Source organism: Carcharodon carcharias, chromosome 8 (assembly GCF_017639515.1).
Source record: "Carcharodon carcharias isolate sCarCar2 chromosome 8, sCarCar2.pri, whole genome shotgun sequence".
Classification (NCBI taxonomy): Eukaryota; Metazoa; Chordata; class Chondrichthyes; order Lamniformes; family Lamnidae; genus Carcharodon; species Carcharodon carcharias.
In genome coordinates, this window is record NC_054474.1 from 51,657,555 (window position 1) to 51,801,733 (window position 144,179).

General features: G+C 41.3%; 1 protein-coding gene and 1 long non-coding RNA gene across 2 annotated transcripts; one reads left to right on the top strand and one right to left on the bottom strand.

The window, feature by feature from the left end:
• Positions 1-19,012: 19,012 nt before the first annotated feature.
• Positions 19,013-25,949, bottom strand: LOC121280856 (transcriptional activator protein Pur-alpha-like). The gene is made up of 2 exons (XM_041193153.1): positions 25,899-25,949; positions 19,013-20,544 (listed from the first exon to the last, which is right to left on the bottom strand). Exon 2 carries the CDS (start codon positions 20,495-20,497, stop codon positions 19,697-19,699), a length of 801 nt encoding a protein of 266 aa, XP_041049087.1. The 5' UTR covers positions 20,498-20,544; positions 25,899-25,949; the 3' UTR covers positions 19,013-19,696.
• Positions 25,950-26,061: 112 nt separating this feature from the next.
• LOC121280772 lies at positions 26,062-96,284 on the top strand. The gene is made up of 4 exons (XR_005943706.1): positions 26,062-26,160; positions 29,850-29,969; positions 52,654-52,779; positions 95,933-96,284. It is a non-coding gene; the product is annotated as an uncharacterized LOC121280772 (long non-coding RNA).
• The last annotated feature ends 47,895 nt before the right edge of the window (positions 96,285-144,179 follow it).

Here is a 144,179-nt window from a genome sequence, read left to right on the forward strand (position 1 = left end):
AGGAAACTGGGTTGAAACCAAATTTACTTCACACAGGATCTTTACAGCCAACCCAAGGTAGTTCAACTTAGCTAGAGCCAAATCCGCATCTTAGGTTAGTGTGACAATTACACTGCACCACCCAATTTCTCAAACTAGAAAATGTTTTGAATTTTATTACCCAAAGCTCTTATATCCCCAGTTTGTGGATAATTTGATCTCAATTAGGGCACTTTTTGGGACACTACAATTGACTCGTGGGATAATTAACTAGGGTTTCTGTTTTTCATTGCTATTTAGTTATCCTGACTGGAACTGCATGTTTTGGAGCACCCGGCAAGAACAAGATCAGGCTCAGCTTGATGCCCACTGCATTTGAATAGCTTATGCAAATACTATCAAAGCTTAAATAATGATCGAGATGGGGATGAGCGATGAGAATGAGAAGACAACATTCATGGAAGCATACCCTAAAGAGTCAACACCTTCTCAGGGGAGGCAAGGAACTCCAAAGCTTTGACAACGCCAGAAGCTTGGCAACATTATCTTTTTATATGTTTGGCCATCAAAGATTTAAAACTACGTTCCCATTGTCCTACCAATGTCAACTACAGGAGCAGAACTCCATGAATACAGCAACAGTAAGTCAGCTGCTAAAAGCAGCCCAGTATTACAGCATCAGACTCTAAATCCAGGGGCTGTGTATGAATCTCATCTTGACTGGTTTGTATTAAGACATCTTGGCTAAATTGCTGGACCACTGAATGACAACAAAAGTTAATCATCCACTGGTATCAGAAGGAAGAAAAAAATGACTTAGCTCATAAAAGGTGCAATTCTTGTCAGTCAATCACACAAGCGAATCTTGTTGGTGTCCACAGATAATCCTGTGGCTCAAACCATTTCCTCATTACCAGCGAGAAGACACATTGGTACAGTAGGTAGCAGCAAGATATCCAAGTCATTTTCTTCTATTCTCCTTCAGGATGCATTTTAACTAGTCCCACTGACAGCATGGAGGAAGAAAAATGACTATTTTCTTTGTCCAAATTTTCTATCTTAGTTTATTGCAGCAATGGTGTTTGAAATATTCTACGCCTTAATCATATTACTATTATGTGATGTGTTCCCTAAAATAACATCTTATTCAAGTTTACAAGGGTGCATAGAATGGAAAAGTATGTTTTTTTGTTGCCTTTTCTTGCTGATAGCTGGTATAGAGCCATTGTACAGTGGGAAAATAATTGGGACTGGGTCTGTCCAAGAGTTTCATACTATAAGGATACATGATATTCCATTTCCCATTCTACATTAAAACCTAGCTCGCAATACCATTTTCAGTTTTCTTTTCTTGTTCAGCTGGAAGATTTTACTTTCTCAGTAGAATCAGTTCTAAATCTTTGCTTTGGAATCTGATTATTCCAACTTGTGAAGCTTTGACATCCTCTGTTTCTGTGTTGATATATTGTTTTTTCCAATTAAAAGTGCTCCACTATATGCTCATACCAGGCTTCAAATATTGCACTTCCTGTTGTGGGCTTTGCTGAACACAAGAAGTTTTTGCAGGATGCACCTGAACTCACCAGGAGTCTGTCTTCAGTCCAAACCTAAAATGAAGCACAAACACTCCAGGTCAGAGAGATTCATCTAGTACTGTAAGAAATTGTAATTGGTTGTACCATCGACTGTTTCAACACCCATGAAACCAGGTTGTAAACTGTCTTTTATGAAGTATCAAGAATTTCCAATGACACAATTGTCTTCCCAGTTCTTGCCTCAATACCTGAGTAGACTCTGGTAATACATGGTGTCGCAGTAATCTCAGCAGATGTTGAAGACAGCCCTTGTACTGTATAGTGCTGCAACATCTGCTATTAAGTCTTCCATGATTGTTCCAACCACCACCTTGATCAGGAAGGTGTCATCAAGAGGAACCTCTGACCTGGATCTATAGTTTGCCCGGCTAACACTCATGAATCCAGGTAGATCTTTGATTTAGTCGCCTCTGCTCCGGCCAACATACATGGACCACGAGCAACATTAGAGGTTCTCTGCATTCTCTTGAATTCTTTATCTTATGGGAAATCTTTTTGCCTGAAACAGACCTAAAGCTGTTGGATCATGAAAGGCTTTACTCTGGCAAGTTCTTGGATGAGTACCACCCTCGTTTGAAATCATCCACCATGAAATTAGACTTGATATCGCTATGGCAGCCCAGAGTGTTGTTTTGACTACAGGCCTTGATTTCAACCTTTGCTTCAAAAAGGTGACTGGTATTAGTCTTGGATGGTGTCCCAATTCAGTTGTCTTTGTCAGCTGTATTGGTTGTTCAGTTTGCTTTGACCAAATTACTTATTGGTCTCAAGGATTTTGCTGACTCAAGACAACTCTTTGAAATCTTCTAATTCAGAATGGGGGGTATTACTAGCATTTGGCACAACACCTCCAAGGCAGATCTTGCTTGTTCAAAATATGTCTAACAGAAATGGTTTTGAGTGTAAGCCTTCCTCTATTATCCCTTTTGCTTTAGTTCATGGGTCAGTCCTGAGTCTATTGAAGTTATCTACCTCATGTGGTTTTCTGTATTTCCCTTTACACCAGCTCTATGGTTGACTGTAGATTTGCTTTGGAAGGACAAGCACAACTTTCCTCAGGCAGAGTGGACAACATGACAGTTCCAACAGCCAAATAAGCCATATTTTCTGTCTTGGATTCTTCACTGATGTTCCAAGTACTATACAGGACTGATATTTTTCAGTTTGAAAAAAAAAATGTGTTGTTGGTACTCTTCAGGAAAGGGGGTGCAGGAATGCTCTGCTGCCTTGGATATCCTGTTCAATATACTGAACTAGTTTTGTATTTCACAAATTTCTGCGCATCTTCAGATAAAACTGCTGGGGCTCCCTTCCATGAAAAACACTTTCTGGAACAGGATGAAGAAATGTTTGAATATTTTCAGCAAAACAAAAACAAGATATTGATATTTATTTAAAAACATACACCAAAAATAGAAAACTATCCAAGAAGTGGTCCCAAAAGGTGATTAGCTCTAAAGTTGGAAAAAATCCATTGAGGAAAAATGTATTTACTTTAGGGTCAAAGCGATCACAATAGAGATCTGGACCTAAGTAATCCACACAGAGCATCAGTAGAGCAGTGGGACTAAAACTAACCTTTTTTTTCACGTTTTTCCCTCAGAACTAAGTATGAGAAATCATATTGTCCAAAACTAGAAGACCGTTTTAAACATTGTTACTTTAAAGGGATGGTTCATCTAAGATCAACTAGAAAATAAAGAAACAGTATGTAGATGGCCAAAAAGATAAAAGGTCATGCTAATAACATTCTGTAGTTCTCAAACTGATGAGTCACTACTGACCCATTCTTCATCCTTTTCAGCATCCAAAATGATAACCTCAAATGGTTGACAAAGTTAGACAACCCTAAATGGTCTCAAGGTTCAACATTTTCATAAAAAGAGAAGAACATTGATTAGTCAGCATGGATTTCAAAAGGGAAAAGCTTGCTTGACCAATCTTAGCAAATTTTTGAGGTGCTAACAGAGAGAGTCGACAATAGGAATGTAGTCAATGAAATTTATGTGGTCTTTCAAAAGGCCTGATGAGGTTCCCCATAATAGACTAATGAATAAGGTCAGAGAATATGGAGCAGGAGTCAAATGGCAGAACGGATTGCTATCTGGTTTCAAGACAGAAATCAGAGTGAAAGAAAAGGGTAATTACTCAGAGTTGCAGAAGGACCACTTGGGAACACTGTGCTTGGGACCACTGCCATTCACAATTTACAATAATGATTCGGGCTTTGAAATCAAAAACACAATTTCTAAATTTGCATATGACACCGAATGTGGGTTTGAAGGATGGTATGCGTGGGGTTTGGGGGGTTGGTGAGGAAGAGAGATGGTCAGTACAAAAGAGGACTACAACAAATTAAGAGAGGACATTGATAAACTTGCAGAATGGGAAAATAATTGGCAAATGAAGCTCAACACAGACAAATGTAAGGTAGTACATTTTGTTTGGAAGAATTGGGAAGTAACAATACTTGAGGTACAAGCTAGGTGGGGTAGAAAGGGTCTTGGAGTATGAGTACACCAATCACTAAAACGTGGTGACTTAGCGAGACCAAAAAAAAAGCAAACCAAGTACTAATGTTTATTTCTAGAGCGAGAGAATTGAAAATTAGCAAAGTTATGCTAAACCTGTATTGAACCTTGGTTAGACCACATTTAGTGTGCAGTTCCGATCGCCATATTATAAAAAGGATATAGAGGCATTGGAAAGGATGCAGAGATTTACAACTATGATACCAGAAATGCGAGGGTATACAAAAACAAAGGATAACAGGCTGGATCTCTTTTCTATTGAAAGAATAAAGCTAAGGGATAACCAAATAGAGGTATTTAAAATTATGAAATGTTTTGATAGAGATGATAAAGAGAAAATGTTTCCTCTTGTGGGGAAGAGCATAACCAGAGGCCATCAATAGACAGATAGCCATCAAAACATCCAAAAGGAAAATCAGAAGAAATTTCTTTACCCAAAGCGTGTTGAAAATGTGGAACTCACTATCATAGGGTGTAGTTGAAGTGCATTGTATAGATGCATTTAAGGGGAAATTGGACAATCAAATGAGGGAGAAAGGAATAAAGGGTTACAATGGCAGATTTAGATGATGCAAGATGGGAGGAAACTTGTGTAGAGCATAAACACTGGCTTAAATCAGTTGAATTGAAAGGCCTGTTTCTGTGCTACTTATCCTAAGTAACCTTAGGTATGTAAAAACATATGGTCCACAATTAAAAATACTTAAGCAATGTACAGGATATCAGCCACTAAAACCTACAATACTCAGTTGATTATTCTTTAGCATGTTGTATGTTAGAAATCAAAGTTTCATCTTATTTAAGAAAGCTGTTGGGATCATGGCTCATATCCTTTATAATATATCAAGCAGTAACAGGATCTTTACAATAGAAACTCAACAAAAGTCATCACTTTAGTGACTCTTCTAAGGACTTATTCCACCGAGTTGAAGTGATAGCTTAGGTTGACTTTCAACTGTAAGGATTCTCAGTTGCTCCTAATGGATTGTACAGCAAACGAGTTCAAGTTCTAAACAGGGCTTAATTAATCTCTACTAATTTAGCATTTGACTCTTAAAAAAGGGAAGTTTTATTCCAGAATACCATAAGGATCCAGTCCCTCACTCAGATTGCATCTTTTATAGGTATAACATAGCAAATTATACCTGAAATAGTCAGAACTGCATTTCTTCAAATCTCTGACAAATTTGCAATTACAATGCCTGCAAATACTCTAGAGTTTTGGACTGAAGAAATTCTTCCCTTCATGACCCAGCACCATGGTGATTCTTTGAAAATCTCTAAATGCAGCACTGTTGATTCCATAAAGGCCAACTTCTCATATCAATTACAGCTAACATCTCTTGAACTTCTAATACTTCCCCCACAAGCTGGGTTCACTGTTGTAGAACAATGGTAGAACCTGTCACAGTTCCTTGCAGTTAACCTCCACAGATGATTTAGCTCTTGAACACAAGAATATAGGCAAAGGATGAGAATAGGCTATTCAGTCTCTTGAGGTTCACCTCTAAATTCCATTAACTCCGATCACGGCATTCAATAGCATCTTGAATAACCAAAAGGTTTTTGCTTTTACTACATTGGTTGGTAGATTGTTGCAAATACTCACTAAGTAGAGAAAATGTTCCTTATGAGTTTTAAATTTACACCTGTCTTTCTTTTTTGGTGCACTAAAAAGTGCTAACCTTGGTTTGTTGTATTCATACCACTTCAATACTTGTATGTATGTATATATATATATATATATATATATATATATTAATTACAAACAACAAAATCATTAAGGATCACAAATTATGTTGCAATACTATGATTTAAGTTAAAATTATAAGCAATATGTGTAGAAATTCATGCAAATTAAATTCTTACAAAAAGGTCACATTTAATCTAATATTTTATATTTCTTTTTCAGATGCTGAGCAGCCTAATGTGCATTTACATCATGTAAAATAAAAATAATTGACTGATGCACTGCTTTTGCTAATCTAAAACAATTTGAACATTTTGAGGGATTACTCTGCAGTACACAAACATCACTGACTCGGTACGCAACTGAAGTACCCAAATAAGAACAGACCAGTAAATAAAATTCTTCTAACATTCTGGTGAATGTACTCTTGTCAAGAAAATCTGCCTTCTAGTCTCCATCCACTTTACAGTCAGATAGTTTAAGAAGTCTTTCTTTATTTCCAACAGTTGTTTAAACAAAGCTATGAACATTGTTACACCAAGAATCAATGGCCATTTAAATCCTTTCACCCTTTATAGATAGGATGTTGAGGTGCATGAAAGAAAGTTGAAAGTTTTAAACTTTTGGAACTTTATTATGAAAGGGTTTCTTCTTAATCCACATAGGTATGCACTGCTTACATTTTTGCGAGATTAAGAAAGAGAATTTACCACATAGATGTTTTAGAAACTTGTAATATACAAATAAGTCCACAATTATTCACTCCACTTGTTGGGTAATACCAGAGCCAAACAATATTTTTTCTTTATTTATTTTATTTTTCTTTATTCTTTCATGGGATGTGGGTGTTGGTGGCGAGGCTCATTCTAACTGCCCTTGAGCTGAATGACTTGCTCAGCAATATCAGAGGGCAGTTAAAAATCCACATTGCTGTGGGTCTGGAATCTCACATAGGCCAGACCAGGTAAAGATGGCGGTTTTCCTTTCTGAAAGGACATTAGTGAACCAGATGGGTTTTTACGATAATCGATCGTGATCACCATTATTGAAACTAGCTTTATATTCCAGATTTACTTATGAATTCAAATTCCACCAGCTGCCGTAGTGAGATTCAAACCCATGTCCCCAGAAAATTCACCTGGGCCTCTGGGTCACTAGTCCAGTTACAATACTACTGCACCACCATCTCCCCCTGGGATATAATATGATTGACTAATTAAGAGTCAGGGGTAGGGGTGGCCAGTCAGATGATGCTCATGTTTTGTGGCAAGAAAACATAATGCACAAAAGAGTAACTTCTACTCAAAATGAAGTCTATAGGCTAAAGCTCCAATCATAAAACATCCTTTTGATATACACTTCTTTTGCTATTATTGCCTCCTTTCCCAAGCTCCTTGCTTCACAAGTTTCCAAACTCCATTGGTCAGATGTTTGTTATCTATGTTCATTCAAATGCTGTCAAAACTCAATTACTAACTAATGCAATTAACATTTTCAGACACCATTTCTCTTGCTCATCTCTATCAAAACATTTCATAATTTTAAATACCTGAATCCAACTCTGATTCCTTTTGGATGTCTATTGATGGCCTCTGGTTATGCTCTTCCCCACAAGAGGAAACATTCTCTCTTTATCATCTCTATCAAAACATTTCATAATTTTAAATACCTGAATCCAACTCTGATTCAATGGATATGTCATCTAAATTGTATTTAGCATGTGTTTGAGAGAAACTTGAGTGAATTGCTGCAAATAAATTGTTTAACAGGGAAGAATTTTTCAAGAACAATATCTTCTTCCTAATTATTTGATATGACCACAGGATCCAACACATCAAATGCAATAAACGTGAGCTTCCTTAAAAGATTGTCCATAGCTTTCAACAGTCAAATATACAAGTGTACAGATTACCATAACATGCACTAACAATCTTTTATTCTTTCTGCCTTGTGTACCACCAGATATATTTTAAACACTTCTAAAAATTAGGCCCTTATCAGAAATCAAGCTTACACATTTGTTTGAAAATACATATGGTACATATACACTTTAGACTAATATGGTTGTTGATCCACCAGTTTGCAAAATGAAAACCTCCCTGCAACCTAGAGCAATTAGATATGATAATTTTGAGTCACTCTGGGGATCCACCTGTAATTCAACAATGTGAACCAATCCTATTAAGCAATGTCAAAATATTCCAACTGTTTCTTTTCCCTAACACATTAATCCACAAAGTTTTATTGCATAATTACAGGCAAGCTACTCCATTTGGGTGCTATCATTCTAATACTTGGGTGATTAAAAAAATATATTTAAAAAGATTATCCGAGTGCAAACCTCCTTGTTCTTTGGGTGTTCCTCATTGCCCTTCCTCTCGGGTTCTACATTTGATGAGGCTGCTTGATATTTAATTGCAGAAATTTGCTTCCTTCACATCAAAGCTAAACTGCTGGGGACAGGCTATGAAGAACATCCTACTGACAGTCTCTCTCTAGATTTATACATGAGAGAACGGTTACCTCAACAAAGTGCCTGAGACCTAGCTACTAGCATGCCAGCAAGACGCACCACACCTCTAAGGAAGAAGAAAATTGTGGGGAGTGGGAGGGCATAGGAATTGAGATAGATCCTGCAAAAAGTGGAATTATACCAATGCACGTGCAGAATAAACTAAAGAGAAAACAGGATGGTATTTCTGAGGTAGGTAAGCATCCTGGAAGTGTTTTCAAGACATTTTTCTATCCAGTGCAGTTTCAGTACAATACATATGAAAACACCCTTCCCACTTTCCAAGTTATTAGTTTTGCTAAAACTATTAAAAGAATCTAGATATTGCCACTCAAGGTTGAGTAAATTTAAGCCACTGTGCATATAAAGTACATATACATATGAGCAAATTGGAGGAAATCATCAGCTTTATCATTTCTTCCAGAGTTGAGAACTATATCTATAATATATTCAAACATCTTGCATCTGTTGCACTGTCAATTATTTTCATTGTAACTTCGGATTCCAAGTTTATGCTGAAAACTATGCCATGCTGTAATTTACACCCTTCATCTCCCCTGACCCACTGCCAACATCCCACCCCCAAAGGGGTTTGTTTTTACTGTTGCACACCACAGAGATAAGGAGCCCATTCTGCTGGATTGTACTTATCAGATAATTACTGACATATTGTGGTCTTATTAGTTTCTTTCCTTTTTTTGCTCTCTATCACCCCCCACCCCACCAATACTCTCCAAAAGTTAGAAGAGAAACATAGCGAATGGGGAACTGGGACTGAACAAATAAAATTTGAGCACAGCAGTTTCTTTGACAACAACTCCATCCTCAGTTGAAGCATACACTAGATTGTAGCAGCTTTATCATTAAGCTTATTTAACATGCTACAACCAATATGATATAGATTTAAAAAAAAAATTAAATCATCGATTCAAATTTGTCTGAATACCAACACGTTTTCTCTCTGCTATTCTGTTACTCCCACCAGGCACAATCTAAGTTTAGATGGGTAGAATTTAGATTCGTAATCAAGGGTTTGCCCCCCCACCATTTTAAACAGATGTGGTAGAAAACATTTCTCTGCCCGCCAATATACTTTAATAAAATCTGTGAGACAAATCACTATGAAAAAGCTTAAAAGCGTACAAAAACAATAATCATATCAATTTCTTGTTGCGATTTACTAGATTTCTCAACAAAACAGACTCATGACCAAGGTCAGAATATGTGGAATCAAGAGATGAGTAGCAGAATGTATAGCAAGCTTGCTACAATACAGAAAACAGTAGGAGCTTGCAGTAGTTTCTCAGATGGTAAAAAGGTGCAAATCGGTGCTTGTACCACTATTGTTCACCATTTACATAAACAATATGGACTCAGGAATCAGGAGGATAATTTCAAAATTTGCAGATCAACCCAAATTTTTGGGGGAGGGAGTATAGTTAATACAGAAGCAGACTGTGACAAAATACAGGAAAACATTAATAAACTGCAGAATGGTCATGTAATTGGCAAACGAAATTCAATATAGATATGTGTAAGGTGTATGTTTTGGATTTTGGTGGGAGGAGTAAAGGAAACCGCATATCCTTTCAAAAATAAGAAACTAAATTAGGTAGAGGAACAGAAGCAAGAATCCCGAAAGCAGAGTTGCAAGTTAATAAAGTCATGAAAAAAAATCACTGGGATTCATTCTAGAGGGATAGAATTGAAAAGCAGAGAAGGGATGTTAAATTCCTACAGAATCTTGAATAGACCGCACTTGAAGTACTGTGAACAATTCTAGTCTCCAAAAGGATATAGAGGCACTGGACAGGAAGAATAAAAAGATTTACCAGAATGATAAGTATAACCTCTCAGTTGTGTTATCAGGAAAGATTCAACAAGGGGTCTGGTTCAATCTTTCTCCAGCAAAGATTGAATCAGGACTTGATAGGGATCTTTAAGATTATGGAAGGGTTCAATTCATGGAGAAGCTGTTTTCATTTGCAGGGAAGACCAGAAAAAGGATCTATAAATATAAGATAGTCATTACTAAATCCAATAGGGAATTTAAGAAAAGTGTTTTTACACAGAGTGGTTAGAATATGGAACTCCCTGCAACAAGGGGCAGTTGAGGCGACTAGCATTAATGTGAGTAAGGGGAAGCTAATAAACACTTGAGGGAGAAAGGAATGGAGATATATGTTGATCGGGCTAGGTTAAAAAGGGTGGGAAAAGGCTCGTGTAGAATATAAACACCGGCATAAACCTGTTGTGCCAAATAGTCTTTTTCTGTGCTGTAAATGCAACGTAATAGTGCACATTTCTAGATAATGGAATCATTCGAATTCTGTTAGCAATAAAGTATGTGTTGAAGCTTCATGCAATGCTTTGACTATCGCACTTATGTGCTAAAAATCAAGTACCGAATTTGACCGGTGTTTGGAAAAGAAAACATTTGACATTAAAAAGCGCTAGCATTTTTCTTTAAAAAGATAGCTTTCCTTTAACTAAGTTTCCAAAGGAAGAATACCATCATCCTACATTTGGAATAATTAAGCCAGTTATTTTTAGGTGTGCTTTGGTTTGTTTGAAATGTTAATGTACACAGCTCAGACAAAATTATAGTTCCTAGTCATGGTCTGGTATGAAGCCCAATCTCAGGGATTGGGCAACTGAAGCCAGCAATTTAGAGACATTACCAGGTGCTTTCCAAGGAGTAAATGCTGAACACTTTGGTCTTGGGGGGAAATAATTTCATTTTCAAAGGAAAGTTCATCCTTATAATGAAAGGCCCCTTATGATCTTCAGTTCTCTATTTTCCTTTTCTGATAATATGTGTTTGAAGGCAATAGGGGTTCCGTGAGGAATCATCTCACGTAACTCAGAGTATATGTTGCCTTCAATTTGCTGGGAAGAGACTCTATGAAGTGCCTTTCTGTGAAAGGGTATATTTAACCAATTCCAATTCTATGTATTAATGTTATTGTCATCAGTAAACAAATCTAATACTTTAACTTATGCGCAGCACTGTAGTCTAATGGTGATATGTTTCCACCTTCAAACATGATGGGATTATTTAGTATGGATTTTCCAGTAAACAAGTTTAATAAATTTGGGATTAATTGTTAAACATGCGCTAAACTTGCTGGGGCTCCAGTACACAATGCCAAAGAGGGGGTTGTTTTTGAAAAATAAGTGAATTCAAATTCTCATTTTTTTCATGATATCTGAATTGAAATTAAAATGAAATTAGGCAAAAGCCAGAAAACATCCTTTCTATTCAACCATGACAACTCCATATGCTTTTGAATCCTCATTAGTTTATTAATGTACAGATCTTCTCAAGCTGGGACCTTCCTTTCTTGTCTAAAGTAATAATCAGATTTTTAAAAAAAAATTAAATGGTTCGACTTTACACTGAGGCAGTCCCACTAGAAATTACTAGACAGCACCTTGTAAAGTCCAATTTTTCCTATCTTGTCTTCCACCTCCAATTTGATAGAGAAGGCATGCATCCATGACAGAACCAGTTGGTAAAACCTGATTAAGTGCTGCTAGATGGTGCTATTCTCTTTCCTCCTGCCTACCCTTTCAAGTGGCTGTGAACAAAAGAATTCCATGCCATTAGTCAAGATAGGCAAAGAGAGTCCCTCCCAGCATCCTGGCCAACATTTAATCTGTTTTAGCATTGTTGCTTGAAGGCTCTAGATTTTGCTGCGCGCACTAAACAGCTGCCACGTTTGCCTATAAGTAATTATACTTAAAAAGTAACTAATTGACTGTGAAGTCCTTTGCGAAATATTGAGGGCACAAAAGAACACATATAAATACAAGTTCTTCCTTACTCCTCCTCCATAATGCAGATTTTAATGCACAAAAATAAACTAAAAAGCAGTTAAGAATATAGCGAGACATTTAATATGCAGCCTGGTATCAAATTATTTTAGGGTTTTTCCTCCTTGACTATTTTTTACTCATTCACGGGATGTGGGCTTGACTGGCTGGGCCAGCATTTATTGCCCATCCCTAACTGCCCTCGAGAAGGTGGTGGTGAGCTGCCTTCTTGAACCGCTGCAGTCCATGTGGTGTAGGTACACCCACAGTGCTGTTAGGAAGGGGGTTCCAGGATTTTGACCCAGCGACAGTGAAGGAACGGTGATATATTTCCAAGTCAGGATAGGGAGTTACTTGGAGGGAACTTCCAGGTGGTGGTGTTCCCATCTATCTGCTGCTCTTGTCCTTCTAGAATGTAGTGGTCATGGGTTTGGATTGGACTTGATTAACAATGTCCCTGCATAATTAATTCCCAACTGCTAGATTCCAGAAAAGATCCTAACATTTAGTTTAGGCAAATGTTGCAATCATGTGGAATATCTATCTAACATGACTTACTCAGACTTATTTACTATATCAGAAAAATTATTTAAAATTCTAATTTGAGATCAATATTGCAAAGGGTTAAAATACTGTGCGTGCCTCTCTGGGGTATGGGATTTAAAGCAGCCCCATCTGATAAAAGCATTTTCCTCCCTTGGCTGAAAGAGTATGACGAGTTTGAGTTGCATCAGGGGGACACTATAATGTAGTGGGCCAGAAGCCCAGGTTAAGGTTCTGGAGGCAGGGGTTCAAATTTCAATATGGCAGCTGATGGAATTTAAATTTAATTAATAAATCTGGAATTGAAAGCTAGTCTCAGTAACGGTGACCATGAAACTATCATTGATTGTCATAAAAACCTATCTAGTCCTTTAGGAACGGAAATCTGATGTCCTTACCCGTTCTGGCCTACATGCGACTCCAGACCCACTGCAAAATGGGTGACTCTTAACTTCCCTCTGAAATGGCCTAGCAAGCCACTCAGTTCAAGGGCAATTAGGGCTGGGTAAAAAATGCTGGTCTTGCCAGTGACACCCACATACCATGAAAGAATTTTTTAAAAAGCCATGTTCCTAAGGACCTAAGGCCACAAGTCAAATTAGCAATTTCACAAAACAAGGGTGATTATCGTTAGCAGATGCAAAATTAATGCTGGTATTGTAGGGGATGCACTTGAGATTCAGTAAAGGGAGCTTTGCTCTGCAGGTGACTGTTGTACCTGACCTCTCAATTCTTAATATTTACACTCACTATATGAAACTGAATATATATAAAAATTTATCCCCAAAATTGTTCAATTCCAAATATAATTTCTGATTTACTAAGGACTAAAACAAATATAGGTTGCTCATTTAATAGAAGGTAATGAGGTAAACATTCTTTATGATTACATTTACTTATCACCAACCACCAGTATTGAGCTTTTGTAGCAAGTCTAACTAAAAACCAAAATGTCATAAATACACCTTTTGCTTTGGGTTCAGAATCTTGCACTGCTACAGTGATAAAGTCCTAGTCAAAGGCACAGTGAAATATTAAATTATAAAGCAGCGGATCAGGACACAAGATTTCCAATTTATTATAACTATAGCATAAGGAGGGATTTTGTCAAAAGAAAATAAAATCCAAATATACAAAACAGTCAAACAATAGTGAAAATCCTGAAATCCTCTGTAATAATTTGGGCACTATTATTCAGTGGTCCTAAAAAGACGTGGTTGGAATCGCTGAATGTGATCCGCAAAACACTGATAAAAATCTCAGCATAACAGAATAGCAGAGGGTAACTTACTTGATCATCGTAAAAATAGTTTCTGATCATCAGATATTTTGATTGAATAAAGTAAAATTTAAGTTAATTATTTCATTAGCAAAAATGAAGAACGTCTTCAGGAGTAGGGGGAAAAGTATGTCAAAAGCCTAAGGCTAATAGAGAAAATGCTGATGAAAACATGAAAGCAACACCGACAGAAATCTGGCATCAAATTGCTTACCTGTTTTATCAGGTAGGCACAATACAAGAAGAAAATAAATATTGAATCAAACAAGTGATAAAGCATCTGTAATAGTATTTGATTTAGGTAAATATTCCAATATTAAAAAGTGCAGCTAATTTAGTTTTAGTTTTCAAATGGGAGTCCCTACAATACTAGAGAGATACAATACAATTAAGCTGGCCATATTGATAGAACACAACCCTTTCCATTATCTCAGTGGATTGGGCAAACTTGGAGTTAAAGCAAAGAAGCTTCCTCCAGCACAGGGAAAAATCCCAAGGGTGAGAAGCTAGGCGCTCCCACGTATCACCTTCTAGCTAGCTCAAGAGAGGTGACAGGCCAGGGAATGGATCATTTATCCTCTTGTCCAGAAAATTGTGTGCATCATAAGAAGGACCTAGAATACATTGTTTTAAATGAATCTTCACATGTTGACTCTGCTAGAGAATGGGCTCTATAAGAAGATATAATACAGGAGAAAGTACTGGAATAGTATAATTTAATTCTGAAAATTTAAGTGCACTTGATTGTTTTTCATACATATCTTGCTTTGTACAAACTTGACTCTTTTGTCTCTTACTACAATGCATCAGGTTGTTCAGACTGCATTACCACAAATTAAATCATAGATTCACAACTGATTTGGAATTGTTGGAAACTGGACTTATCTATGCTCAGTCAGTGGAGCAAACAAATGAGATATTTCAATTCTAAACTACACACATGATTACCATCTGTCACTCTTTAAATGAACAGTTAAGTTATCTACATTAAATACTTCAAGAGCAAGATGTGAAAATGTAGAGCATTTAAATGTATTATAAATTGCTAAGAATAGAAAAACCTGTTGCCATTTTTAATTCTTCCTCTTTTGACAGAAATCTTTACTTGCAGAATGAGCAACACAAGGTTAGAAAAAGTTCTGTTCGTTGTGATGCACTCTTAACCTCAAGTTTACTTTAACTGTGAAAATAAATTGTCGTGATTGAATCTTAAACAGGCAACTGCAAAGGGTTAGTGTTGCTTAGATTAAAATTAACATATTTTGCTTTGAAGAAATTTATTTTGTACCAGTCAGGGTTTTATGGTAACTTGTCTACATCAGTTATTATTACTGCTAGATTGGGAATATCAAAAGACATCACTTTTTCAAAACTCATTTGAATGATGCAAACTGATGGAAGAAATTAATTGAGACAAGATTTGACTGCCATGGAGAGCTCCCTCTGAAATTCAGATTCTTACGGAAAAGTTTAATATCAATTATATTCAGACAGATTAAGATATTCTAGCTATGATCTGTCTCAAGTTTATAGGCACAGGAGGTATTGTAAAAGTTAGGCTTGAAATAACTAAAAAAAAATCAGAATGGGAATATTAAGTGTAGGCTGCTTCAGGGCTCTACATAAAATAATTGCCATGTTGCATGGGGTAAGTAGTAATTGTCTCTGTGAACTTTCGTTTTTAATTGGGGAAGCGTGACGCAAAACAGTAAATGCCATCTTCAGTAATTGTATTGATATTATTACTAATAATGATTTAAATCAACTGATATGTCCATCTGCCACTACAATAGGACAAAAATTCATTCACCTATCCCATTACAGTCCACCAATAATATTCCAAAGTGTGTGAAGTATTATCATCTAGAAATAATAGTTACTCACTTAATCTTTAAGCATGCAATAATACTTCTACTTCAGCAACAAAAACTACAAGTTTTATTCTTAAGGATGTCTTGTAAAATTTTAATTTGGGAATTTTCTCAATGCTACCAAACTCTACATAAATTCCATTAAGTTATTATGCAATGGGAAGTTGCAAGTGTATATGGCCAGTAAATATCACTGTTGTGGCATTTTTATATTATATTTGGATAATCAAAAAAAATCTGCAAGCCATTTGCATCTTAAAAGAACATTCCAACAAAATAGTCTACCACGAAAGATTCTCAAAAGGAATTTATTAGGATTGTGAAAATACAACAAAAAATATTTCTAAAACTTCTAAAATTAACTTCATTTCTGACAATTAAAAATTAAATCAGCACCATGCTTAATTGATAGTAAATGGCAGTAAATCAGTCAAATATTTTAGGTAAAAGTTTTGAAACAGACTGGAAAGGTAATAATGGTATCACATTTTGACACTTAGCGAGTTTTACAAACTGAGACTTTAAACTTAAAGCGAAGAAACTTACTAGCATACTATTTTTGGTTTTCTTTTAATTGGTTCCTACTCACATACTGTAAACAGTAAATTAATTCCAAATTTGACTCCTTGCCAAAAATGCATTTCTTTATGCACTAGCATTTTTTTTGATAATAAAAGTGCCTTGCTTCAAAGAAGTTGGTAAAGGTTGGATTTACCAATTCGAACTTTAACTAGTGTATAGTCAGGCTCGCAGAGGAAATGGGGAAGAAACAAAAAGTACAAGTATTTAAAAATCCCAGTTATTGCACATCACTCATCTACTAAATTTAATCACGACACCTTTTAAAATCTGTGGCACCTTGCAAAATGATGGCTATTAACGTAGCAGGCTACTATTCTTAACTTTTACGCACAATTCAGGCCATCACTAACTGCTTGGCTGCAAGTCAAATGTACTGCAAAATATAAGGTTGTGTTTTCAAACAGGTAGTCCTACTCTAAAATTCTGCACAGATTTAAATCTGAGAAAAGTCATTTTCTGGAATATTTTTGAGCCATATTAGTTGCCAATCCTTGAATGAAAATAGCCACAATTGAGGTTTATCATCATTGAGAATATGGTGGAATTCAGACAAGGCAGAATGGCTTTCAGTAAATATCTTTGAAGCCAGTATCCACTGGTCTGATTAAAGCCAATGAATCTTTGAACTACTGCACTGCAAAGCTGCTGGCACTTGAAGCAAACTGGCAAGCACACAAATTCAAAATCATGTACAATATATGAGTGGAGGTGGGGCAGATTTCAGGTCACTACTTAAAACAAGGGCTGCCACAACAATTGTTGTATAGGCTGTAAATCATTCAATAATGTACTTTCATGAAATAAGTAATTTATTATTGGGATTTGTATGAAATGTATAGCATATACTTCTAGTTATTAACCTCTTCTACATTCTTGGTTAAAATCAAGTAAAATTACATTTGATTGCATTTACCGATCTTGTCCTGCTGTCATTTTGTTTTCGAATTAAGTCTCCACCTGTGTGAAATCTGTTATGGTGTGAGCTGGATTACTTATCCTGGCTTGGCAGTAGTATTGGATAAATGAGATTCTGCATGACTTGTTAACACCAAACATGGGGGTGGAAGTGGTGGGGGGGGGGTGGGGGGAGAGAGAGAGAGAGAGAGAGAGAGAGAGAGGGGGGTGGTTAGGAGGCATCAGTGAATTTGGAAGGCTGATTAAACTTTGTGTTCTAAAGCAATTGCCTATTCTATATAATCAGATGTAATATAAACATTTTTTTTTATACAGGAAAATTTGTGTAAATATATCTGATATTCAATACTTCTAATATATTGATCTGTATAATTACAATTGAACAGTGATAGGGTTAGTGATATTTATTGCCCAGTTTCACACTAGTTACAACACCGCTGCTGAAATGTTGTGCTACATGAATAATAACAACTCTCAGATTACAGTAGCACCTAATTGTTTTTGCAAGTAGTAAAAGGCAACTGGCAGGGCAAGTACTGGCAATGGCTGTTAAACACAGCATTATAAAAAAAATACAAAAAAAAGCATCAAATGTTACAATAAAAATTCCTTAATGTTACATTGTCATTTGCACCGAATCTTGGAAACCCTCAAATGGTAGATGAGAAATATCTAGGTTCACAACTATCAAGAAATGCCTACTATAAATGGCTAAACTTTTCTGCTAAACAATGAAAAATGAATGTGCTTAACGGTAATATTTAGTACCTCATGTATACATTTTACTGTACAAGGATTTAAAACATTTCTTATGCAAAGTGCAGCTCTGATTTAAATGACTTGAGCCAGGAATTATTGTTTACACATGTTTAGATCAAAGCAGCCCTTGCTTTACTCACGACAGGAAAGCATAGTTCTGAAAACTTTACCACAATGCTTATAGAATTCTATAAACAAACCACACAAAAGCCAAATAGTCTAAACTATATAACAAGGAGTTTTATCTCTACATAATCCCAAATAACAAGGTCACAACTGACTGAAGAACTACAGAAAGAAAACTGGGAAAAACCCAGAAAGAACAAAACAAGACCTTTACAGTGATTAGTGACCTAGAATGTATGTAATACTTTCAACTTGCCAGCAACAGATAATCCACATGAATGCAACAGTCACTAGCAACCAGTAAGACATAAAACATTTTTATAGGTTGTACAACAAAAAGGAAATCAAATTATGTATATAGTGTTAATACTGTGATATTATAAAGTGCAGAATAATCTGTGCCTTTAGAATGTTCTAAAATATGATATTAACCAAACAGGAAATGTAATCTGGAAGAGATGGCCCCCGTAAAATGTTGTCATTGACATGTCACTCGCTCAGATTCCCACTCAATATTAGGATGACCCTTCCCCCTACAAAGTAAATAAATGCAATTTCCTCTCTTTACAGGTAACAGTAATTCAGGCAATAGCTTGCTACATGAATGCACTCACATTAAAAGTTCCCTATCAATTGTTAATTATGTACCATCTGATAGAATGCATATAATTTGACAACTAATCTAAATACATTAAATACCAGTAACTCACATTCACAGTTAAGAGCAAAATTATCATAACCTAACTTAAAATGTGCTACTTGCTTTGTTAATCATAGGTTAACATTTGTCTGTAAAAATCAAACAACTTTGCAGTTCATTTAAATGCCTTTTTTAATAATTTGCTTCATGTTCACAGAAGTTCCACTGACCAGTTTTATATGTTTAAGGTCCAGATGCAATGCATATTGTATAAAAGAGAGCACTTCTTAATAGTTTTACCTTGCATGAATAAACCTATGTACCTTTTAACTCTACAGACTTCTGCATTACATTTAACAAAGCTCAGACACACAGCATGCCTAGCCCTCATATATACACATCTCTAATCACAGGTATATAGGGTGTCAAATATACTATAACCTCCGTATAATGTTTGAAATTTGGTAACAAAATGAGAAAACTAAAAATATTATTTACGTGTTCTTCTAAAATATCTCTCATTTTGTGCTAAGTCAAATGTTAGCTCACATGAAAAGGACTTATTTCATTATAATTCAGCATATTATCTGACGATTGCAAACACTTTTAATAGCTTGAACGTGTACAAAAGTCTTGGTTAATTAGGGAAATAAACACTCAGTTTTTGTTTATCAAGTAGGAAACACAGTTCATAATGTTATTACTTAGCAGCTGCTTACGGTTTACACGGTTGATAAGTGGACGAACATCCAGCGATGGGTGACAAGTCGAACTGTCAGTTGTGGAGGTTTGGTGGGTGGTGCTCCCTCGTAGTTAAACAGTTACAGTTTTACAGGAAGTGTTTTTATTACAGTTTTATCAGTCTTCCTCCCCATCATCTCCGGGAGCTTCTTCTTGCTGTTCAGATCTTTTCTCCCGCTGTCTCTCCTGTATTTTCTTCATCTCCTCTGCGTATTTACTGAAAGTATTTCCAAACTTGGCCCACACTTTGTACGGTATCGTGATAGAATTGCGGTATGATGGTTTCACCTCACTTACTCTCATAAAAACGCCATACTTGTTTGACCCAACGTCAAAGAAAAATCGCTTGTTGTCCACAGTGAGAGATGTCCCTTCGGGCAGCTCAGTGGGTTCCTCTTCGATGCCATAATCATCGATGAGTTTAGCGAGTGCATCACGGAATTCAATCAGCCCCTGAGCGGGGAGGGCGATAGTCTGACCCTGCGAGCCAAGGCCATGTCCCCGGTTCACGGTCTGGCGGATCCGTAGGAACCGGCCCCGCTGGTTCTCTTTTAAATCCATATAATATTTGCGGTTTTCCCGCACCAAGAATTCACTTTTCAGAGCTCGCCTCGGCTCGTCCGTCTGCATGTCCGGGTTACTGGGGCCGAGCTGTGCGTAATGTTCGATGAAATCGCCCAGGTAGTCGCGGAACTCCACAGCAACAGACATGGAGAGAGTTAGGCGACTTTTATTGCCTCCTGCTCCCACCTCCGCTATCTTCAGGAAACGACCTTTGACATTCTGCTTCACGTCCAGGTAGAAGCGCTTGTTCTGAATGTCCACCCTCTTGGAGGCCAGTTCCTGCGTCTCCTGCTGCAGCTGCTGCAAGCTCGAGCTGACCGCCCCTTGCTCGCTTCCACTGTCTCTATCCGCCATGATGGTAGCCTTCTTCCAAACTCCCAGCAGCCGGCGATCTCGCGAGACTGCAGCAAGGGAGGAGACATTTCGTTAGAGCCGCTCTCATTGGCGGAGCCTGCCAGAAAATCCTGCCACCCGCCAATCACCAGTTCCTTTACAACCTCCTTACCTCCCGGTCTGCCTCCAACTGCTCAAGTATCGCAGAAAAGCAGCTGATGTCTGCCCTCGACAAAGTGAGACATTGAACACCGATAATAGGGGTAAAGTGATGGGACAGCATTTGGTCTCCATTCCATCACAACAAGCATTTTTAATCATTCCAATTTCGCTACCCTAGCTAACTGTTCAGTGCTCTTGAAAGTCTCCCACATTAATAACATAATATGCTAATTTTATAGTAGGTATTTATTACCTAACAAGCCAATTTTGATAAACATTCCGGCTCAAAAAATGTTGAAACATAAACACAATGCGAAACATAATGCAACTTATGTTGTTTTAGTGCATATAAATAACAGCAGTTGATAAGCAAAATGGCTGCATTCCCTAGCAAATGCATAAAGCTATTACAAACATAGTAAATAAATCAGTGGCACTTCATATGCTGGAGTGACACTTCGTTTAGTCACTATTTTGTTTTGCACATTAAATATTTTGCATATCTCAAACCAAACGGCACTAAAATACATTGCTCTTACTACAAACTGGAAAACAATAAAGAAAATTCAAATTGTAAGATTTAAATTTTTCTTTTTACTGTAAATCAGGTTGATTTAAATGGGGGAAAATATGGATAATCCCCCAATTTAGTACATTATCTTCACAATAATTTGTAACCCTTCCACATAATTGATGAAATGTGTACTTTTGTCTGATAATTTGTCAATATTTTATATGAAATTACATTGCACTAAACGATTGTTTGTGCATTGCGAATTTGTTTTCACTAAGTATCAATATGCAATAATTATATTTAACATATTTTGAAGAGTTATCCCATAGTCCAAGCAAATTGCATTTTCTACCACCAAATTTGATTGAAAATGAATATCACGAGATAAATGAAAACGATCGACATATTACTAATGATGTTACAAAAATATAACTAAAGAAAAGCCTGCTAGCATAGAATTATATTGTGATCTTACTGTCCGTTTGGTACTGCCTGCATATTGTTGGTTAAAAGGAAATGTAACAAGAGTAGTTTCGGGTTTCAAGCTTTTTCAAATCATTACAATATAAATCTTTACATAATCTATCTGATCATTTATAAACGCATCGGATCTATAACAAACTTAACTTTTATGATATTTGTTCAAACATGTACTACTAACTAGAAACCATCGCTTTCTCAATATATTCATGACTAACACAGAATGCAACACGAAATGCTCCTAGAAATGATAACAGTTTGAAACTCAAAGAAAAATCGACACATTATAAAACCTTCACAAGGAGGGCATCAAGAGCTAGGAATATTAATTTCGATAAAGTATGTTGGTGATTAAAAGTAATAGAAACAGCCGTGTATGTAATCAGTGGTTCTTCAAAATCTATATATTCGTAGTTCACACGGAAATCCAAATGCTCACAGGACATTACATTTATCAATTTTATTTCCTACGTCGTAAGTGAAGTTATACAAATAAACCCAGGTCTCTATTCTGTAAGGTGCGATTGAACTTCTTATGTGATTCATTCAGCAATCATAATAATATTATATTTAGAAAAAGTACCTTGTATACTTGCTTCGTTTTCTCTTGTTAGATGCGTGAGTATTTTGTTCGCTATAGTTAACATTGGCAAATAAAATCACAGACCAGATGGCAATCTATGTTGCATTGTTTCAGATTAAATGTTTCAATATGTTAAAACCATAAACTTTTCCTTATTTCAAGTAACTACTGTCTCTACTTTTAATAAAAACATCGCATTTCATAAACAGATGGTAACATGGTTGCTGTTGGATAATGGTGTACTGATCGTGATACTTCGGACCTCACGACTGTGTGGGGCAGTATTAATGGGCCAGATGGTTTTTTTTTGCCAGGCTATCACTTTCGTATGTTCGTATGATCTTGAAGTTTTAATTAATACGTGAACGTGATTGGAAGCTAATTAGGAAAGAGAACCGATTTGAAAACAAAACGATCACGGTGTCTAGCAAAATAAACTTCTGAAAACGTAATAACAAACCGGTTAACAAGCAATAATTAACGCTTTCTAAGGGGGCTTTCGGAAAGTCTTATTTCTACACTACAGTCAACATTCTCAATTTTACCCGCAGAATAAATCATTGTTTCTAATTTACATCAGATCCAAATGGAAAATATGCTTTAAAACCCCCGCGAAGAGATTCGCCATCATTTGGAATAATTTCATTAACCAGCGGAAACGAAATTATTCAAACTGAAATATGTAAATAATGTAAAATATTTCCATTCAAGCTTTTTATAACGGATTTATTTATTTCAGATAACATATACAGCATTTGCACTTAATTAACTTAAATCTTAAGCGGCGGTTGATCGTGACTCCGTTTATTTTTTTCCGTTAATAGGCAATATCCTCGCTGGATGGAAACTTTAAATCTTTTCAAAATAATTCAATTATTCAAAATGTTAATATTAAAATGATTTAATTTGCCATTTTTTAAATCCTTAAATTGTTCACTTGATTTCAGTAAATAGACTAAAGTCAGAATTTTGCAATGACCAAAACATTGTCATTATAGCAACCTCCAACCCCAAACTCGATCAGGACTTGTTTCATCCCAAATCGATCAGGTAAAAGAACGTGCCCAAACCATTGCAAGTATAATGCCAGTAATGTGTTAAGCTTCATTGTAAATTGTTGGGACAGCAGCGGCTTCAAGGAAGGGATACGCCGCATTGAAGAACGATTGTTCTTCATCAGCGCTATTTTTCTCCACCATTCGTCAAACTGATCTAGTCAATAAATTTGACTTTTATGAGGAACTTCAGTTTTATCCTTTGGAGAGAGCGAGCAAGGAGTGCAGTTTTTACTGCGTTAAAAACAATTAAGTCAGAGTTGTCGCTTAAATAAAATGAGTTTTTCCTTTGGTCAAAATCTTAACTTTTCTTAACGGCCGAAAAGATTAAGAAAAATTATGTTTCACTATCTTAAAACCATGCTTTGGTAGCTTTATTTGAACGTTCATCTTATCGTGAGCTCTCCGCCAATGATTTTACCTACAACGTCAAACTCCAATTAGTTACCCCGAATTATTAAAATAATTAAATAAAAACAGAAAGTGCTGGAAATACTCAGGCATATTCGATTCTCAGTCCCCTAGAACTAGGGGGTCACTGTTTAAAAATAAGGGGTCGCTCACTTAAGACAGTGATGAGTAGAATTTTTTCTCCCAGAGGGTTGTGAGTCTTTGGGAAAGGCTGGTGGAAGCAGAGTCTTTGAATATTTTTAAGGCAGAGCTACATAGATTGTTGATTAACAAGGGGGTGAAACGATATGGGGGGTAGGCAGGAATGTGGTGTTGACGTTACATTCAGATCAGCCATGATCTTATTGAATGGCGGAGCAGGCTGAGCGGCGGTGTGGCCTACTCCTAATTGTTATGTTCATATTGGACTCCAAGCGTTAACCCTGTTTCTCTCTCCCCAGATGCTGCCAGCTCAGGTGAGTGTTTCCAGCAGTTTTATTTCAAATTTCTAGCCGCCACAGCATTTTGCTCTTATTAAAATGATGCACGGGCTGTTTTCAATATTCTACAGCAACATCAGAGCAAGTGGTGTAGGCTTTTTTGCTTATATCAGAGCAAATGGTGTAGGCTTTTTTTGACTATCAGTGGAATATTGGGACAGAAATGGAACAGAAAGTTCTTTTTTAATGAATAGCCCATGTGAAAAGTGTATGATATTTTTCAAAACAGATTATCTGTAAAATATGAAGAATAATCAGTCTTCAAAATAATCGAATGTTACGTTACTTTCGAATAATTGAAAATGAACCTGTTTTATCTACTTAATGCAACAATCTTTAAGCTTAAGGTTTGATAAACAATTTCTATAAGCAACTCCTCATTTGTCCCTCAAAGGACGAGCAGAGTGGAATTTTTTTCTACTGGAGTTATATAAAGTCAGGTTTCTCAATCACAATGCCCTTGAAATGCGTTTTTGAAGCAAATGTGCACTTTAGGTACTACAGTCTAAAGGGAAAAATAAGAAGTTATTTATTACGCCCTTTACATCCTGAAACTACTTGAACAAGTCATATAGCTTGGGAGTTGCTTTTCGTCACTTGGCATGGTAATGTCTCACCGTTTGTCATTGACGCATGACAAAAGTGCATACGCGATGATAGCGTATCTTTGTCACGGGATACAGAATAAGTTAACAAGGGGCATTTTTCGAATAGCCACATAAACCAACGTCAGGTACTCTGGCGAAAGAACACAAAATTGTGACCAGCACCCGAAGCAATCAGAATGCGTTCTTCTGTGGTTTAGTGTTTTCTTAATGAGAAATGTCACCCGAGTTGATTATGTATATAGTTGTGTCTTGATATGTATGTGTATCTATAATATGTCTTTAAATCTTACGGCCACGCACAGAAGAGATTGCTGAGCGCGCTGCTGTATTCCAAAATGCAACACAATTCACGCTCCACGTTTGTCAAACTAGTTCACTGCATTAATACTTCCAATCAAAACTAGTAAATCAGTTGCGACAAATTTATATCTGGTTCTAAACATTTTTACAAACTGTCAGATATCAAATTTTTCACATAAAGAAGGTTAGTGATTTTCCTCATTGTTTGTCAACTGTTAATACAAATATTGAAACAACATAATGAAAAAGGCCCATGGGTTATTGATAGTTTATTTTATTTACACAAAGAGGATATTTTATTAGATTACAGATTGTGGTTTTATTCATAGAGATAGGAAGATAAGGAATTTCGCAATTAAAAGCCAGAAGTGATAGCCAAAGCAAAACATGACCAATGCTTAAAACATCAGAAATTAATGTCTTATCTGGATGTTTTACAAATTATGTTCTATTAAAATCTGCAATCAAAGTATTGTGAGAATTTGCTTTTAAGTCTAACCCATTTCTCTTAAAAAATTAAAACCTTTTTTTCTAAAATGCAGCATTTTTTTTATATTGATAGTCTGTTGATCTTAGCACAATATATTGACACCAAAACACTGACAGGCGTTTCATTGAAGCAGAGCTCCTTCCACCAATAGGATGGGACTTTTGTAACCCAAAACTGAGCTAGCAATATTATTGACAATATAGCTGCCTTTAAAAAATGAAGGAAATGTACAATGCCCACTTGACATGCAGAAAAGATCATTAAAATAATAAACAGGAGGACTGCGACCTTACCCTGCAGCTTTTCTGATCGCAGACTTTGCAGATCTAGGTGTGATTACCTGTCAGAACTATGATGGCCGAACAGTGAAGTGCAGTTTATTAGGAAGGCCTGATCAGAGTGCTGCCACCTTGGCACAATCGATGGTGAGAGAAGAGAAAGCGACTCGTCTCACGACATCACGTTTTCCTGCGTCCGACACGATCTCCAGTACGTCAGGGCAACGCACTGCATGGCTCCGGAACTTCCATCAGGAACCGGGGAGTCAGAAGAATTGGTGCTGATTTACTCAGGAGGTCATTTGTAACGACAAGGGAGTATATGTATATATTTTTTTCCATTCGCTCATCATAACGCTACATTTGTATGTTTTTTTTGCAGAGAGGGCACCCGTAGAGACCGAACGCGATTGGAAAGTAGCTACTGCATTTCTCATTGTCAAAGCCTCCATAATGTGCTCTGCCAGCGGTGTTTCTTTAAACCCGCGATTAAATGCTTTTTATCCTGTAATGTCTTAACAGTGTTTCTGGTAGTTTTGTGGGTTCCTCAGTGAAGAGATTCTCATACATTATATGAAGACTGATATTTAGGGAGTTGTGAAATGTGCCACTTCCAATACTATATGGTTAAAATGGAAGCCCACCAGAGGAAAAAAAATGTCATTTTTTTAAAAATTCAACCCCAACAAGGGACTAAGGCTTCTGCAGGTAATTTTCCAGTTTCACATATTATTGACATTACAGCAATCTGTCCTTTGTGTTAAATATCCTTGAATATTTATGTACATATACAACTTCACTATATAACATTTAAAAATGTTTTTCTATACCGGCACATCGTAATGGTCACAAAAATCGCTGTTTGAATGTACTAATTGGCGGAGTTGGCTCGAATGGCCTGTTCCTACTCATTTCTTACGTTCTCATGTGGGTTGATTGTAAGAATCACGTTTACAAAATCAGTATTTTCATGACCGCGTAGATCTGGGTGTTTTTTGTGTATACTGTCGCAAGGAAGATAATTTGTAAATCGTGAAAATGGAAGAGAGTAGCAATTTAAAGGCTGCTAAAGTGGATTCAGATAGTGGAATGGTCAGGAATGGACTTGGCAGGTATCTTGGAGCAATATGTGCTGAGCTCGGTAGGCGAGACACCACAGCAAGAGGAAAAGGCTAAAGTTGAAGGGAATAAGGTAAACCGGGATGGTGAAAATTATATTGGCTCAAAGTTCTAGCAAGTTACACAAGAGGAAAGAAGGGGGAAAGAAAACAATTGGATTCCATAAGGGATGAGTGATTACTAGCCAATAGGCTAGCATGAATTTAATAATCTGTAAAGAAATGCTGGATCTAGCCTCCAGAAACAATCAACACAAGAGGAAGAAATTTTTCTTTACTTACTGTGCTTATACGGTATATGAATGCTTGAACTAGACAGTTGAAGAGAAGGTATCTATAGTGATAGGAAGTGAACAAAACCTAATTCGAATGGATGAAAATGAATAGAGCATAGTAGGGGTACAGAATGCTCAGGAAGGACACAACACCTGACAGCAGACCTGACAGGAAGTGAAACATCATTTAGCAAAATAATCTGGTTGGAGCTTTCTCATGCAGTAAGAAATTCTAAAATTCCATTGAATAGGTCATTCTAGAGGGTAACACCTAGACAGTTGAAGTTATGGTTGCCAGTGGTGAAGCAAAGGAAGAGGATTCACAACAGGCTAAAGTCAGAATAATGCTGAGTTCTGACATGGAGGGGTGTGTAGTGCTGGTGGAGATTCTAGGGATAGGGAGGAGCAAGGATTTTGTGATCATTATCATTAACATGTTTCTGTTTGTTGGACCATGCTGTGGTCTGCTTCAAAAATGCTTCATTGGATATTAAGTGCTTTGGGATACTCTGAAAGGCAATTTTAATGCAATTAAACAGGGAACCTATTCAGCAATTCTAATATACTAACCAATCTCCTCTGGCATTACTCATAGGACGTTGGAGAATAATATGGTATAATGGAGAATGTGTAATTGTAAGCAAAATTGAAATTATGATGGCCAGATTTTTCTATCAAAATAGCAGTGAGGCTAATGGTATTCCTTGTTATGTATGCATAAATGGCACAACAACTTCAGACAAAGGATGGATGCAAAGCTAAACATGAAAATCCAGAGGTTGCTCTTTGGGCTGCACTGCTCTGCCATTAACTTGGTGGAAGTGACATCTCACAGACTGTCTCACCATTGAAATGCATTGAATTGCATGAAGTTATGTATTGGCATTGTAGGTACAAATTAAACTCACTACAGAAAGTTAAGGAATCGAACGCAAGTTCTGTCGAAGGGTCATGAGGACTCGAAACGTCAACTCTTTTCTTCTCCGCCGATGCTGCCAGACCTGCTGAGTTTTTCCAGGTAATTCTGTTTTTGTTTTGGATTTCCAGCATCCGCAGTTTTTTTGTTTTTAACAGAAAGTTAAGTCTTGTTATCTCAAGTCTAAGAACACATTTAATGGCGCGATATGTGTTAATTACTGCCAATTAGCCTATCTGGTGTGAAAAAATAACTTCTAACTGTGGAGTCTTATTCCTTCAGGTGTTAAATTTTTGGAATGTTAAAATGCAAAATTTTAAGTTTAAACATTTTATTTCTTTTCTGCCTCTTTTTCTCTCAATCCAATCTTTTGTTCTCTTTCTGTACCTGATTTATCAATTCACTCACTCTAATTTATATTTCCTTCTCAGTCCTTGTTTATTTCACAGTCCTTCAATCTGATTTGTTATGGAGCTACAAAGTTGCTTACTCTGTGCACGCAGCTGCTAGATGCCCTGTTTCCCTTGCTGTAATACTATCTTGCAAAAAATTTAAAAATCTAAATGTGCAAGGCTAGTCTCACTAATGGTAGACACTGTTCAATAGCCTGCTAGAGTAAATTGTGAGCCAAATAAATAATGGTAAGAAATTGAAAATTGGGATAAGATGTACATTTAGAAAATATTTATGTAATAAAAGTTTGTGGAAAATGAGGGTCATAATGCATTCTAAATAATCAGATATATTCACAACAACAACTTGTGTTATGCTGTGCCTGTATCGTGAAACATTATTCCAGGCTTCTCGGTTGCTATTGCAGGCTTCTGTTTTTTAAATTCATTCATGGGATGTGGTGTCACCAGCAAGGTCAGCGTTTCCTTCCCACACCTATACAGCTGAGTGGCTTGCTAACACATTTCAGAGGGCTGTTAAGCATCAGTCACGTTCATGTGGGTCTGGTGTCACATGTAGGCCAGACTGTGTAGGGGCAGCAGATTTCCTTTAAAGGATAGTAGTGAACCAAATGAGTTTTTAAAGCAATCCAGTATTTTTATGGTCACTATTACTGCTTTATTTTTATTCCAGATTTATTTAATTAACTAAATGCATGTTTAACAGCTGCAATGGTAGGATTTGAACTCATAGCTCCAGATCATTAGTCCAGGCCCCTTGGTTACTTTTCCAGTCACATAACCACTATTCTACCAGACCCTGATAATACTTTTAAGATACAGTAAACAGTGTCATTGTGGCTCTACATTTTCAGATATAGTACTCTGAGAATTGATACAGCTATTGCAATTACTGGTTTACAAAAATGTAGGTTTTTAAGCTTGGAAATTGTATGGTATAAAGGGGGAATATTTCTGTAGGGTATTTCTGATCTTTAGCCATTTCTCTAGGAGTTCCACCATTTCCAGCTGGAGGACCCTGCAGAAATTCCAGGCAAAAAATTAAAGAATGCTTGATGAACTTAAAATATTGCCATGTAAATTATATTGCTGCCCTATCCAGTCTTCAGCATATTAAAGCAATTCTTTCTAGCCACATTAAATAACTAGTTATTAGTTAAGATGCTTCACCTAGCCTCTTAACAGGTTTCAATAATACTGCGAGGTAGATGTTTAAAAGCCTTCCACCATGCATAACTAATGAAGTGCGTGTTACAGCTTCTGCTTTCTCTCAAAACTTTTGTGTTTATAGCAAAAAGGCGGTTTCCAAAGCAGACCAAGTCTCCTCTGAACTGAAATTCGCCAGGTCTGAGATGATGTGCCTAGCATTAATAATCACCCTTTCATTGTGAAATCGGCCATTGAAGATCATGTGAGTTGTCCACAAAAGGCAGAAAATGCCACAATGTCAAATTAAAGCATTTCAGCTGAAATTAATAGTTTTTTCTAAATGGAATAAATAGACAGCAGTAATAAATCATAGCCACGGGTAACTTCTGTGGAGGCTTTCCTACTATGACTTTAGCAGAAAACAAAAAAAATGTTATGTAGGGCGTATCACATTTCGGGGCTAGTTCCTGATCTTTCTGCCCCATTACCACATCCTTATGCGTACTCACTGACCCTGATGGAGAGAAGGAACATCAGCTAGGATCCCTGCTCATAATCCCACCCCGCTGCCCTGGGAAACCCCAAGCAACAACATTAAAAACTTGTTTTTGCCACTTTTTTAGTGCTTTCACTGAGCTGCAACTAAAGTTACAGAAGGAGCTTATAGAATGCCTGTGGAAATTCAACACAAGCATATTCATTTATGTGCAGTACATGAAACCATTGACTGAATCCTCACGTGCATTCTCCTGGGCTTCCACTGTAACCTGGGTAGATGTGTGGAGAGAGGGCATAGGCAATTAAAAACATCCAATTGTAGCATTTCTCTTGGGGCTCATTTGATATTCCAACAAAATAATGGTAGCATTCAGAATTTCCCATGGAAATTCTGGCCCAGTAAGATTAATCTATAAGGGATTAAAATATTCTTTTTGGAATATATTTCTTACAAAATCTTTCATAGACCATCATGATGTGAATGATCTGAAAATTCTGTAGGGGTTCTCCTGATCCTTTTCATAACTGATAGCATGGAAATTCAGGGCCCATATCTCGAGTTGGAATTGAAATTTTTGAAGATAAATGGCTCCTAATCACCACGAGCCCCATCTTGTAATGTGGAGTGTTAATGGCAGGACAGTTTTTTTTCTCCAAAATCTTAATCCCTTAATGGTACAGCCATCAGAGATTAACTTTGTCTATTTAAATTTTTAAAATATTGTAAAAGCCCTGTTTCTTTTGCTCCATTCTGTAGTATTCCTCCCTTATGACAGTAGGATCCAAGAGTATCCCCATAAATTGCACATGCTAGCAATCAAAAACAGAAAATACTAGAAATACTCAGCAGACCAGTCAGCAGTTGTGGAGGAAATTGACTAATTAAGAACTATAATTCAATGTTTCCGGCATTTTCTAAGTTTATCTATTCCTATGTTGATTCTCGCACATTAACATTTCAAAGAGATTGCCCAGCCATCCAGTAACTTTGAGCCAAGCAAAGATCAATCAAAGGAAGTCCTTTCAGAATGGATAATTAGAGAATAAGTAAAGTGTATTATCACTCTTCTACAGAAACAATAAGCTCTCTTAGAAATACTAACGTAGATCTCTAGCTAAGAGGTGGCTGGAGAGCAGTCGGTGATTTCAACTGCATGGAAGCATAGACTGCATGCCTGGAAGTAATAGGAGATGAACTGGAATGAAGCAACAATTGTAGGTTTCTGCCTTTGGCAACCAGTATGGCTGTAGGTTTTCAGGATCAGATAGTTGCCATTAGACCCCACTATCCCACTGATTAGTGGGCGTATAGATCCAGGGCACAGTGAAATGGAAATGACTGGTTTCCACATGACTGATAGTGTTGTCTCACAGGAAAGTCGTTCATGTCATTCCTTTTCCTTCCCCCACAGAGCACCTTGCTAATGGAATGTAGAGATGAGACCAAGCTGCAGAGATGAAACCAAGAGTGCTTCCCTGCTAAGAGCAAATTTCATAATACAGGGCCATCTCCACCCCACACACTTTCTGTAGGGCATGAGCAACCGACTACCTTGTGATCCATTCTCTCAGATCTCTCAGAATCACAAAATTTTTAAAAAAGGCATGTCTGGTACCCATGGGAGCATGACAAGAAAAAGTAGACTGATTGTGTTCATTCACCGTGAGAAAATAGAATGTGCACTGACATGGGGGTTTTGCCATTGATGGAGGTTAGAGTTCTAAGAGGAATGGATACACTTATGTGATGCTGAAGATGATTGGCATGGTTAGGTAGGGAAAAAGAGGGCTTATGCGTTGTCAAGTGGAAGGGCAGCAGTTTGAGGGAATGTCCCTTTATTTGATAGGATAGAAGAAAGGGTGGTAAGTCTGTATTATCAAAGGTAAACTTTGTTCCGTGGAAGAGAAGACTTCGGAATGGCTCTTGCACTAAATGTTGTCAGTGTTCCCTTTGCTTCAGCCTGTGGTGCCTTCCGTCTCCATGATAACTAGATATAAGAATATGCTCATGTGGAATGCCATATCTGCTCCTGACTGTAGGTGCAGGATGGCAGGTCTGAAAGTCTGCTGATGACCTTGCCTCCTAGTAAGCAGTAAGAAACAATTGGTGTGTCTAGGTAGAATTGTGAAGAAACAAAAGATTTAAAAGTGTTTCTCAGCTGCAGAAATCATTAATCAGTCTCCAGATTTTTTGTATAATTAACTCCTTTCTTCTACCAGTATCAGCTGACCCTGGCAGCTGCTGACCCTGGCAGCTGCTGCCCCTCGTAAATCTCAGTTTAAGTTACCAGAATGAATTAGCAGTGCAAACCCAGGAAATTTGGAGCTAGTATGCCATTGGCTCTCATCTGACATAAGAAAATGAGACAAATAGCGACTCCGCAAGTGAATCACAAGAAGACTCAAAAAGTGTAAAGGAAGCATTTTAAAGGTGCACAAATGGCTTCCACCTTCATTTCCTTGTTTAAAAATATCATGGCAAATTTATGGAAAATGGAAAGGAAATTTGCTCTCTGTGATATCTATCTAATGTCATAAGAAATGTGATACAAAAATCCCCAGTTTTTCACATTTAATTTCAGGTGGCTAACTTGTTATACTTTCTTTGGGTAATTGGTTTACATTAAGTAATGAATTATTTTGTACAGATATCTTGGAGATGCTGTATATTATAGATTTGTAATTAGGTGTTATTGTTTTATTTTTAACGTCGATGGCTGCTATGTTAATTATACAAGTATCTTTTTGCAATTTAGATTTGCTCCAGTTTGTATATTGATCACAGTAGCTACTTTCCTGACCTGCTCTTGCCCTAGACTCCCATTAGCTTGAATTATAAGCAATGCTGTGGGAGATGTAAAGAGAAAACTTCCATTTGTATAACATCCTTCACATCTTCTGGAGGTTTAAAAGAGCTTCATAGCCAATTAAATACCTTTGAAGTACAGCTACCATTATTTTGTGGGCAGACACGGCAACAATTTGTACATAAATTTCTGCACAGCAAGGTCCTCTAAATAGTAATAATAGAGGAAGGCATTAATGAAATTAAATTTACTGATGATATCAAGGTCCGTGGGCAGATGGCCACTGCAAGAAATATTCAAAAGGACCTGAAAATTTTAACTAAAAGGGCTAAGCAATAACACATGACATTTGATGTTGGAACAAATACAATTTAGTGTACTTCAGTGTACGAAATGCCAGAGTGGATGGATATAAATTAACCAAAATAAGGAAGGACAAAGATTTGGGTTTGATTATTGACCATTCTAGGCAACTCCCAACTTGGTTAGCTCAATGTCTTGAATGCATCCAAAGTATTTTTTCATGATTCACAAGCTTCATTTTAACCCTTTATTATTCAATAATTACATAAGAGTACAATGGGTACAGTAGTTTGACCCCAGATTCTGTAAACAAATGACTGCTCTAAGGGAAAGTACAATCTTGATCTATATAACACCATCTCCACTTATTTTAAGATATAGAAATGTTATTTGCAGAATAGGTCAGGATTGACCAAGTTATAAGTTTCATAGAAGCATAGGAACATAGGGTTGGGAGTAGGCCATTCAGCCTGTTGAACCTGCTCCGCCATTCAATACAATCATGGCTGATCATCCACTCCAATGCCCTTTTCCCACACTATCCTCATATCCCTTTTTGTCATTGGTATTTAGAAATCTGTCAATCTCTGCTTTAAACATACTCAATGTAGCTTCCACAGCTCTCTGGGGCCGAGAATGCGAAAGATTTCCAAACCGAGGGCAGCTGAGGTAACTGAGTGAAGACTTGGAGTTTGGTGAGAAGGGGAGCTCAGCAAAGGAGGGAAGGGGGTGGTTATTTCCTTTATATATCTTTCTCACCCTGTAGGAATTGGTCTTACTCTACTACAGGGAAAGGAGCTAGCTGTTTGGTGAGTATCTGGTAAGTGGGTGAGTTCTATCCCTAAGGTTTAAAATAGTACACAAAATGGTGGTAAAGTTAATAAAAAATACCAAAAAGCAATATAAATAAGTGATTAATATAATTAAGTAATTATTTAAAACACATTAAGAATAGCAGGACAGGTGATGTGTCAAGGCTGCAGCATGTGGGAGCTCCAGGATAACATTGTGATGCAGGGCAAACACGTCTGCAGTAAGTGTTTGCGAAATGAGGAACTTCAGCTCAGAGTCATTGAGCTGGAGGCTGAGCTGCAGACTCTGTGACATATCAGGGAGGGGGAAAGTTACTTGAATTCTTTATACCAGGAGGCTGTCACGCCACTTAGAATAGGGTCTCCTGATTTGGGCAGTGGTCAGGGACAGGAGGGTGTGACTGCGAGTGAGGCAGATAAGGGGAGCTGGAGTGCAGGAGTGTCAACCTCTGCAATTGTCCAATAGGTTTGAGGTTCTCTCAGCTTGTTTGGATGAGAGCAAGAGCTGCAGGGTGAATGAGCAAACTCTCCATGACACCATGGTACAGGAAGCCATCCAAGTGGGGCGAGCAAAAAGGAACGTAGTGGTAGTAGGGTACAGTGTAATGACGGGGAGTGACACTGTTCTCTGTAGCAAAGAGCGAGAGTCCAGATGGCTGTGTTGCCTGCCAAGGTTTGGGATATCAGGGCTGGAGAGGAACTTGCAGTGTGAGGGGGAGGATCCAGATGTGGTCCATGTAAATACCAATTACATAGGTAGAACTAGGAAAGAGGTTCTGCATAGAAAGTATGAGGAAATAGGCACTAAATTGAAAAGCAGTACCTCAAAGGTTATAATCTCTGGGTTATTACCTGAGCTGCGTGCAAATTGCATAGAGTACATAAAATTAGAAAGATGAATATGTGGGTCAAAGACTGGTGTGGGAGATGTGGGTTCTGGTTTGTGGAGCACTGGCACCAGTACTGGGGAGTGTGGGGGTTGAACCATTGAGGTGGCCTATACCTGAAACAGGCTGGGATCAGTGTTCTTTTGAACTGCACAACTAGGGAAGTAGAGAGGGTTTTAAGCTAAATAGTGGGGCAAGGGATCCAATGTGGAAAGATGTGACATATCAAAGAGCAGAGACAAGGTCAGAGAGGAAAATAGTAATATGGGAAATGAGGGTTCGAGAATGGCAGGAAGGGACAGAGAAAAAACCCAAGAATGCACAAAGAATTAAGACTAAAGAATTATCACAAAGATAACAAAAAGACTAACTAAATGTTTTGTATCTGAATGCTCGTATCATTCATAACAAAGTAAACAAATTGATACTGCACATTGAAGTAAATAAATATAATCTGATAGCCATTATGGAGACCATGCTGCAAGATGACACAGGTTGGGTCCTGAATATTGAGGGGTATATAACCTTCGAGAAGAATAGGAATCTAACTAAAGGTGGAGACATAGCACCGTTAATCAAAGATGGCATTTGTGCAATAGTTAGAGATACTTGCATTTATTAGTTGAGGCATTGAACACAAGAGCAGGGTGGTTATGATATAAGTTAGGCCACATCTGGAGTACTGTGTGCAGTTCTGGTTGCCACACTATAGGAAGGATGTGATTGCACTGGAGAGGGTGCAGAGGAGATTCACCAAGATGTTGCCTGGGCTGGAGTGTTTCAGCTATGGAGAGAGACTAGATAGGCTGGGGTTGTTTTCCTTAGAGCAGAGAAGGCTGATGGGAGACCTGATTGAGGTGTACAAAATTACAAAGGGCGTAGATGGGAGAAAGTTTTTCCCCTTAGTGGAGGGGTCAATACCAGGGGGCATAGATTTAAGGTAAGGGGCAGGAGGTTTAGAGGGGATTTGAGAAAACATTTTTTCACCCAGAGGGTGGGAGGTATCTGGAACTCACTGCCTGAAAGGGTGGTAGAGGCAGGAACCCTCACAACTTTTAAGAAGTATTTAGATGAACACTTGAAACACCATAGCATACAAGGCTACGGGCCAAGTGCTGGAAAATGGGATTGGAGTTGATAGGGACTTGATGACCGGTGCGGACACGATAGACCAAGGCCTCTTTTCGTGCTTCAAAACTCTATGACCCTGGTTCAGGAGATCAGGATATAGAATCGGTTTGGGTGGAGATGAGGAATAGTAGGGGAAAGAAGTCACTAGTGGGAGTGGTCTACAGGCCCCCTAACAATAACCACAATGTAGGACAAAATATAAAAGAAGAAATATTGGATGCTTGTGATAAAGGGATGGCAATTGTCATGGGTGACCTTAATCTAAACTGGAAAAATCAGACTGGCAGTAGTATCCTGGATGAAGAGTTCATAGAATGCTTTTGAGATGATCCCTTAGAGCAGCATGTTCTGAAACTAACCAGAGAGCAGTGATACTAGACTTGGTATTTTATAATGTGACAGGATTAATTAATGACCTCAGAGTAAAGGCACCCCTAAGTAGCAGTTACCACAACATGATTGTATTTTACACCCAGTTTGAAAGGGAGAAGAGTGGGTCTTAGATTAGTATTTTAAACTTAAATAAGGGCAACTATGTGGGCATGAAAGCTGAGCTAGTTGAAGTGAACTGGGATATTAGACTAGGGGTTAGATCAATAGAGAAGCAGTGGCAGACATTTAAGGGATATTTCAGAATAAGTATATTCCTACGATAAAGAAAAATTCTAAAGGTATGAGCCAACATCCGTGGTTAACTAAAGAAGTTAGGGAAAGCATAAAACTTAAGGAAAAAGCATATAACTGCACAAAAATGAGTGACAGGTCTGATGATTGATCAGAACATAAATATTCCTGGCAGAGAATGACTTAAAGATTAATCAGGAGAAAGAAATTAGAGTATGAGAGGACCCTAGCTAGAAATGTAAAAACAGATAGCAAGAGTTTCTACAGGTATTTAAACAGGATAAGAGTAGGTAAAGCGAATGTTTGTTATCTAGAGAGTGGGTATGATGTGTTAATAGTAGATGATAAGGAAATGGCGGATGAAATGAAAAATATTTTGCTTCTGTCTTCACTATAGAGGATACAAAAAACATTCAAGTAATAGCTGTAAATCAGGAGGTGTAAGGGGGAGAGGAACTTGCTAAAATTACAATCACTAGGGAAGCAGTACTGAGCAAATTGATGGAGCTGCGGGCTGACAAGTCTCCAGGACCAAATGGACTTCATCCTACTGTCTTAAAAGATGTCGCTAATGTGGTAGTAGATGCGTTGGTGTTAATTTTCCAAAATTCGCTAAATTCTGGAAAGGTTCCATCAGACTGGAAAGTGGCAAATATAACCCCTCTATTCAAGAATGGAGGGAGGCAGAAAACCGGAAACCACAGGCCAGTTAGCTTGACATCTGTCATGGGGAAGGTGTTAGAATCGATCATTAGATGTTATAGCTGGGCACTTAGAAAGGCTTAAGATAATTGGGAAGAATCACATGATTTTATGAAAGGGAAATCATGTTTAACCAATTTATTGGAATTGTTTGAAGGAGTAAGGTGTGCAGTGGATAGAGGGGAGCCTGTAAACATATTGTACTTGGATTTCCAGAAGGCATTTATAAGGTGTCACATCAAAAGTTATTGTGGAAAATAAAAGCTCATAGTGTAGGGGGTAACATATTAGCATGGATAGAAGGTTGGCTGGCTGGCAGAAAACAAGAGAATCTGCATAAATGGGTCTTTGTCTGACTGGTAGGAAGTGGCGAGTGGAGTCCCTCAGGGCTGAGTGCTGGGGCCTCAGCTTTTTACAATTTATATCAATGACTTAGATGAGGGGAACGAAGGCATGGTAGCTAAATTTGCAGATGACACAAAGATAGGTAGGAAAGCATGTTGTGAAGAAGACAGGAGTTTCCAGACGGATATGGATAAGTTGAGTGAGTGGGCAAAAGTCTGGCAGGTAGAGTATAATGTGGGAAAATGTGAAGTTGTTCACTTTGGAAGGAAGAAAAAAAAAAGCAGAGTATTAATTAAATGGAGAACGACTGCAAAATTCCGAGGTGCAGAGGGATCTCAGTGTCCTCATGCTTGAGTCACAATGAGTTAGCATGCAGGTACAGTATGTAATGAAGAAGGCTAATGGAATACTATCCTTTATTACAAGAGGCATTGAACATAAAAGTAAAGATGTCATTCTTCAGTTATAGAGGGCATTGACCCACAGCTCAAATACTGTGTGCAGTCTTGGTCTCCTTATTTAAGGAAGAATGTAAATGCATTGGAGGCGGTTCAGAGGATGTTTACTAGATTGACACCTGGAATGAGTGGGTTGTGTTATAAGGATAGATTGGACAGACTGGGCTTGTTTCTGCTGGAGTTTAGAAGAGTGAGGGGTGAGTTGAAGTTTATAAGATCCTGAATGGTCTTGACAAGGTGGATGTGGAAAAGATGTTTCCTTTGTAGGTGAGTCCAGAACAAGGGAGTATTTTTAAAAAATTAAGGGTCGCCCTTATAGGACAGAGATGAGAAGATTTTTTTCTCTGAGAGTTGTGCAACTTTGGACTTCTGCCTCAGAAGGCAGTGGAGGTGAGGTCATTGAATATTTTTAAGGCAGAGGTAGATTGATTCATGTTAGGCAAGGGAATCAAAGGTTATTGGGGGTAGATGGGAATGTGGAACTCAACACAAACAGATCAGCCATGATCTTACTGAATGGTGGCGCATGCTCAGGGCCCAATGGCATGCTTCTGCTCCTATTTCATATGTTTGTATTCACAACCCTCTGAGTAAAAACATTTCTCCTCATCTTGGTCCTAAGCGGCTTCCCTCTTATTTTGAAATTGTGTCTCCTGGTTCTAGCCTCCCCAACCAAGGGAAACATCTTACCTGCATCTATCCTGTCTATCCCTTTATGTATTTTGTAGGTTTCAAATAGATTCTTCAAAACTCTAGAGAATACAGGTCCAGTTTCCCCAATCTCTCTTCATAGGACAGTCCCGCCATCCCAGGAACAAGTCTGGTGAACCTTTGTTGCACTCCCTATATGGCAATAATTGCCTTCCTAGGTTAAGGGAACCAAAACTGCACACACTACTCCATGTGTGGTCAGCCAAGGGGTCTATACAATTAAAGCAAGACTTCGCTACTCCTGTACTCAAATCCTCTTGTAATAAAGGCTAACATACAATAGCCTTCCTAATTGCTTGCTGCACTTGCATGTTAATTTTCAGTGACTCTGACGAGGACACCCGGGTTCCTTTGTACACCTACACTTTCTAATCTCTTACCATTTAAGAAATACTCTGCACATCTGCTCCTCCTACCAAAGTGAATAACCTAATTTTTCCACATTTTTTTCCATCAGCCATGTTCTTACCCACTCACTACATCCAAATCCTCTTGAAACAGGTTTGCATCTCCCTCACAACATACATTCCCACCTAGCTTTGTGCTATCTGCCAACTTGGAAATATTACACTTGGTCCCCACATCCAAACTATTGATTTATATTGTGAACAGTTGGGGCCCAAGAACTGATCCTTGTGGTACCCCATTAGTCACAGCCTGCCAGTGCGAGAATGACACATTTATTCCTACTCTCTGTTTTCTGCATGTTAACCAATCCTTAATCCATGCCAGTATATTACCTCCCCTCCCACGTGCTTTAATTTTGCTAACCAACCTCCTGTGGGGGACTTTATCAAAAGCCTCCTGAAAATCCAAGAATACCACATCCACCTACTCCCCTTTATCAATTCTGTTCGCAACACCCTCAAAAACTCCAACAGGTTTGTCAAACATGGTTTTCCCTTCATAAATCCATGTTGACTATGCCCAATCAGATCATTATTATCTAAATGTCCATTTATCACATCCTTTATAATAGCTTCTAGCATTTTCCCTACTTCCAATGTAAGGCTAAGTTCCCTGTTTTCTCTCACCCTCCTTTCTTAAATAGTGGGGTGACATTTGTAAACTTCTAATCTGCAGAAACTGTTCCAGAATCTACAGAATTTTGGAAGATGATCACCAATGCATCTACTATCTCCACAGCTACCTCTTTCAACTCTGAGATGTAGAGTATTAGGTCCTGGGGACTTATCACCTTTCAGTCCCATTTATTTCTCTAGTACAACCTCCTTACCAATACTAATTTCCTTCAATTCCTCATTCTCCCTAATCCCTTGGATCTCAAATTCTGGGAGTTTTTTGTATCTTCCTCAGTGAGTACAGCCACAAAGTAATCATTTAGCTTCTCTGCCATTTCTTTATTCCCCATCATAAATTCTCCAGACTCTGTCTGTAATGGACCTACATTTGTCTTAGCCAAAGGTTTCTTTTGTACATACCTATCAAAGCTTTTACAGTCCGTTTTTATGTTTTTTGCTAGTTTACATTCATATTCTATTTTCCCTTTATCAATTTCTTGGTCCTCCTTTGCTGTATTCTAAAATGCTCCCAATCTTCGTTTTTACTACAATTTCTGACAACTTTATAGGTCTTTTTCAAAAGATCTTATACAATCCTTAACATCCATGGCTGACTGACTTCTTTTTGGGCTTTTGTGCCTTGACGAATGTATAATTGCTGTAAACTATATAATGCTTCTTTAAAGAACATCCATTGCCTGTGTACCGTCATACTTTTCTATGTATTTTCTCAATCCACTTCAGCTAATTTGCCCCTCAAACCTTCATAGTTTTCTCTGTTCAAGTTTAACTCTCTGGCTTTAGATTAAACAACCTCACTTTCAAACATAATGTAAGATTCTATCATATTATGGTCACTCATCCCTAGAGGTTCTTTTACAACAAGATTATTAATTAGCCCTTTTTTGTTACATAATACTAGATCTAAAATAGCCTGTTCTCTAGTTGGTTCCCTCAACATACTGATATAGAAAACTGTCCCTAACACACGCCAAAAACTCATCCTTCACAGCATTAGTGCTCATTAATTTTACCCACCCTATATGCAGATTGAAGTCACCCATGATTACTGTATTACCCATACTACATGCTTCTCTAATCTCCTGATTAATACCATGTCCCACACTACCACGACTGTTTGGTGGCCTATAAACAACTCCTACCAATGTTTGCTGCCACTTGCTGCTTCTTAGCTCCACCCAAACAGATTCCACATTTTGTTCTACTGATCTGAGATCCTCCCTTACTAATATACGGATCCCATCCATTATTATCAACACAATACCACCTCCTTTTTTGCTTTCCTTCCTAAATGTTGAGTATTCTTGAATATTCAGTTCCTAGTCTTGGTCACCCTGTAGCCATGTTTCCACAATGGCAATTAGATCATACCCATTTACCTCTATTTGTGCCTTTAAATCTTGTTAGGAATGCTGCGTGCATTCAAGGTAGAGTGCCCTTAACTTGTCTTTTTGACATTATTCTGAATTCTAAACTTGGTTGATGCTCGCTTTTGTTTCGCCTGGCTTCTAATTTCACTTCATTGCTACTGTTCTATTTCCCATTACCAGCTTTACTTCTTTCCAATTTGAGCTACTCCTCGGGTTCCCAACCTCCTGACAAGCCAGTTTAAACCCTTCCCAACAGCACTAGCAAATCTCCATGTAAGGATATTAGTCTTGGCCCTGTTAACGTGTAACCTGCCCATCTTGTACAGATCCTGCCTGACCCAGAACTTGTCCCAATGCCTCAGAAATCTGCTGCCCTCCCTCCTACACCAGTTTTCCAGCCATGTATTCAATCAATGAATCCTCCTTTTCCTTTGCTCACGAGCACATGGCACTGTATTTTTTAGATTAATGGTCTTTTGACTATTTTTAGAACATTTTCAGTAATTTCTCCTGTATATAGTTATTCTCCACAGAAGAGTCAATAAATTACTAGGCTTCTGTGATGGTACATGATCTGTGGGAGAAAGAGAGATCTAATGACCTTTCCCCCATGCTTTCTTACGTATTCTGGATTCACCCATGATTGATGAACTTAAATATTTCCTGATGATGTCACTATGATGGGCCAAATTTTCCTGTAAAAATAAGTGAGTTCACAATGCACATCATTATTAATGTGTAAATCAACAATCAAATTCAATGGAACGCCATCTGTTTTGAATCTCTAGAACTTGTTGGTCTCACAAATGGCATCTTGTATATTATGTTGCAAATATTTGATTCCATAATTCATGTGTTTTAGAGGTACAACTTTTAGTTTTAAGAATATAACTTATAGGTTGAGGATTAAAGTGTTAAATGTATGTCAAATGGTACCACTTGGTTGTGGAACTGGTCAACAGGCCTGGCATAATTACAGTTCAGAGTGTTTATTTAATGATGTTAGAATTAGAAGGGAGAAAACTTAAATAATGGATGACCATTCAAGGGAGTTTCTTGGTAGACCCAAGTTGGAGGAGAATTGCCCTGACTTCTTTAGAGATTTAAAATATTCATGTGGATCCCAGAATCAGAAGGCTTGATTTTGAAGATGCTAGATGGTTAGCTGGAACAGTGAGGAGAAATTAAAGTGAACCCCGGAGATCTGTGGTATACTTGATGAATCCCAAAAGGCGAAGTGAATATAAGTCTTAGCAAACGATAATGTTAAGCTTGATCACTTAGAGAAGCAGGCAGTCAGCAATTCAGTTTAAGAACAGGCAGAGACAGTTGCAGCTCAACTCACTGAGTTGAGGGAGAAAAAGAGATAAATGTTAGAGGGTCTGCAGCTAAAGCAGCAAAAATACTAACTCTAGCGTTCCCCATGCAGAATGTGGGTAGGAGCTGGAGTTCAGTTTGAAGACCAAGTTTGTGGGGGAAAGAGGCTGGAAGATTTGCCTAGCTTGGAGCCAGTAGAAGAAATCTACAGTAACAATCTTAGTGAAAACAAGCAGTTAGCTTGGAGGATACAGTGAAGCTTAACCTTGAGCTAAGAAGTCCATAGTTGTGAGGTTTTGGAGAAAAATTGGAGGATTAGCCTAAAGCTAGTGGAAAGATCCCCATGGAATTTCAAACCTCAGAGAATAGCTGGAACACTGGGGAGAAACTAAAGTGAATCCTGGAGAGCTGTGGTATACTTGGTGAATCCTAAAAGGAGAAGGATATATTATAAGTCTTAGCAAAGTATATTGTTAAGATAGTTGTGCTTGCTTGGTTTATTTTTTAATATAAACTTCATCTGACCTCATCATCTCAGAAGACGGCCTCACCATCTTGAGGCCACTTGCACAGAACAACATGTGCCCTCACACACCCTGGGATATCCACCTTTCCCAGAATAGCCCTCATTCTGCAGCCTTTTCACTTGCCAGAGGCCATTTCTCCCCTTCCCAAGCAGGCCCTCACCCTGCAGCCATTGAAAAGCCTTAAGGCTGGTCTGTAGGTAGAGACCTGCCCATGATTCTCCCTAAAAGTGATGTGGTGCTGCCTACGAAGTCTGATGATGACTGGGAGTGCTGTCTGAAGCAGGGTAGGCAAACAAACCTTGAAGTTCTGAGCCAAGTGCAGCTCACCAGGTGCGTGTTGCTTATGTACAGTTGTGAAACATATTGGCGTGCAATCACGCCAACATGCCCGGATGATCGAGTGTCGGATAATTCCGGTGAGCAGGGCTTGTAATGATATGCAGATATATTACAATGAAGTCCCCAATGTGCGGCTGTAGGAAATGCGGCCCGCCATTAATGGACAACACGGACAATTGCAAAGTGGTTTCATGATGTTGTGAAACCAATTTTTGGCCTTCCTGCCATATTAACCACTCATGCCCACCATGATGCCCAACGCCAGCAGGCACAGAAAATTCTGCCATTAGTTTTCCCATGAATTTTATGAAACTGCTGCACTTTGTACATTAGTTGAGTATTAAACTTGCTACAGAAAATCTAATAATAACATAAATACCCTTCTAACTTTGTGATGATTGTTAATGACTGCCAATCAATCTCTCTTGCCCAGAAAGTGAATAATTAAAAATGTGTAATCTCATTCCTCCAGGTAGTGAATTGTTGGAGACATGCCATATTTTAATTTTTGTATTTTTTTTTACTCCCTCTATTAATTCATTCCTTATTTCCCTCTTCTGTTGTTCTCTTCCTTTATTTCCCTTTCTGAGCCTGATTTGACATTGAATTCACCCACTTTAATTAACCGTCCTCAGTCCAACTTCTGTTTCTTTCTCAATTCTGAAATATCATTGGATAAAAAGATAGACTGTTGGTTCTGTTGTTTAATAAGGCCCCAGATGTCCTGCTGTCCATGTTGTGCCATTATTAGCTCGCATTTCAACAACTTACAGGAAAAATAACTTGAGCCGAAGTGTACAAGAAAATGGATGCACTGAGGTGCTCTGCTCCAGTAAATTCCAGCTCTGTATTTAGTACAGCTTTTAGATTCCATTAACTCTGTTGCTAATACTCTATTACCAACACTTTTTTTTTTGTTGATACCATTCCACCCGCATTATTTAATCGATATCCTGCTTAGGGCTCAAATTAGATTATGTTGTCATGTTACTCCAAGCTATTTTAGGATGAAAAGCTGCACAACTGGTGAAATTTATAAGGTGTGTAATTATACTTTTAAGTTCTGTAGGAGCATTAATATTATTCCTGCAACATGAGTCTTTTCAGGTTATTGTTTTGAGTTCCATTGTAACATTTTGACTAGGAAACCATTCATTTCAACAAGAAAAGTCAAACCAGACGCTATGCTTTATTTCTAGAGGGATAGGATTGTAAAGTAGGGAAGTTATGCTAAACCTGTATCAAACCTTGGTTAGACAACAGTTAAGAGTATTGCGTGCAGTTCTGGTTGCCATATTATAAAAATAATATAGAGACACTGGTGAGAGTGCAGAGAAGATTTACAAGGTTAATACTAGAAATGTGTGGCTATACATATTGGGAAAGGATTGACAGGCTGGATCTCTTTTCTCTTGAAAAAGAAAGCTGAGGAATGACCTAATAAAGGTCTTAAATATTAAGCAAGTTTTTGATAAAGTGGATGCAGAGAGAATACTACCTTTTGTGGGGAGGAGCATAACTAGAGGCCATCAATATAAGATAGTTACTGAGAAATCCAGTAGGGAATTCAGAAGAAACTTCATCACCCAAAGAATGCTAAGAATGTGGAACTTGCTACCACAGCGAGTGGCTGAAGTGAATAGTCACGACGCATTTAAGGGGAAGCTAGACAAGAACTTGAGTGAGAAAGAAATTGATAGTTACAGTGGGAGGTTTAGATCCTTGACTAGGACAAAGCAGCCTTCCATTAACTAATGCTGCAGCCACTGGAGAAGTATTAGTAAGTAATCAAAAGTACTTACAACAGGTGCTAGGGCTCATTCCAGGGTGACAGTGCATATGCGTTCCTGTGAGCCAGTAAAGACTTTTGAAATCTTTGTGTGCAGAGATTCCTAAAGCAGCTAGTGATCTGAATATCAATGTTAGTCTCTGAATGGATGCAGTTTATTTGACGGTGGAAGGATTGGAAGAGATGTTGTACACAACTGTTAATGTAGAGAGACAGGGATTGTTAGGCACTCTTCATCAAGCTGCTGCTGAAGTGCTCTGGCTACAGGCAGGTTTTGTAGCCTTACTGATTCCTTGTCATCATCTGTGCCATTGATAGCATCTTGTGCAGAAGCTGCGTGTAGTGAATGTGTCATGCATCTTTTGAGCTTAGTTTTGTAGATCTCATCACACCTTATAATGGAAACTGAACTGATGTTTGAATGTATCAAATGCCCTGTTGATCATTGACTGCGTAATTTTGAGTTTCATAATTCGTTGTTGGACTTTGTAGATTATTTGAAGGTGTCAACAACATTTTTTTCTCTATTCTTTCATGGGATATGGGTGTCACTGGTAAGGCCAGCATTTATTGCCCATCCTTAATTGCCTTTGAACTGAGTCGCTTGTTAGGTCATTTCAGAGGGCAGTTATGAGTCAACCACATTGCTGTGGGTCTGGAGTCACATGAAGGCCAGCCTAGGTAAGAATGGCAGATATATTCCCTAAAATAAATTAGTGAATCTGATGGGTTTTTACAGCAATCAGTGATACTTGTCATGGTCATTATTACTGACACTAGCTTGATAATTCTAGATTTATTAATTGAATTTAAATTGAAACCACATCACCAGAGTATCGTACTGGGTCTCTGGATTAGCAGTTCAGTGACATTACCACTAAGCCACCATCTGCCCACTCTCCCCAGAAAAACTGTTTTTCTGATTTTATAGATTTAGTATTGCAGTGATCCACAATGGAGTCTGTCACTTTTCAATTTATGGAGTAGACATGGTCAACTGAAATGTACAGTGTGCAATGATTTTGTATAATTGACATATACCAGCAGCATGACATTGTATACATTGCACATAACCTGCAAGTTCATCATTGGGAGTTCATTGTGCAGGCATCTGAATTCTGGATCTACAATCTCAACCTATGGATAGAGAACCACACTCGGGACCCTAGAAACTGAACTTCTTAAGCCGCTGTGTATGTCTTATTCTTAGAAAGTGGAAGTCTTTATTTGTACTAAGCTGGATATAGTTGGACAAGATGTTTGCATTTTATAATTCCTTTAGGAGTCTTGAAGAGGCCTGTGCTACAGAAATTTGTGTGTGGTGGCCTTCATAGTCACAAGGGTAATCCCAGTTTTGTACACAGCTAATAGTAAAAGTCATTAAGCACTCCTCTGCTGAGGCATAGGTTTCTGCTACTAGCATTATTCTTTCAAGGCAAAATGGTTGTTAGCATCTAGTACATTTTCTTCTGATCATTCCTCTGCTACAAATTGTTGCTGCCAAAATAAACCTTCCAATATTTTTGCTATTTCATACTAAGAGTTAAAGGGATAATTGTTAAAGAGTTAGTCAATGCTGTCTTTTTATGCTTTTGCTGGGATATGATCTATGGTTCCTCTTTTTTTTTATTCATTCATGTGATGTGGGGGTCGCTGGCTAGACCAGCATTTATTGCCCATCCCTAATTTCCCTTGTTCAGGGGGCATTTAAGAGTCAACCACATCGCTGTGGGTCTGGCATCACATGGAGTCCAGACTGGATAAGGACGGCAGATTTCCTTGCCTAAAGGAAGCAAAACATAATTTTTATTTTCATTCTCACAAGGTTTGTTAATTTTTAATCTTTTGTCATTCATGTCTGTTTATAGTTACAGTTATATGTCTTACTTAGCTCTTCATCATCAATACTTTTAGGATTTGGATCATATTAACCCTCAATCTTTTCTCCAGCAAAGATAATCTGTGCTTCTTTTCTTATTCATTCATGAGATTTGGGCATTACTGGCAATGCCAGGATTTATTGCCTATCCCTCATTGCCCTTGAGAGGATGGTATTGAGTTCTCTACACCTCTCGTTATTACTTGAAATCTTCAAGCCTATATTTATTGTTACTCATCAAAAAGCAAAGTATGGTTGTCTCAAAAACACTTTGACCACATTTGCATTCTGGCATTGGAGCCAGCTAGTGCAGTTTTCTTTTATTGGTGCGAATGTCCATTGCAGATTCAAAGAACCTATTACTTGATACTGACCTTTGCAGTATAACGTTATAGATGAGGTGTTATAGAACCATTATGTTAGATTCTGTATCATTAAACAACTGTCATTGAACTGAAATTCATCAACACAGTATCACCTCAGGCAGTTTTTGGACAGGTTTAGCTGGGAGCAGTAGGTTTAGTTGTTGGCTCATGCTCTTTAGTAGCTATATTTGAGAATGTCAAATTTATTTACCATAGAACACAATTGCAGCATATAGAAAAGGCTTCCACCAATCTGGAGTAACTCAGAAATTAAATGATCAAGTTCTCATTCCCTGCATCACCCATTTTCCTCATGACTAAATCACTTCAATAGATTATCATCATGGAACTAGATGGTATAGTGAGCTACTTAACTTTAATTTTTCAGATCTGGATTCACATCTGTTAGTATCAAGGCCCAATGGAAATAAATTGGGACATTTTGGGTGGTCACAATACAGATTGCCTCATAGTTCAAAACAATCCCTAATTTGATACTAAGTTAGCAATCTCACTGAGAAAGTACATTGGTGACAAGTGTGGGAAACAGAAAAGGCCAGTTAGCTTCACGTCTGTCTTGGGAATGTGTTAGACCGATCATTAAGGAGGTTATAGCTGGGCACTTAGAAAAGCTCAAGGTAATCAGGAAGAGTCAGCATGATTTTGTGAAAGGGAAATCATGTTTAATCAGTTTATTGTAGTTTTTTGAAGGATCAAGGGGAGCTTGTAGACATACTGTACTTGAATTTCCAGAAGGCATTTGATGAGGTGCCACATCAAAGGTTACTACAGAAAACAAAAGCTTATGGTGCAGGGGTAAAGGTATTAGCATGGATAGCAGATTAGCTGCCTGGCAGAAAACAGAGAGTATGCATAGATGGGTCTCTTTTGGATTAGCAGGATGTGACAAGTAGGGCCCCGCAGGGGCCTCAATTTTTTACAATTTACATCAATGACTTTGATGAAGGGTGTGAAGGCATGGTAGCTAAATTTGCAGATGACATAAAAGATAGGTAAGAAATTATGTTGTGAAGAGGACATAAGGAGGTTGCAGACGGATATAGATAAGTTGAGTGAATAGACAGAGATCTGGCAAATGGAGTATAATGTGGGAAAATGGGAAGTTGTTCACTTTGGCAGGAAGGATAAAAAAAAGCAGAGTATCACTTAAATGGAGAACGGCTGCATATTTCCGAGATGCAGAGGGATCCATGTGTTCTAGTACATGACTCTCATAAAGTTAGTATGCAGATACAGCAAGTAATTAGGAAGGTTAATGGAATGCTATCTTTATTATGAGAGGAATTAAACATAAAAGTAAGGATGTTATGCTTCAGTTATACAGGGCATTGGTGAGACCGCATCTCGAATACAGTGTGCAGTTTTGGTCTACTTATATAAGGAAGTATGTAAATGCTTTGGAGGCGGTTTAGAGGAGGTTTACTAGATTGATGCCTGCAATGAGTAGGTTGCCTTATGTGGAAAGGTTGGACTAACTGGGCTTGTTTCCACTGGATTTTAGAAGAGCAATGGGTGAGTTGATTGAAGTATACAAGACCCTGAAAGGTCTTGACAAGGGGGACGTAGAAAGGATGTTTCCTCTTGTGGGTGATTCCAGAGCTAGTAGTCACTGGGTCACCAGTGATGATGAGAATTTGTTTTCTCCTGAGGGTTCTGTGACTTTGGGACTCTCTGCCTCAGAATGCGGTGGAGATAGGGTCATTGAAAATTTTTAAGGCAGAGGTACATAGATTCTTGTTAGGCAAGGGAACCAAAGGCTACCAGGTATAGATGGGAATGTGGTATTTGAAACACCAACAGATCAGCCATGATCTCATTGAATGGTGGAGCAGGCTTGAGGGGCTGAATGGCTGACTCCTGTTCGTATTTCTTATGTTCTTATGTTCCAAAAATGTTTTGCCACATCTTTCCCTGGTATTCCTGTAGTTCTTTCTTGACCTTTCTTAAATATAGTGCCAAGTATATTTGAGTATCTTTTATATTCTAGAAAAAGGTGACAATGATTGACTTCCAACAAGCACAGCTATCTTCTTAAGTGTCACATATGATTCCAGCCACTGGAAAGTTTTTCCTTTGACTATCCTACTCTAACCCCCCACCCAACCATCACCACCAATGGCCTCAGCTTTGCTAGGGCTCCTTGGTGCCACATTTCAGCTGTATGCTGCCTTGAAGTTTGTGGGCATCATATCTCTGGCATTCTGCTCTTGTATTCAAGTCTGAATGAAGGCTATTATGAGGACTGCAGTGCTGTGGTTCTGGTGGAATTCAAACTGCCAATTTGCAATTAGGTTATTGATGAGGACTGCTTGCAATATTTGATTAGGAGAAATGAATAGAATGGTCATTGGGTTAGAGTTGTCCTGCTTTTTGTGGATAGTACATACCTGGATAACCTTTTATATTAATGATTGTTTAGTAGTACAGAACTTGGGTATTGCTGAATAAAGAGACATGCTATCAAAGCTTTTCGTCCTGCACTCATCAAGATAGCTCACAAAAAAATACCAACAGGAACTGGGGAACAATTTATACTGTACGAGAAGAGAGTGCTATTTGATTGACCAGTCAGAGTTCACTTGCCAACCAATCAAATTTCTTACAAGCTATCCTGATGAGTGCAAGATGAAAAGCTTTGATGGCATGTCTCTTTTTACAACAATACCTTCCATATTGTTGGATAGATGTCTCCAACATTACTTCACTGCAATAGCTTGGCTCAGGAGACAGCAAATTTTCACCTGCAGTTCTTCAGCATCGTAGTGGCCTATTGTTTCTTGCTTTCTGTCTCCCTCCCTTTTTGAACAAAGGAATTATATTTGCTATTTTCCAATTTAATTGAACCTTCCCTGAATCTAGGGAATTTTGAAAAATTAAAACCAGCACATCAACTATCTTGCTAGCCACTTTCACGATGAAGTCCATCAGGACCTGGGGACTTGTCAGCCCATAGTTCCAACAATTTGTTCAGAACCACTTCCCTGGTGATTGTAATTTTCTTGAGTTCCCCTCTCTCCTTCCATTTCCTGGTTTATACCTATTTCTGGGATGTTACTTCATCTATAATGAAGACCAATGCAAAATACCCGTTCAATTTATCTGCCATCTCCTTATTTTCCACTATTAATTCCCCAAACTTAATTTAGATATCTCTTTTTAGAAAATATCTATAGAAATTCTTTATATTCCTAGCTATCTTTCTCTCATACTCTAATTTGTCCTTATTAATCTTATAGTCATTCTTTGCCATTTTTTAATTTCTGCCTAATCTTCTGACCTGTCACCCATCTTTGAGCAATGATATGCTTTCTTTAAGTCTGTTACTATCTTTAACTCTTTTAGTTCACCACGGATGGTGGGTCCTCCCCTTGGAATTTTCCTTTCTTGTTAGAATATATCTATTCTGTGTATTCTAAAATATCCCCTTAAATGTCTGCTATTGCATCTCTATTGACGTGCCCCTTAAGCTAATTTGCCAGTTCACTTTAGCTAGCTCCGTTTTCATGCCATCATAATTACTCTTATTTAAGTTTAAAATACTAGTCTTAGACCCACTCTTCTCTCCCTCACACTGAATGTAAAATTCAATCATATTATGATTGCTGTTTCCTAGGGGCACCTTCACTATGAGGTCATTAATTAATCCTGTCTCACTGTACATACCAGAGTTGGCATAGCTCTGAAGAAGGGTCATATGGACTCAGAACGTTAACTCTTTCTCTCTCCACAGATGCTGCTAGACCTGCTGAGTTTTTCCAGTATTTTCTGTTTTTGTTTCAGATTTCCAGCATCCGTAGTATTTTGCTTTTACCAGAGCTAGCATAGCCTGTTCTCTGGTTGTGCACCTGCCATTTGTGGAAAGTAATATCCCAACACAGCGTAATGTCACTGCCCTGGATAGTAATCATCTTCCTCCTCCGACATCCTCTTGAATACATCAGATTAGATTTTGTGAAACTGGTGGGGTCTCCCCAGTGGTTGGAGAACCAGTGCGGAGCCACAGTCTGTTACGTGGGGGAGGCCTGACTGAAACAAGTGCCCTTTAGGCAGGGTAGATGGTAGCATAGTGGTAATGTCACTGGACTGGTCTTCCTGAGGCTCAGCTAATGGCAGCTGGTGGAATTTAAATCCAATTTTAAAACAAACTGGAACTGAAAGCTAGTTTCAGTAATGGTGACCATTAAACCATCATTGATTGTCATAAAAACCCATCGGTTCACTAATGTCCCTTAGGGAAGGAAATCTGCCATCCTTACCTGGTCTGGTCTATATGTGATTCCTGATCCACAGCAATGTAGTTGACTCTTAACTGTCCCCTGAAATGGCCTTGCAAGTTACTTGGCTCAAGGGCAATTGGGGATGGGCAAGAAATGCTGGCATTGCCAGTGCCATCCCATGAAAGAATAAAAAACAAATTTAAGTGGCCACCATTGGGCCTCCCCTGCGATTGAAATCATTGTTGGTGGAAGTCCCACCCACCAAGAGCTGTCGGCCAATCAGCCAATCCCATCAGGGGGCGTGGGAGTAGGACTGATGTCTGCAGGTGTCACAGTACCCAGCAGAGGCCCAGGAATTTCATGGGACCCCAGATCAAACGTGAATGAGGGTGGGATAGGGAGGTCATTTGATCGAGCGGTGGTGGAGGTGAGAGAGGGGAGGGGTGGCTTTTCCCTTGCTGATGCTGGTAAGGCACAGAATGCCTGATAACAAGGGACTTGTTAAATTTAAAGTTCAATTTAGGAAGACCTAATTAACATAATGCTATTATGTGCAATAAGTACTAACCTGCCTGCCCTAATTAAGGTCTTGACTGCAACGAGTAGGTTCCTTGCACACATCCGATTGTACCTGTGTTAAATTCAGTGTTGGAACCGTGCTATAGCTGCAATCCTAAAATCGATTATTTTAGCCAGCCACCCACACCAAACCCACGTGTTCTTGTGGATTAAAATTCCCCCCACTCCCCCCAATGTTTGTAGCTAGCAATATTTTTGTAATTTATGCAACCTTGTCCTTAGGAGCTAGTGACATGTGGATGAACTGATTGGTTTACGTTCCTCTGGGATGATGGTATTAACCTTCCGTAATGTCAGAATGATGAACTTCCATCTGTACTGGTGCAACTCTGGAATCTCTGCCCCTGGGTAAGTTCATATTTCATGCTGGTAGGTGTATTTGGATGAATTTGCTTAAATCTCACTTCCCTTGACCTCAGGGAAACTTGGACCTCCTTGTACAACACACACAAATGCCTGCATAGTAAAGCCATACAATCTTAACTTCATCAACTTCTTTCTTTTGTAGATGCACTTTCAAATTTTACAGGCACCGTTCCCACGTACTTGTTATGGCACAGCTGATGGGAAATGCTGAGCTGCTCAAATTTCAAAGGGAAACTTGAAACAATTGCCACAACTGTTTTACAATTTGTATAAATTTCGAGATGCATGCCTTAAATTCAGTAGTAATAAGACCACCAAGTCTTATAAGTTTCTTACAAAACTAAATTAAACGTTTATTAATAGAAGAAATGTTTATAAATACATAGGTCTACAAATTACTACTATGATAACTTATAAATCCCCTAATTAATCTAAACCTCCAGTTACACTTTCGTTATGGCAACAGTAAGACACACATTTTAAAACACTCAGGCAAAGAAACACGATACCCTGAACAATCCAATTCAAAGTGAGTTTTCTTAACTATAGCTCTTTATAGACAGTAGCTTGAGGCTTAGATGCTGGAGGTTTCACAGTTGCTAGATCTTAGAATGCCTCCCTTGCAAAAAGCCTTCTATCCTTTATCCATATTTTCCCCTTTGAATGCAAATTCCCATTGTTTCATTATGTCTTTGGACTTTACCTTTCTAATAATAAAAATCTCTCATAGTACCAATTTTACCAGTAATCTTTGTGAAAAAGAAACACACTGTTTCTGAACTTCTCCTGGCTGGGTGAAACATTTCACCCCTCCTTTGAATTCAACTAGTCTGTTTTATTTAAAAATGCAAATGTTCCCTTTACACCTATATCTACCTATTTTCAAACCTAGCTTATTTTCTAATACATCAAAGCCTTCAGACCAGTTGCCTTTAATTCAATTAAGTCTCTCTCTCCCTCTCTCTCTTACACACACACACAGACTGACCTATAGACACAGAACCCACTATTACTCTACAATAAATTACTTTACAATAAATTCCAATAACATTATGAAAATTATTATATCTTCCTGGCAGTACTAGGTAAAGAACTCCTAAATTATCTACTACAAAAGACTAACAGGAACTATTAAAGGAAACAGAATTACTAGAGGAGGCAGAACTAACCTAAAAAACTGAAAACTGAGGACTGAACGTTCATACCAAGTATTCTACCTTATTTTTTAAAAACAACATTCTCATTTCTATTGATCAATCTGAGTGACATGTTAGAACAATTGAAACTTTCTGATGTTAACTGCCTCAGACAGCCTTGATGGTACCCCTGAAGCATAGGTATCTAGACATACCAAGTCACTTGTTTACTCCCTAGCTTATTGGTTGTTTTGCTAAGAATCAGATTGTACAGATTCAGATAAGGCAAGACATCTTAATGTTCCCCCTTAACAAATCATCTTTGAGTCTGTGGTCTTACTGACTCATCTTCTATTCCTGGTAAGTTTTGTTTCTATTAGCCCTTGCCTTAGCGCTTTCATTTCCCAACATTCTCTCTGATGACTGACTCAATTTTGAGGATATATTTAATGCAATTCTTTGAGCATTTCACTTGCATCATGATGGGCCCATCAGAGAATGCTGTGTGGGGCATAGAGGATGAATACGGACATTTTTCAAGGGAGATTTGAGCCTGAGAAGTGGCCGGATAGGAAAGGCTAAGAAAAGTGATGGGTTACAGCTGGAATCAAGGAAATGAAATCCTTAAGCCAGGGAGGAGAAAGGTGGCATAACCTGTTGAAGGGAAGAATGGGAGCGTGGAGAGAATGTTGGGTTGAAAGTAAGAAATGGAGATGGATGTAATGAGCTTGGATTCACTAAATTGATTAAGCTTCTAGCAAATAATCTTTAGATATATTCTGGTGGATTTCCAATATTTTTAACACAGCTCCTTTGGCCAACAAAAAATATTTTTTTTGAAAGTGGATGTATTTAAAATACAACTGCTGCAATCAAAATTTAAATATTTAATATTTACAGTTGGTTGCTGAATACCAGGAATGTATACTTACTATTTATCTTTCTTGCTGCATTTTAAAATTGACAATTTATAGTCCTATAAGTCCATAATAGTAAGCTTCAAACTACAGATGCCTTATTCCTTGGTCTATGAGCATGTATCGTTCTAGACTGTTTCTATTTTCAGCTCAGACTGCAGACATGAAATACAACCTGGTCTGGGTTCTGTAGTTCTGTCTAAATGCAGCTGTAAAATGATGCTGCGTGCCTTTCATAAGAAGATTTAGAATGTGTAAGTTGGCAGGAGTTCCACTGAGAGCTCATCCCTGGCCCTTTTTAACAGGCCGCCAAACCATAGTATTTCTTTTCATTGACATGGTGACTTCCTATGAAAGGATGATCGGACTGAGGCTAAGCATTCTGGAGGTCTAATCTAACCTCTTCTGAATGTACATGGTTCTTGCACATCATGATGAAGCCGATTTGTACATTGGGCCACACCTTCAAAATCTCTGTGATCCTACTTTGCCATTGTAAGTGTAAAATGGCAGCATATGGAGCGCCAACCTCAATGGGCTGGATTGTGATGCCACTTATGAGCTGCCAGTATTTACCACAGGTGGACAGAGTGAAAATCAGCTCCCTGATTTCCTGACCTGTATCTTAAAGATTATCTCTTTGCCATCTCCAGAGCTTCTATAGCTGTTGATGAATTGAATCACTTCCATGTTTCCCTCAACTTTTAGTTGCCTATCTGCTATCTTTCCACTATTTACTTGGAAAATTATCTGCAGCTCCTTCTGGAACACCCCGTCAAATTCCCAATTTCCTGTCCCCATGCCCTCCAATCATGATAACAGCATTGCTGTGGGTAACCTCTTCAATGGCTCCTTTACTTCTGTTGTCTAATTCCCCTGGTACTATTTCTATTGTCAAATGGATTGCAAACTTGAGTGTGACTAGCTGATGAATGGCTCGATCATTCAGTCCCAATTTGGCCAGACGATTTTAAGGATGTGATGAAGTGGGGGTAATAGTTCAGCATGCTTTGGGAGGGTTGAATGAACTGTTGACTGGTGTTACTTAGAGAGGTGGGGAAAGATGAAGAGATGTATCTGCCTTGCTGCTCACATGGGCTTATTAATCCTCTTTCTATATTGAACCCTGAGGGTCATGGTATTGGTACTGACCCACTTGACCACCCTTGTTTAGGTTTGCTGACATTGGCCTTAGGGACTCTCCTAATGCTGGGGCAACAGCATTTGTCTCCTGGCACCCACTTCCTCCAGGAGGGCATCAAGAAAGCAGGGACGGCCCTTCGACTCTTTGCAACCAAACATGTCTTCCTAAATTGTTCAATGAAAAACACAAACAGGAAACACAGCCTTGCTGTAAAAGAAGTACCCCTGCATTAACTGTAGTCAAGTCATGCCCTGGAAATTGCACAAGTCCAGGTCTGGAATGCACTGCCTGGAAATGTGATGGAGGCAGGCTCAATCGAGGCATTCAAGAGGACATATAGATGATTATTTGAATAGAAACAATGTGCAAGGGTATGGGGAAAAGGCAGGACAATGGCACTAAGTCATAATGCTCATTTTGAGAGCCAGTGCAGGTGTGATGGGCTGAATGGCCTTCCTCTTGCTGTTAAGATTCTGTAATTCTGTGAAGTCATGGGTATATTGCCTGGTTCTGCAGCTGGTCAGGAAAGCAGTTGCCATTTCAAATGTTCATGAAACTAAGGAGTTAAATGGTGCAAGACATGTTAGCAATGTTTTAGGGGTTTGTAGATGTCTCACCTTTCCCATATCCCCCACCCCACCCCTTCCACACACTAGACTCATGATACTCACCCCAAGTTAAAACAAGCTTTATATTCGATGTGCTCCATTTTTGCCCTGTAGGAATATATTTATTTTGTGCTCCATCCATCTCATCTTTGAAAATTTTCTACTGCTGCTCTGTCATCCTCTATTCCAACTTCTCAGCCCAGTCAATTTGGATCAGCTGCCTTCTTATCTTGTAGACTTGTGGCCTTTTCAAGCCCAGCCACCTTATCTTTGAATCTTCATTTCTTTTTCTGCTGTCACATTGGACCTAACCATGTCCTCCTGCTTCCACACTATTATCTGCCCTATTTCACTACCCAAAATTAAATCGAGCAGTGTTCATTTCCTTGACGAGTTAGAAACATATTGATCCATGGATTAGTTTTGCAACATTGTAATAAGTGTTCCCCTTTGAACATATTCATTACCTTTATCCCAGTCTATCTGGAGACTGTTAAAACCAGCCAATAGTCTGTTGTTCTGAACTGTTTGCAAACCTTGTTGTCTTTCTCATCTGTACTCTAGGGTAGCCCCTAAGGCAATTGTGAATTGTACCTTCTTCCTTCCTATTCCTTAATTCAGCCATATAGATTCTGTCTTAACATTGCCTCCAAAAACACCCTTATGTCCTACTGCTGTTCTAGAACCCTTGAGTAACACTAATCCCGCACCTGCTTTTATCCCTTTATTGCTCTTGAAAATGTTACAACCAGGATTATTAAGTTCCTACTTCTGTGTCAACCTAAAATACATCTGTGATACAGCAGCTACATATTCTCTCTCCATAGTTAGTAATCTTCTTCAAGCTTCATTTTGTTTTGTCTTATACCAATTTTTTAGCAATTGTTTGACAAACTTACCCTTTGTAATTCTCATCCCTCTGATTTTTTTACATCAATTTCCTTTATTAATTATTTCTTTCTACTTTCTTATACTCATTCTTTTTGCTTTCCTTTATATTTACTCTGTGTATTTTCCCTCCCACCTACAATATTTGTTTCACCACTCTAAAGTACTAGTTACTTTCCTAGCTGGAAGCCCATCCATCTGCACTCTTGCCGCAGAACCAGTCCTAGCATCTCGGGAATCTGTATGCTTTCCTGCTACACCACCTCTCCAGCCAGTGAGACACTTTTTGAAATGTAATCATTGTTGTAATGTGAGGACAACAAGGTCCCACAAATAGCAATCAGGAGATGACTATTTCTGGTGCTTAAGGTTGAGGGAAAAATGTTAATTAGAACACAACATGAATTCCCTCTGTTCTTTGAAAGGTGCTATGTCCAGCTAAGAAAGCTGGCCTTGGTTTAACATCTCATATGAAAGGCAGCATCTCTGACAACACAGAATGCTGTCAGTGCTACTCTGAAGTGTCAGCCTATATTTCATATTCAAGTCTCTTTAGTACAGCTTGAACTCATGACTGCCTGATTCAAGGGGTGAAAGAGGTTGACAGCTTGAAAATAAAAACCATTGGTGCATGAATGCAAGAGATGCAAATAAAACTTGGCTCCTTTTTTTCATCCTTTCATAGGAAGTGGGCATCACTGGCAGGGCTAGCATTTGTTGTCCATCCCTAATTACCAGTGAGAAGGAGGTGATGAGCTGCCTTCTTAAGATACTGCAGTCTATCTGGTGTACACCCACAGTGCTGTAAGGGAGAGAGTGTCATGATTTTGACCCAGCAACAGTGATGGAATGGCAATATATTTCCAAGTCAGGATTGTGTGTGGTTTGTAGGGGAACTTGCAGGTGGTCTCATGCGCCTGCTGCCCTGATGGTAGAGATTATGGGTTTGGAAGGAGCCTTGGTGAGTTGCTGCAGTGCATCTTGTATATAGTACACACTGCTGCCACTGATGTGGAAGTCCTTGTGTTGTTGGAGCTGCACTCATTCATCATGTGGACAGCATCCCATAATCTTGTAGATGGTAGACAGGCTTTAGAGACTCAGGTGAGTTGCTCACCTCAGAATTCCCAGCCTCTGACCTGCTCTTGTAGCCACAGTATTTATTTGGCTAGTTTAGTTCAGTTTCTGGTCAATGGAAACTCCCAGGATGTTGATGGTTTGGGATTCAGCGATGGTAATGCTGTTGAACATCAAGGGAGATGGCTAGATTCTCTCTTGTTGGAGATGGTCATTGTCTGGCACTTGTGTGGCATGAATGTTACTTGCCACTTATCATACCAAGCCTGGATATTGTCCAGGTCTTGCTGCATCTGGACACAGACTTCTTCTCAATATGAGAAGTTGCAAATGGTACTGAACTTTGTGCAATCATCAGTGAATATCCACACTCCTGATCTTATGATGGAGGGGAGAGCATTGATAAAGCAGCTAAATATGGTTGGGCCCAGGACATTACCTTGTGCAGCTTCTGCAATTTTAAAAATTACTTTAATTTAGAGTGAATACTTGAGAGACATTTCAGGAGCTTATGAAAACTTGTGCTAAATTGGACTACTTTGAGGTTGAATGTAGCTATTTTGAAAACAAAGCCATGAATTATTAAAGGTGTGGTGTGATGTATTCCATTGTCACCATGGTAACATCTGGAATTTGGTAAATTGGGACAGGGATACAATTCGTAGAAATCACTTGTGTTTGAGTTATATGTCAAAGACACTGCCTGTTAGAGGAGATGATCATCTGATCTCTGCAATCTCGATTGGGAAGATGTCCATTGCCCTGTTACTTTAAGGATATAAGTATGTATAAGGACATTAAACAAAACTGGCTCATCTAAGATGCTCAAATTATCCTAACAGTTGTTTTCAGGTATCAAATTCAAAGTGCCTTTGCATGTTTGATGTTGAATTGATCCATTTGGGTGCACAATGGTGGTCAAACGTTCAGAGGGAAATCGTGTACCTTTTGTTTATCTGACTCACTTCATTCAGTTTTGTGCATACTATATGTTTTTTGACTACTTGTATAAATACCCATTTCATGAGTATTATATTGGTATTTAATAGGTTGGCTTTAGTGTCAAATTGGCTCAGTGGTAGCACTGTGGCCTTTGAGTTGTGTAAGAAATTTGTGACCAGACAAGACATTTCAGATAAGAAGACACTTAATGCGGAGGTATCAGGACAATTTATTAAGCAGCAAAAGTTATACTTAACAAATGAAGACAGCCAATAGCCTAGATTTTGAATGGTTCTTTCTTCCCATTGATTATAGCGATGGCAGACAGCTTGTGACTTCTTCCTCTTTCTCTCCTTATATATTCAAACCTGTACACTGAGCCTATTTTCTCTGTCCATATTTATCCTTTGCAGCCAGGTCTCATGCTGTGTTCTAATATTGCTCGCATACTTTTGATTTGACTATTCCATTTGTCAATAGTTATGGGCCCGTGAACAGGATATCCTCAAAACTTAAACAGTCCATTGTTAACTTTTTCCTGTGTAACCAGTTGCCAAACTCAATAACCCTTACACTCATTTAGTTATAGCTCCAAAGTGCATTGATCCATATGTTTCAAAGCATAAATTTAATTACAGCTGGTAACATAGTTTAAATATCTGTGCTATTTCCTTTTGGATAATCACATGATCAATTTGTGTTAGTGTGATTTCAATTTGACCCAAGTTACACAGGCTGTATGTCCTAAGCATACATTTAGAACTAACCTTTCATCTACCAATAACTCATGCAAAATACAAAATACATAAAAATAATTCATGACACAAATGGTATGAAAAATGGCATAAAAAATACAAAAAGCATAAAAAGGTTCACATTTCCTGCAGTTGGAATGTTGTGTGCTTAAACCCCACAACAAAACTTGAGCGCTGCATTATCAAATTTGGGATGAGATGTTAAAATAATTCTGCACCAACTATTACAATCTGATTAAAGACTGAACACAGAAATCCGAATATCTTTTTTTAACCAAGATTTCACTTTTTTTAAAGAAAAACAAATTTAATTCTAAATAAAAGACTTAAACAAAAATGCACTATTAACTTAACAATATAACTTATAATTATGTATGTTATGCACTCAGGTTTACTTGTTACTTCCCCCAAGAATTCTCTTTATAAGACACATCAATCTTAAGTTATTTACTTCTGTAGGGACCACCCATAAGTATGCCACAGTCCTCTGGAGAATTCTCCTCAGCTGCGGCTATTCTCAGAGATAAAACTTTCATTTACCCTCTATTGACTGTGGAGACCTCAGTCCCTTGTTCTGGTTACTTTTCCGATACTTCTAAGCTAATCTGCTGGTTACTTTCTTTTGCAATAAGACACTGTGAGGCACTACTGTAGATTCTCCCACCAGCTTCAAACTAGGCCAACTTATGGCTTCTGTTCCACACAATATTCAAACTGAAATTAAATCTCACCTGCCTTCCACACAGGCAATGATGATTACAGTGTAGAGCTGTCATTTATTTTGGCTAACTTCTGTCACTGAGCTGCTAATCACACGAGGTCCAAACTGCAACTAAAAACCCAGTAAACACCCAGATAAATTGAAACCAGAGAGCCTTCATGAGCTCCACCCATCTCCAAGACGACATAGCCTGCTCTGGGCTGTCTTCAAACCAACTTTGAAGTTAATTATTCCTCGTTTACAGTTTCTTTTCCGATCTGATGAAGTAAACTAGTTTAAAAGCATTCGGTAAACCCTGAAAGGCTATAAAAACCAAATTTAGTCCTAACCCCCAAAACCAAAACATGTTTCTTGACTGCACATCTTTGCAAGCATTATAGACATCAGGTCTCCAACTCTCCAGCTAAGTAAGCCATCTGCTGTTTTATAGCTTTATTTCTGATAGTCTGGCTCGAGTAAACAAATATGTGTAACCTTCTGAACTGCCATTTCTTTAGGTGTTCTGGCAATCACTAAAGCCTAGCATTTTAATTACCTTTACAAAAACAATCTTCCCAGAACTAAACATTATCTCTAAAATATTAACATGAACCTTGAACCTAGATATTTGCAACACTACCAGGACATAAAAGATGAAATGGCACCACATGAAGTAGTGGAGATGTCCTGGTCAAGATTTATATCTCAATCAACATTGCAAAACACATTAACGTTATTTATCACATTGCTGTTTGTGGGACATTGCTTTATGCAAATTAGCGGCCATGCTTGCCTAATTATCAAAGGTGACTACGTCAGAATGTAATTAATTGGCTGTAAAGGATTTTTTGGTTGGCTTCATGGTGCTGTATACATACAAATTCTTTCATTCTTTGAAGTAGTTTCTGGAAACTTTGCCAGCCCTAACTGTTAAATTGAGTTTGGACAACATTACTCCAGTCTCAAACAGCACTGCTACAGTCTTAGACTACTGAACATGAGGTAGTCTCACTGAAGGGTGAGCGCTCAAACTGAAGTACAAATTGACTGATCTATACAAGGTTGTCTGTTGTGGTGATTACATATCATTATATTTATTATATTCATTTATGGGATGTGAATGTTATTGGCTAGGTCAGCATTTATTGCCCATACTTAATTGCTCATGAAAAGGTAGTGGTGAGCTGCATTCTTGAACTTCTGCAGTTCATGTGATGTAGGTGCACCCACAGTGCTGTTAGGAAGGGTGATCCAGTATGTGTATCAGATTTTGTCAAAGAAGTCCCTGAACCTGAATAAACATGTTGGCATAAGACATTTAATACTTGAAATGTACAAAAATATTGGCCTGGCCAGAAGACAGGGAAGAAAATATATCAACCTGGCTACTTTGTAAAAATATTACTTCTATTTTAAAAATGGACAAGGCTTTACCCTGACTAGCCATGACCCATACCAGAGGAATTTCTAACCTTCAGAAACCGGCAGGGACCTTGTTATCTTTAAAAAGGTGTTAATGCCCTCTGTGACTGCCGATAATCAAATTCCAAAGGAATGCACCAATCACCCCCCTCCCCCCTTACATTTCTGAGGCAAGGCTGCAGCCAATGGAAACAGTATGTCTCCAAAGAACATCCAACACCTCAAGATTCCAGACCTGGGAAAATACATCTTTTGTCCAACACTTCGGAGAAGTGGGAGGTATGTCACTTGACCTCCTCCAAGTTGCTAGAAACTAATATTGCCGTGTGGAACTGAACTGAGGCAGTATACCATTTTATCATCTAATAGGTAGCAGCAGGAAGAGCTCTATCCAGGTGAAATGCCTGGGCCTCATCTACACTTTGAACTGCTGAAGCATGGGAACTTCTGTATCTGTGCCTTTAAGACTAATTCATCTCTATGTGCCTTCTCCCATCATGGAGATCTTCACTTCTGGAAAGTTAGAGCACCCTGCAACGTTTTCAGCCCGCTAACCTCTGAAGGAATACACTACAGGACTTTTGCTTCTGTACCCTGGGCTCACATGAAACCATAACTCTTATTTTTATAGTGCTCTTACCCTGTACCCCTTTCTTTCCCTTATCCCTCTTTTATTGTACGAGTGCAAACAGGGGCAGGCATTGCAAAATCCCTTCCTACGTTTTGTGTGTGCGTGTGCGCGAGCATGTGTGTGCGTAAAAAAAAAATATTAGCAGCCCTCTTATTTTACCTTTTTTGAGTTTTCTGTGGGATTATTAATAGAGGGCTTGGACCACTCCAAACTGAAGGTTTGGGGGAACACACCACCACTTATTAAAGAGGAAATCAGAAATCAGAACACCTTTTCTGATTGCGGTTGGCCAGTGAGTGGAGAAATCAGGGCTGTCTAAATTAATCCCCCTCCAGTCTCTAACAATATTTAATTCATCCTGTTCCTCATGACAATTATACAGGGTAGGGGAGTTTAATTTGCACCAGTAATGAATAAGATCTTCACAACTTGTGATTCATCAGATCTTTCTTATTGTCAGAATAAGCTATACTCCACTGTTTCCCTACATGGATTCACTCTGTGGTATCAAATTCTGTCATTTTAAAAGCCTTTGTACGAGGTTGAGTTTTATATTTGCACGTGTGACTGTTTTGTTTAGATGAAGTATTCCTTATTTGTAAAATATCCAAAGCAAAACATTCAAATGCAGCAGCAACAGTTACATTGTACAGCGAGTAAAGCCAGCGCTTAGCTGCCAAAAGAGGTCAGATAAGGTAAAAGCATTTGCAGTGCCAGGAATAACAAAGCTAAGCATTTTAGTAAGGCTGTTTTGCCAGATTGAAGAAGTTCCCTGCTTTAGTTCAGACTTCATAACTCAAGCCGTGTTATCTGAAACACATCGGCAACTAACTAATTTGTCTAACTCAACTCTGCCTCACCAAAGGCATCACCATAAGAACAGCAAGAAGCTTTGTAAAACGGTAATAATAAGAATGCAATCATTTTGAATAGAAGTGCATATATTTGAGTGCAGACCCTCAGTTTTACTACATCCCACAAGCCTTCCCCAATATTTCCGTATTGAAAAATTGCCTCCAATACTAAATCAAACAGGGGGAGGCAGTGGTATAGTGGTATCATCACTGCACTAGTAATCCAGACACCCAGGATAATGCTCTGGGACCTGGGTTCAAATCTCATCACGGCAGATGGTGGTATTTGAATGCAATAAAAATCTGAAATTAGAAGTCTATTGATGACCACGGAACCATTGTTGTTAAAAACCTACCTGGTTCACTGATGTCCTTTATGGAAATCCTTACCTGGTGTGGCCTACATGTGACTCCAGACCCACAACAACGTGGTTGACTCTTAAATGTTTTCTGAATGGCCTAGCAAGCCACTCAGTTGTATCAAACCGCTAAAAAGTTGAAAAGGCATGGAACCAGACAGACCACTTGGCATCGACCGAGGCACTGACAGCACTGTGGGTATACCTACAGATTGCAACGGTTCAAGAAGGCAGCTCAGGTGGGCGTAAACTGAAGAAGACTAGGGGAATTATTTCTTGTGTCTTAGCCAATATTTCAACCACTGAAAACAGATTGTCTAGCCATTATCTGCTTGTAGGAGCTTGAAGTATGCAAATTGACTACTGTATTCTTTACATTACAACAGTGACTACACTTCAAAAAGTACTTGATTGACTTGTCAAGCACTTTGGAACATCATAAGGTAATGAAAGGTGCTATGGAAATGCAGGTACTTTCTTTGCATCCTGTCTCCAGTATCCCACAACTGGCACAAGCAGTAACTCCTATTTCACAATACCACTTCCCCACACTATCTCAGACACTGGACATTCCTCTCACTACCTGTAATTCAACATCCAGTCATCCCATAACCTGGAAACATCTTTCCATCCATGATGATAAACCTTGCACCTAAATTCACACATGCCCTGAAATTTACCCAATACTCCAAATCCCAAGAACTCTTCCTGCTCATGCCTCATCCTACAATTTTCTTCTGCTCACTGCAACCATGAACTTTCTGATTTTTTTTGTCCTCTAACCATAATTTAGCATACTCCCATTTTGTTTTCTGCTCGCCACGTTCTTTTTCACTTACCACCAAAATCTGCACCTGCATTATGTCTTCTCCCTTCTTTTTTAATTCTTTATACCTGCTCACTGCAAGAACTAGAATTCCCCACCTTTTCCCTATGCCCGCCATAATGCAACTGTCACCCTTGCATAACAAACTTTAATATAATCCTTATGAAAATAAAATTTTCCACTTGCGCATTATGATATACTTCTGATGGTTAACTTGATCTGACAGATGTGAGCCAGAATGCTGGGATGAAAAAGCAGCATAACTGATTTACAGTTCATTGCTTTTTGTGTTCATCGAATAGGGGAAAATCAGACAGGTGATGAAGCAAGCGCATTAACCTTCACACAAACTATTCTGGGCTGAGACCAAACTGGGTGTCAGAAGCTCAAAATATACTTCTTCAGTAAGGCTTTGATATGTGGGCTGATTCCTGTCACTGGTCCTTGGATGGGGATCCATTTCTTAGATCTTTCAGAGTATTTGGAAGTGATCAGTGAATGAAGCTGGTTTCATAAATCCATTGGCTGGGATTTTCCAGTCACAACATGAGTGGGTATAATGCCAGGCAGTGGGAGCTGAAAAATCGGTTTCCTGCCGGTGTGAAATGACAGCGGGAATGTGCTCCCACCCGTTGTGGTTGTCACCATTCCTGCCAGAGGCCGGCGTGAAGGCATTTCGCATCCTGTTAATGGAATGCAATGAAGCCCCCCCCACCCTGTCCAATTATCTGCACTGCACCATAAAAACAGACAAACATTTATTCACTTACCACATCAAGGACAGATAACCCTTTATTAACCTATTAAAACTATCAATCAAAATGTCCCCCCTCCCACTGAAGTAAGTAGTTTTGGAGTTTTTGAAACTCAGCCAAGCATTCATAATGGGCTCAGCTATAATATCAAACCCTTGGAAGTGTAAACAATGGAATTTACAGAAACTGAGAAAACTGATGTCTTTTTTTTTGCTAAGCTGCCCAGATGTCCTGTCAATCAAAGCACTCCAAGAGTAAGTGGCTTTTTTTTCAAGTGAAAGTTGCTGAAGGTTTTTTTCAATTTAGAAGTCTCTGGCCATTTAAATCATTTCAGATACACTGAAGATCCCAAGCTGCGTAGTCTTCAGCTTTGAATGCATAAGAACACTTTTCCAATTGGAAAAGTACCCTAATGCACCTGAACACTTAAACAATGCTGGTCAATGTAATGGTCAACTTACCTTTACAGGACAGAGCCCTATGATGAATCACTGCAACTAAAACACAACTGCTTTACAATATAGCACCTATTAGTGACATTTGAAGGTATCAAAACCTTTAGCCTACCAATCAGAATGTTCCCGACTTCTGAGCAGGCTTCCCCCAGTGAACATGAAAACTCCAATATGGTTCTTTTAGGACTTCCAATACCACCAGCAGCATTCAAAAATAGCAGTGAAGGAAATTAAAAATTTCCATAGTGCTCACAATAGTGACCCCATCTTCAGAAGGGATGGATGTGTGCAGGGTCGAAACCCACGCCCCCCACCCCCCAACCTGTGAATAGAGCACACAAAAATAGAGCAGGCTGGGAAGGCACTGCAAATTTGAAAGTAATACAAAAAATTCTAAGCTTTTGTCATTCCTGAATCCATTCCCACCTCCATCACCAGATGAAAATCCAGCACAAGGTGTCAGTTTCCACATATACACTGGCAACACTCAGCTTCACCTCACCACCACCTCCCTTAACTCCTCCACTGTTTCTAATTTGTCAGACTGCTTGTCTGACATCCAGTATTGGATTGGCTGACATTCCCTCCAGTTAAATATTGGGAAGATTGTCGGCATTGTCTTCAGTCCCTGCCACAAACATTGTTCTGTCGCCACCAATTATAGCTCTCTCCCTGGGAATTGTCTGAGCTGAACCAAACTGCTCACAAAGAAAATAGTGCTGATGCTGGGAATTTGAAATTAAGATAGAAAATGCTCGAAACACTCATTAGGTCAGGCAGCATCCACGGAGAGAGAAACAGAGCTAATGTTTCAGATCAATGATCTTTCATTCAGAATATGTTGCAGCATTTTGTGTTTTTATTACAGTTTATTCACAACCTTGTGTCATGTTTAATCCCAAGATGAGCATTTAACCTCTTATCCTCACCATCACCAAGACCATCTATTTCCACCTCATTAACATTGCATGACTGTCCTGCCACAGCTCATCTGCAGCTGACACCCTCATCCATGCCTTTGTCACCTCTCGGGCAGGATTTTCCCGTTGGCGAGTAGTGGGGGGGTGGGGGGTGGGGGTGGGGTGGTGCGGGGCCCGCTCACCGACTCATAAAGTAATGTGGAACTCCCGATGTCACTGCGCCCCATTTAAATTTTCCAGTAAGTGGGGGCACAGCAAAATCAGTTGCGCGCCCGCTGACCTGTCAATGGCCAATTGAGGCCATTAACAGAATCATTTAGTTAATTAAAAGACCTGCCCATCCAACCTTAAGGCTGGCGGGCAGGCCAGGAGCCCCAGCGGGAATTAGAAAAAGCATGGAACCTCATCCACGGGTGGGATGAGGCTTCATGTAGGTTTTTAAAAATTTTATTTAAGTTTTTGTGAAAATTATGAGGGGTCATGTCAGGAATTTCTTTTTCTCTATTTTTAATATTTGCCACAGAACAGCTGATCTCCCTGAGGCAGCACTTAGCCTCAGGAAGATGAGTGCGCTGTTTCATACGCACTCTCGATTTTGGGATTCCACCCCCCCCCCCACCCCACCCAACCCGCACAGGGAGTGCATAGCGCTTCCATGTGGACGTCGCGCTGGGTGGGCCTTAATTGGCCCGCCCATGTAAAATGGCGCCGCACCTCCGATCGGGGGCGCTGATCGGAAGCACGCCTGTGCGCACCTGCCATTCAACTTTGCCTCTGATGGGGGGAATATCCTGCCCCTAGACTTGACTCTGCCAATATAATCCTGGCTGGCCTCACTCTACTCTCTGTAATAATATCAGCCAAAGCTCTGCTCATGACTTAATATGCACCAAACCCTGGTCACCCATCATCCCTGTGCTTGTTGACCTACATTGGCTTCTATTGAGAAATGCCTCAATGTTAAAATTTGCATTATTATTTTCAAATGCCTCTGTGGCCTAGTGACTCTCTATCTTTGTAATGTCCTCCAACCCTACAAAGTAAGATATCTATGCTCCTCCATCCTGAACATCGAACAGCTTGAACAACCCTGGGCAGAATCTTCTGGTTGGCATGCAGAGGTGGGTCCCACGCTGTGTAAAAGGGGCTACATTAATACAATGTGCTGTTGGTTAAAAGAGGACATTTACTTTGTGGATTGTTTGGACAAATAACCAATAGAATTTACTTTAGAAATTGTTTTTATTAACTTGTCCTCTTTGGAAAATAACAAAATAAATTTTTAAAATACAAATTGTTGATAGATTAGGGTTAAAAAAAAATCAAATGCCCAGTTCAGTAAATAGTGTAAAACTATGCAAATATCCCTCTGTTAATTAATATTGTGGAATAATTTATACCGGAGATGAGTTTTCATGAAAAACACAAAGGCCGCCTGGGCTCTTCGCCTGCTCGCTAACCTTAAGGTTGGATGGGCAGCCCTGGCAAGTACTTAAATTAATTTATTAATGGCCTTAACAGGCCTTTGAAAGTTTGGTGGGCGCACAGCCCATTCTGGTGCGTGCCTACAGAACAGAAGAGCTGAATGTCAGTTTACGCGTCGACATGCGGGGCTGGCGTCCCGACATCACGGCGCATCATTCAGATCTTCTGTTCTGCAGGCATGCACCGGAGTAGGCTGTGCACCCACCAACCTTTCAAATGCCTGTTAAGGCCATTAATAAACTAATTGAAGTAGTTGCCAGGGCTGCCCATCCAATCTTAAGGTTGGCGGGCAAGCAAAGAGCCCAGGCGGCCTTCGTGTTTTTCATCCACGGGCGGGTTGAGGTTTCGTGAAGGATTTATTAATGAAATAAAAAGTTTTATCAAAATTCATAAACATGTCCCAGCTCATGTGACACTGTCACATGAGGGGACATGTCTGAATAATTTTATTTTCTTTTTTTATTCAATGCTTCATAATGAAATTAATCTCCCTGAAGCAGATCTGTGCCTAAGGGAGATATCTGCACTCTTTTGCACACATGTGCGAAGGAGTGCAGGCCCCGATTCTCCCTCCTCCCCCCACCCGCGCAAGTAGCAATTCTGGGTGTGTGTTACGCTGGGCAGGTCTTAATTGGCCCGCCCATACAAAATGGCGGCAAGCAGCTGATCGCGGGCGGCGATCGGCTCCACACTCACCCACGCTCCCTCTACGCGGAGAAAATTCTCCTCCCTGATTTTAAATCACTCCACCAGCCCAGCTGCCAAGGCCCTCAGAATTCCCTGCCTAAACCTTTCCACTCCTGTACACCTCTTTCCTCTGTTGGGACGTTCTTTTAAACCTACCTCTTTGACCAAGCTTTTAGTCACCTACCCTAATAGCTCCTTAAGTAGCTTGGTGTCAAATATTGTGGTGCAGCACCTTGGAATACCTCACTATGTAAAAGGGGCTACATTAATACAATGTGTTGTTGGTTAGAGGAGGACATTTGTTTTGTGGTTTGTTTGGATAACTAACCAATAGAATTTACTTTAGAAAGTGTTTTTATTAACTTGTCCTCTTTGGAAAATAGCAAAATAAATTTTTAAATTACAAATTGTTGATAGATTAGGGTTTAAAAAAATCAAATGCCTAGTTCAGTAAATAGTGTAAAACTTTGCAAATATCCCTCTGTTAATTAATATTGCAGAATAATTTTTACAATTGTCACTACATGCTTCTAGAATCCTAATTAAGTTTTCTGAGCTTCATTAGTACAGCATCTCGGTGCATGTGTAGAAGCTGAAGATGTTCATTGTACATGTTTCGACAAAAAGCTTCAAACATCTGAGTGAGATGAGGGAAAATAATATATCAATACAAAAGTTAATACTAATATCTCTGCATTTAGAATTTTTTTCTGTGTGATATGGGTCAATACATGGTTTAGATTTGGACATTAACATTCTGCGTGTCACAGCCAAGAATGTATCGTAGTGCTTAAGTCAGGTTTCATGAAAGGATCTGTGTAATGAGTTATGGCCTAGCCTGGAAATGACTTGTTTGCTTTGGGTTGCTTATATGCTGGAAAAAGTGTGAATGTATATAGTCACGCAAGTTTATTTTGTCTCCTACTGATAAGAAATTAAGTCCTTACTTTCCATTTGATAATGATGTATATGTGTTGCAACATTCCTACTGATGCAACAGCATATGGTATATAAGGGCCATATGACAATCTCAGAATTGATTGATTCAGAGTAAGTCATCTAATGTTGCTTAGAAACCATCGCACAAAGTGTTAATATCGGCCCTTCAGTAATTTTTTACTTTTCTGTGCTGAGAATTTGTTTGGACAGGAGAAGTTTGTACACCCCAATAGATATGCTACCTGTGAGTTTATAGATTTTTAGACTTACTTATACTTTCTGTTTATTGCTGCAAAAAGAGACATTTATTGTCTAAGCTTTTTGTCTTGCACTCATCAGGACAATTCACAAGAAAATACCATTGTTAGGAGGAACAACATATTTATACTGTATGAGAAGAGAGTGCTAATTGGTTGGCAAGTGGACTCTGATTGATAGAGGCATTTCCATGGAGAATGCACCATCTGATGCTGACTGACAGTTAACTGCCAAGCATTGAAATTTAAACCAGGCAGCCTGCCTCTGATGGTCAAGACATTGCCCTGGGGAATGAACCAGCGAATGGCTGTCATTTATTTTGTTTAGCTGAAACAGGTGCAATATTCTTTCTGACTGCAAAGAACAGGGACTTATGTGTTAATATATGTAGCTTCTTTGCAGGCAGAAAGAACATGTACACATATCGCGTCTGTTTCAGCTAAACAAAATAAGTGACAGCCATTTACTGGTTCATTTCCCAGGGCAAGGCTTGACCAAGCAGAGTCAAGCTGCCTGGTTTAAATTTTAAACAATGCTTGGCAGCTAACTGTTAGTCATCATCAACTGGTGCATTCTCCATGGCAACACCTCTGCCAATCAGAGTTTACTTGCCAATCAATCAGCACTCTCTTCTCATACAGTATAAATATATTGTTTCCCCTGGCATTGGTATTTTCTTGAGAATTGTTCTGATGAGTGCAAGATGAAAAGCTTTGGCAAAAAATGTCTCTTTTTTTCAAGTTCTGTACCACCAAATGACTACTTTATGTTTATTAATAGAACCAGCAAGTTAATTTATCTCTGGTGTCCAAACTTGTATATTTGAATGACCTTCTCAATTGGTCTAACATCCTGCCAGAATGGTTCTTATTGGGTAAGAAATGATCAGTCCTGGTTGTTGTAGCTGCACAGTGTAATAACCTGTGACACTCACTGCCATCAATCATGCATTAATAGTTGTTGTTTGGAATACATTTAGGATGGTGATCAATTCTTGTGGAATTACATTCCAACAGGGAACTGCGTGTCCAATTGCCATCTGCCTACCACCCCAATGAGGCTGAAAAACATGGCAATATGCAGTAGAATTAATTGAAAAAAAAAACTGAACAGTCACTGGCTGCCCAGAACTCACGTAATTCAATTTTCAAGTAGACCTCAAAATGGGTAGCCAGAGCTCAAGCTTGAAACAGGCCTTGCTTAAACTGGTGCCGTAAGTCAGGTGTAGGACTCTAAAGCAGGTACCAATGGTAGGACCTTGTACCCCATATGTTCTGCCTATTGCTATCAGATGCACAGTAGTCTAATCAGTAGTCCTTAAAGGATTCTAAACTGAGGTAAAATTTTATGTCACTGATTCTTGTGGGGCCAAAAGAAACACAGGGACATTTTTTATTTTTCCTCACCTGCAACTGTTCTTAATGCCCGCCATGGCTGCCTCCCTCTGTATCCTTTAACGTTTGTTTCAGTTCTGCTGAGGAGCCATCTGATTTCCTACTATGCCTGATCAGCAAGTTGCCCATTAGTGGGCCAATTGAGGCCATTGACAGGATCATTTAAACAATTAAAGGACCTGCCTGTCCAACCTTAAGGTCGGCGGGCAGGCCAGGAGCCCCAGCGGCAAATAGAGAAAACATGAAACCTCATCCAACGGCGGGATGAGGTTGCATGCAGGGCTGTAAAAGTTTTAATAAAGTTATTCTGTAAATTGTGAACATGTCCCAACTCATTGTCACATGAGGGGACATGTTAAGGAATTTTTTTTTCTATTTTTAATATTTTTCAAAGTGGAAGCAATCTCCCTGAGGCAGCATTTAGCCTCAGGGGGATGTGCGCACTTTTGCGCACATGCGGGACAGAGCGCACTCTCACTTTTAGGGAATCCCCCCTGCCCGCACAGAGAGCGCACAGCGCTTCCCGCCGGACGTCACGCTGGGCAGGCCTTAATTGGCCCGCCCACGTAAAATGGAGGCGGGGCCCACTTCTCCAGTGGGGATTGGATCCCCGCCTGCCGGTGATTGGGTCAGGCCCGCCCGCCCGGCAGGCAGAAAACTCTGCCCAGTATGTGTCAAACACCAGCAGCTTGTCAAACAGAATCAGATTAAACTTGAGCATGAAAATGTTGTGGGCTTATCGCTAGTGCCACTAAGCACTTGGTGCAGTCGCTTTTTCCACTGTCCGTCTGCCATGAAATGAGCCCCATTGTCTTCAGGAAAGATAGGGTGAGAGAAAAGATCAGTGGCAAAGGAAATTCTCTTGCTTCCCTCACCTATGGTGAGGTACTTTTTTATTTTGTTGAACCAAAATAAAAAATAGAAACATTGTACCAGCCGATGAATAACATTATTGAAGCAGTGTGAAAACTTAACAAGAACTTGAAAATTTCCATTCACATTTCTGTGAAATTTGTAGCATTTTATTGTGGAATTAGGAATTTAAAAATGTCATTCAGTTGCAGTCATTGTTATACCCAAGATTGACCCCTTGTGGCTAAACAGAATAATTTCTGTTTTGAGTTATTGAGGGTGCTGTCTTACTTCTGTGTAAATTTTTAAAAAACACAGGGATAGAATTTCAAAAATTCTCCTAATCTTCTGTGGTGACATCAGCAAGAGATTGATGGCAATTCTGGAGAAATGGCATAAATGGTGTTAATCTGCTACTGAAGTTACAGCAGAAGATCATGAGAACTTCCTGGCAAAATTCATTTGGTAAATTCATTAGTTTGTCATTGTAGTATTCCACCAAATTTTTAATTGTTGTAGCTATTCTCCTAGTGTTCACTATTTTTATATAATATCTTTTCATAGAATGTCTTCATAATATTGCATGGTATCCAATTCATTTCATATAGGATTACACAGTCAAGACAGGGAAACACCCTTTGGCTTCAAAGTGATATGAATTGTGTGGGATGAATTTGATTCCTGTGGTATGGCTCTCAGCAGCAGAGCTGGAAGCTGGCAGCATTGCCAAAAGGAAAGCATGCGGATGGCTAATAAAGTCATGGAGATGTGGGACCCATCCAATTGTGGCATTGAGGCGGGGGGGAGCAAGCTGCCAAACTTGGCACCATCTGACAGAAAGGCAGGCGCTTGCACTATCTTTAAAAGGGTGCCAGACATGCATGCAGTGCTCCCTTAATCTTCAGACTCGCCTGGGCTACCATGGTGACGACCTTTTTGACTGAATTGGATGACCCTTTACCTCCTGTGGCTGTAAGGAAGACCTATGAACCACTATGGCTCACTGAAAACCCAAGGAGCGGACCATAAGGCTGCTGCCATCTTGCCTGAGAGAAAACAACTGCTGCTTTTTGATTTACCAACGCCTCCTGACAGGTTCTTCTCCAGGCTGCACGGGAAAACAGGAGGTACTCTTCCCAAGGAATAGCAAGATGAGGCCCTCCTGACTGACCAAAGAAACCTGGACGGAGATAGCAGCAGAGGTTAGCAATTGTGGGATCCAGCAACGTTCATGGGTGGAGTACCGCACACAGTTCAATGACCTCCTCTGTTCTACCAGGATGAATCCTACTTTCAGTTTGCTTGTTGAGGCTTGCAATTGGTAATGCAGGAATGGATCGCCAAATGGGTGAGTTTGACCAGCTGGGCCCTGGCATTGGCATTCGCCAGCACCACCTGCCTGATGATGCACTGATGCATTTGGACAAAAGGCAGCATCCTCCACATTCTGTGAGACGAGACGTATGGAGGAGACTCTGGCATATCCCATCATGGGCCCGAGGGATACCAGCAGTATATGTGGCCAGCTGATCTTTGTGTGGCGACTCCACATTCCTTCTTTTGCCTGCATGTGCTTGAGGTCCACAACACCAAAGAGAGGACCAAGATCTGTGGTGGAGTAGCTGACATACACAAGCTGATATCTGCAAAGGAGGAGGCTCTCGAACTGGCAGTAGTGCAGGTTGGCCAGACCATTGCGGCTGGGGAGACTGGAATCATGCAGGAAGAAGGTGTGCAGGCTTCGAGCTCGTGTCTACCACTAGACAAACGAAGATTCACAACTGACATGGATGAGAGGAGGAAATTTAAAGGTCTCATGCCTAATTGTCTGTGTTCCCTCATGAAGGATAGGCAGCCAGAGAGAGCAGAGCACTGCTGTCCGCCTCTGAGGAGGAGGATGGGGCTTGCTCAGAAGGTGCACCAACACATCATTCTCCTTCATCCTTCACCAGCACAGATGCTTTCATGTTGGTGGTGTGCATTTGTGTTTCAATGTCACAAGCTGGTGAACAGAGCAGAGACACTATAGCAGCTGATGGAGGCTGTCTCAGCTGAGGCCGCTGATAGTCTGTGGCCTGTTGAAGGCCAGGCCCAGGCTTCAGAAATCGGACACAAGGAACCTGCTGGAGTTGCAGCAACAGGTAGGGGAACATGTGGCAGAGCTGCCAGAGGCTGTGAGCATGTGCCTGCAGATGATGGATGAGTAAGTGCTGTCATGTCTCAGGCCTGTGCAGGCATGACTTCCTCCATCATGAGATTGGTGATCCTCATGGAGCGCCAGATCCAGCAGAGAAGTCTGTCAATGCAGAGATGCGCTCTGACCTGCATAACATTGCCTTGCCCGTGAGGTCCTCACAGCAGTGGCAAAGCAAGAGGAGGATGAGATCTGTGGATGATCCTCCATCTCTGGAAAGCATGGAGGTGCCATTGTGCATCTGCAAGGGAGAAGGAGCAGCTGCCAACACATCTGGGGGCTCCTGCTATGGCGCTCTGACTGGACAACAGCTCTTCAGTCCCTCTACCAGTGACCCCAGCGCCTACAGTAGCCGTGGCGACTGAGTGGGGTCTTGCACCTGTGTGGCTGATCTTCTAGCTAGCAGCTTTTTGCCTCATTAAGGAGGTCATCAATGCATTATTCAAGAGGCCAGGAGTGTTTGTGTGCTAATGGACTGACCCTGATAACCAAGCAGAGAGGATCATCAGCTTTAGAACAACTGCAGGATTTGTTCAAGCACATGGTGTAATAGATTGCATGCATGTGGCCATCAGCCTCCCCAGGACCAGCTAACTGCCTTCTTGCAGCTTTCCTAGCAGAAAACTGGCCCTCTTGTTGCTGTAGTTGTGCTTTTTGCACCTGCTCCCCCCTCCCTCTACTCCAACCTCCTCTGCAAGGGGGTTCAGGAGGACTGGGTGGCTGAGTCCTATGTCTGCTGCTATTCCCCCTTTAGTGTGTGCTGCCCTTGCAGGAAATTTCTTCTGGGTCTCTGTCTTTGTTAATTCCCTGGACCCTGTAGAACTGTGCTTCTACTTGTCCCAGTGAGAGGCAATGACTATAATCAGAAACCCCTCAGCTCCTTGGAGATGATCCATTGGCTCTTGCCTCTCAACAGAAGGCTTCCCATCTCACTAAGAGTATGGCCAACTTCCCCTTTCTTCCAATGATCCAAAACACAATAAACACAGCTCCAATCTGACTTCCGCATGCAAACCTAGTCTTGCCTGGGTGCTGTCAGTTTAAGCCGTCAGGGATCTGACACTCATGATTGCTGGATTTGGAAAACTACATTAAATCACATTTGGCCACATTTAAACGATCATTAATTGCCTGCACAACTAGCGCAATTAGCTTGTCGTCCCATCATAGCAGCAACTCCGCCTTGGAGGTTGTGTGCCATTGGTAGTGTGTGGGCCTGATGTCATACCATTGGGCTTCTGCTCCAGCACATCCCACTCCAATTCTGCCTCCCTCCACTCCCCCATACCTTGCAGCCTGCTCAAGCAGGCCACTCTAACTTCTGCCCTGATAGTGAGGTTTCAGCAACTTAATGTTTTGTTTTGTCTTATTTTGTTATTATTTGTTATTTTGTCTCAAAGTATATTACCGCTCTTTGCAGTCTGCCGTTCTGTACAATTAGAGAAATATTACAATTACTCTTTTATGCGTTTGATAGTTTCTGTTTGTTATTTTGCTGATTAGTTGCAATGGAAGACAGTGAATGGATGATTGTTGTGCCAGTGCCATATGATTAGGCCAAAATTGACTCTTGGTATTTATTTCATTTGCACAGAATGGGGTGGGGCCCAAGTGCAGCAGGGCCCCAGTGGGACAGTGCCTGAGTGCGGCAGGGCCCCAGTGGGACAGGGCCCGAGTGGGATGGGACCTGATGTGGCATCGCCCGAGTGCTAACTTGGGAATTTGATATTGGTGGGAAATCAGTGCAAAGGAGGAAGGAGCTGCTTTGATTTATATCTATTTTTTTCAGCCTCCAGAAGCTGGTGAGTGTTTGAGGTTTTAACTAGTTGAGCAGGTAGGTAATTGTTTGTTGAGTTTTTAAGATTTTATCCCTCTAAATGGTGGCAGTAGTTTAAACAGGCATTGAGTAAGTGTCAGTATTGCATTAAATTTATAGCTTAACTTGTTAAACTGAGTGATATTTCTAAACTTGAAACCCAATTAGTTAAATTAAATGCAGTAAAGGTGGCAGGGCAGGTGATGTATTGCAGTAGTAGCATATCGGGGCATCAGTGTGATTTATGGCAACCGGATCTGCATTAAGTGTCTGAAGCTTGAGGAACTTTGGCTCCGAGTTGGTGAGCTGGAGTCAATCTTTGGATGCTGCGATGCATCAGAGAGGGTGAAAGTTATCTGGACACTTTGTTCCAGGAGGCAGTCATACCCTGTAGGCTAGGTACTTCATATTTAATTTGTGGTCAGGGTCAGGAGGGTGTGTCTATGAATGAGGCAGATATGGAGATTCAGAAGCTAACAATGGAGGAGCCTCAATCCTTGCAAATGTCCTATAGATTTGAGGTTCTTGAAACTTGTGGGGATGAGAGCAGGGACTGCAGTGAGAATGAGCAAACTGACATAGGTTCTGCTCAGGGAGTATGAGCAGCTAGGGACTAAATTTAAAGGCAGAACCACACAGGTAATAATCTCTGGATTACTACCTGAACCACAAACAAATTGGCGTAGGGTGGATAAAATTAGAGATTTGAATGTGTGCTCAAGATTGGTGTGGGCGATTCATAGGACGTTGGTGCCAGTGCAGGGGAAAGAGGGAGCTATATCCTTGGGATGGCACTAATGTACAGGCGAGTCATATAACTTGGTCTGTAGGGAAGGCTTTAAACTCAATGGTGTGGGGGAGGGTTCAGGCAAAGGGGAGATTTGGACAGTTAACGAGAAAGGGTAAGGCAATAGTGCAGGATAGCAAAATGGGTAATGTTAACCAGAGTCTGAGGGAAAGGAACACAATGTATAAGAGTGCACCAGCAAATAAGGTCAGAGTAAGGAAAACTGGTAAAAAGACAGAATTAAAGGCTGTTTACCTGAATGCATGCAGTATTCATAACAAGATGGATGAATTGATAGCATAAATAGAAATAAATAAGTATAGCATGAAAGCCATTGCAAAGACATGGTTGCAAAGTGACCACAGCTTGGACCTGAATATTCAAGGTTATTTGACATTTCAGAAGGACAGGAAGAAAGGAAAAGGAGGTGGGATGGTTCTATTGAGAAAGGATGATATCAGTACAGTAGTAAGAAATGATCTTGGTTTGGAGGTTCAAAATGTAGAATCGGTTTGGACGGTGATAAAAATAGCAAAAGAAAGAAATTACTGGTGGGAGTAGCTTATAGACTCCCTAACAGCAGCTACACTGTAGGACAGAGAATAAATCAAGAAATAATGGGGACCTGTAAGAAAAGTACTGCAATAGCTAGGTGATTTTAATCTTCATATAGGTTGGACGTATCAAATTGGCAAAAGTAGCCTGGAGGATGAGTTCAGAGAATGTATTGCTTAGGACAGTACATTTAGAAACCAATCAGGGAACAGGCTCTTTTAGATCTGGTAATGTGTAATGAGACAGGATTAATAACTCCATAGCAAAGGATCCTCTAGATAAGAGTAATCATAACATGATAGAATTTCACATTCAGTTTGAGGGTGAGAAATTTGGATCTGAAGACAGTGAAATGGGAACATAGGTTAAAAGGTAAGATGGTAGAGAAGCAGTGACAGACATTTAAGGAGATATTTCATAACTCTCAACAAAGATATATTCCATTGAGAAAGAAAGACACTGAGCCATCCATGGCTAACTATGGTATTAATTTGAAAGAAAAGATGTACAATGCTGCAAAGATTAGTGGTAGGCCAGAAGATTGGGAAAATTTTAGAAACCAGCAAAGGATGACAAAAAAAGAGAGAGAAATTGGAGTATGAGAGAAAACTAGCAAGAAATGTAAAAACAGACAGTAAAAGGTTCTACGGTTATATAAAAAGGAAGGCTGTAGCCAAGGTAAGTGTTAGTCCCTTATTGGGTGAAACTGGGGAATTAATAATGGGAAACAGGAAAATGGCAGAGACTTTGAGCAAGTATTTTGTATCTGTCTTCATTGTAGAAGATACAAATAGCATCCCCAGAATTGGTAGACAAGTAAGGGGTAAAAGGGAGAGGGGGACTTAAAACAGTCACGATCATGAGAGCAAAAATACTAGGGAGATTAATGGGACTAAAAGCTGACAAGCCACCTGTTGGCCTGCATCCTAGGGGCTGTAGAGATAGTGGATGCATTGGTTGTAAGCTTCCAAAATTCCCAAGATTCTGGATAGCTCCCAGCTTTCTAGAAACCACAAATGTAACACCATACCATTCAAGAAAGGAGGGAGGCAGAGAGCAGTAAACTACAGGTCAGTTAGTCTAACATTGTCATTAGGAATATGCTAAAATCCATTATTAAGGAAGTAGTAGCAGAACATTTAGAAAATCATAATACAATCAGAGAGAGTCAACATGGCTTTATGAAAGGGAAATTGTGTTTGACAAATCTATTGCAGTTCTTTGAGGATGTAGCAAGCAGTGTGGATAAAGTAGAGGTGGTGTATTTGTATTTCCAAAAGGCATTCAATAATGTGCCACATAAAAGTTATTGCATAAGATAAGAGTTTATGGTGTTGGGGCGATATATTAGTATGGGTAGAGGATTGCTAGTTAACAGGAAGCAGAGAGTCAGAATAAATGGGTCACTTTCAGGTTTGCAAACTAACTCAAGGAGTCCCACAAGGATCAGGGCTGGGGTCTCAACTATTAATGATCTATATTAATGACTTGGATGAAGGGACAGGAGTATTGTAGCTAAATTTGCTAATGATACAAAGGTGGGTAAGAAAGCAAGCTGTGAGGAAGATACAGATTTTGCAAAGGGATATGGATAGGATAATTGAGTAGGAAAAATAATTGGCAGATGGAGTATAATGTGGGAAAACTTAAGGTTGTCCACTTTGGCAGGAAAAATAGAAAAACAGAATATTATTTAAATGGAGAGAGATTGTGGAATACTGCAGTACAGAGGGACCTGGGTGTCCTTGTACATAAATCAGAAAAAATTAGCATACAAGTACAGGAAGTAATTGGGAAGGCAAATGGAGTGTTGGCCTTTATTGCAAGGGGGCTGAAGTATAAAAGTAGCAAAGTCTTGCATCAGCTGTACAGGGCATTTTGAGACCGCACCTGGAATACTGTGTACAGTTTTGGTCTCCTTACTCAAGGTGGGATATCCTTGCATTGGAAGCAGTTCAGAGAAAGTTCACTAGGCTAATTCCTGGGATGAAGGGCTTGTCTTATGAAGAAAGGTTGAACAAGTTAGACCTATATTCATTGGAGTTTAGAAGACGTGTTGAAACGTGTAATATTCTGAGGGAGCTTGACGGGATAAATACTGAAAGGATGTTTCCTCTCGGGTGAATTTAGAACTAGGGGACACAGTTTAAAAATAAGGGGCCTCCTATTTGAGAGGGAGATGAGGGGGATTTTCTTCTCTCAAAGGGTTATTAGTCTTTGTAATTCTCTTCTACAGAGAGCAGTGGAGGCTGGGTCATTGAATATATTCAGCTTTTTGATTGACATGAATGAAGGATTATGGGCGACAGGCAGAAAAGTGGAGTTAAGGCCACAATCTGATCAACCATGATTTTATCAACTAACGGAACAGGCTCAATGGGCCAAATGATCTATTCCTACACCTAATTCTTATGATCTTATTCTTAGACAGCCAGTAGTCACAAGCTTAGGCCGGAATAGTCCGCTCCTGTTGGTGGCGTGTGTCATGGCGGGCAGAGATGGAAGAATTTGACGGAATGGGCAGAAATCAGTTTCACACCAGTGTGAAACCACAGAGGGATCACCCAATGGTGTCCGCCCCATGAATCCAGCTGGAGGCTGGCATGAACCCAGTTTGCATCCTGCTAACAAGATGCAAAGTAAGGGCTGAAAGGAATTGTCCCCCCAAGCCTGATTTACCATTAGGCCGGCAGGAAAAGATGCCAACCAAGAACACAGCTGGACAAGCGTGACATGCAGAAGTCGGGACTTACCATAAGGGACTTGCTCAGTTTGCGGACAACAGAGGAGAAGATGATGCTGGAGTCCTACAGCTCCCGGCCCCTGGAGGAACATGTGCATTGCATGCTGGGTGGATCCTCACGCACATGGCTCCACTGCCAAGCAGCTCATGGAAGGTGGGAGGTCTCCATGCAGCAGCTTCAATGTTGCTGAGGCTTTGGATCTTCATGGACTTTGCCATGGGCTGGTAGGCATGATCAGCAAAGTGGAGAGTGGGGGGTTTGAAGGTCTAGATGTGAGTGCGAGAGGAAGGTATACCGGGGAGGTGGTGAGGTTGGAAGGCGGGGGAATGAAGGTATTGGAGGGGTGGGGGGGAGGTTGGTGGTGGGGTGGGGGGGTTGCTTGAAGGTGGCAGGGAGGTGAGGTTGGGAGGGGGAGGAGGGAGTACACGTGGGGAATGATGTAACGGGAGAATGCTGCAAGTGAGGAGGTAGGTGTAAGGGAAGGATTTCGGATGGGGGGGGGAAGGTCTGCAGGGGGAGGAGGGGTTTCGGAGAGGGGAAGGTGTCTGGGGAGGAGGGAGTAAGGGCGGGAGGTGGAACGTCGAGGTGAATGTGCAAGGGAGGGACCTGTGGAGTCAGTGACTATCTCCTGGGGAATGAACTCAGGGTGAGTATGGTAGGATGGAATAGTGTGTGAGAGGGAGCAGACGGAGCCGGTAGGGCGGAGGATGTGGGTGTGTACCAGTAGAAAGGGTGGCAGTGGTTGGTAGGGACATGGAAGCAAACACAGCTACTGGGGGTGGAAAGGAGGAGATCAGGGAGGTCAATGTGGTTGGGGGTGGGATTTTCAGGAAGATGGGGAACTTGCACGTTTACCTGGGCATCCTAAAATGGCAAGCGTTTGGGCTGTAGCATAATGGTGGGGAGGTGGAAGGTGATGCCAAGAGGGTGGACTATGATGGGAGATAGGACATGGGTGATTTGGGGAGGGGAAAGGACAAGGGGGCTAATCAAAAACTTGACTGTAATCATGTTTCTCAAATCAAAAGTGAGCAGAGCCTCTTGTTGGATGGGTACAGGTGCTGCACGGGAGTGTGATCAGTGGATGGGTGGAGATGCAGGTCAGCTCAGATGGACACCTTTGTCTAGGCACTGCTCTGATATCCACAGCTGGGATGGAGACAGTCTGAGCAGTGGTTGGCCTTGTTGCCTCTGATGACTTTTGGCATGTGTCCTCTGGAGAGCTGAGGTCTTGAGGCCTCTGGCTTGCTTTGGCAGTCCTCCTGTGGGCCAGTTCCTCTGTGTTGACAGAAGATAATATTGAGGGGGTCACAGGCAAAGCGGACTCGGGAGTGGACAGCCTCTGAGATTGCTGAGTGGAAGACCCAGGGGTGTCCAGTTACCACTCCTCCTCCCTGCGGGTGCCTGAGAACTTCGGCCTGACTCCTTGAGGGGAAGGAGCACCTGCAGGGATATCAAGGTGTCCCGTTTCCCTCTCGCATTGTCATCGCAGGAGCTCACCCATGGCTACCGCAGTGGAGTGCAGATCTGCGCATACCTCTGCGTTCTGCTGGACCAGGGTCTCCATGGCGTCTGCCATCCTTCCCATGGAACCTCCATGTGCGCACATGTAGGCACCACTTCATCAGAGAGCAGGCAGACACACTCCTCCGACTTGTGTGCCTTTCTGTTGAGGGCTTCCAACAGCTCTGCATGATGCTCCTGCACCTTCTGCTGACTCTCCATGGTGAGTTGGAAGGCCAATTCCAGAGGGTCATCACCTGACTCCGACCCTACAGGTGCCTCTTCCCCAACAATCCTCCGAGTGCTGGGGAGCTTGGCTGAACTTGCTGCCTCCTACTGAGGACACGTGTGGTGACCAGCAGATTGTGAACATGAGCCTGCCCTAGATCTAGGTGTCACCAAGGTGCGTACTTCTGCACTGGTGGAGGGTGTGGGCAAGTGCTGTGACAGGTCTTCCAGGTTGCTTATTTCCAGCTTTTGGAATGGAGGTGTCCTCTTGGCTGGAGGTGAGGACCTGGATGGAGTTGAGGGACTGGCTGGCTGAGGGTGTCGGTCACTTAGCAGAGCTCCCTGTGAACCAAAGTAGAGATAATTAGTGCATGTCAGCAGAGTCCTAAACAGAAGAGGGAACACTCATAGTTGCGTTGAGTGGGATTTATCCCACTGTTGCCGCAGGCACAGTCCACGTCCTCACCAGTCAGCATGATGGCACACTTCTCAAAGTAAGTGAGGGGCCTAATGTCAGCCACTCCGCCCCTGGCCTGGGACCTTTCCCTGCTGTTGTAAGCCAGCTTCTCCTGCATGAAAACAGATGGAGAGAGTGTGAGTAGGATGCATGGCACTGACTGGAATGTTTGTGTGGTGAGTGGAGCCTTGGACGGGATGAGGCTACGAGCTCCAGAGGATATGAGCCTGATGGAGATGTGAGGGTGTGTGTGAAAGTTAGTGCTGTTGTCCCTTGAGGTGTGAAATCCTGTGAATGTGTGATGGGTTTGTGAGTGTGTGAGTTGAGGGTGATGAGGCGGTTGACTTGCCCTGGCAGAATGGATGAGAGCACTGACTGCAGCTGCCACCGCCTCCCAGGCCGGATTGGTGATCTGGTGGACATCTTGCGGCCAGAGCGGGGGTAGAGGACATCGCAGCAGCCTTCCACTGTGCCCCAGAGAGGCATTACTAAATTTGGGGGCTGCCGTCAACTTTAGTTTTGGGGCCATCTGTCGCCAGGACTGGTTTGTAGACGTGAAGTAGGCATGTGTTCTGATGTGCTTTAAATAAGGTGCCCGGAGCGAGGAAGCTTTGAGGTCATGGCGTGGCAGGCACATCTGAGCCTGCCTGCCAGCGATCCAGTGTGTTTCCTGTGAATGCATTATTAATGAGTGGGTCGTGCTGGGAAGGGGACGATACGGCGTGAAAATCCACCATTGCAGTTGGCGGGTAAAATGCCTTTCTTCACACCGCTACCGCATATAGTGCAAATCTGGGATGATTCCGTCCTTAGCATCTAGAAACCCACAGGACCTCACTAACATATTCTCCCGGCTTTCCACTGCTTTCCTTGTTAATGTTCAGTTCAGGTCTTCCCACACACAATCTCACCATCTCACCTTTGGCCTTTGACGTGACCTATTTCATAATGTAGCAGAACCTTATAGTTTTCTAGCTTGTAGTTCCTATTTATATCAAGTTCACCTGTTAAATATGAATATATGAATTAGGAGCAGGAGTAGGCCATTTGGTCCCTTCTCCACCATTCAGTAAGATCGTGACTGACCTGTTTGTGTTTCGAGTTCCATGGCCAGGATTTTCCGGTCAGCGAGCAGGGGGCGGGGCCCGCTCGCCGACGCGTAAAATGACGCAGGATGATGTTGTGTGGAACTCCCGTTGTCACCCCACCTCATTTCAATTTTCAGGTCGGTGGGGGCTCAGCAGACTCAGCTGTGTGCCCACCGACCTGTCAGTGGCCAACTGAGGCCATTGACAAGTAGTTAAAGTAATTAATGGACTTGTCCGTCCAGCCTTAAGGTTGGCAGGCAGGCTGGGAGCCATGGCAGGCTTAAGAAAAAGCATGACACCTCATCATGGGTGGGATGAGGTTTCATGTAGGTTTTAAAATTTTTAATACAATTGTCAATGAAAGTGATGGACGTGTCCCAACATGTCCCCTCACAGTGTCACATGAGGGGACATGTCAGGGAAATTTATATCTTCTGTTTTTAAAATTTTTTCAGACAGGAGCCGATCTCCCTGAGGCAGCACTTTGCTTCAGAGAGATCTGTGTGCCCTTTCAAGCGCATATGCGAAAGAGTGCACTCACGGCTCAGAGAATCCCACTGGCCTGCACAGAGACCACATAGCGCTTCCTTGCAGTCATCATGCTGGGCAGGCCTTAATTGGCCCGCCCACATAAAATGGCGGCGTGGCTCCTAATTGGGGGCACCGATCGGAGGCGCACCTCCATGCACTTGCACGTGCTTGGTCCTAAATTTCTCCCCCAATGGGGGGGACCTTCTACCCCATATTCCCATCTACCCTCAATAATCTTAAGTTCTTGTTAGGCAAGGGAATCAATCTACCTCTGCCTTAAAAATATTCAGTGAGGTGGAGAGTTCCAAAGTTGCACAACCCTCTGAGAGAAAAAAAATTCTCATTCTTCTTCTATAAGGGTGACCCCTAATTTTAAAATCGTGCTTCCTAGTTCTGGACTCATCCACAAGAGGAAACGTGCTTTTCACATCCACCTTGTCAATACCGTTCAGGATCTTATATAATTCAATAAAGTCATCCCTCACTCTTCTAAACTCCAGTGGAAACAAGCCTAACCTGTCCAACCTATCCTCATAAGACAACCCGCTCATTCCAGGTATCAATCTAGTAAACCGCCTCCAACACATTTACATCTTTCCTTAAATAAGGAGACCAAAATGGTGCACAGTATTTGAGATGTGGTTCAATGCCCTGTATAACTGAAGCATGACATCCTTACTTTTATGTTCAATTCCTCTCATAGAAAAGGATAGCATTCCATTAGCCTTCTTGATTACATGCTGTACCTGCATAATACCTTTTTGTGACTCATGCATGAGAACACCTAGACCCTTCTGCACCTCAGAATTTTGCAGTCATTCTCAATTTAAGTAATACTCAGCTTTTTTATTCTTCCTGCCAAAGTGAACAACTTCATATTTTCACACATTGTACCCCATCTGCCAGATTTTTGCCCACTCACTCAACTTATCTATATCCACCTGCAAGCTTCTTCTGTCATCTTCATGACATATTTTCCTTCCTACCTTTATGCTTCTGAAAATTTAGCTACCATGTCTTTGCTCCCCTCATTTAAGTCATTGATGTAAATTGTAAAAAGTTGAGACCCCAGCACAGACCCCTGCAGGACTTCATTCATCACATCCTGCTAATCAGACCATGTCCCATTTATGCATACTCTGTTTTCTGCCAGCCAGCCAATCTTCTATCCATGCTAATATGTTACCCCCTACAGTTTTGTGAAGTAAATATAAATTCAGTGATGATCGGTTTTACCTATTAGAAATAATCTTTCACTTACTTATAAATTAAACATTTCAGAAATAAAATATTAATATCCTGAATTCATATAGGAAAGTCAATTGTTCATTGCAAGAAGTATTTGCTAAATAAAAATAAAAAAAATAAGGCAAATCCTAGGAAAATTGTATCTGATACTGTAAAAGCAAAATTAAATTGGTTAAGTGATGACTTTCTCTTAGTAGTTATGAATCTGGACCAGCCATAGTAACAGCTTGTGATAAAGTAAACTACTGAACTTCTTTTTCATTCACATATTTGTGTAATGCTGGAAAAAAAGGTTGACTGCTGAAGTGTCTGTATTTTAGTGTGTGGCAGAAATGGGAGGAAATAGTTTAGATCAGATAAGGTAAAAACTTTAAAGTTGTCAACATTTACTTTGTTGAAAACGAAGTAGAAATTTATTGATAGCTGTTGTTACTTTATTTTTCTCTGGGGAGACAGTGTTACTTTAACAGCTTAATAACGTAGAGGAATCACAAATTTAAAAACAAAAATGCTGAAAATGTACAGCAGGTATTGGTAGTATCCGAGAAGAGAGAAAAAAAAAGAAATTTGATCCAATTTAAAAAATGAAAACATAATCCACTGACAAATAGTGTATATCAAGTCCATCAGGGCTATGGAAAAGCACAGCTACATGTGCACAATATTTCTGGGATGAGAGATCTTTTTTAGTAATAAAATGATTTGAAAGATCTGCATGTAAACTAAAGCTTTTGTGCCCTTCCTGTATTACAATCATCACAATAATCACTCACCAAAGAAATGCAAGTTTTACAAGAGAAGTACCAAATTAATGGCTAAATATTTTGCAGTGGCCATTGCAAAAGCAGGTTAAATAAGGCTTGGACATCAAGATTTCAATGGATCATTGGTTAGAAAATGCTGAGTGATGACGATGGCAATGATGAATTACACTTACTTCTACCTTTTGAGGTTTGCTTATTTATTGCTTTATTGTTCATGTAATTCTAGGTCTCTCAGACTTACATTAAAATAACATTTTCTCCAAAGAACTGGTTACATTTTTTGAGCTTGACCTGCACATTAGGACAGGAACAAATGGCCCAAGTTTTAAGTGACATAAATAAAACTCAAAACTCCACAAAATCAAATATAATGTATGAATTTATGGAGGATTGTACCCAGCGTGCTCTAATAATCTAGTAAGACTTGCTGGCCTGCACTTCCCTCTTTGTGGTGAAGTTTCAGTGGGAGGTATTTCTGCCTGTCTCTTCATATCCTCCCTAACCCCAATCATTTCTGGGTTTGGGTATCACTAGAGATACATGGCAGCCTCCCAGTGAGAATTCTGTAGTCAGGAAGGAGTTTGCCAGTGCCAGCCAGGGAGATCTGGCAGTGTAACCAAAGATGCAATGAAGCTCTTAAAGGGGCAGAAGATCTCCAAAACTCAAGACTGGGGTGGACATAGATGCTTGAGTAGAGGTATCTGAAGATTGTAACAAGATCTCAGCCGAGATCAATGCCTTTAATTGGTAGGCTTCTGGGGCCACCAGGGGAATGCTTTAGGGTCCTTTCCCTCCATTTGGGCATTTACTTTTTCCCAGGGCCTGCCTTCTGTTTAGTGGCCTCAGGAAATGGTGTGAGCTGGGAAATCCATTGTGACGCCAAGCCCAAAACTCTGCATGTGTCAGACTGGGAAGAAGCACTTATGAGCAAGAGGGAAGAATTCCTCCCACAGTTTCGTTTCCATCATTGTGGGTGAACCATGTTTCTGAAATCCCTATAACATAATAAGCTGGGAACTTTTTCAAAGCTGCTTCCACTCTCCACTGTAACTTTAAGGGAAGCCTTGTTTAAGTATAATAATGTGGTGGTGTAGTGGCATTGTCACCAGGCTAGTACTCCAAACACCCAGGGTAATTCTCTGGGGACCTGGGTTCAAATTCCACCTTGGCAGATGATGAAATTTGAATTCAATAAAAATCTGGAATCTGAAACCATTGTTGATTATCATGAAAACCCATCTGGTTCACTAATGTCCTTTAGGGAAGGAAATCTGCCATCCTTACCTGGTCTGGCTTACATTTGACTCCAGACCCACAGCAATGTGGTTGAATCTGAAATGGCCTAGTAAGCCACTAAGGACAATTAGGGATGGGCAATCAATGCTGGCCAGCCAGAGGCCAATGAGCCAATTGGAAAAAAAGGAATTCTATTGTTTCTGGTAATGCTACAGCAGTGTATAGGCACAGCTCGAGAAAATTCCTGGCCTTATGTTAGAAGAAAATTAACAGATGCTCATGTTCTTGGTTTAATTCAAGAAGTTTTTGTGCATGACAATGTGCCGTGATACTTTCTATTAAAGGGGATCTTATACCTCTTGCTTTTAGTACCTGGGAAATGAGTTTTCCCCTTGACTCCTTGATTTTCCTGTTGGTTTGGGAAAACCCAACCTTCGCACTTTTGCACTTTCCAAAATGCACACCCAACCCTCCTGTGACTTTCCCAGGAGTTTTATCTTTTCACACAGCGGCCAGATTGTACCATTGATCCAAGAAAGATTGAAATTTTAAGAGGCTGTAATAATAAAATATATCTTTGATGTAGTTTCTTGTTTGTTTACAAACCTAGTAGGCACTTAAAGCATTGCAATTCTTTTTGCACTGGAGCAGTTTTTTTCAAGTATGAAAGTACATTTGAATTCAGGCTTTTATTAGATTGTTCGAGGTTTAATTTTTTCCAGTGATTCAAAAATAATGCCCCTTGCTATTGCAGACTCTTGTGGTCTGTACATAGTACATTCTGGGTGAGTGGCAATGGAAGATACATGGGGGGCACAGATGGCATGGGGATATAAAGGGGCATGGGGGATCTGAGGTGGCATGGGAGTCGCAGTGGAGTGCAGGGGTGGGCTTCCCCATGATTTTCCAATACAGTATCTCAGATCCCAACGTTGTTTTAAAGGCCCACTAAAATTCACCTCTCACCCACCCATCCCATGCTACCTCAGATCACCTATGCCACCTCACATCCCCCCCATGGGATGCATGAATCCAGAACTAGAGGGCACTGTTTTAAAATTAGGGGTCGCCCTTTTAGGACAGAGGTGAGGAGAAATTTTTTTCTGAGGGTTGTGCGACTTTGGAATTCTCTGCCTCAGAAGGCAGCAGAGGCGGAGTCATTGAATATTTTTAAAACAGAGTTAGGTAGATTCTTGTTAGGTAAGGGAATCAAAGGTTATCGGGGTAGATGAGAATGTGGAATTCAAAACACAAACGGATCAGCCAGGATCACATTGAATAGCAGAGCAGGCTCACAGAGCCGAATGGCCTACCTCCCCTATTTTGTATGTTAGTGTGTATCCTCCATAGCCACTCACCCAGAATGCACTATGTGCAGTATGCAGGAGCTATGCATTAGCAATGACATTGTTTTAAAATCATTAGAAAAAATTAAACCACTAGTGATCTAATTTAATGACATGTTAGTACTTTTTGAGATTAATAAACAAACGTTCTAAAATTTATTTTTTTGGAAAGGTAACTTTTATACAACCGCCTGCATTGAGAATTAGTTCAAACACTTTTGCATCTAAAGACCAAATTAAAGAATAATTAAACTATTCGTCGCAAACAAACATAAATATTATTAGCTTTTTAAAAAACAGTTTAGTGACAGATGAATAACAATAGTGAATAAATGAATTTGGTCACCAAGAAATAGCCAACAGGCATAATGATGAATAAAATTACATTGAGCAATTAATATATTAAATTGCGATACTAATAACTATCATAAATTAATCATATTGCTGCGTTCTTGTTCTTAGAAGAATGGATTAGAAAAAAGGGTGAAATTTGGCTTCAGTGTGTCAAATTACAGATGATAGCTAAATTTACAGTCTGTTTTACACTGCCATGATTTGTACTACTGCAAAAGTCAAATTTTACCCACCAAATATTTTCAAAATCCTGCAATACAATTTCTTTGGCAGTAGAGGGCAGCTTAATGACATGTCTCTTTTATTCACTCTTGTAATGCTTTAGCTGTAGTTGAAACACGCTTGCAGTAGAAGGTGTTAGCGTAACACATCTAATTCTATCAGAAGTCCTGTTATGTTTCCATTATAAAACTAAGGCCAGAATTTTGCGCTTCCCCCACCAGTTGGTTTTTAGGCGGGGGAAGGAGTGTGAAATTGAAGGGACAGGATTTCGTCCGGACTCCCACCTGCCCTGACCACACGGCAATTTTACGCTGGCGCAGGCAAGGCCTTGGTTGGAAAGCCCACCCTTGCCCCAATTGAGGCCCTTAAGTGGCCAAATATAGGGCACTTAAGGGCCATTTCCCACCCAGCCTCAATTTTGTGGCTAGCGGGAGAATTGAACTTCCATGGGGTAAACCCAAAAAAGAACAGTTACATCGCGTGGGGAGGTACGCCTCAGTCAGAAGCCCCCTTCTGAAGTCTGGTGCCCCCTCCTTAAAGTGTGGTGGCCTCTGTATGTCCCTCCCCCACTGGCTTCTCCTCCAAGACCCTGATCGCCCCCTTTGTGCAACCCCCCCCCCCCCCCCCCCCCACCCCCACCCCCACCACCCCCAGGCCTTCATTACTCTCCCCAACCAGGGATCCTTTGAATTTACCTGGGCCTCTGGTTCCCCTAGTGATTGACCCACTCTATCAAAGGGTTTGTATATTTAAACACAAAGGTTTCTCTGCTTGCCTACACTTTTCAAAATCATCTGTTTATAATATACTGGCCTGAATATTGCCATCGGTGTGCAGAGGCGGGCCAGACATGCAAAATGACACAAGATGATGTTGGGCGTGTGTCCCAAAATCATTGCGTGTCATTTCGATCTTTCGCTTGGCAGGCACGCACCGGAAGCGTCTGCGAGCCTGCTGAACTGTTAACAGTCTATTACGGCGTTAACAAACCAATTAAATTTGTTTGCAACGCTGCCCGTCCAACCTTAAGGTTGGTGGGCAGGCAAAGGGCCCAGGTGGCCTTCGAGTTCTTGAGGAAACCTCATCCACTAGCAGGATGACAGTCCCTAAAGCTTTTATTAATTAAATGATAAAATTTTCCTGAATATAAAAACATGTCCCAGCTCATGTGACACTGTCACGTGAGGGGACATGTCTAAATAATTGTTAACTTTATTCTTTAAAAATTTTTATTATGTCGTTAATCTCCCTGAGGCAGCTCCGTGTCTCAGAGAGATTGCTGCGCTCTTTCGCGCGCATGCGTGAAAGAGTGCAGGCCCCGACTCTCCCTCCTCCCCCCGCCTGCACAGGTACTGCTAAGCGCTACCGGCCACGCATCACGCTGGGCGGACCTTAATTAGCCCGCCTTAAAATGGCGGCTCACAGCCGATTGCAGGCGGCGATCGGCACTGTGCCTGCCCCTGCCTGCTCCCACCCAGCCTGCCTGACATAGGTAAGTTCCAGCCATTGTCTTTTTTTATTAGTCCTCCCTATGTGCATCACCTCTCACTTCTCCACGTTGAACATGCATCTGCCCATTTTCATTATCCTGCCTGTCATAGTTAAGCCCATAACTGCCCTCATCATGATCTAGTGCTGCACCTAGTTTAATTTCATTTGCAAACTTTAGAATACTGCTTCCTACACCTGCATCTAAGTCATTTTTAAAAATTGCAAAGAATAATTGATTCAAAACTAATCCTTGGAGAGCTCACTGCAATCCACCTCCCAGTTTGTAAAACATCCATGCAGCATCACCTTCTGCTCCACGAGACTGAGTGAGTTTTGTATCTAAGTAGTGACTTTCTTCTTAATTCCATGGTGTAAGAAAGCCATTGAATATTATAGAAATAGATTTCTCTCTCTCTCTTTCTTTGTCCCTTATTAAGGAAAATTCCATAGCAGCCTGCCAGGGCTGACACAGACACAGGATAGCAGATACCTATTATCTCTGCCAAGGCCATAACTCTTGGCATACACCTTTGTGTAAGACATTGCAAGGTAGTTAAGGTGGGATCTCATAGCCTATATCTAAACAAAAGATTAACAAGGTGTCCTAGCAAGAGATAAGCAGAAGGGTGAAGCTATGAGCTAGGGACTGGATTAGGAGGGGTATACTTTGGGTGCTCGGACAGTTGAATTGAAAGAAGTATTTGAATGAATGATTAGCTTAAAATACCCATCAACCACTATCTTATGTTAATTGTTTTATAAATATGAAAAATAATGCATCCTCCTCCCTGTGGATGCTACTGCTTTATTGCATTATTTTTAATGTTTGGTTTATATATCCCAATCCAAATGGTTGCATGTTTTCACTTTGATTTGTTGCGTATTGTAATAGGGCAAATAACGTACAGTATTGTGTCTATACATGATCGCACACTGGCTGCTAAATTATGTGAGGTTGCAGGTGGCCTTGGCCATGCAGTTGCAGTTTTCTCAGTGCTAAATAAAAAAAAATGGCAAACCTGGCTAACCATCCCTCCTTCTTCCATCCCTTACCCCTGCACATGCGTACACACTCACACACACATACACAAACGCGGACACACATGCTTTCCATTGTTTTCTCCCGTCTTTTGCCTGGTCATTCTGGATACATACCTCTTATGATAAGAATGTATCAAGTACCATAGAATACATGACAACAATTACTTTCTTTCTCGTAGTGACTGATATTAATATCAGGAGTTCGGTGTACCCGGAAAATCATTTCCCACCAATTGTGATGCACTTGTTGGCAATCCAACATACTGGAGAAATGATGCCTAATATTTTTGAGTGTACTTATAATTTGCTTCACAGTCGTGATCATAAATCTCACTTCTAGCAAAAAAATAGCATTAGAACATATGGAAATTTGGCATAATTTATTGCCCCCCGAAAGCTTTTAAAATAATATTTTTATTCAACTATAGCACAGCTCACCTGAAGAGCTCAAGCTAATGATTTTTGCTTTCCGTCCAGGAACAATACTCAATTTCCCAGAATAAAACGGAAGGAAAAGTACTGCTCTAGCTCAAAACAGTTGACTAATTAAAAGTAATTGTGGAATTAATAACAGGGAAAGGAACTGCAACAGATGATCACCATTTAAACCTTTCAGAAAGATTACATTGTTTGTAACACAGTTGCTAAGGTAACTAACACTTGTGTATTTAATCCTAAGGATACAAGTATTACATGCAGAATTCAGAATTTGTTTTCTGGATCTTGGTTAAAAGACAGTCCCCACATGCCTCCAAAGTGCACATTAACTGTTGTCTGCATATTGGTAATGAATTCTTCTACAATATCAAAATACATTCTTCATCATGAGAAGGCTTCAGTATGTTGAGTGTTAGTAAACCCCAATCTTGACTCAAATACACTTCAATTAGCACATAATTACTGCTATAACAAAGCATATTTACTGACATTTGGGACATCAATTATGATTATTTTTAAATCTCTTCATTACATAAAACTTTTAGTCAATTGATTTATCTATTTGCATTAGTTTTGCTAATCTTAGTAGGTAGTTTAGAATGTTTTGTGCTCCTGCTAATTAATAAGCAGTCATCATTTTAGAGGTTGCAATACATTGCAGTACTTAAGAAACCCTATGAGATTTTCCAGTATTGCTAGTGATATCCCACTGACACAGAGGAGTTAATAAGCTGTTTAATGGATTCTGTTTGGTGCAATGGGAGGTTACGCTCTTGAAGCAAATTAGGCAAGATCCTATTAACTTGATTGAAATGTCAGTAATAATGTTTTAATGCAGAAGCATCAATCTACATTGTGAAGAATTGTACAAACACTTTCAGTATCAATAGTAAATCAAGTATGGTTCACTGTTACCCAATTGATCCAGATGGTGACATTTTGCAGCTGCACATTTTTATGATTTTGTAGATGAAGACCTCTTAGATTAGATCTTTTTTGTTGAGAAATGGATCGAATGCCCCGCTTTTACTATTAGTTTCAAACCAATAATATGGCAGAAATATTTGGTTTTAAAGTGTATACTCCTTGAGAATGTCATTTTGTTTGTGGAATTTAAGTCAGCAATCATGACACTTGTAATAATTATCCTTTAAACCCTCTTAAGCAACTGACAAGGCACTGAGCCACTTTAATTATCAAAAATTCATTTATGCAACAATAGCAGTCACTGTTGCTTAGTGACCAAACCAGATTTAGTAACTTTTTAAATTTGATCTTACGACATGGTAACACTGACAAAGTTGCATTTATTTTATTACTAAGAAAGTAAAGGGAAAATGAGCATTATTATCCATGTTACATGCAACATGTCAAGATTGTAAACAGAATATATTGCATCAAGAACTCCCATAGGCAAAGTTGTCCTGTCTCAATCCATATTGCTCTTCTGTTTAAAGTCTAAATTGGCATGTCAATTCCCAGCCTCTGACCTGCTCTTGTAGCCATAGTATTTATATGGCTAGTCCAGTTCAGTTTCTGGTTAATGATAACCCCCAGGATGTTGGTGTTGGGAGATTCAGCCATGGGGTAATGCCATTGAATGTCAAGGGGAGATGGTTAGACTCTCACTTGTTGGAGATGGTCATTGCCTGGCACTTCTGAGGCATGCATGTCAGTTGCCACTTTCAAAAAGGTTGGATCAGGAGTGGAATGGCTATCTGTCTGCAAGTGGTGGGTGGCAAATATTGATAATTAAGGGAAAAGATAAAAGCAAAATACTGCGGATGCTGGAAACCTGAATCAAAAACAAAAATAGCTGGAGAAACTCAGCAGGTCTGACAGCATCGGCAGAGAGGAATACAGTTAACGTTTTGAGTCGGGAAGACTCTTCATCAGAACTAAAGAAAACTTGATAATTAAGGGGCCTATGATAGCCCCTCTCCTGCACCAACTGGAACTTTCTAAATGGCAGGAGAGCCCCTTGTAATGGCTAAACATACCAGTTAGAGGAGGTGGGCTTTTCTAATGCTACCTACTTCCCAAACCCCACAGCTATTGAACCATGATAGCCTGCTAGCTGTGGCCTCTTTCGACTTTTATATCGTTAAAAAGCGTTCAGAGGGTGCCTCACGATGGAGATGCCTTTTCGCTCTTTCTCTCCTATGTAAATTATCAGTTCGCACCCCATCCTACTCCACACCAATGCCCGCTGCCCCTCTTCCCCTCCCCAGCCTCGGGAGCCTGTCTGTCATGCTTAATTGGATGGTGAGCATGCCCTCTGGCCATGTATTTGGTCCAGGGCTGAAAGATCACGTTGGGGTCTACTTCCAATGTGATTTTGGTTTGGGACTTGGAGGTTTTCCCATCTTCCAGTTCCCAACCCTAGAAGGAAAATCCAGCTTTGAGTATCTTATCATTTATCTCATTGCTGTAAGGGGAAACCTTGCTGTCTACTAATTGTTCACCAAAGTTATTGTATATCATTGTTGTATGTAAAGAGCACTTTGGAATGTCCTGAGACCATGAAAAGTTTTACATAAATCAAGTTGTTTATTTTCTTTTAAAATAGACTGAACCGTGAAATAAAGATAGGGTTGCTTTGTGGGTGCTCAACCTGACTTGCGGGGGAGGAGGAGAAATTTTAAGTCATAGAAGTTTACCCATAATCATGGTGATTGGCATACAGTTTTGAAGTATATCCTTTCCCTCTTTATTGAATAAGTGTGTAACATTTGCCACTCTCAAGTCCTTACAATATAATTTTGATTTTTGATGGTTCACAAGATTGCAACATACTTATGGACGAGGACAGCCATTTGGCCCATTTTAATACATCCATTTGCGACAACATCCCAATTGTTTCACTTAGTTTGTTCTTAAATTATTCCAGTGTTTTTGCCTCCACTGGTCTAATCAGAAGTCTATTCTATGTGTTGATCTCTCTTTCAACAAAAAACCTGTTGCTATCAGTGCTATAAGTTACCCTTTACTAGTATGAATCTGTGTTCCTTTGTTGTATATCTACTGTTTAATACAAAGTAGTATTTCACATTAACCTTTTCCATCCCTCTCTCAAATCATTCTTCAGATGCCTCCTTTCAAGACTGAAAAGCTTAAGCCTCCAGCAGTTTTTCCTCTTAAGTCAGACCTAACTCTAAGGATCAAGATCGAAAACCTTGTAGGTCCTCTCTGTCTCCAGTGCTTGAATATTTCCCATTTTTCTCAGTGAGCAGAAATGTATATTGTACTCAAGGTGTGGTCTGATCAAAGCACTGAAAAGTTTGACCACAACTTTCTCTGACTTGTATTCTGTTGTTTTAGTTATTCTTGTTGCTGTGCTTATTGCTGCTCTGCATTGGCTGGACCTGTTGAACGTTGACACAAATGCATAATACTATGGATGCTGGAAATATGAAATAAACAGAAAGTGCTGGAAATAATCAGCAGGTCAGGCAGCATCTGTGGAGAGAGAAATGGAGTTAACGTTTCAGATCCGTGACCTTTTACTTCTCTGAATTAAATTGCATCAGGCATTGTCCAATCCATTCACATGCTGAGGCAGGGCAAGGAGAAAGCTAGAACCCAGATGAAATGGATCATGAAGCAGAAAATAGTAAATAGGTGAGTGTGAACACAGTGATTTTGAAACATATCCATGTACAGAAGTCAAGAAAAAGCTGACATTGGAAAACATGGATGAAGGCAAATCTACATTACGATATAAATGAGATAAAATAACAGGAAACTGTGGCTGTAATAAACTATGATGTGATGGGAATGTCAGAAACATGGCGAAATCCTGAGGGTGAACATGAATGTAATATTCAAGAACATAGTGTTCAGAAAAGATGGTGCTGTCGCAAATTATGTCAGGGACTTCTGGGGGATGAAAGGTGTGATCAATTGGAAGGGAGTAAGCCACAGAAAGGACTAGTCTGGCTAGAAACCTTTCATGTGAGTAAATTCTGGACAAAGGATGTATTTTCCCAGGTCTGGAAACTTGAGGTGTTGAATAGAGTCAGGGTCTCTTTTGTCCTTTGCAGCCATACTGTCTCCATTGGCCATTGCTCTGCCTTAGAACTGTAAAGGGGGTGGGTGCATATCTTTGGAATTTAATTGTCGGTACCCACAGAGGGCATGAGTACCTCTTTAAAGATAATGAGATCCCTGCTGCTTTCTGAAGGTCAGAAATTCCTCTAGTATGAGTCATGGCTAGTCAGGGTAAAGTCGTGTCCATTTCTAAAATAAAAATAATAATTTTATAAAGCAGCCAGGTTGACATAGATACATGGGCATATTTTCCTTCCTATTTTCTGGCCTGTACAAACCAATGAGCTCCTCACATTTGGTAGAGAAGGTAAAAGTAAAGTGGACAATGGGAAGGGTGAATGAGAAGGTGAGTTGTCTGGAGAAAAGAAATCATGGATGATCTTGGCATGGATGGTGCATTTGGCCTTTGAATTGGAAGTTCCATGTTATTCAACATGGTTGATCAGATACGGGTGATGGAAGTTGAGACCAGTTGTGTGACAGGTGTACTCAAATGTTTAAGGTATCAAGGTGGGAGCTGAAGTAATGGCGGGTGTGGGGAATGGTTAGTAACTTGGTTTGAATAAAGATGTCAAATGCAGAAGGAAGGGACTTATTCAATGGGCCAATTGCCGCAATGATGGACAGAAGGTCAGAGGGTGGAGTTTTGAGTATTTTAAAAGGAGTTAGAGTAAATTTTTTCAGGTAGACATGTCAAGGAATTGGCTTGGAGATAGGCAGGAGGATCTGGATCATGAGGACAAATGAGGAGTGGCCAGAATTAGCCATATATATGGTTACATAGCATTACATACCAAACAGAAATAGGCAGTTTGGCTCAATGAGTTTGCATTGATTTTTGTCCCCCACATGAGCAGTAATCCTGATCCCAACCCTGTTCCATCACTCTTTATTTCCCTTGCATTCAGTGCCTTATCTAACCTAGTCTTAAGTGATTACATGCCAATACAGGTCATGCATTTCATAACTCTCTATGTAAAAACAAATTCTCCAGTATACTAATATAAATCTCTAATATTCAGGTGTCTATGGTCCCCTCATTCTTCAACCACTGAAGACTATCTCATTGTGGACATTCTCAGGGTTCTCAGAATCGGCTGCTGTTAATTAGATGAAAGATTGTTATATATTCCACCTCACGTGTGTAAACTGGGTTTCCAAAAATCTTGCACCAATATTATGGCAGCAGCCAATTTTGGCAAACCTCTGAGGAAATTTCCTGCACCTGTCTTGATCTACCGTGTCTTATTCCTTTATAATTTTAAGCAGTTCAATTAAGTCACCTTATAATCTAAAATAAAAGCAAAATGCTGTGGATGCTGGAAATCTGAAACAAAAACAAAAATTGCTGGAAAAACTCAGCAGGTCTGACAGCATCTGTGGAGAGAAAGACAGCTAACTTTTCGAATCCATATGACCCTTCTTCAGAACCCTATAATCTACCCTGTTCTTCAGAGAAATCCCAGTTTTTTGTCTTTTTCATATTTGTGTTCCCTCATTACAGGCAGGCAACATCTGAGTGAGTCTGCACTGTACCCTCTATATTGCCTGTACATATGCTCAATGGTGTGAAGCCAACAGCTGTTGGATAGTGCTGACCACCATTTGGATGGCTAGAGTTCATTGCACTGTGTGGCTTCCCAAAACCCCATCCACCTCTGCTCCTCTCCACCTGACTGATTGACGGCAGCTTTGTCTACTGGACTCCATGCTGTGCTCTCAGCTCAGGTGCAGGCATTCTCCTAGTCCGCACTGCAAGGCTGTACTGTTAGTGTGAACCATGGGGGAGACTGGTCCAAATTTGAATGAAGCTGTTGCAAGGGGCTGTGAGTGCCTCCACCAGTGACTGCTCCATGGCTAGCTTTTGCAAGGAGACTGCACAATGTAATTAGTTGTCCAACTATTCTGCAGCCCCCTAAAACGCTCATTAATTAATTTCCAGTCTGTGCCCGAGGGTGAAAAGTTCAGGAGCATTTTCATGCCTTTGCGTTGCTTGAGTGGGCAGATAAGTTAGAGGCCTGACTCCAAGCATGTCAATGTAGCTGCGCCTGAACTATCTCAGCTGCAGAAGAACGCTCACTTTATACAAGGTTTCCCTAATGCATGGCTGCTTCCCTCCTCCACCATCCGCATGTGCTTGTGCACTACCATCAGACCGTGCGGCCTTGGCACCACCCCACCTTGCCCTAATGACAGTGCGGTCCTTGCTCCGGCACTGCACTGTCAGCCAGCCAGGAGAAATCGGCTTGCCTGTGCCTCGCCTGAATGCACGGCACCTTTTCCTTGAAGTTGGGCAGCTGCCGCTCACGAGCGCTGCACGGTGTTAGTGAGCACTCACCTCCGAGTTCCCCATAAAGTTCAGCTTGCCAGGTGCAAGCTTTTTCAATGCTGTTGTGAATCATGTCGTTCTGAAATCACGCCGATGTGGGAGGTAAATTCGATGTTGGGGGGGATGATTCCAGTGAGCAGGCAGGATGATGAGATGCAAATGCATTGAAATTATGTTCCCGATGTTGGATGGCGGGAAAGGCAGCCCGCCATTGACGGGCGGAGCAGATGATGGCTTAACTGGTTTCACGGTGATGTAGAACTGATTTTTGGCTTTTCTACCATATTGTCCCCCTCGCCCGCCATGACACCCGCCGCCAATGGGGGCAGACAATTCCACCCAATGTGGAAACACACAACACCATGAAATGTAAAAGTAATGAAACACACTCACTCCTCTATGCACACAGATGCACATACATAAGTAATGATGGATTCTAGAGACAAAGGCCTGAATTTTCACTGGGTCAGGATGCCTCAGGAGCCATTTAAAAATGGCATTTGGGACACAACTCTTGGATTTGTGATGCCACTCCTGGGGTTTCTAATTTTCACCAGGGCCTTTTATGTGTACCGGCTGGTTGTGGTCAAAAGCCCATACCCTATACTTCCAACCTGGCTGGCTCCATTGCGGTTATGGGCACCTCCTAGTCCTCCACAATTTTCATGGAGTCGGGCCAGATTTTCAATGAGCCAAGGTTCACAACATCTCAGAGATGTCATGAACCATAGTCTGAATGAGGGGACCTTTTAGAAGGTACGCTCAAAAAGTCCTCCTCATGCCCCCATGCCAAGGTAAGACCCCCAACAACCTCTATGGTCCTGCATGCTCCCATGCTGAGTATGCCCCCCCAAACAACCCCCATGCCAAGCTATGACATTTCCATGCCCATTCATCCACTATACACTGTGTAGAAGCAATGAATCCTATAGTCACATTGATGTATAAAAAGACAAGCTTTAAAAAAAGTGTCAATCAAGCAAGGTTTCCCTTGGGGTTCAGATGGTTTAGTACTCTGATGGATGATGGGCTCTCAGCCAAGAATACATAATGAACTTGGCTGAGAGCCCAGAAATCCATTAGCCTGTTGAAATGCCTGAGCCCCAGAGAAAACATTGCTTGATTGAGAGCTGTAGCTCTGGCTGATCTCTTTGTCAATTTCACAATGTTTATTTACAAAAGATTAGGAGATTTCAAGTGCCTGCAGTTTCAGCAATTGAAACTTCAAATGGTTTAGATGATTGGGCTGTAGTAAAAAGGAGTCTTTTTTAAGAAAGCATTATACATCCATTATAGGGTTCATTGGTTCATGATAGTCATAGGGGGTGGGTGGAGGGCATGAGGTGGTATGGAAAGTTTGTGGGTGCGAATATGTGTGAGGGGTGAAGGCTGAAAAGCCCTTCTGTTTTTATTTTGGCTGACACCAAGTCCCACAGCACAAAGGTGGGCATTTTAAATAGCACCCTTGGCACCCAGCAGCCCCGCGCCTGCCTCAAAACACTTTCCTGGGTCGGCTAGCCCAACTCCAGCCCACACGCATTCCCACCTCCCCCCACAATAAAAATTCCTTCCTTGTGGACACCTTCTCCCTAGGCAGGCATGTCATACCAGGAATTTTCTAACTCCCGCCACCCACCTCACGGATAAAAATTCGGGCCAAAGCCTGCATTTCAGTTAATAGCAGAAATACGAGAGGTAAGTCGTGTATTCAAATTTCAGTCCTTTTAAGATGCAACTGTTGCAGGCCTGGATGGGTTCTCTCTCATGGTTCTTTGGACAAATGGATGTTTGGAGCCTCTGGGTTTCCAGATAAAGCTGTGGCTGAGTTTCCGTAGAGACAAATTTTTGCAGGTGAAAACAAGTTAGTTCCCCACCTCTCTCAATGCCTGAGTTCACTAGTTGTTAAGGTAGGGTTTGATTCTTCTTACTGGAGGAATGGTTCCTCTTGTGTCCTGGTGGTTTCCAGACTGACTTTCTGGTCTCTCTTGTAGAGTAATCAGGTTTTGACTCTGCTCCAGCTAGTTTTGATCATGTGATGGCAAGTTTCAATGCCTCCCATTGTTCACGTAATGGGTTGGAGGCAGGGTGATTGATACACAATGGGGAATGATTGATAACCCATCAACATACCAGTTATGATTAGTTCACTGGAAGACTTTATTTGATATTTCATCCTCATGGCTCCAACAAGTCTGGCAGCCATTGTCCATTAAATCTCTTCCATTGAGCTGGTGAAGGTGGTCATTTTGCACCAGGAAAACCCATTTGCATCATTTCATAACCACCCAGACATATAGGCCCAGATCTTCTGGTCTCCATAATGTTGACCCAAGATGCGTGTTAGGAATCTTTGGAAGTCCTGATGCGTTGACCTCTGTGGAATTGCTCTGGATGTTTCAACCTCTGATAGACTATTGCCCCACTCCCTGGGACCTGGAGCCTCCATGAATGTCTCCAATTCTGAGTTAGAATTAAACTTTGGACAGTTCCGTGGTACTTAACTGGATAGTTACTCAGGAAATGTTAGATTTAAACCTAGTCTAACTCCTCAGTAACTACAGAACTGACCCCCCCCCCCTCCAAATTGCTCACACTGACATCCATGACTGCCCGAGTTTCATTTTTGACCACATGACTACCCCTGCCCCCCCCCCCCCCCCAACCAACTCCTGACCCCCCATCCCAACCTAACTACCCACCATGACCACCCAACTGCCTCTCTGATCCGCCTGACCTGACACAACCCAACTACCTCCCACCTGACTACCCGCTGACCTAATTGAACTACCGTTCACAACTGTGCTACCCACTGACCACCCGACAACCCCTCCCAACCCATCAACCTACTCATGCATCTCCTCACATACCACCTCACCCACATGCTGCCCTATGCACCTACCACCACTCCCACCTGCCACCCTACCCACCTGCCACCTCACCCACCTTCCACCTCACCCACCTGTCCACCCTACCATTCTACCCATTTACTCATTCATCCACTCACCCATTCACTGAGATTCACGCTGGACCTTTAAACTTACTGCAGCTAATGCTGTAAAAAGGGGGTCTGTCCTATCTTCCCCTGACTTTTCTGTGATCTGATGGAGCTCTGTGAGGGATGCTGCACTCCAGATTCCTGGTAAAGCCGGGCTGGACGACCTGGCAAGAAATGCAGAGCAGTGTTGAGGCAGGGCTAAGCTGGAGCTGATGATGATTGCCGCTTCTCGGAAGATCCTTGCCATTGTCTGTTCAGAAACCACTGACAGAAGTCACCTGATTTTTTAGCAATCATTTTGAGATTGCACACTGTCCACTTTTTAAAGTCAATTTCAAAAAGTCCACATTGGATTGAGTCTCTTTCTAGAAATTTCAGAATACAACATCTTTACTGGGTATGACAGGTCATGGATGGATTTCACATCCGGAGGCCAACTGAGGCCCTGTAGTGACATGTAAAGAATATGCCTCCAGCTTGGTGAAGGCAGACAGTGCCCAATGGAGGGACCTGCTGCTGGCAAGATTTGCCCTTGTATGAGGACCCCCATTGCCCTTTAAACTGGCCCCACATTCCCCTCTTGGCGGGGCCTTCCTGACAGGTCCCAGTGATCCTAAGCTACCTTTCCTCCAAGGATCCAGTGACAATCCTTAGCCTCAAGGCCTGCTGCACTACCGGCAGTGGCCACTGTCCCCAGCGGCACTGCTGGTACTGGTTAGCTGCCGGCCTCTGATTGGTGCCTGATTGTTAAATCAGATCAGGGGTCTGGAATTTTCTTTTATTCATTCACGGGATGTGAGCTTCGCAGGCTGGGCCAGCATTTATTGTCCATCCCTAGTTGCCATTGAGAAGGTGGTGGTAAGCTGCCTTCTTGAACCGCTGCAGTCCTTGTGGTGTAGGTACACCCTGTTAAGAAGCGAGTTCCAGGGTTTTGAACCAGTGACAGTGAAGGAACAGCGATATATTTCCAATTCAGGATGGTGAGTGACTTGGAGGGGAACTTTCATGTGGTGGTGTTCCCATCTATCTGCTGCCCTTGTCCTTCTAGATGTAGTGGTTATGGGTTTGGAAGATGCTGTTGAAGAAGCCTTGCTGAATTGGCTGGGTTGGGGTTGCCACACTGGCTGTCCAGCCTGTCGATGGATCCACCGTCATGACCATTAAATTCCACCCTCTTTTTCGCTCCATAGATGCTGTGACATGCTGAGCATTTCCAACATTTTCTGTTCGTATTTCAGATTTCCAGCACCTGCAGTATCTTGCCTTTGTATTGGCACCTTGATTGAGCAAGGTTAAACGACAAACACAGCTTATCAGTATGGTTATCTATTATGGATTGTAGTGATTATGATTTTATTTAGTGTGTAATCTACCTTTAAGAACAATACTGCTTAGGCAAGATCACATGATCTGTAATAACCAATAGGACAGTAATGTGGGCTACCTCAGCCATCAGTGTAGAGTTGGAGTTGAAAGCACATGTGTAGTTGCTGCTGAGTATATTGTAAATAAACTTAATGTTTCCACCCAGGAAGGATCTGCAGACCAACTCCATCACTAATAGTACAATTCTGCCACCCTACAACATGCATTTACACAGCAATAGCCCATTTTTGGCTAGGTGGAGCTATATCACCCTTGAATGATCATCTTAATGATTTGTTTCTAGAGAAATGACACCTTAAGCAGTTTCTAGGAAAACAAAGCTTACATCACTAACCAATTTCAATCTCGTTAAGCATATTTCTAACAATATTAGTTACTCTTTGCAGCTTCCTTTGACTCTCAGAATTATTTACTATAGCTTCTATTTTGGTATTATTTACAAATTTCTACATCACTCCCTCTAGCTCTGTTTCACAGTGAACAGTAGCAGTTCCAGAATAGAACTCCTTGGGATACCATTACCTACTTTCAACTACTCTGAGAATCTGCCCTTAACCCTTACTTTCTGTTTCCTCCCAGCTAACCAGTTTTTAAATCCAATTTGCTACCCTTCTCTTAATTTAATATCCTTTGAGTCCATGTACACCACAATTGCTGTATTTTCCCATTCAACATATCTGTCATCTTCCCAAAGGACAGAATCAGTTTTGTCAAACACGACCTTCCTTTCTGAAATCTATGTTGGCCTCTTCCAACTATTTTCTCGGAGCTTGGACACTGTGAGCACGTCCAGAAGAATTTCAAGGCTGAATCATATCTCGGACAATTAGATCATTATTTTGCTGACTACACTCATCAATCACTATTTGCATTGTAAACATACTTTTTAAAAGATTGTACTAAGGCAAATGGGGCAAAATCTTGCTAACAAACTGGATTTTGTTTCAAGCTAAATATCAACTTCATGAAGCAGGCTTTTATGGCTAATTTGAAGAGCTGTTTTTCCTCACTATGCATCCCTGACAACAATGCCACTTTAAACAAGCAAAACAAAAAAGACCTATTTGCAGCTTACACAATGCACTGGAAATATTGCCATCTTAAAGAGCAGAAAATACTACTACAAAAAGAGCACATGATAAAATGTTAATTTTTCCTGTCTAAATGATGGAGAACACACACTATTGGATAGTTGAATGAATGGCAGCTGAGCTTCATAATGACTCATGTCAGAACTGTGGATATTCCATTTCTTTCCAAAAAATTGAATCCATTAAACATCTGCCATTCAAGATTGTATGTCTAATCTTTTGCATCAAATCAATCTGTATCCAGGGTCTGGAAGTAATTCTGTTTTGCTTAAAGTATTGTTATTAAGTGACTTAAATGTATACATATTCCTCAAATACACCCATGCTTAATTAGCTACCTCTTTCAGAAATAAAAAAAAATGCAAGTCATGTTTTGAGTTTTTCTATAAATGTTTATTTACATTTATTGTAACAAATTTGTTCTAGCTGAAATGTTTTAAGGCTGGAGATGAGCTTGTCACTTAGTCCAGAGATACATCTTGAAAAGCTGCGGAGTCATTCTTCTCAAAATATTTTCAAAGGTTTAATTCGGTGGTGTGCTAATATCAAAACAATTTTGCAATATTGTTAATAGCATCATTCTCCGACAACCTTGGAGACCATCTTCAATTGTTTACAAGTTACATTGGTCCCCCAAAATATGGTAGACTTTAAAACAAGTATTGCTTGTTTTTTACATGTCTTTTATATGCCTTTTGTTGTAAACTTATTATACTGAAAACAAAGCTTGATCCTATTTTGATTATGTTTCCTATCCTATTTTTGATTATGTTTCTGAGGACAACATTGAAAACAAAACAGAAAGGAAAAGAGGAAAATCAAAGAAATGAGGTGTTAGCTAGAACAAAAAAATTCAAGGGAAAAGAAATAACTTTAGATATGAACAAATAAATGATAAAGTGCATGCATTGCAGTACTCATAGCATGGGAAATAAATTGGGATGAATAGAAGTAATTATCTCACAGGAGGATAAAAATTTAGTAGCAATAACAAACTTGTCTGCAAACTGGACAAGGGATAACATTTTTAGGAAGGTCAGAATACTTAAGAAAAGGGCAGGAATAGTAACTTTGATGAAGAATGAAATCCATGCAATAGAGGGTACTAATGTACATAAAATGAATTCAGATTGAGTCAGTATAGTTAGAGATCAAAGATAAAAACAGATGATAAAATTACAACAACAGAAACAAAGTGCATTTATAAAGAGCCTTTAATGTGAGTGGTCCCATGGTGCTCCACAGGCGTTTTATCTTACAAAAGCTGATACCAAGTCACAAACAAAAAACATTGTATTTACATAGCATTTTTCACAACATCTCAACATCCCAAAGCGTTTTACAGCCAATGAGGTACTTTTGAAGTGTAGTCACTGTTGTAATGTAGGAATTACATGTGGAGATATTAGAACAGGTGACCAAAAACTTGGTCAAAAAGTTTTAAGGAGCGTCTTAAAGGAGGAAAGAGAGCAGAGGGCTGAAGAGGCTTACAGAGTGAATTCCTGCACTGAGGTTGGCAACGTGGAATGGTTAAATCCAGAATGTGCAAAAGGTTGAATTGGACGTGTGCAGCAATCCTGGAAGATTTCAGGGTCTACAGAGGTAGAAAGTGGAGAGGCCATGGTGGAATCTGAAAACAAGGATGTGAATTTCAAAATCTGTGTGTTGCCAGATAGTTATGAGGCAGAGTGTAGTGACAAGTGATGTTTCCCAAGGATCTGTACTGGAACCGGAGGAGGTGGACAAAATAACAGCAGCACAAGAGAATGTATAAGTAGGTCATGGGGAGTAGCTTAGTGGATTGAACACAAATTCAAAAATAGTAATGGAGAAAATAATAGGATTTAAGCAGGACAAATCTCCTGGGCCTGATGGTTCCCACTCCAGAGTTTTAAAAGAATTAAGAGAGGAAATTGCAGATGTATTCATCATAATTTTCCAAAGCTTGTTAATTCAGGAATTATGCCTTTAGATTAGAAAATTGAAAATGTCACCCTAATAAGTAAGAAGGGAGGGAGGGCGAAGTCAGATAATTAAAGACCTATCAGTTTAACATCAATTGTCCACATGTTATGATGTCTGTTATCAGAGATGGAATGACTCAATATCATGGATCAAAGAAAGTCATAGATTTGTGTTGAGTAGGTAATTTTTGAATAAACCACTAGTATGGTTGATAGGGAAATCGCCATGGATGTTCTCTAAATGGACTTCTGAAAGTATTTGATAAGGATTCCTTAAAGTGATTATTAACAAAAAAAAACAAGGTGAACAGAATTGGAGTTGACCTTTTGACGTGTCAGTAATTAGTTGGAGGTTAGGAGGCAGAGAGTAGGGATTGCTGGATGTGACAAGTGATGTTTCCCAAGGATCTATACTGGAACCATAGCTCTTCACCACATATATCAATGATTTGGATGAAAGAATAAAGAATTGTATATCCAAGTTTGCAGCAATGCTATGTTAGGAGGCATAGTTATGTGCATGGCAGCAGGAAGTTATAAAAGGGACATTGACAGACTAAATGAGTGGCAAAACTATGGCAGATGGGGTTCAATGTGAAGTCATCTATCTTGAATCTGAAATCGACAAACTGAAATATTTTCTTAATAGTTAGAGACTATGGGCTGAGGGGGATCAAAAGGAAATAGGTCTCTATGTAAGCAACTACTAAAAGTGAGTGCACATAGTATACAAAGTAATCAAAAAGGAATGCTGGCCTGTAGTAATTATGGTTTTGTTAAATGTTGGACTGTATTTTTAAGAATAGTCCTGTGATGTAAGATCACATGATCTGTGTAAACCAATGGGTTAGCAGTGCTGGCTACCTCCACAGGCAGTGCAGAGATAGAGATAGACTTGAAAGCACATATGTAGTTGCTGCTGGCTGTATTGTAAATAAAACTAATGTTTCCAGTTAGAAAGTTGTCTGCAGATCAACTCTATTACAAATAGGTGACTAGGCCGCACTACAATAAACTGGCGCTGAGGATAAATCAGGATAAATCGGAATCGGTACTGTACCTGGTCCAGCGATTGTGAGTATCAATGTCCATTTAAAAAGGCAGAAGATATACTCACTCAAAATGCTACAATTTGGTAGAATCAATCCCTTTGAGCCAGCCACAGATGCTTGGTCTTTAAGAATAATACTTGTCAAGGAAGATCACATGATCTGTAGTAACCTATAGGAGAGTAGCATGGGCTACCTCAGCAGTCAGTGTAGAGATAGAGTTGGAGTTGAAAGCACACGTGGTAGTTGCTGCTAAGTATTTTATAAATAAACTTAATGTTTCCACCCAAGAAGTGTCTGCTGACCAACTTTATCATTAATGGCCATCCTACAACACTAGTGGTCTGTGGAGGTTTTTCAACAGGTTTTCTTTTTCCTTGCGAAGGTTACTGACTTCATCTTGAACTCTGTCATTCAGCAGGGTCTCCTTGAGCTTCTTCTGCTGTTCTTCCATGTTTTTGTTTGAGGTAGACTACATTTCTTCAGGTTTTTGAGTCCTTACACACTCCTTTTTTATCCTGTTGCAGTCTTTGAACTCTCCAGGCTATTTCTGTCATAATTTGTCTTGTTCCTTTTTCAAGACATGAACTCTTCCAATTTCCTTTTGAAATCTCACTGGCCAATCAAGATTGATTTCTCTTAAGCTGTTTCACCCTAAAAGACTTGGTCCTCTGCCTCTCAATACCATCACTGGTAGGTGTGCCGATTGGTTTCTATAAAGGACGGTTACTCTGCTGATATCTTTTATTTGGATTTCTTCTCTGGTATACATTTTCAAATTGGCGGATGTTTGCTTCAAACTTGATTGATGTTCACCTTTATTTAAATATCTGGAAGTGTGTTCTCCAATCACAGTAGTGGAAGCTCCCATGTCTCCTTCCATTTTTACTGGTTTGCCATTCACTTGTACTGTAACAAATATTGGCTCTGTCTTCTCAACTTTCATGTTAAACAACGAATAGATGTCAGAGTTTGTTGTTTCGGGCTCTTCTACACCATAGATTTCATTGGCTTCTTAAGTTGTTTTCAAGCCTGTTTAAATCTCTCTTTGCACTGTCTCATCATATGTCCACTTCTGCGACAAAAGTAACATTCTACTTTTTTAAACTTTCAATCGCTAAAAGTCTGATTGTTTCCACATCGATTAAAGTTGTTCTTCGAGTTAGCTGCTAAATTATTTCTTCTTATTTTTCAGTTAGTGGGGGTGTTTCCCACTTCGTGGCGGAGTCTCGCTTTTGGGCAACACTTTCGGCTGACTGTTCCCACCCGATTTGGAGTACGGCACCGTTATGCACCCCTTGTATTGCTTGTGAATCTCTTACAGTGCTTTCCATGGCCAGCGCTATTTCTAATACCTTCTTAAAATCCAGATTCACTTTAGCTGGCAATCTTCTCTGAATAGTATCTTCTTTCACACCACACACTAAACGATCTCTTAGTGTGTCATTCAGAGTCTCACCGAACTCACAATGTTCCGCTAGTTGCTTCAAATTCACCACGAGGCTAGCAATTGTCTCACCGAGGGCTCTATTTTGTGAATTGAACCTGAACCTCTGCATTGTGACTGAGGGCTTGGGTTGAAAATGTCCCTTCACGAGGTCCACTAATTCTGCGAAATTCTTCGAACCTGGGGCAATGGGTGCTGTCAAGCTTTAAATCAAACTGTAGGTTTTGCTCCCACAAGTGCTCAAGAAGATTGCTTAGCTCTTCTCTTCCCTCATAATTACATTTGCTTGAAAGAAGAATCCTTTAAAAAAGCAGAAGATATACTCACCCAAAATGCTACAATTTGGTAGAATCGATCCCTTTGAGCCAGCCATGGATGCTTGGTCTCAGTATATAAAAAGCCTCGCATTCTTCTTTCAAGCAAATGTAATTATGAGGGAAGAGAAGAGCTAAACAATCTTCTTGAGTACTTGTGGGAGCAAAACCTACAGTTTGATTCAAAGCTTGACAGCACCCATTGCCCCAGGTTCGAAGAATTTTGCACAATTAGTGGACCTCGTGAAGGGACATTTTCAACCCAAGCCCTCACTCAGTCACAATGCAGAGGTTCAGGTTTAATTCGCAAAATAGAGCCCTCGGTGAGACAATTGCTAGCCTTGTGGTGAAATTGAAGCAACTAATGGAACATTGAGAGTTCGGTGAGACTCTAAACGACACGCTAAGAGATCGCTTAGTGTGTGGTGTGAAAGAAGACACTATTCAGAGAAGATGCCGGCTAAGGTGAATCTGGATTTTAAGAAGGTATTAGAAATAGCGCTGGCCATGGAAAGCACTGTAAGAGATTCACAAGCAATACAAGGGTGCATAACGGTGCCGTACTCCAAATCAGGTGGGAACAGTCAGCCGAAAGTGTTGCACAAAAGCGAGACTCCGCTGCGAAGTGGGAAACACCCCCACTAACTGAAAAATAAGAAGAAATAATTTAGCGGCTAACTCGAAGAACAACTTTAATCGATGTGGAAACAATCAGACTTTTAGCGATTGAAAGTTTAAAAAAGTAGAATGTTACTTTTGTCGCAGAAGTGGACATATGATGAGACAGTGCAAAGAGAGATTTAAACAGGCTTGAAAACAACATAAGAAGACCAATGAAATCTATGGTGTAGAAGAGCTTGAAACAACAAACTCTGACATCTATTCGTTGTTTAACATGAAAGTTGAGAAGACAGAGCCAATATTTGTTACAGTACAAGTGAATGGCAAACCAGTAAAAATGGAAGGAGACATGGGAGCTTCCACCACTGTGATTGGAGAACACACTTCCAGATATTTAAATAAAGGTGAACATCAATCAAATTTGAAGCAAATATCCGCCAATTTGAAAATGTATACCAGCGAAGAAATCCAAATAAAAGATATCAGCAGAGTAACTGTCCATTATAGAAACCAATCGGCACAGCTACCAGTGATGGTATTGAGAGGCAGAGGACCGAGTCTTTTAAGGTGAAACAGGTTAAGAGAAATCAATGTTGATTGGCCAGTGAGATTTCAAAAGGAAATTGGAAGAGTTCATGTCTTGAAAAAGGAACAAGACAAATTATGGCAGAAATAGCCTGGAGAGTTCAAAGACTGCAACAGGATAAAAAAGGAGTGTGTAAGGACTCAAAAACCTGAAGAAATGTAGTCTACCTCAAACAAAAACATGGAAGAACAGCAGAAGAAGCTCAAGGAGACCCTGCTGAATGACAGAGTTCAAGATGAAGTCAGTAACCTTCGCAAGGAAAAAGAAAACCTGTTGAAAAACCTCCACAGACCACTAGTGTTGTAGGGTGGCCAAGTTGTACTATTAATGATAAGGTCGGTCAACAGACACTTCTTGGGTGGAAACATTAAGTTTACTTATAAAATACTTAGCAGCAACTACCACATGTGCTTTCAACTCCAACTCTATCTCTACCCTGACTGCTAAGGTAGCCCATGCTACTCTCCTATAGGTTACTACAGATCATGTGATCTTCCTTGACACGTATTATTCTTAAAAGGTCCATTGCACACTAAATAAAAGTATAATTACTACATTCTTCCCCTTGAACTTGGCAATACATATAATTAGAAATATATATTTTCAAGACAACATAATATCTACACTGGGTAAGGAATTATCAGTTCAGTCTTTCAGGTGGTTTCCTGCTACATGTGGAACATAGCAGCTCCACAACTTCAGATTTTTTGTCAGGTACCTCCTTTTCCGGAGTTTCCTGAACATCAGGTACTTCATTCTGTATCCTCAACTCTTACAGGAACATCAGACATGTCAGTCCTGGGTTGAGTACCCTCAACAGGAAACGCAGGCCCAGTCATGATCACTGGTGGAACCAAATCTTGGTGATTTGTCTCTCTCTTCTTTAAATGGTCCACATGTTTATGAATGATCCTGCCTTCCACCTCCACACAGTAAGATAGAAGCCCAGTTCACCTGATAATCACTTTGGTCCTTCCCAAAATTTTTCACGTATGCCGTCTCTCCCATGGTAAATTTCCTCTTGTGACTCTGCCAGTCGTGTCTGGTTTTCTGGCTGCCCTGACTCCTTTCCACCTTCCCTTCCAAATTTGGCATTATTAAGCTCAATCTCACCCTGAGATGGCATTTCACCAATAACTCTGCAGGTGTGACACCTATTGTTGTGTGAGGAGCAACCTTGTAATGAAAAAGAAAGTGTGCTAGCTTGGTTGCCAAGAAATCATCAGTTACCTTTTATATGCCTACCTTGAACATTTGAACCACTCTCTTGGCTAGTCCATTTGAAGAAGGGTGGTACTGTGCAGTTTTCACATGAGTCATACCATTGAGGCTGATAAATCGTTGAAACTCAGCACTTGTAAATGCCATGTGTTATCCGAAATGACTACTTCTGGTAGTCCACGAATGGCAAAACTCTGACATAGTTTCTCAATTGTAGCCGCCAACATTGGTGACTTCACGTCATATACGTTCAACTATTTTGAATGGACATCAACAATGAGCCATGAAAGGTTCAATGTAGTCAATGTGTGACCACACCCAGGGTCTACCTGGCCACTCCCATCGGTGTAATGGAGCTGTCACTGGCAACTTTTGCAGTTGCTGACATTGCACACAGTGCTTTACTAAATTATCTATTTCACCATCAATTTCAGGCAAACATAGATAGCTGCATGCTATAGTCTTCATTCAGGAAATTCCTGGATGGGCACTGTGTAGTTCAATTAAAAGTGGTTCCCTTCCCTTTGGAGGAACCATCACTCATGCTCCCCACACTAAGGTGCCATCCTGCTGGTTATTTCATGTCTTCTGTTGAAGTACGGTTTTGTTTCTTCAGATATGGGCTCCTGTGACCAACCATGTGGCACTTGTTCTCGTACTTGAGATAGGACTGGTTCCTGACGTGTCCAGCTTCTGATTGGTCGAGCACATACCGGCAAAGAATCTGAGAAATTTAACAGTAACACAAGTTCCTGTGAAACTGGGACGTGCCCATCATTTTCTTGTAATTCAAACAACTAAGGGCATCAATGTTTGCGATTTGATGGCAAGGCTTACGTATGAAAGTGTATTCGTATGCTGCCAGAATTAAGGCCCATTATTGTATTCTTGCTGAGGCTAATGGTGGTGTAGCCTTGTTCTCACTAAACAATCCTAGCAGTGGTTTGTGGTCTGAAACAATTGTAAAATGATGGCCATGTACTTGCTGGTGAAATTTCTTGACACCAATGTTGATGGACAGGCTTCTTTTTCTATCTGCGAGTATCCCTTTTCCGCTGTGGTGAGTGTTTTTGATATGTAACCTATTGGCCATTCCGTGCCATCATCGATCCGACGAGAGAGCACTGCTCCAATTCTGTAGGGAGATGCATCACATGTCAGCACCAATTTTTTTGTCTGGTCATAATGTACTAATAGATTAAGTGCAACAATTGTTTCACCTTTATGAAAGCTTCTTTCTGGGGTGCCTCCCAAGACTAACATTGGTTCTTTTTAAGTAGAGAATGCAGGGGGCCAGCACTGTAGACAAATTGGGTAAGAACCGCCCATAATAGTTGATAATTCCTAGGAATGATTTGGGCTCTGAGGCGTTCTTTGGCACAGGTATCTCTCTTATGGCTCTCACTTTTTCCTCAACCGGGTGGAGGCCCTGTGAAAATAGCCGGTGACCCAAATAGATTACCTCCCTCGCTTGGAATGTGCACTTTTATTTTTTTAGCCGCACCCCAGCTTGCAAGAAACATTTTAAGTCTTCTAAGTTTGTCAGTGAATCCTGTCACCAATACACTGTTTGAATAGATTACAACCTGGGGCAGTCCCTGCAGTAGGCTTTCCATTGTTCTCTGACACATGGCACAAGTGGAGGAAATATCAAAAGGCAATTGTATATTGGTACAACCCTTTGTGGGTATTAATTGTGACAAATTCCTGGGAGGAATTTTCCAACTCTAGTTGTTGATAAGCATGACTCATGTCAAGCCTTGTTTACATTGCCTCTCCTGCCAGCTTGGCATACAGGTCTTCAATTTTTGGAATGGGATACCTGTCTAGCTTTTCTACTTTATTAACTGTCAGTTCGTAGTCTCCACAAATTCGGATGCTTTGGTTGGTTTAAAGGATGGGGGCTATGGGCGCTGCCCATTCTGAGAACTGAACAGTTTGTATAACGCCCAGTTTCTCTGGTCTGTTCAGTTCAATGTCGACTTTTTCTCACAGGGCATATGGCACCGGTCTCACCTTCATAAAGCGAGGTGTCACTTCTGGGTCCACATGAATCTTGGCTTGCAGATCCTGGATTTTCCCCAGTTCATCCTTAAAGACGGTGGCGTACTTCCTGGGGAGCTCTGTTAGCCCACTTGCTCTCAACTGGAAAATTTTAGCCCATTCAAACTTAATCTCCTTTAACTAATTTTGCCCCAGGAGGCTTGGCCCTTCACCTGTTACCACCATCAAGGGTAGCTGTGCTGATTGGCTTCCATAATGGACAGTTACTCTGCTTATGTGTTTTACTTGAATGTCTTCACCCGTATGTGTTTTTAGCTTGGTGGCTGTTTCTTCTAAACATAATTGATGTTCACCATTATTCAAAGATCTGAAGGTATGTTCCCCAATTACTGTATTGGAAGCTCCCGTGTCCACTTCCATTCTAACAGGTTTGCCATTTACTTTCACTATTACAAATATTGGTTCTATCTTTCCAACTTTCAGATTAAACAATGAGTAAATGTCAGAATTTGTTGTTTCAGGTTCTTCCACATTGTAGGTTTCATTGGGCTTCTTCTTTTGTTTATAAGCCTGCTTGTATCTTTCCTTGCACTGCCTCATTATATGATCATTTCTATGACAATAGTAACATTCAATTTTTTTAAACTGCCAATCGCTAAAAGGCTGATTGTTTGTTTCTCCCTCTATTAAAATTATTCTTCAATTTTGCAGCTATTCTTTGGCTAGTGGGGCTGTTTCCCGCTTTTCGGCAGAGTCTTGTGTTTTTGCATCACTTTTGGCTGAGGTTTCCTGCCGATGTGGAGGACGGCACCAATTTGCACCCCCTGTATTGCTTTTGAATCTCTTACAGTGCTTTCCATGGCCAGTGCTATCTCTAGCACCTTCTTGAAATCCAGATTCACTTTGGGCAATAATTGTTTCTATATAGTGTCCTCTTTCACACCACATACTAAACCATCTCTCAGCGTGTCGTTCAGAGTCATACCGAACGCACAATGTTCTGTAAGATGCTTCAAATTTGCCACTGCAATTGCAATTGTCTCACCCGGAGCTCTATTTTGCAAATCAAACCTGAACCTCTGCATTGTGACTGAGGGCTTGGGTTGAATGTGACTCTTCATGAGGTCCACCAATTCATCAAAATCCTTCAAATCTGGGGCACTGGGTGCTGTGAAACTTTGAATCAGACTGTAAGTTTTGCTCCCACACTTACTCAAGAGAATTGCTTGCCTCAGCTCTTCCCCTGTAATCTTGTTCACTTGAAAAAAGAACATTAAGCATTTTTTGTATTGAGACCAGTTGCCTGTGTGGTTCAAAAGGATCAATTCACCCAAATTGTGGCATTTTGAGAGAAGATAACTTCTTCAATTCTAATGGAGCTTTCTACTTGCAATCACTGAGTGAGGTACAGTGCCGATTTCTTTTAAACTTGATTTCTTCTCTTCAATACTGTTTTATCCTCATTGCCAGTTTGTTGTAGGGTGGCCGAGTTGTACTATTAATGATAGAATTGATCAGCAGATGCTTCTTGGGTGGAAACGTTAAGTTTATTTACAATATACTCAGCAGCAACTATACGTGTGCTTTCAACTCCAACTCTAACTCTACACTGACTGCTGAAGTAGCCTGCGCTACTCTCCTATTGGTTACTACAGATCATGTGATCTTCCGTAACCAGTGTTATTCTTAAAGGTACTTTACACCCTAAATAAAACCATAATTACTACAACAAGATTCCCTCAGGTCAAAGTTTTTGCCTTTGGAACAGTATGAAAAGAAACATTAAGAATTCAGCACCTCTCTGAACAAACTGAAGAACCAGTTGGCAGAGAAGACACAACAATGTTCAAGTTTCCAGGAGGCAGCCAACAAATAAAAAAAAAGAAACAGAAGAGCTGAAGGATCGGCTAAATTAAGTAAAAGAAGCTTTGAAAACAAAAATCGGAGCGCTTTCCAAGAGGCGAGCAGATAATGAAGTTTTGGGAGATTCACCTACTGAACTAGACAAGTTGAGGTTTCACCTGAGAAAAGTCTGGCCAACAGAAGTGTCAAAATGAAGGATGAGATTAAACCCTGTGGTAGAAAGAAGAAGACAAAAAGGAAGAAGGATCCGAAAAGACAATGACTTGGCGGCTGGTGGCACCTATAAACACTCGAAGGAGGCAATAAACAAATTATCGAATTGTGCCTACTTTGATATTGGGCAGAATTTTCTTCTTGTCGGGCAGGCACGTGCCCCACCCAAATGAGCGTAATATGATGCTCAATGAGAAAGGACGAGTGTCCCCATGTCATCGCGCACTCACGTGATATCTTAGTCAGCGGACATGAGTGGGAGTCAGAACTGTGCCTGCCATTCATTAATATGCCAGTTAAGGCCCTTGACTGCCTAATTGATGGTGATTTAACATTGCCTGTGCGATTTTTTGCTCATTGCATGGGCAAAATGAGCAGGTGGGCAGCCCACAATTTGCAAAACCTCATCTATGGGCAGGATAAAAAGGGTCAGCAATATTGCCAGTGTCAGTAGTGAGGAGTTTTGGAGATAGTTTGCTCTGGCTGCTTACTAGTACTTGGCAGCTTCATCTCTGATAGGGGCTTCATTCTTAGCATTTCCAGGCTTCATTTCAGGTCTCTTTGGTGTCTCCAAGGCCCCCTGAAGATTCAGACCGTATGGACGCTTCCAGGTTTCAGACAGCCTTCCCTTACCCTGGTAATGGTGATTGAAGTCTCTGCTGGAGGCGCCTCCTCTGAGGAGGAAGTTAAGGGCAGAAGGGAGAGGAGGCCATGTGTCCCAGGGGAGCAATCTGTGGAAGGAGAGGTGCAGGCACAAGGGGAGCAGGTCCAGCAGGATGTCCAAGGCAGAAGGGCACACAGAAGATACCACTATCCTTCTGCCAGGGTTTATAGGAGGCGATGCAGCTACCTCAATATATCTGACGTGCAATGCTGCAGGAGGGTCTGCCTCTTCAGGGAGACTGTGGCCTCCATTTGTCAGATGATTGAGCCTGAGATCAGCTCCGACTGGGTGTGGGTGGACATCCCATGCCAGTGGCTCTGAAGGTCACAGTGGCCCTCAACATTTATGCCTCCGGCTCTTTGCAAGGGTTAGTGGGGGATCTTCAACAGGGTAGAGTCTCCAATCAGCTGTCCACAGTTGTGTCACGCTGGTGACAGAAGCTCTGTTCAGGAGAGTATTGACTTTCCTTCATTTCCATACAGACAAGGACAGCGAGATTGAGCGAGCCAGAGGCTTTTCAGCGATTGTTGAGTTCCCCTGCATCCAGGGTGCCATTAACTGCACACATGTGGCTATCAAGGCGCCAGTGGGTCAGCCTGTGTTAAGTCCAACATCCAACATGAGTTCAACAACTTCAGACCACTAACTTTCTCCTCCATCCTCACCCACTTCTACATTCATTTTTATTTTTATCCACTTATTTTATTTTTATTCATTTATCCGCAGTTTTATCTCCTTTTTATCTCATTTTCTTTCTTTTTATCCTTACCACTGCCCCCTCCCCCCACCCTATCCCCTACAGGGCCATCAGTCACTTGTTCCATGTTGTTCTTTCACACAATGCTACCCTTGTTCTGCTATAATCACATTCTGCTTTCTTACCTTTATGCCACTTTTAGCACCTTTTTTAGCACTAAACACTACCATTACCAATCCCTTTGTCCTTCAGCACATGACATCCTTGTCAACCTCCCCTTTGTCCACACCTATCACTGGCCTTCTATCTAGCTCCACCTGCCCCACCCCCTTAAACAGTATAAGTTTGAATCACATTTCCACTTCTCTGAAGAAGGATCATACGAACTCTAAACGTTAACTTTGTTTTTCTCTCTCTACAGATGCTGTCAGATCTGCTGAGTTTTTACAGCATTTTCTGTTTTTGTACTGAGTAAAGTAAGTTCACTGACTGGACCATTATCATACCACGTGGAAGTGGAAGGCTGGATAACCTGTAAGCATGTGGACCATTTAAGAAAAAGAGAGATACCACAACAAGATATGGTTCCACCTGTAACCATTATGAAACAGCATTCCCTGTTGAAGATGCTCAAGGACTGACATGTCTGACGTGTCTTTATCAGAGTGGAAGACACTGAGCTGCAAGTGCCCACTGAGGTCCCTGATGTTCATGCAGTTCCAGAGAATGTGGTTCCTGAAAAAGAACTTGAAGTCATGGAGAAGAGATGGTCCACATGAATCAGGAAACTACCTGAAAGGCTGAACTTGTAAATTTCTTGACCTGTGTACATATTATAATGTCATGAGATAAATATACTTGTAAATACAATATGTACAGCAAAGTTGAAGGGGGAGGAATGTAGCAATTATGGTTTTGTTAAATGTTGGACTATACCTTTAAGAATAGTCCTGTGATGTAAAATCACATGATCTGTGTAAATCAATGTGTTAGCAGCGCGAGTTACCTCCACAGGCAATGTAGAGATAGAGATGGACTTGAAAGCACACATGTAGTTGCTTCTGGCTGTATTGTAAATAAACCTAATGTTTCCACTTAGAAAGTTGTCTGCAGATCAACTCTATTATAAATAGGCGACTAAGCCACACTACAACATGGTCTTTATCTCAAAAGGATCAGAATTCAAAAGTTAGGAATTGATGCTTCAGTTGCACTGAGCTTTGGGAAGACCCCATCTGAAGTACTGCCTTCAGAAATGATGTATTGGCTATGGACAGTTTCAGCAAAATTTTACTAGTAAAGAGTTAACTTATAAGGACAGTTTACATAAACTTTGTATTCTCTTGAATTTAGAAGATTGCAGAATGATAATCAAGTTATTTAAAATGATTAAGGAATTCAAGAAGGTAAATCAGATAAGCTATTTTCCCTGGTGGAGGAATCATGAACAAGAGGGCATGATACTAAAATTAGAACTGCCGTTCAAGAGTGAAATAAGGCGCTGGAAATTTAGAACTTATTCCCCTAAAAGTCAATTTAAATTTTCAAGGTGGAGAGCATTAGACTTCTGATAGGTAAAATTACCAAGGAATATGGAACAAAAGTAGGTAACTGGAGTTAAGGTATAGATCTGCCATGATCTAATTGAATAACAGAACAGGTGTTTAATGGGTCAAATGGCATAATTAGGTTGCTGAGAAAATACATCTGAATAGTAATGTGCAAAGAAAACAAGTTCACAAGGTATTAATGCAAACTGTCTGCCAATGAATGTCAGAGCTATATTATTTTTTAGTAGTGCAAATCATATCTTCAAATTATTGGTTCTCAAATCACCTTCTCCTACACATTCCTGCATGGTTCCTCAACTAACCATCTGCCCCTATTTTTTCCTGGGCACTTATAGTGTAATGACACATGAATACTAAACATGGTGTTAAAACCTGGTGCTGAGCATTTAACTTGTTCATTGTGTGATGTGTGACTGTTGTTAGTATGATCTGCTATCGTGTTTCTTTAGTTGTATTTTGATGTGGGAGGGAGAAATTGAACTCACAACCTGAAAAACAGGAGACCAGGAGTAGAAAATGAAGTAGTTGGAGCAATTTATTGCTGCATTGGTACTCAGGGTGGGCTTGTGACTGGACGAGCAGCTTGTCCACCCAAAACAGGCTACTTTGGTGTACAAATCACTGCCCTGTTCCGGTTGTAAGACCTAGATGTAAAATTCAGGCACACATGGCTGGAGTTTGTTCTATGCAAGCACTCTCTAGCTGAACCAAATCTTGAGCAACCTAACTAGAGGTCCTTAAAGGGACTTCTACAAGCTATTCAAATAAATGTCACAAGCCATTTTCAAAGTTTTTTTTTTGTGTAACTAGTAGGAACAGGAATGCTTCTTCCTGTCTCCACAAAAATCCTGCAGGCTGCTACCAGGTCAGGCTTGACCCCTTCAACTTTGATTCCCCTAATACCTATCCTCAAGCAGGCTTGTCGGTGGCAATGGCTGCAATTCATTCAGCTTCCAACAGCAAACTGGCATTGACATCCATTTGGCTTCCACAACTCCTTTTTGCCTTTAAATAAGGCCTTGTGCTGAAGTTGGCTTGGGCCACAGGCTGGCACAGATGGCCGTAAAATAAATGCTCCACCAACTTGCTGCTGATTTCCCCTTAGTAATCATTAATCTATTACTACTTCTTTATGAAAGGAATAAGTATGCTGGCTGATTGAAGGGTTTCTTGATAGACTGCTGGGATTCTGGTGAGCTTAAACCTCTTTACCACATGAATTGCAATATCCTTAAATTAAGCCTAACACATCTGGTAAATCTTGTTTCAAATGCTTTCCAGCACCATGTAGGTCCCTTGTACTGAGACATTTCATGACATGGATGTAGAGTTGGCTTGAGAGTCAGTGATGATTGCAGGGTTGTCATTATTACTGGGCATCCTCAACAAGCTCACTGATCTCTCCTAGAGCAGAACTTTGGGCAACAATGATACCAAATAAAGCTATTAATGATGTTCTATATCACAAACAATTTTCAAGCGAAGAAGTCCTCTCCTGTCAGCCTCATCCTCCATTGTCATTTGAGATAGTATTTCAACATGTTTTTATCTGTATTCTTAGAAGTGGAAGAACTTGCTACCAGTTTTTTGTGCAGATGCACTTTCCATGTTGTCTCAATCTCCCAGCACATTCAAGCTGGCCAAGAACAGCAGTATGAGCATTCATGAGAAATGCTCCTATTTTTCCATGATGTGCATAACCAAAGGCTCCACTGCAGAAGCCACATGAGTTTCCATGCACACCATTGCAGACGACAGTGCAGGCAAACTTTGAGCGGTGATTGTGTAGATCCAGTTATTAAAGTTCTCAATCACTACCTCCTCCCCACAAAATGCTGTAGAATGCAATACAAACAGAAAATGCTGGAAAAACTCAGCAGGTCTAACAGCATCTGTGGAGAGAAAAACAGAGAAGCTCTGAAGAAAAGTCATATGGATTTGAAACATTAACTCTGTTTTTCTCTCCATAGATGCTGTTATCCCTGCTAAGTTTTTCCAGTGTTTTCTGTTTTTGTTTCAGATTTCCAGCATCCGCAGTATCTTGCTGTAGTGTGTTTTCCTTTGCATCTAGCTCAAACTGCAAGCTATTTTTGGTGCAAGTATTCAGTCTTAATCAGGAACCGGAGGCATTGCTGGATTTTGTTTGTCCATTAATTGCCCAGACTTGGCCAGCCAACTACATTTAATCCGTGGACTGATCTTGTCCCATACCCTTCCCTTCTAGTCTCACTATCTGTATCCACAGTATGTGTGTGGCCCTGGAGGTGCTCAGCAGAGGTGACATAGAATGCTATTAGGTAGCTAGATTGCACAAAAATAAAATAAAAATAAAACTGGCAGTGAGTTCATCTACTTCTAAGAATACAGATAAAAAAATAATATGTCAAAATATCTCAAATAACGAAAAAGGATTAGGCTGATAGGGAAGAGAACTTCCTTGCTTGTAAAATTGGGCAGGTGCTTGTGAAATTGGTCAGTATTATTAGCTAACTTGGCACATTTTATAAGGCCTAATGCCCTTTTAATTGATATCCAGACAACTCCTACAGGTCTTCAATATTGCAATCAGCCTTCCTCCCCTGCTACTTGCTACCGTAGGTATTTTTGGGGGAGGGGATTGGTCATCAGTCCCACAGGCTGTGTCCCTTCATTTCTGACACCATCCAGTAGTTCTTCCCGCAACTACTGTAAACTTGACTTTCCTGCACTTGCAAAACTCCATTCTTCAACAATATTTTCAATAAACAACTGTTGTAGTCTCACCAATGTTACTTTTTAAATGACTTTTCATTGGCGTTCATTGCTGTTAGTCTGGATTATTGGTGCTGTCGCTTCATTGGATTGTCTGCTGTGTGGGTGTTAGAATGCAAATTTTAGCACACCTTTAACAAATAAATTTTAAAAGACTGTAAGCAAGGCTCTCAACAGTGTAGAAATTAATTGTAGGAATAGTTGTTTGGTAATACAGAACTTGAGTATTGCTGATAAAAGAGACATGTTGAAGCTTTTCATCTTGCACTCATTAGAGTACTTCACAAGAATATGAATATAAGAGGAAAACAACAGCTTATACTGTATGAGAAGAAAGTGCTGATTGTTTGGCAAGTGGACTCAGATTGGTAGAAGTGTTGCCATGGAGAATGCACCAATAATGGTGACTGACAGTTAACTATCAAGCATTGTTTGAAATTTAAACCAGGCAGCTTGACTCTGAATGGTCAAGGCATTGCCCTGAGGAATGAGTCACTTATTTTGTTTAGTTGAAACAGGTGCAATATGTGTACATGTTCCTTCTGCCTGCACAGTATAAATTGTTGCTTTCTCCTTATATTCATAATCTTCTGAAGTGTCCTGATGAGTGTGAGCTGAAAAACTTTTACATGTCTCTTTTTTCAGCAACACTTAATTGTAGGACAACATGTATTTCAGGTTATAAATTATGAATCAGTTTTATAAAGGAAAGATAAAAACAAATATCTACATAGTTGCTTCCTTGGGGCATCCAAAACAGTTCTCACTCACTTTTAGGCTACCAACTTATACCCAGGGCCTTGAGATAACACTCTGCTCTTCTTAGAAGCATTCAAGAGGGCATTAGTTGATTTTTTGAATAGAAACAGTGTGCAGGGTTACAGGGGAAAAGGCAGGGCAATGGCACCTGGTCATAATGTTCATTTGGAGAGCCAGTGCAGACACAATGGGCCAAATGGTCTCCTTCTGAGCCGTTAAAATTCTGTGATTCTGTGATTAGTTGCATTGGATCTTTTATGCCTACATTATTAGACAAACAGGGCCTCTGTTTAATAGATTATCTGATAGATGGCACTTACATCCATACAGCACCTTTTCAGGTCTCTAGGACACCCCAAAGAAATTTACAGCCAGTTAAATACTTTTGAAATGCGATCATTGTTGTGTAGGTAACCACAGTGAACTTTTGTGTAAAACATATTGCCTCACACAGCAATTGATCTGCTTTTGCGGTGTTGTTTTATGAGAGGATAATACTTTTGTGAAAAGGTAAATTCACAGTGCTCTACTCATTTTACTCATGAGGTAGTGCAGTAAAAAGAGAACTAAAACCTAGTATTCCCAGATTGACTTTTATTCCATGTTATGTGAAGGTTCACGTGAGGGAAATTCAAAATGTTAAAGAGAAAGGACACAGCAATAGTGCAGGGTAGCAATGCAGGTAATGATAACCAGAGCGTGAGAGGAAGAAACACAGAGTACAAACATAAGAACACAACAGCAAATAAGGTCAGAGTAGCAAAAATGGTAAAAAGACTGAATTAAAGACTCTTTACCTGAATGCATGCAGAATTCATAACAAGATGGATGAATTGATAGCACAAATAGAAATAAATGAGCATGATATAATAGCTATTACAGAGACATGTGTGCAAAGTGACCATAGCTGGGGCCTGAATATTCAAGGGTACTTGACATTTCAGAAGGACAGGAAAAAAGGAAAAGATGGTGTGGTAGCTCAATTAATCAAGGATGGGATCAGCACAGTAGTAAGAAATGATCTTGGTTCAGGTGATCAAAATGTAGAATCAGTTTGGGTGGAGAGAACAAATAACAAAGGAATGAAGTCACTGGTGGAAGTTGTTTGTAGGCTCCCTTGACAGTGGCTACAATGTAGGACAGGGTATAAATAAGAAATAATGGGGGCATGTAAGAAAGGTACTGCAATAATCATGGGAAAAATAGCCTGGAGGATGAGTTCATAGATTTTGTGTACTTGGGACAATTTCTTAGAACAATACATTGTGGAACCAACCAGGGAATGAGTTATTTGAGACCTGGTAATGTGTAATAAGAGAGGATTAATTAATGATCTCATAGCAAAAGATCCTTTCGGCAAGAGAGATCATAACATAATAGAATTTCACATTCAGGTTGAGGGTGAGAAATTTGCTTCTGGAACTAGTGTATTTAGCTTAAATATAGGCAATGAAGGCAGAGTTGGCTAAAGTGGATTGGGAAAATAGGTTAAAAGGAAACAGTAGAGAAGCAATGGCAGACTTTTAAGGAAATATTTCCTAACTGTCAATGAAGATATATTGAGCTTTGCTGAAAAAAGAGACATGTTGCACAAGCTTTTCATCTTGCACTCATCAGGACAAATGCAAGAATACCAAATTTCAAAGGGAACGACAATTTATACCACATGAGAAAAGGGTGCTGATTAGTTGTCAGGTGGACTCTGATTGGTTGGGGTGTTGCCATGGAGAATGCACCAGGACACAGTTGTCCCTCAAGCTTTCCTTTAAATTAGAAAAGTGAATGTTGACTCTTATTGGTTGAGACATTGAATGGGAGTGCACCAGTGAACTGTTGTCACCCATGCTTTTGTTTAATTGAAAAAGGCACAATGACTGGGCATTTTATTTCTGTTTGCAGAGGACAGGGCCCTGTGTATGAATATATGTAGCTTCTAGCAAGCATAAGTGAGTCATATTGAAAGCCCAATTGATAATCTTAAATTGGTTGTTAGTGTTAACACACTTGGGATTGTTCAGTAAGTGCTGTCCAATTGCTTAAACGCATCTGACGTTGGACACTATGGGCGGGATTTTCCAGCCCTGATATCAGCGGGTATCATCACAGGCAGGACAGTAAAATTTGGAGAGCCATTAAAAGTCAACAGCTCCCGCCCTCGATTATGGCTGCCAGTTGGGCCAGAAAATCCCAGCCTGTGTTCTGAATTTTGCAAGCATGAGCTGGTTGAATACTCTGCCTGTTGTGAACAGCTAAAGGGACATGCTGTTTGATATAATCCACTAGTCATTACCTACATATCTGACATCACACCGGCACTGAAATTCATATACCACATTATTCATTTGTGTGGTAGATAGAATGTCTTTTTGGTTTGACAGGGGTATGCTGTTAGTGGAGAATAACACTTGTTTTGCTGCTGCAGAATAGCAGTGTGAAATGGCTAGCTTTGCCTCTCGCTCAAATTTTTGCGACACCTTATTCTTGAGATAGACTAGGCACTTTTCAGGACTGAAGGTGGTGATTCTTAGGCTCATTCATGAGTTTGCATGATATGCAGAGAGCGAAGATCCGATCGGGCTAGTCAATATCCTGGAGGATAACTTTGATGTGCTACATCTTGGCATCAGCTTGCATGGTGAGCAAATGGCTTGGCCCTATTTGCGAGGTTGTCGATAAGGCAAAGATATATTCTATTGAGAAAGAAGGATGCTACAAAATGGACTATCCAAGGCTAACTATGGAAGTTAAGGATGGTATCAAATTGAAAGTAATGATGTACCCTACTGCAAAGAATAGTAGTAGGCCTCAATTCCAAAAGCATGGGTTGATAGCCTTTGAATAAAAGACCATTTAATATTTTGGATAGAAACAGTCTCCCAGGAAGGGAAAGGTCCTCTGCCCTTCACCATCTGTTAATAATTCTAACTTTTCTTTCCTATCATGCAGTAATTACAGAAAATTAATCAGCCAATTCTGAACCATTGTTCTCAGAACCTGCAACTTAATTTCTCCCATGTAGGTTGAATGGGAAGTCAAAGTTGGACCATTACAAACTGTAATTCATTGCCCTTACTAATAAGTTCACTTCCCGATGTGAAGCAATGCAAATTTAGATCTGACACTGATTAAACTACTAATCACCTAAAAGTACTCAATGGAATAATAGTTAGCATATTTGAATACTGTTCGTTTGCCTTTAAGTGGACTTTAATTAAGTACCTAGAAAGAAATACAAAACATTGGGTTAGCTCTATGAATTGGAATGATCTCAAATAGCAAGTTGCTACTTTGGGCTGGCTTCACATCTGCCAGTCAAAAGATTTCACACTTCATTTAGGTTCAGATGAAGCAGATCATTTTATACGCTGCAGTGTGCCATATCCTATCCAAGTTGTTGTGCATCAACATTGGCTCACAGCCCTAGTTTCTAAAAGAAGTGCTGCAGCATTGTTTAGAAAATAGGAATCTGTTGGTGGATAGGGAAGATCAATCAATCAGAATGATAGGGAGGTGTATCTCCATTCTTAATGTGAAAAGATATATTCAACTAACAAGAGGAACCTTTCTGAGATTAGTTCTGAACTATGATTCTCAGTCAGGTTTAATCATATGGTGAAAATAATCACATTTGCTTTCCACATTGGAGCAACATCACCAATCCTCGTCTTGAATTGCATGCTACATACCTGCTGACAATGCAGTGACATTGAACACCATGGGTCAGATTTCCATTCTGGAAATTGGGATTGGGACTTCAATGTCACAAACACTTCCTGACCCCACAACATGTTGGCAATGTGCATGCATTGCAATTTTGTTATGTAAAGCAGCTAATTGGCCTAGAGACATATTCGCCCCCCTCCCCCCAATTAGTGGTGGCAGACACGGGAGGGAGGCAGGACATAGGCAGCAATAAGCCCAATTTAAAGGGCGGGTGGCAACCATTGCTGAGGTACCTTCACTCAAGGGATGAAGGAGGGTGCAAAGCAATGGGAAGTGAGAAAGGAGGCCACCCTCAACCATGTGCCATGGCGGTCCCCCTCACTGCCTCTCTTCACCCGTTTTTCATCCAGCTCATTGGAGGTGCTGCTGGAGGAGGTGATTGAAGGAAGAAACATCCTCTTCCCTGCCAATGGCAACAAAAAGGCTGAAAGGTTTACCATGAGGGCATGGTGGAGATGGCACACAAAGTCAGCAGCAGTGGAGTGGTGAGGAATTGGATACAGTGGCAGAAGTATTTCAGTAACCTTCTCAGGTCTGGAAAGGTGAGTCCATAATTAGACCCAGAAGGCATGCTCCTGGTCAGCAAAAACCAAGATGCAAAAGAGGGGGACATCCTGAGGGCACACAGAGTTCTCCTGACCATGGGAGAAGTGTATGCTTAGCAGCATTGATGACCCACAAGCAGAGGTCAGAGCTGCTGGTCAGGAGACTGTAGTGCAGACTGAAGCATTATATGCGAATGAGAAGCTGTGGACTGGTTAGGGAGCGAGGCATTGGGCAGATTCTTCCCCTCCTGCCATTGGCGGGATTCATGGCGGGCAGGGGTGGAAGATATGGCGGAATGTAAGAAATCAGTTTCCCGACGTCGGGAAATGAGATTGGGATCTTCCTCTCCTGACTTTCATGGAGGGTCGACTTGCCTGCTGAAGCTCAACGGGAATCCATTTTTCACCTCGTGCATGCTCATTAAACCTCCAACAGATTGGAGTCATGTCCCTCTGCCAAACCATCCACCCAGCCAGTGGGAATTTATGCCGTTCAGTTACCCAGATTTCAGAAATGTAGTGCAAACCCAGCAAGGGACTTTCAAGATGTACCGGCCAGTTGACATTGCCTCTGCCACTGGAGATGACCAGAGGAAATGGTGTGCATGGAAGACACAAAGTTAGGGATGAGAGGAAGAATTGAATGGGAGTGGTGGTGGGTGAGTGGAGGATACGAAGTGAGGGTGAGTGGAGGACATGAAGTTGGGGGGTGAATGGAGGGCACAAGGTGGGGGTGGGTGGAGTCATGAAGTGGGGGTGGGTAGAGGACACGAGGTTGGGGGGTGGCTGGAGGACAACAAGTTGGGGGGGTGAGCGGAAGACACGAAGTGGGGAGGTGGGTGAAGGACACAAAGTGGGGTTGGGTTGAGAACACCAAGTAGGGGTTGGGTTGAGGACACCAAGTGGGGGAGTGGGTGGAGGACACGAATGGGGGGTTGGGTGGAAGTCACAAAGAGGGGGTGGGTAGAGGACAACAAATGGGTGGGTGGGTGGAGGACACGAGTTGGGGTGGGTAGAGGACAACAAGTGAGGACACAAAATGTGGGGGTGAGTTGAGGACACCAAGTGGGTCTTGGGTTGAGAACACAAAATGGGGGTTGGGTTGAGGACATGGGGAGGTGGGTGGAGGACATGAAGTGGGGGTTGGGTGAGAGCATGAAGTGGGGGTTGGGCAGAGGACACAGGGGGAGTGAGTGGAGGACTCGAGGGGGATTGATATACAATGAGTGTACACCCGTGCTACCAGTACTCATTCAAAACTTCTGAACTTTTCTAACTCTGCCACTTGTCTGGTTGCGTTCCCAACATCTGCAGCAGCAGTGAAGGCAGTCTTCTGACTACTATGCCCTATTGTCTGTGATGACTTTGGTGGCATCCTCTGGAGGTCCGAGGCCTAGAGGGCCCTGGCCTTCTTTGGGTCTCCTGCTCAGGTGAAGGTGCACCCTCCGCAGCCTGAACAGTTTGAGCTGATGGGGTCACAGGCAGAGGGGATTGGGAACGCTTCGACTGTCCGGGATGGATGTCCCAAGGGTATCTGCCTGACATTCCTCCTCCCTTTGGTTGCCTGAGGGCCCTTCTTGACTCCTTGAGGAGAAGGTACACCTGGAGGGAGGTTGAGATACCCAAACCCTCTCCCTCATAGTCACTGCTGGAACACAGCCATGGCTACAGCAAAGGTATGCAGGTCCATGTGCATATCTGGCAGAAACTGCTGGACCTGGGTCTACATGGCGTCCAAAATCCTCCTCATGAAGACTTTCATGTGCTCACATGCCAGAGCCATAACATGAAAGAGCATGTGGGTGGACTCCTTCATCTCTTGTGCCACTCTGTTGAGGGCCTCTGACACCTCTGACTAATTTTCCCCTGCTTCTCACTGAATCTCTAGCATATTTTTTAAGACCGCTTCCAGAGGCTCATCATCTGACTGACTTAGCAGGTGCCTTTTCTCCAGCAGTCCTCTGAGGGCCAGAGACCTTGGTTCTCACTGCCTCCGCCTGCTATGGATTAATGCCTCCGTGCTTTAGGGTGACCTTGAGCGTATCCTTATACTTTTTCCTTTGGCTGCCCTATGAATGTTGTCCAATAGAGAGCTGTGAGAAGAGAACCTGCCAAGGGAAGTGGTTTTTGGGCATCTGGATGCAATGGCCCGTCCATTGGAATAGGTTCCGCAGGAGCAGGACTTCAATGCTAATAGACGCAGCTTCATGGGGGATGCTCATGTTAGTCTGATGGTCCTCCCATTTGATCCCCAGGCTTTGACACAAGCAGCACTGATGGAAGCTCTCAAGGATCTTAATGTGGCGTCAGTAGACAGCCCATATTTCGCTGCAGCAGAGGAGGATGGTCAACACAACGGCCTTATAAACCAGAACATTTGTTGACTTGGAAAGGTCCCTGTTGTCAAAGACATGTTGGCACAGCTTGAAGAAGGCAACACTGACACAGTTGGCTCGGTGTTGGACTTCGTCATTGATGGTAGTCCCCTGCAAGCGGTAGCTGCCGAGATAAGGGAAGTGCTGCACATACTCCAGAGCCACCTCATCTACGTGGATGGTGCGGGGAATGCTCAACCAGCCTGGGGAGGGTTGGTGAAGAATCTTCATCTTGGCGATGTTTAAGGACAGGCCAAGCCTCTTATACAAGGTGTTGAGGAGGTCAAGGTCCTTTGCATGTCCTGTACAGAATGAGTCATTATGCAGCAGCCATCCGCAAACTGAAGATAATGGATGTCCATGGTGGTGAATTTTGTTTTTGTCAGGAAGTGATCAACATTGAAGAGATTCCCATCCAGACAATATTGAATGCTGTCATCAGGCGGTAGGTCATCTCGGATGAGGTGGATGATGACGGTCAGGAAAATGGTGAACAAGGTGGGGGCGATCACACAACCTTGTTTGACCCTGGTCTGGATGTGAAAGGCATTAGTTTCAGATCCTCCACTCAGGACGGTGGCGGCCATTTTGTCATGCAGGAGTCTCAGGACGGTGACAATCTTCAATGGGCAACCAAAGTGTTGGAGGACGATCCGTAGAGCTTCACGATTTAAAGAATCAAACGCCTTGGTCAGGTCGATGAAGATGAGGAACAATTCTTGATTTTGCTTCTGACATTTCTCCTGGATCTGTCCAGCCACAAAGCCCATGTCTGCAGTTCCCCGGGATGGTCAGAAGCCACACTGGGTTTCCGGACGAAGGCGGTTCAGGAGGATACGAGCCAGGGTCGTACTTGTGATGGACAGGACGGAAATCCCCCTGTAGCTTTCACAATCAGATTTGTCCCCCTTCTTGTGGATAGTAATAATGGTCACATTCTTGAGAGAACAGGGGATGTCCTTTTCATCCCAGTGGTGGAGGATGAGCTGGTGGAGTCGTGAGGTGAGCTGATAGCTGCCAGCATGGTAGACCTCTGCGAGTACACCGTCTGGCCCACAAGCCTTGTTAATTTTCATCTGTTGGTTAAGCTCATTGATGGTTGGTGGATCGCCAAGGGAATCCTCCACAGGGTGTTGTGGGACAGCTTGGAGGGACTCCTCCAATATGGTGGAGTCCCAATTGAGGAGCAGCTCCAAGTGCTCCTTCCAATGCTGACAGGTAGCGTCGTTGTCTTTGAGGAGTTGGGAGCTGTCCAGTGATCAGAGAGGGTTTTGTCCAGTCAAGTGTGGTCCATAGGTCGTCTTGGTAGCCTGGAAGAAATTACACACGTCGTGCTGGTCAGCATTTGCCTGAATCTCATGCGCCTTTTCCACCCATCAGTTGTTCATGTCTCAAATGTGTTACTGGACTTCAGCATTCAGTTAAAGCCTTCAATATCTACAAGGCACAAATCAGGAGTGTGATGGAATACTCTCCACTTGCCTGGATGAGTGCAGTTCCAAAAACATTCAAGAAACTGGACGCCATCCAGGACAAAGCAACCTGCTTGATTGGCATCCCATCCACTACCTTCAACTTTCACTCCCTCACCACCAAGGCACAGTAGTAGCAGTGTGTACCATGTACAAGATGCACAGCAGCAAGTCACCAAGGCTCCTTCGATAGCACCTTCCAAACTCACGACCTCTACCATCTAGAAGTACAAGGGCAACAGACGAATGGGAACAGCACTACCTGCAAGTTGCCCTCCATTCCACACCCCATTGCTGTGCCTTCACTGTGGCTGGGTAAAAGTCCCACAGTTGCCTCCCTAACTGCAGGCCAAATGGAGTGCAGCTGTTCAAGAAGGCAGCACCCCACTACTTTCTCAAGGCCATTAAGGGATGGGCAATATAAATGCTGGTCTTGCCAATGATGCCCACATCCCATGACAGAATCACAAAATGAGTGGTGATGTGAGTTTGGAGTGAATAGAAAGTTCACTTACCCTACTGGTGCAGATCAGATCCATTTCCGGCACTGCAAGGATATTCTTTTTTGGACTTCACGAGCACTGAGTATCCTGGCAACATCCTCCCAGTCCACCATGGTCAAATGAGTGGGCCTTCTGATGCCATCCCTTGAAAGATTATGTCCTGTCTTTCCTCGATGGCCTGGAAGAGATTCTCCAGGGAGGCATTGCTGAAGCATCGGGCCTGAGCTTGCTGCCTTCTCATAGGTAGTTTCTATCTTCTGATGTCAAAGCGCGAGGAATGAATGGCTATCCGAGTACCTTTTAAATATGGTGGCCGAATATGACAGCGAGTCGTGCAACCTCTTGCCCGCCCCGTCATGTTACTCAATATAAAACGTGCAGCTGCATAATTAATGGGGAGAGCAGTGCACTGCTCGAGGTGGTCTCCACCCCGCTCTACAGCAGAAGTCACTCTGACTTCCCACTCCTGCAATGGAACTTAGGCCTGGAGTGAGAAATTCTGCTCATTGTCTTAACTGCATCTTGCAAGCCAAACAGGAGCTGGCTCCAGGGAGAATGAGATGGTATGCCTAGATGGTGGGGTGTCCTAGCTTACACACTTTGAGGAAGTGGCCTGGACTTGGCCAAAGTGAAATGTTGCAGCGAAGCTGGGGATAGAGAAATGGCATCTGCCATCAACAGGGCAAACCCATCTCAGCATGGCCAGGTTCAGGGGATGCATGGCAACATCCCCTGTGCAATGATCCAGCAATGCACAAGCAGTCATCTTGTCTTAAACAGCTTTAAACAGAGTGAACGTCTGTTGATTGTCCTGATCTCCCTTCAGCATATTCTCTTATGTCTCTCAAAGAACCAGCTGCAGGGCATGAGAGGACACACAAAAACAACCAGTTCCTGAGGAGTCAGAGGAAAAAGACAACTCAAAGTGTGCACCTTCACATATTAGCAGCCACCTTCCACCAGTGCAGATACTCACACCTTGGTGGGTCCTCACATGTTAGTAGAAAGGGTGGCACAAGGTGAAACACACCCAACATCCGAGTTTGAGGATTCGGGGGAGGCAGAATCAGCTGTGGCCAGTCCCCATAGAGAGTGGAGGACAGCTGCAGCATTGCTCAGCAGGGCGGAGATGCAGAGCCTCGTGGGTCATGTAAACAGGCAGCTCTACCTGAAGAACCAGTGTGAGATATGTGCCCACAGGCTGGAGTTACCTGAGACAGTGCAGAGTCATGGGATCAGAATGGAGGAGTCCATTCTTCTCATGTGCTCCACAGAGTCTCAGTGCTTTGAGTGCATGAATCCCTTCATGCAGAGAACAGCCAAACTCATGGAAAGACATATGAGGCATCACTCAGAGTGGATGCAGGAATAGCGCACTGGCATGCTGAGAATGCATGCCGCAGTCTGTAGCATTGACCAGTCATTGGAGCAAATACCACAATGACGCATGGAGTGGATGCCAACTGCCCCCCTGTTGGCGATCCCCTTCTGTGATTAATGGCACCATGAAAGGGCTGAGGAGATGACAAATGGTGATGAGGGGCTCATCACTCATGGTGCTCCATCATCATCATTTGGGGCCCGTTTGACAGAGGAAGCATCTGCAGAGTCATGCCTTGTGGCAGAAGCTGTCTCCAAACCCAGGCTGATAACCACAAGCATCTCAGTCCCAGACAGGCATTAATGAGCAGTCTGCATCCACCTAATCATCAGTCACAGGGGGAACACCTTGTCAGGAAAATATAATAATTTTCATCAGGTCTGGCAGCATCGGCGGAGAAGAAAAGAGTTGACGTTTCGAGTCCTCATGACCCTTCGACAGAACAGTTCTGTCGAAGGGTCATGAGGACTCGAAACGTCAACTCTTTTCTTCTCCGCCGATGCTGCCAGACCTGCTGAGTTTTTCCAGGTAATTCTGTTTTTGTTTTGGATTTCCAGCATCCGCAGTTTTTTTGTTTTTATAATAATTTTCATAATGTTATTGGAATTTATTGTAAAGTAGAGGAATAGTGGGGTCTGTATCTATGTGTGTGTGTGTGCCTGTGTGTGACTTAATTTAATTAAAGGCAGCTGGTCTGAAGGCTTTGATTTATCAGAAGATAAGCTGGGTTTGAAATGTTAAGTAGGTAAACATGGGTGAAGTTTTAGAATGTGAGGTGTAAAGGGAACATCTGCATTTTTAAATAAACCAGGCTAGCTTGAATTTAAAAGAAGGGTGAACTGTTTCACCTAGCCATGAGAAGTTAAGAAACAGTGTGTTTATTTTTCCCAAAGATTACTGGTAAAATTGGTACAAGGATAAATTTTTATTATTAGAGAAATAAAGTTCAAAGACATAGTGAAACAATGGGAATTTGCATTCAAAGGGGAAATTTATATAAAGGAGATGATGTTGTGTGTAGGAAAGAAGGCATTCTAAGATCTAATAAGTGTGAAAAGCGTCCAGCATCTAAGCCTCAATCTGCTGTCTAAAGAAACTGAAGTTAAGAAAACTCACTTTGAATTCGACTATTCAGGATATTGTGTTATTTTGCCTGGGTCTTTTAAAATATATATGTTTTTATTGTTGCCTTAATGAAGGTGAAACTGGGAGTTAGCTTAATTAGGGAATTTGGAAGTTATCATAGCAATAGTTTGTAGATCTATGTATGTGCTTAAAATAATTTCTTCCCTTAATAAAGATTTAATTTAGTTTTGCAAGAAAACGGTAAGACTTGGTGGCCTTCTTTTTACTGAATTCAAAGCCCACATCTCGAAATAAGTATAAATTGCAAATAGTTGTGGCAGCTGCTTAAAGTTGCCCTCTGGGATTTCGGCATTTGGCATTTACCATCCGCCTGCCAGAACACGTCATAGGAGTTGCTGTGAGCACAGGCCATATTGCTAATGTTACTTTGTGGGTCACTTGGCTGGTTCTGATGTACATAATAATGAAATATTAAGTGCCAAAGCACTGGGAATCTTGCTGCTCTAAGGCTGATTTGTATGTTTCTATTTGATTCTGCGAAACACAGGAGAGTGTGAAGTGAGGGCTTGTAGAGTGATGGAGTGTGTTGGTGAAGATTGTGTAAGGTGGAGAGCCTGGAACCTCCCTGCCCCTCCTTCTTCACCCCTTCATTCCTATTGTCCAGGAGTCTGCCGCTGCATCCTCTGCTCCGGCAGATGCAGCTCCTCATCACTTGTCGGAGTAGGCTCAAAGAGGCATGATTCCATTTCCTGTCATGCCCTTCCAACGGAACATGGAGCCTCCCTGAACACCGCCCCCCCTCCCCATCCCCCAAAATGGACCTATGAGACCTGTTAGCAGAAGGACCCGTCCTCACACCCTCCCCCTCCCCCAATCTTGAACCCCGAAAATGCCCTTAAGAGTGCTGAGAAATGAAAGTTCAAATTTGGCCCTTTAAGGAGCCAGCAATGCCTCATTAAAAGGCTTAAGTGGCCATTTGCATAGAACGGGTGGGTTGCTTCGTCTGGCTCCTGCCACGGCCCTTTAAACTCGAAGCATACAGGTTTCATGTCAGAAACTGGCTTGTCGATGCGAGGGAAGGATTTATGTGACCACCAGCACCTGTCCCCTTTCTCGATCTCAGGAACAAATAAAAATCCTACCCCATTTATGTCAAAAAGTGATTTAAGTGCGAAATCAGGGAACGAAGAGTTCTGTCAAGTTGTCGAGACTTTTTGGGTAATTAAAAATATTGAGGTAGATTTTCAACTTACTGGCTAGGTCTAAAAATAGCATTGTGGATTGGCTGCCCATGGTGGAAACTGCTCGAATTTCAGTTGAAAATCTATCTCATTCAGTATAGAAAAGCAGATGTTTCCCTTTGAAAAATAACATGCTTGTACTGTTTCCTCTGTTCCTATATTCCGAATCACATCAGCGGTCACAGGATATAGCCTGAATAGGTTTGCAGTCTTCAAATGGTGTCAACGACTTTGACACAAAGATTGAGCTTGATATTTGTCATCTCCACTTTATAATGTATAAATTCTCAATTAGATTTAATTGCTTGATTTGGGAGTCACGCCCAAACTGTTCTGGGAACTAAGTAAAGATGGTTTTAATCTGTTCAGTGAATGGGAACCCTCAAGAAAGCTTAGCCTAATTGTTATTGTTGGCGTCTATGGTATTCTATAAGAACTCTCGCATAGTGGTATAGAACTTGAATATTGCTGAAAAAAGAGACATGTTGCTGAAACTTTTCATCTTGCACTCATCAGGACAAATGCAAGAATGCTTCATTTCAAATGAACACAGAAATTTATACTTTAGGCGAAAAGGGTGCTGAATGGTTGGCAAGTAGATCCTGATTGGCTGAGGTGTTGCGATGGAGAAAGCATCAGGAAACTATAGGGCGGAATTTTCCATGCCTGCTGGTGGTGTGCGTGATAGGTGGCATGAATGGACAATATGGTGTGATTGGTTTCACGATGACAGGTCGCGATTGTCCGCTCAGCCTGCCAACAGCAGGCCCTGCTTCCCATCATCGGTCATTGGGAACCTCATTGTAATGGACCAGCATATCATTATCAGGCCAACCCGCCAGGCTCTTGCACCCCCGCTGGATCACCCATCCACATCTGCGGGAAAGCATGCTGATGTGTTTCACAACAGCACAGAGGTGACGTGCACTTGGCGGCCTGCACTTTGGGTGAATTGGAGGTGAGTGCACAGCAACGTTCTACAGAGCTCGTCAAGGTCGCCTGTTGCTTTGCAGGCTTCAAGGGTGCTGAGGGGTTGGTGTTAAGTGCCATCCTGCCTTGGTGGTGACTTTTGAAGGTGAGGGGGTACAGCGGGTAAGTGCCGCTCTGCCTTGGAGGCGACTTTTGAGGATGTAGGGGAGCAGGGGGCGTGCCGCCCTGTCTCTGAGGTGACTGGTGGCTTGAAGGGGATGCAAGAGCAGCTCTGCCATTGAATGTAGCACACAGGTATTTGGGGTTGTGGGGTAAAGTGGGCGGGGTAAGTGGCCATGCATTCGGGAGCCTTGTAGAAAGTGACCATCCCTCTGCAACTGAGACAGTTCAGGTGCAGCCATATTGATATGATTGTGGTCAGGCTTCTAGCTTATTTGCCCACTCAAGCAATGCTGAAGCATCAAAGTGCCACCAAGTTCTCCAGAGCTTGATGGCTTACAGAGCACAAAGGTGACGGAGGAGAGAGCGACAGAGACACATGCCAGTGCAGAGCCAGGAGCAGCAACCTCAGGATGCAGGGGAGGCTGTGGCTCCCACACCAGCTGCCCAAGAGCTACAGTGAGCCATCGCTGGTCGCCGCCTAGCAACATCCAGGATCTATAGATGTCGCCTTTCATTCCTGCAGATGACTGAGAACCAGTGTTGCTGAAGACTGTGCATGTCTAGGGAAATGGTCGCTCACACCTGCCACTTACTGCAGGGTTTGGTGCCAGGGGGACATGGAGGGCATCTATTGCCAGTGGCTGTGAAAGTGGCCACAGTGCTCAATTATTATGCCAGTTGCTCCTTTCAGGGCTCCACAGGTGACCTCTGTGGGATCTCTCAAGCCTCTAGCCACAAATGCATCCATGAGGTCATGGATGCCATCTTTGTGAGGGCACACAACTTTGTGCATTTCGCCCGGGACCAGGACAGCCAGGATGCAAGAGCAATTGGATTCACCCAGGTCTCAGGTTTCCCATGGGTTCACTGCACTCATGTGGCGCTTAGATCTCCATTGCAACACACGGTGAACTACATAAACTGCAAGGGCTTCCATTCGCTGAATGTGCAGCTGGTATGCGACCACCAGAAACAAAGTCTTCGCATGGTTTTCAGAGCATGTGCATGACATCTATATCCTCAGTTGGTCACAGATCCCAGGAGTCTTCCAGGGTCCACAGAAGCTGCAGGGATGGCTCCTTGGGGACAAGGGCTACCTGCAGAGGCCATGGCTGACAATCACCCATGTGTCTGCCTCAGACTGCAGCAGAGCGACGCTATAATGAGACCCCTACTACAACTCACAACTTGGTGGAGCAGACCATCGGGATGCTGAAGATGAGGTTCCGGTGCCTGGACAAGTCTGGTGGAACCCTGCAATATAGTCCACAGAGGGTGTCATGCATTATTATCGTGTGCTGCGTCCTTTACAACCCGGCACTGCAACAGGGAGACAAGCTGGCTGAGGAGGAGATGAAGGAGCTGCATACCTCCTCCGATGAGGAGGGCACCAATGGGGATGCAGCTGAGGAGGTCCTCAGAGGCGACAGTGACGGGGGTGAGGCCCTTGCACTGGCTAGGTGAGGCAGGCATGCTCAAGAGGCCCTCATGGATGCTAAATTGGGGAGGATGTTGACAACATGCATTGCAAGTGCCCCACAATTCCTCCCATTGCATTTCTGAGCATTTGACTCCAATCTGGCTATGGCAGTGCGAATACCCTCTGTGAGAATGCTCCTGTCATGGAGACACAGTGGAGGGCCTCATGGTCGATCATTTGCAGGAGGATGATGATGACATGCAGTGAAGACACTCCATAGATCTTCACATAACCTCTGAGAATGTCTGATTCCTATCTGGCCGAGGGCAGCTCCCTTGCACTCTGTGATCAGGGTCATATCATAGAGATGCAGCCATGAAACTTTAGAAGCATCTGATGCTTTGTCCTCCTTCAGCATCTGAGCCTTTCAGGAGCCGGAGCACAGCATCAGTTGTCACAGATGCTGAAGAGATGGGGGCCAGCCCCACCTTAAATGTGCTGAGAGCACATCGAGAGAATGAGAGAACTCTGTAGCGCCTGCCCACTACATCCTGGCAGCAATGACCAGCACCACCGAGGTGCAGGCATCAGTAATGTTTCCAGGAGTGGGAGGCCGGACAATCACTTTCATCTGAAGGTTACACAGAACACATGGAAGAGGCCCTGGACTGAGACACCTGCCATTATCTTGTGCAGAAAGATTTCACATCTGAGTGACAATAAGCAGGGAGACTTTCTTCAGAGTTTATTGACAATAGTGAACAGTATGTACAAGTGATTAAAACCCGTGCCCAGGCTGTGCAACTAATTCCCCTTAACTTTCCTAACCCTGTCACTATGACTTGGTGCTCCCCAGACAGTGGAACTGGAGGCAGCCTGCTGACTGTGATGCCTTGTCTATGATGACCTTGGCGGGAGCCCTCTGGAGGGCTGAGACATGGAGGGCCTTGGCCTGCTTTCAAGGTCCTGCTATGTGGCAGTGACACCCTCCTAGGCCTGTGGAGCTAGAACTGCTGAGGTCACAGGGAGAAGGGAGTTGGATGGGCCGGACACTCTCAGAGTCACCTGGGTGATTGGGCTTGGAGTGTGCACCTGTGGATCCTCCTCCCTATGAGTGCCCAGGGGCTCCAGGTTGACTCCTCGAGGAGCAGGGGTAGCTGGAGTGAGATCGAACTGCCCGGCACCCTTTCGGGTACCCTCTGTTGGAGGCCATTTATGGCTTCAGCGATGGAGTTAAGCCTGTGCAGCAGTGCTGGAGCGATGTCCTGGACCAAGATCTCTAAGGCGGCTACCATCCTACCAGTGTTGACCTCGGTGCATTGCAATGCCAGTGCTATCAGCTCAGACTGAAGGCGGACAGACTCCTCCATCGTGCCTTGCAATCTGAGGAGTGCAGCAGACATCCCTTCCTGATGTTCCTGAGCTTGCTTTTGCAGCTCCAGCAACTGTGTCATGAGTCGTGAGGCACGTCATCTGACTCGAAATCAGCAAAGTTCTGGCCTCCAGAAGTCTTTCAAGTGCTGAACACCTGGGAAGTCCCTGCTGCCACCTGCTGTGTATCAGAAAGTGTGATGTTCTCATCAGATTGTGATCCCGGGGCTACTCTAAAGCTAGGTCCCACCGAGGTGTGTGTCTCTGCGCTGGTGGAGGGTGTGGGTGAGTGCTGTGATGGGACTTCAGGGAGGGTGCCTCCAGATTCCTCATCAAAGGTTTCTTTGGAGCTTGATGGGAGGCTCTGGTCATGGACTCTGTCGGCTGTTTGGCAGATGTGCCTCTGAAAGCAAGGAGAGATAATTAGTGCATGGCAGTGGCCTGTGAAAGAGGACACATCACTCACAGCATGGTTGTCTGGTGGATGTTGCACTGCTGGATCCTTACTTGGTAGAGCAGCGCCGACCTCACCGTCAGCACAGGACCGGTTCAGATTCTTGCTGGACAGCTGGATGGTTCTGTTTTCAAAGTCGGTGAGGATCTTGGTTTCAGGCATTTTGCCACCGGTCTGCAACCTCTCTCTCTCTATCTTGTTATGTGTCAGCTTATCCTGCATGGATAGAGGTGGAGAAAGTGTAAGCAGTATGCCTTCCGGGCTAGATAATAAATGTGCCTGGCCTGTACAGGGGTGAGTGGTGCCATGGGTGGGATGAGGACAATGACGTTGAGTGTGAGAGAGCGGGTGCTGATGTTCCTTGAACTGGTAGTGAGCGAGGGCCCTGTGGATGTGTGCTGGTTTTGTGCATGCGTGAGTTGAGAGTATTGAAAACAGTGTCTTACCCTGGCAGAATGGAGGAGACCATTAATCTTCTTGCAGCATTGAGTGGCAGTCTCTTCTGAAGGGCATTGGTGCTGACTACCACTACCACTGCCTCCCAAGCCGGATTGGTCACATTGCTGCCCATCCTGCGGCCAGAGAGGGTGTACAGCACATCCCGGCGGGCCTCCATGGCATCCAGCAGTCGCTTGAGGGACCCATCATTAAACTGGAGGGCTGCAGTCTTCTTGCCTTTAAGGGCCATGTCTCCCAGGCAGCAGTGGTGAGTTGGAAGCAATGAGCACCGTGCATGTGGCTGGCTTTTAAACATGGTGCTCGACGTGATACAACGGCGGGGTGATGCCGGGCGGGTGAATGAGAATCCTGCCCACCATGGAAATGGCGTGTTTCCTGGGAGTGCATAAATAATGGGGTGGGGTTAGGATGATACAGTGTGAAAACCCGCCATTGCCATCGGCAGGCAGCATGCTGTTTTACCCGCCCGCTACCACACTTAGTGCAAATTTGGGAAAATTCCGCCCATAGGCTCTCCAAGCTCGTAGGTAATTCAAAAAAGGCGCAAGACTTGAACAGATTCCTTTTTTTTTGCGGAGAATGGGTCCCTGCATATGAATGTATGTCACTTCTAGCAAGCATAAGTGAGCCATGTTACAAGCTTGACTGATTATCTTTTACTGGTTGTTAGTGTAGCTATTAGTGCACTCAGGATTGTTCAGCAAGTGCTGCCCAATTGTGGAATCACATCTAACAGTAGACATTTTGTTTTGGGTTTTGCAAGTGCAGGCTGTTTGATTATGGTCTGTAATCTGCTATTAGTAACAAATGAAGGAACATGCAGTTTGATTCGATCGGCCAATCATTGGGCCTATATACCTGGCATTATGCTGAAATTCATACATGATGCTGCTCAATTGTGTGATAGGCAGAACATCTTCTTGGACTGATGGCAGTATCTTGTTAGTGGAAAATACCACTTGTGTAGCCACTGCATTGTAGCAGCGTGAAACAGTATACTTAACCTGTTGTTCAAATTTTTGAGATACTTTGCCTTTCCAGGGTAATTTGAGGTAGACTGAGTACTTTTCAAGTCCAACTTTGGGACCAAATGGGGGGGGTCACAAGTCAGCACTTGATGGCAGTGGGACCAGCAAAGAGGTATTACTGGATGTGGACTCCTAACTGACCAAATAAAGATGGCTTCCTATGCTACCGGTCCAATCTCAGGGCCTTAGCTCTGCAGATTCAGCTGTTGCACCCAGAGAGGTGGGCACTGCTGAGGCAGGTCAGAGATCAAGAAAGAACTTCGACATGGAGATGCCCTTGGAGAGCTTGGTTTAAGGTAAAAATGCAGAGGAACCAGGAGACAGATCCCTTTATTCAGAGGGGAGACCCCTCCGAATGGCTCTTTGGGGCCAGGGGTGGGGGGAATAGCCTTTCCTGCCCATGGGGCCCCTTTTGGGCCTCAGAGCCTTTGGCTTTGCTGGCTCCCTGAATTACTGCAGGGAGGCTGCTTCTATGGAGCTGGCAGTCTCCCTATGTGGGGGCTGGGTGTGGGGTTGGAGTGGTGGGCACTCTGCTGCCAGCAAAATGCCAGTGTATCATCTAAGTCACCCCTAATTGTGTCCTTTACTATGGTAATTGGCTGCTCGATTCCATTCAGCGGGCAGTCGACTTGGATCCCTGCCCCCACTGGGAAACATCCCCCACTGCATTAATCAGAAGCAAAATACATTCCCATAAATTTTCTAAAGTAAATGTTACTCAAAAAAATTCATGAATGTTTTTGTTGAGTTTTAAATAACCTTTATGAACTTTAAAAATAACAGCATACCAACTAGGACAATACTCAAATTGAACAATATAATAAACAGAATTTGCATATCATAAAATTACCATGTCATAGAACAGGAGGAAATGTCAAGCTCAGTTAGGCTGCAGCTGCCAAAGTTATTTTCTTCACAGGTCATTAAGGAGCAGGAAAGAGTCTAAGCATTGCAAGAAGCATGGAAAATGAAATGCAATTTATTATATTGTGGAAGCTTTGCTGAGGACAGTTGACAACCTCAGTGACTTTTTGTATTAGGGAGTTCTGCTCCAGCAGCCTGTGACTCTGCAGCTTTCAGCAGGGTTTAATCTGTCATAGAGGGTGCATCACTGCAGGGAGGACATGGTGACATTTTCCACTTGAGAAAATCAATCCTGTCACATACTGATAGGTTCCAGCTGAATCTGCTGATAAGAAAACTGCTGGAGGGAGAAAAGCAGCAGAGGCACACAGAAAGCAATGGAAAGTATATGTCCTTCAAAGGCTCTGGGGGCAGGTTACAATTTTTTTGATGAAAAGGTATAGTTACCAATAGTCATGGTCTACTTAGGACATTTCATGTTTAAAGCATTGTTTTGTTTATTAAGCAATATGTAAAATCTTCATAACTGAATTTACTATATATTTCTCATGCTAAAATTCATAAAATACAATACTAAAGGTTTAATTCTAATTTGGAACTAATATTTTAAATTGAATATTTGATTGCACACACCTCTTGGTGTTGCTGATACACTGGAAATATAACCATTTGCTCAACAATCACATTCTTTCATTCTTTTTAATTTGTATCTTTTCATGCAATAATTTGACTTAACTAATAATAAAAATGATTTGGGATACTTAGGGTAAACATCTGATTTTTAAAAGCAGTACTTTGTTAATATTCCTAAGTGAAGTTGATTTACCAAGTATATAATTTAATGAAAAGAAAATACCAAGTTTGAGTTTCCATATCTGCCTATCACTACATCTAATATCTTACATATGTACACATTTCTTCTGTCACGCTTATTTCCTCTAACACATTCCCATCACATTGTGTTAAGTGGCAAAGTAAAAGAGCAATAAATCAGAATGGAAGGGATAGGAATTTATGAATCAAAAGTGAGGATAGTGAATAGAAAACTATCTGGAAGAAACCACTAAGGACTAACAACCAATCAGGACTAGTTAGTAATAAGAGGTTATCAATAATTTTGTGTATTATTTTAATTATTTCTTTACTTGAAGGCCATAACCTGTCTGAAAAGCCTAGCTTGGACTTGACCCTTTTGCCCAGAAGTATGACTCTTAGGGTGGAATTTTCCATGCCCGCTGGCATCAGATGTTATGGCGGGTGTGAGCAGACAATATGACAGGAAGACCAAAAATCAGTTTTACAACGTTATGAACCCAGTTTGCAATCGTCCACTCTGCCTGTCAGTGACGGGACGCTGTTCCCGCTGTTGCATATCAGGAACTTCATTGCAATACACTTGCATGTCATTATAAGCCTAGCTTGCCAGGATCATCCCCCACACTGGATCATCTGAGCAAATAGGCGTGATTGTGTTTCACAACTGTACATTAGCAACATGCACCTCGTGAACTGCACTTCACTCGGGACTTCGAAGCTTGTTTGCCTACCTTCCTTCGGGCAGTACTCACAGTCACCAGCGCCAGGTTTCGCAGACAGCACCAAATCACCTTCAGGGGGGCTCACAGGCAGGTCTCTACCTTCCAGACCAACCAATTGCTGCAGGGCTAGGGTTTGCTTGGGGAAGGGGGGTATCCCAGAGTGTGTATGGGGGTACCTGTTGTTCTATGCAAGTGGCCTCAAGATGGTGAGGGCTGAGGAGGCAGTCTCCAGAGGCAATGAGGCCAGATGGAGATGCTAGGGTGTGTGAGAGAGAGAATGGTGATATCCCTTGGGCTAGCAGTGAGTGAGATGCCAGTGAATGTGTGATGGACTTGCGAGTGTATGAGTTAAGAGTGATGAGATGGTTGTCCTACCCTGGTGACACAGATGAGATCATTCATACTCTTTCTGCACTGGATGACCAGCCTCTTCTGTGCAGCATTGGCACTGACCACTGCTACCACCTCTTAAGCTGGAGTGCTGAGATTGCTGGACCACCTGTGGCCAGAGCGAGGGTGGAGGGCATCATGGCAGGTCTCTGAAAGGCATCCCAGTAATGGGTTACTAAACTCTTCTTAACTTTCAGGGCCATATCTTTGTGGAGCAGTCCTGGGCTGCAAACACTGAGAATTGTGTGGGTGGCTACAGTTTAGATATGGCGCCCTGTGTGATGAAGTGGCGGGGTAATGGTGTGGCGGGCGATTCAGAGGCTGCCACCAGCGAGATGGAGTGTTTCCTATGGCTGCATACTTAATGAGGCAGGATTGGAATGATACAGTGTGAAAAGTCACCATTGCAACTGGCAGGTAAAATATCCTCTTTCCCGCCCACTACCGCACTTAGTGCAAATCTGGGATGATTCCGCCCTTAGCTAAAGACAGATTCTGTAGGCAGAGTTAATGCGCAATTTCAATATATCAGTTGCAGTTTGTCAATTCAATTGGAACCATTTCATTTTTGCATACAACAGTATATGTTTTATTTTAATTAGAAGAAAAAAACTAGAGGGCAAATTTCTAATGCTTTCTTTGGGATAATTTTAAACCAAATGTTTCTTTTTGAAACAGAAAGGCTGATTGTGATCAAAAGAGAGAAACACAAATAGGTAGAACAGGGAGGTGCAGACCATGCATCTGTGTATTTTCAATTTCCAAACAATATTGGCCCAGAAGTTACTTGGAAAATAATAGTGCATTCATGCTGCTTG

Bases quoted from the DNA above. Each gene is read 5' to 3' on its own strand.
- LOC121280856 (XM_041193153.1), bottom strand. From the start codon at position 20,497: ATGGCGGATAGAGACAGTGGAAGCGAGCAAGGGGCGGTCAGCTCGAGC.